This window comes from Macaca mulatta, chromosome 13 (genome assembly GCF_049350105.2).
Source record: "Macaca mulatta isolate MMU2019108-1 chromosome 13, T2T-MMU8v2.0, whole genome shotgun sequence".
NCBI lineage: Eukaryota > Metazoa > Chordata > Mammalia > Primates > Cercopithecidae > Macaca > Macaca mulatta.
The window spans coordinates 10,418,637-10,539,347 of record NC_133418.1 but is presented as its reverse complement, the minus strand read 5'-3'; the positions used below and the strand labels follow the sequence as shown (position 1 = coordinate 10,539,347).

General features: G+C 39.4%; 2 protein-coding genes across 11 annotated transcripts; both read right to left on the bottom strand.

The window, feature by feature from the left end:
* Window positions 1-12,530: 12,530 nt before the first annotated feature.
* IL18R1 (interleukin 18 receptor 1) lies at window positions 12,531-55,793 on the bottom strand. Of its 4 annotated transcripts, none has more exons than XM_077958938.1 (12): window positions 55,610-55,772; window positions 55,127-55,244; window positions 48,085-48,170; window positions 42,679-42,922; window positions 38,636-38,801; window positions 34,710-34,863; window positions 28,711-28,773; window positions 26,718-26,838; window positions 24,688-24,827; window positions 21,562-21,723; window positions 16,929-17,087; window positions 12,531-15,040 (listed from the first exon to the last, which is right to left on the bottom strand). In XM_077958938.1, exons 3-12 carry the CDS (start codon window positions 48,140-48,142, stop codon window positions 14,685-14,687), a joined length of 1,623 nt encoding a protein of 540 aa, XP_077815064.1. In that variant the 5' UTR covers window positions 48,143-48,170; window positions 55,127-55,244; window positions 55,610-55,772; the 3' UTR covers window positions 12,531-14,684. The 4 variants fall into 4 exon arrangements, with proteins under 4 accessions (XP_077815064.1, XP_077815065.1, XP_014968515.3 ...); XM_077958939.1 differs by having other exon boundaries at window positions 21,562-21,720; XM_015113029.3 differs by having other exon boundaries at window positions 55,127-55,793.
* A 6,079-nt stretch (window positions 55,794-61,872) lies between these two features.
* IL1RL1 (interleukin 1 receptor like 1) lies at window positions 61,873-96,460 on the bottom strand. Of its 7 annotated transcripts, none has more exons than XM_077958933.1 (11): window positions 96,107-96,203; window positions 75,630-75,841; window positions 74,911-75,121; window positions 73,681-73,855; window positions 73,125-73,287; window positions 71,650-71,721; window positions 70,781-70,922; window positions 70,543-70,688; window positions 65,860-66,006; window positions 64,694-64,861; window positions 61,873-62,411 (listed from the first exon to the last, which is right to left on the bottom strand). In XM_077958933.1, exons 2-11 carry the CDS (start codon window positions 75,688-75,690, stop codon window positions 62,026-62,028), a joined length of 1,671 nt encoding a protein of 556 aa, XP_077815059.1. In that variant the 5' UTR covers window positions 75,691-75,841; window positions 96,107-96,203; the 3' UTR covers window positions 61,873-62,025. The 7 variants fall into 7 exon arrangements, with proteins under 7 accessions (XP_077815059.1, XP_001107813.4, XP_077815060.1 ...); XM_001107813.5 differs by lacking the exon at window positions 96,107-96,203 and adding an exon at window positions 76,630-76,990; XM_077958934.1 differs by lacking the exon at window positions 96,107-96,203 and adding an exon at window positions 76,630-76,990 and having other exon boundaries at window positions 70,781-70,880.
* Between the last annotated feature and the right edge of the window lie 24,251 nt (window positions 96,461-120,711).

Here is a 120,711-nt window from a genome sequence, read left to right as displayed (position 1 = left end):
AGATAACATCCTCCGTCAAGAGTCCAGTATTCTAATAAAGGTAAGGCTGGCACGGCTGAGCACATCAAAGCTCCAGGCTGCTTCTACATATATGTAGAGAGAGTAACATGAAATACAAATGAAAACTAAATTTACTTTGGCGTGAAAGCAAAATAAGTGTTTACCTGAGGTGAGGGTAGGAGGATACGAGAAGAATTAGTAACTGTAGACAGAAAAGAACCCCCAAAATGTATCTGCTACTGGTCATGAGTCTACCTAGGATTCCGAGAGGATGAGGGTTTGTGCCACGCCTATTCCAAGAGTGGTAACAAGGAGCAGAGAAACAGACACTCCAGACACGTGATGCTTCCGGCTCACAATGTCATGTGGCAACAGGCCAAGTAATAAGAACAAGGGCAGGAGACCTGGGAGGTTTTGGAGAAATGAGGTTGAACGAATCAAAAAGGCTAATAATAAGGTGTTGTTTTTGGTAAGTGTTCAATAACCATTGAAAGGAACTATATTCAAGTGAATGGGGGTTTGGAAGCTGTCCTTGTGAAGTTTCAGAGATCTTGATGCAGACCTCGAAACTGCATCTGAAGTTATTGTATTAGGCCATGCTTGCATTGCTATAAAGAAATACCCAAGACTGGGCAATTTCTAAGAAAAGTGGTTTAATTGGCTCATGGTTCCACAGGCCGTACAGAAAGCAGAGTGGCATCTGTTCCTGGGGAAGCCTTAGGAAGCTTTCAATCTTGGCAGAAGGCAAAAAGAGAGCAGTCACATCACATGGTGAAAGCAAGTGCAAGACAGGGGTGGATGCAACCCACTTTTAAACTACCAGATCTCACTCACTGTCGTGTGGACAACACCAAGGGGATGGTGCTAAACCATCATAAGAAACCTGACCCCCGTGATCAGATCACCTCCCACCATGCCCCACCTCCAACGTCGGAAATTACAATCTAATGTGAGATTTGTGCAGGAACTAATATACAAACTATTTAAGTTATTTAGTTGTCTCCTAAAGTGAATTTGATCACTTTAATAGTTTGAACAGGGCTTACAGGAAATGGAAAGTCTCGCTGTAGACATTGTGGAGCTAGTCTCCAAGCTGCCATCAATTCTTCCACCACCTCCTCACAAAGCCATTTACTTCCATGTGCATTTTGTTTCTCACATCAACAGATAAAATGTAGTTTCTCTGTCCTTCAATGTAGGCTGACTTTGTGATTTGCTGTTGATGAAAAGAACACAGTGGAAGTGACACTGTTGCCAGTTGCAGACCGGTTCTTAAAAGATCTTCAGCTTCCAATTCCTCTTTTGGGAGCCAGACACCAGGTAACAAGCCCAAATATCCTGAGATCACCTTACTGTAAAGAAGTCTAAGCTAGGCAGGTTGTGAGAACAGGAGAGAAAGAGATGCTTGGCCAGGCCCCAGATGTTCTAACCAACCCAGCTTCAAGCATGTGAGTGAACAGCTGCAGCAGATGTGACATAGAGAAGAACAGCTCAGCTGAGCCCAACCCAGATTGCAGCATTGTGAAAAATAATACATTGTTAAGTTTAAGTCACTATGTTATGTTTAAGTCACTAAATTTTGGGGTAGTTTGTTAGACAGCAATAGATGATGGAAAAATATGTTATCCTGTTACCGCTGGCCAAATGAATTCTATTTCACTTGAGATAAATTCCTGGATGAAATGCAAATGAGTCCATTTGGTGAATTTATGTTTCAAATCATGTTGTGCATACCTATTATTTTCTCAGAAATATGGTTCAAGGAGAAATAAAACACTTTTTTGACTTCCAACGATTCATATTTTTGAGAGAGAAATAATTATAGTGCGTAGTCGTGAATCTAATCCAAGAAACATATACTGTCCGTCTTCTACCTGCAAGATCTTTTGCTGGTTGACCTAAAAACGTGCTGAGTCATAATTAATATAAGTAAAGACTTCATTTGGGCAGCGTTTGAGGATCACATTGTGGGACCATAGATTCAAGTTGTTCTGAATATATACTCTGATTAGCAGCAGTTGTATGTAGATTTTTAAAAGAAAATAGGAGGCAGTTTCTAAGTTGTTTAGCAAGAATTACATTAAAATAACGTAAGCTATTGATTGGCTATCCATGGTATCTGTCTCATAATGTTCGAGAACCTGAAGATAACGAGTGAGGTAGCTAGTCAGAAACAAAATGACTTTAAACAATTGCCCTAGGCATGAGTGCAGTTGGGGGTGGGAGGTGGGGAGCATGGCTGAAGTCACATACTCATATCTCTCTGGGCCTAATAAAGTTTGCATACCTCAGAGAGCTCACACTACTCTGAGCTATTTTTCTTCTCTCTTTTCTCCCCTCTTTGATCAAAAATCTTCCCATGGAAGCATTGTTGATCAAACTCTGCTTAGGTTAGAATAATAGGCATCCTTCATCCCTTGGCTTCCCAAGGAAGGCTCATTCCTAGATAGATCCCAGTCAAGTCACTGATTTGTATAACTTCCATTGCTTGTTGAATTATCTCCAGTTTTTGAAGCTGTATGCTTTTGTTTTTCTTGGAAGAAATAAAGATATGAGAGATACGTGGTGAAAACTATTTCACTGGGGATTCAATTCAAATTTTAGGAAAATAATAAAAACTCAAAAACAATTTAATGGTCAGGGTTGCGATCTAATAACACGTATGCTACAATCTTCCTTGGAAACATAATTTTTCTCTCTCCAGCTTGCCATTTCTACCAAAGATAGAAGTAGTGTTTATCCCAGAACTGCATTATGTTAACCCTTCAAGGCTTAACAGTTGAGTTGAGGGAGCAGAACCTCTAAAGATTGTGCCACTGCACTCTAGCCTGGGTGACAGAGCAAGACTCTGTTTCAAAAATAAAAAAAAAAAGATGAGTTGAGGGAGCAGAACCTCTAAAGGTCACTTCTTATATGGTAATGCTAGACAAAGATATGCACAGCAGACCACAGGACAGGAGCTCTTAGCCAACCTGAGGACTGAAGGATGGCTTCTCGAGAGAATTCACTGAATTTTCATTTTTTTTTTTTTAAACCTTAGGTATAGATGGTGAAGGCGATGAGCTCTAATATTTTCGTACTTTTCCCTAGACTTTCAATCCTCTGTCCCCACCGCCTGCTGCTCAACTCTCCCCTTGGGACATAGTTTCTCTAACAGCTCACTTACATGGTGGTTGTTTTCCCTCCCCGACTCCAGGTACCATTGGTTTCCAACCATTGCACCGCCCTCCTCCCTAAGAACCCCCAGCTTCAAATATCATGTCCTCGGGCTATCCTTCCCAGTATCCCTCCTTGCTGCAGTCATCCACAAAGCCCTGGGTCACTCTGCTTTATTCCCTGAAGAGTTTAGTTCTGGGTTAACTCTTACTCTTGCCAGAACTCTTCCTGTTTTGATTCTTGGTATTAGTATTGATATAGATGATCCGTTTAACGTCCCTTCTCTCAGTTCTTTGACTTCCTCTCCTCCAAAGCTCTTGTATTCCATCCTTACGTCACTATTTATTCCTGTAATCATAACCTAGACTTGTCATTGCTAATAATTGCTATGCCTCCATATTCCCAATTGAAAGCATCCTACTCCCTTGGCAATTACCTCCTATCATCCAACTTACTTTCCAAAATACTCAAATTCCAACATTCATTTCGTCACAAAAGAACCTTACATCGATCCTAACAAATTTTCAATGATCCCCTTCACGCTTGCATTTTCCAAATTAAATTCTGTTGTTATTCATTATCAGTCCGTGAATAGTAAAAAAAACAATTATTTGTATTCATTTAGTTAAATTTCTTTATGTCGTTCATTAATATGTTTTTAAATTCTCATTTATGTGACAATTAATGCATTCTCACATTAATGCATTTTCAATGCATTCAACATATTAGGAAATCTCCTTCCTAAAGACCATCTACCTGGAACTTGCTCTTCTGCTTAAATATGGCAAATGCACAATTTCCAGCATTGGATTTCCATTTATCATCAGTCTGGAGATCTGGAGATGCCTTCCACCATTTTCCTTAGCTGGATTCTGTTTCTTTAAAGCACAAAGTACTATATGTTCTCTTTATGGAGGACCACTTCTTCCAGGAGATCTCAGACAAAGTGACATGGCAGGAAATATCTTGAGGCCTTACATGTCTGAAAATATCTATTTTATCCTCATAGTTGAATAATTGTTTGACTCAGTAGAGAAATTTAGGAGATAATGCCATTGTCTCCCAAATGTTAAGGCATTTCTGTCTCCATTTTGCTGAGTAATTAATTGGTGGGCCCTTTCAATCTGGAACTTCATATCATTCTATTTTCAGATACTTTCTTATTTCCAAAAATATTATTTTTGTTTTTTATTCTCATTTTAAAGAGTCTCTGTTTATTGTCATTTTATAGATATTCTATTACTTTAATTTAGACTAATTTGCAAATTCTTCTATTTTTTTTCTATTTTTATTTATTTAGCTCCTTGTTTTACATTCTGGGTAACACTTCATCATTTTCCAACCCTGATATTGTCTTTTCCATTTCAGTTAATTCATTTTTAATTTCCAAGTTATTTTTATTATGCTCTGAAGTAATATATTTTCTTGTCTCTCTGAAAATATTAAAGTTTGTTCTTTAAATATGGTTTTCCTTTGGCTTATCTCCATTTCCTCCAAGTTCCGTTTTGTTATTTGTTAATCTTGGCCTTTCATAGTAAAGAATTTTCTTAAATATGTAAGGATTTTAACTGTCTACTAATATTTAATAATGCACACATACACACAACTGCAGACCAATCTTGCTTAGAAGCATATACACAAAGTCCTAAATAAAATACTATCACACAAAATACATATTTTTAAAATTCATTAGTATGAAGTGGTGTTTATCCCAGAACTGCAAAGTTGGTTTGATATTATGAAAACATTAACATTCTCTATGGAAAAAAACTATATGATCACCTCCAAAGTTGCAGAAAATTTGAACAAAAATAAACATTCATTTATGTTTTTTTTTAAAAAAACACTAAACATGTTGTTTAGTTTCCATGTGTTTGTAAAGTTTTTGAAAATTCTCTTATATTGATTTCTAGTTTTATACCATTGTACTCAGAAAATATATTTGAAATGATTTTAATTTTCTTAAATTTTGTAAGACTTGTTTTGTGACTTACTGTATGATCTATCCTAGAGAATGTCCCATGTGCAGTTGAGAAGAATCTATATTCTGCAGCTGTTGAGTGGAATGTTCTGGAAATGTCTGTTACATCTATTTAGTCAGACAAAGAAAAAAAGTAGAGAAAACTAGAATAAATAAAATCAGAGACAAAAAAGGAAATGCCACAACCGATACCACAGAAATATAAAGGATCCTAAAAGGCTATTGTGAACAATTATACGCCAACAAATTGGATAAACTAGAAAAAATGGACACATTTCTGGACACATATAACCTACCATGAAGAAACAGAAAACCTGAAGAGATCAGTAACAAATAATAATATTAAATCAGTAAAAAGTCTTCCATCAAAGAGAAGCCCAGGAACTGATAGCTTCATTACTGAATTCTATGAAACATTTAAAGAATAACTAACACCAATTCCACTAAAACTGTTCTTTAAAAATTGAAGAGAAGGGAATACATTCAAACTCATTCTACAAGGCAAGCATTACCTTTATACCAAAATCAGACAAGGACACAATGAAAAAGGAAAACTATAGCCAATATTCCTGATATAATAAATGCAAAAATCCTCAACAAAATACTAGCAATCTGAGTTCAATGGCACATTAAAAAGATTTTTCACCATCATCAAGTGGGATTTAATCCAGGAATGTGAGGATGTTTCAACATATGCAAATCAATAAACATGATGTATCACACTGACAGAATGAAGGACAGAAACTGTATGATCATTCCAATAGATGCTGAAAAAGCATTTGACAAAATTTAACATTCCTTCATAGTAAAGCTCTCAACAAATTGGGAACAAAAGGTGTAGGTATGTCAATGCAATAAAAGCCATATATAAAATCCACATCAATGCAATAAAAACCATATATAAAAACCCACAACTAATATCATACTAGATGGGAAAAAATTAAAAACTTTTCCTCTAAGATCTGGAACGAGATAAGGATGACCCCTTTCACCACTTCTATGCAATATAGTACTGGAAGTCCTAGCCAGTGTAAACAAGCAAGAGAAGTAAGTAAAAGGCATCAAAACTCGAAAGGAAGAAATGAAATTATCCCTGTTTATAGACTGCATGATAATGTGTATAGAAAACCCCAAAGAATCCACTAAAACATGGTGAGAACTAATAAATTCAGTAGAGTTGCAGGACATGAAATCAACATACAAAAATCAGTAACATTTTTATACCCAAATAGCAAACTGTCTGATAAAGGAATCAAGAAAACAATCCCATTTACAACAGCTACAAAAGAAATAAAATTCTTAGCAATAATTTAGCCAAGCAGGTGAAAAATCTCCACACTTAAAACTATAAAACATTGATTTAAAAAATTGAAGACCACTAAAAATATTGGAAAGGTGTTCGATGTTCATGGATTAGAATTAATACTGGTAAAGTGGAGAAAATATCTGAATAGCTATGTCTCAAAAGAAGATATACAAATGGCCAACAGGTATATAAAAAATATGTTCAATATCACTAATTATTAGGAAAATGTAGGTCAAAACTACAAAGAGATATAAACTCACCTCAATTAAAATGGCAATTATCAAAGAGATAAAAAAATAAATGCTGGTACAAAAGTGGAGAAAGGGAAACTCTTATTTACTATTGGTAGGAATGTAAATTAGTACACCATTATGGAAAGCAGTATTAAGATTCCTCAAATAATTGAAAAATAGAACTACCGTATAATTCAGCAATCCCACTGCTGAGTATATATCCCCCCAGTGAAATGAAATCAGTGTGTTAAACAGATATCTGCACTCTCATGTTTATTGCAACAGTATTTGCAATGGCCAAGATATGGAATCAATCTAAGTGTCTATCAGTGAATGAATGCATAAAGAAAACAAAGTATGTATACACAATAAAATATTATTTATCCAATTAACAAAAAGAAATCCTGTCATTTGCCACATGTATAAACCTGGAGGACATTATGTTAAGTGAAATAAGCCAGGCACAGAAAGATGAATACCACATTATCTCAGTCATACATGGAATCTAAAGAAGTTGATCACATAGAAGTAGAGAGTTAGGATAGTGGTTACCACAGGCTGGGAAGCAGAGGGATAGGGAGAAATTGTTTAATAGATACAAAAGTACAGTTAGGAGGGGTAAATTTTGGGGTTCCATTGCACGTAGGATGACTATGGTTAATATGATGGTATTATATATTTTAAAATAGCTAGAACAGAGGGTTTTAAATGTCCTGATCACAAAGACATGATAAATGTATGACGTGATGGATATGCTAAATACCCTGATTTCAGTTTTAATAATGTATACATGTATCAAAATATCACAGTGTACCCCATAATATGTACAATTATTATGTGTCAATTTAAAACACATTGACCAATGGAACGGAATAGATGGTCCAGAACTAGGTCTAATAGGATATGGAAATTGAATAGACATTAAATGGGTATCTTACATTAGTGGATAAAAAAATGACCATTTTAAGAGGTGATGTTGTGATAAGTACACAGACATATGAAAACAATGCAATGGATCAATTTCTCAGACTAAACACCATAATAAATTCCAAATGGATTGAAGATTTAACGTGAAAACTGAGTCCATATCAGTATTGAAAGAATGGATTAATTCTTTTAAAATCTGGGAATGAATAAATACCGAAAGCAAAAAAAAAAAACAAAAAACAAAAAACACACAAACTGGAAAACAATTGCAATTTACATCATAAAGTCTTAATATGTCTAACATGTAAAAACCTTCCCACAATGGCAATGAAAGAGATCAAAATCTCTATAGAGAAATGGGCCAAAGCTAAGGGACAAGCACTCCTAGACATTGATGGTAAGAATACAAAATGTTACAACCCCTAAAAGATGAATTGGGCAATATGGAGCAAAAGTACATATGTATTACCCTTTGACCCAGCAATCCTATGTCTAATATCCCAAAAATATTCTAGGGAAAAAGCACGAAATATGCATGCATAAGACTTCTTTGTAACATAAATTGTAAGAGCAGAAGACTGGAAATATTTGGGACTGGTTGAATAAAGCATGGTACAGCCACACAATGGTATACCATGTATCTGTATAAAAAAGTATCTCTCAGAAATAGTTCCATGTACAACTATAGAGTGATCTGTAGAATATATTATCAAGTGGCAAAATCAAGGGGAGACATTGTATATAATATCTGCCATTTATCTGTGAGAGGTGACAAGAAAAAAATGCATGAATATTTACTTATATAAAAATGTAGAAGGATAAACCAATACCATTTTGAAAAACATTTTCGCCCTATTATAAAACAAAATAAAATTTTGAAAATCAATTCCTAAAAATCAAAACAAAACAAATAAATATGTTTAACTAACAAAAACACAATAAGAGGAATAATTTCAAATAACTTTAGAATACAATGATGACTCATTATTATAGTGAAATATTCTCAAGGGATAAAATGGTACAAAAATGTTTTCAGCTGTTTTTAGAAACAAAATATTAATGGATGTGTTGGTATAATAATTCTTTGAAATATATGCATATTGGATGTATGTACACTGTGGGATAAAGCAAATTAACAATTATGTTGATGCCATTGGGAATTGGAATTTTCTGCATGGCAGTGTTTCCAATGTAAAATTGATGAGGCTAAGTAAAACCTGTGGTCCTAAATTTAAATTGGACTTTTCAGTATTAACTTAGAATTCATTTAATGGATGTATATGTATTTCCTTGTTATATCTACTTAGAAAGCCTAGAAACATTGAGTTAAGAGTGTGCAACTGTTAGACCCAAATTGTGGTCTCTAAAAACAATTTCTCACTGAAAGGAACCATGGCTCCTTAGAGAAATGGCTTTGTCTGGGACTAAGAACAGAACAAGTGTGGAACACCATCCCATATCAGAAAATCACAACAACAAAATTAGGAAATGATCATACTACAGTAGAGTCAAAAGAACTTAGGAATCAATTTGAAGATGGCCAAAGACAGACAATTTTAGTGTTAGAAAATGATTGTTAATTTTGTTAAATGTTGGCAATTGTGATTTTGAAGATAAGCATCTATTTACTGGAGATGCACGCACAAGTATTCAAGAGTAATGTAATCACGATGCAAGAAACCTATAACAAAAACATCCAGTATAAAAAAAAGATAGGGATAAATTAAATATGGGAAAATGTTAACAGTCTTTGAGTGTGGATTGTAGATATATGAATATTTGTTGCATATTTCCTTCTACTTCGTATGTTTCAAATGTTTCATAATAAACATTTTAAAATGTAACGTTAAAGCAGCCAAGTGCTCTCTTTTTGCCTCTTCACTTAATATAAGCTTGAATTCTCTCTTGGCCATACTTTTTCTAAGTTTCACAATTTGAGTGTAATAATATGATAACACTGAAAATCAAGAGAAACAACTTGAAAAGTCAGTAACTGGTTTGCAACTCACTGCAGAAAACAAATGCAACTTTAACATCACACCTTGCTTTTGATTTTAAAAAAAATCAACTTGGTTATCACCATTACTCATCAGGCTTAGCTCAAGTGACTTTGGTAATTTCAAAAATACATGACTAAAGAATGAAAATGTAAGGGTATTGGCTATTTTCTACCTTGGTTTGTGAGTTTCTAAAGATGAATTTTTAAAAGTGGTTTGATTCAAAAATATCATTATAGAAAGTGTGTGATCTACTTACATGCTTACTTCCAAGAGGACAGCCCTCAAATAAATGCTTAATTTCATGTATATTTGTTAAAAAGTGCCAGTTATGGGTCATATCTTAGTAAAACCTTCATTCATCTTTTAACTTCATTCTGTACACAGTGCACATGATCATTGAATAGAAATAAACAAAGTAACAGAATCTTGAAAGTTTTAAAGTTAATTCTTGTGCTACACATATTTCTAAAGAGCCATTTGTCCATTCATTCATTTTCACAGGCTGTTTGAGATAATTATTCTAAAGTCAATTTCGTTATAGAGGGTATTGTTTCTAAGGCATGTTTTGGAGTTTATATTTGTCTATATTAAGTCTGGTTGCAAGTGGTATAAAACCCAGTATAAGTGGCCTTAGTCTATTTCTTTCCAAGGTCACCCTATGACCAAGATGGCTTCTACTCAGGCCCATGTGCAAGTAACCACAGCCAAATGGTCTTCTAGAGAAAACTCTAAGTCTAAGGCACTGACTTACTGACCTCTGTACTTTGCTATTGTCTCATCTCTCATCTTAATAGTGTTCACTTGGAGAATATCTAAAGCAAAAGGCTTGGATCAGAAGGTGGAACCCGCAGTGCCATTTCTGCTGACGTTTGAACGGCAGTGCCCAGCCTCACCTCCTGCTAAGACTACTACTCAAAGCTGTTGCTCCTGGCGTTTGCAGTTAGGTGCACAGAAGCAACTGGCCTTCTCAACCAACAATTCCACATTAGAGAGCTTTTAGTCAACTTAGACTTCAGCCTGTCCGGTTCTGGAGCCGGCAGCTGCAGCAAGAGCTTCCTGGTTGTACAGATTTCTTTCTGGTTGTGGCAAGATCAACAGCTCTATTTGGCAGCCCAGGTTTTTTGTATGACTTTGGAAGACATCCCTGGAAGAGGAGCCTAGAGTCCGTTTCTTCATCTCTCTAAATAATTCTGTAATGATTTCTGTTTAAACTGGCTAGAGAAAATTATATTCATTGTATCTAAACCATGACCTCCTGAGAAGTATTCTGTTTTGTTAAGTTAAATGTTAAGTAAGGCCTCAACATACAACATGGATAAAAGCAGTGTGGCTGTAGTTGTGGTATGTGGAGGGTGTGGGAGCAGTGAGGTGAAGGGGAAGATCCAGGAGCCCAGCTCCCATGTTCCCCAATTTTCCATTCCACCATCTAGGATGGTCCCTGGGTCACAACCCCAAGACTCCCAAGCCACTATTTGAAAGTCAGTTAACACGTTCACTATTAATGATCAAGCACACACATCAAATTGTAGCAATCATGTAAATGAGGCTATGGCATTCTCCGGGTGTGTCTGTGCACCCGCGAGTTATATGCTAGAAGGAGATAAAAATTTTCAAAAGCCTCACACAGAAATCTAGGTGTTGGTCTTAAGCTCCCAGCCTGGACTGTGATCACTATCAGCATGGCATGCAGGTGGGGCTGGAAGGCCCTGAGGCCTGCCCATGAGTTTCCTGTTAGGTCTGTGGCTCGGTCACTCTTTGAAGATTGTATTGCTTAAGGTCGCACTGCTCAGAGCAGCGTCTGCTCAGACAGATGGCTTCTGCTAACCCTGGGTCCTCTCCCTCACAGCTGAACTTCAGACCAAGGTGACAGGTTAATTCCTCTGAGCATTTCCAGCTATGATTCACCTTGGTTTGAGGAACTGATTTTGCTAATGTCCTCTCTTTGGACAACTGCCTCCTTTCTGCGCCTCGCTGAGAGCCCCAGCAAACCCAACTGGCCTGTCATTTGCCTCAACACAGGCCGGGCTCCTAGCAGATGCCGGGGGTTCCAACTCTCTGTATCTCAGCAGAGGATGCAGTGGGCGGATGTCCTCCATCGTGTGTACTCTTTCACTCTGCACTGAACTTGAATGCCTATTTTTTAATGGCTTATAAGGAATCCTGAACATTCCTCTCACTCTCTTTTCCTCCTCGGAGCCAGTCCTAGGCAGCCTGCTTCTTCTCTGCAGGCCCCTGCCCTAGGCCCGCTTAGTTTAAATTTTTGGCCCCAGAAAAGTGCCTGCAGCCTCCAAGATGCTCATCTCCAAGAGGAGGCCGTACACCGTCCTGTGCCAACCTGGTCAGGCCGCTCGTGTGCGACTGTGGCCAAGTCCCTGGAGTTACCATGCCTCAAGTTTCTGGGTTTGGAGTATGTGGGGCCTAAGGCTTCTCTCTGCTTTGAGAGGATACAGCTCTAATGAGTAAATCCTTCTAGGACATGACAGACATGTAGGAGGTGCTTCTTCACATGCCCTAGAGAGGTAGTTGTGCTGTTTCTCTGAAACAGATTTCACAGTTTAAGGGCATCTGAACCATGGAAAAGAAAGCTGTTTTATTCCTGAAAAGTTATTTGTTGGTCCTGGTTGGGGATGTTTAAACCAGAATTTTAAAATATGCCCATTAATTCTCTGACATGTGAAGATGCTGTGTTTAGTATTGAGTGGCTTGTGAGAAACAGAAGGGAATTATTTCGCTCCCGGATGGAAGGTGTGAAACAAGAATGTAGGTGCAAGGCAATTTGACATTTGAAAAGAGAGAGGTGCACGAGTACCTTTTGAATGGCCCATATTCTATTTAAACAGGTAGGAGTCCACATTGAGAACGAGGAATTGGAATCTTAAAGTAAGTGAAAAAGACGTCATGACATTTCAAAAATAAAGGCATTAGACTAATGGTTCATTAATGTATTTCAACGTATTTTATGCATTTTAAAGCACACATCTAATGTATACATTTAACACATTTAACTTGAAATGCATTTAATACAAAATCTATTTCAAGTATTTTAAAGCGAGTATAATAAAAGAGAAAAGCAAAATCATTCTATGTATCAGAGACTATGCAATAGCAATGAAATCTATTTTGATTATATATGTTCACTAATATGTTTTCACACATAAAATATGAGCTATTAATTAAATTATTTTACCCTTTCTAGCCATCCAGTTGGTGCACAAAATTGTAAGCACTACAAACATGAAATCACATTCTTACACAATCTCACTCTCCTTTGGTTTTCAGTAGTATCTGCTACATCTGTTTGAAACAGTCTCTGCTTTAAAGTTTTGTAGAACATTCATGTTGCTCCCATGTGTTCTCATCAGCCTTCCAAACTCCCGGTTTCAGTGACTTGGTGATTTTCTTGAATAGCTATTACTTTTGAGATCATCAAGAAGGCTCCCAGTGCTGGGGTCTGTTTAGGGAGTAAGACATGCATCTTCCAACATCAAAAGAGGCAGATGTTCAATGGAGAGAGATCTTTTGCTCTGGATAAGCTTCTCCAATATGCTTCTCTATGTGTGCAAACCTCCTCAAATCAAAACTGCCTTCCTCCCTAGGTCTGCTTCCCTTCCCTGCTCTGTAGCTTCCATTAGTCCACCGCTAAATAATTGATCTAAGTAATCATTACCAATGATAATAAAAATAGTCATGGCAACACTGAGAGAGTGCTGAGTTTGTGCCAGGAACCACTGCAAGTTTTTTACTTATATTTATTCACTTAGTTACCCCTGGGAGGTAGGTACAATTATTATAAATTCTAATTTCACAGATGAGGAAACTGAGGCACTGAGAGGTTGGATGAGGTTCCAGAGGCCACAGAAGTAAGTAGCAAACTCAGAACTGGAGCTCAGGATGGGCTGCACAACCCATCTCTTAACTGCCACACCATGCTGCCTTCATGCTAAGGGCATTTTTAATATGTAATTTTTAAAAACCAAGAAAGTAACTATCAGTTTTTTTGCTATTCAATGGCTAATGCAACCTGGCAAACATTTTTATACAAACATTCCCACAAAATCAACCAATGTTTTCTGTTCTTGTGATAGTTTGCTAAGAATGATGGTTTCCAGCTGCATCCATGTCCCTACAAAGGACACAAACTCATCCTTTTTATGGCTGCATAGTATTCCATGAAGATAAGAATTATTAAAGATGCTTTGTCAGAATCAATGTAAGCCAGGAGACATTGGAAGAACATTTTTAAAGTACTGAATGAAAAATATGTGCCAACCTGAAATTCTATGTCCAGTTAAAATGTTTTTCAAAATAAAGGTTAATAAAGGCTTGTTTCCACACACACACACACACACACAAAAATCAACCAATGTTTCAGACCATCAAAAATGAAAGGCCCAGATAATTAACTAAATTAGAATTTGTGTGTCTTGTGAAAGATAAAAATCTATTCTGGGGTCCTTTTAAGAAGTTCCCATAAATAGATCCACATGAGCTTTCGAGAACCGTTGGCTGCAACTGTGGCCGTGATAAATTAAATACATCCTGAGGCTGAGGCCCTGCAGGCTCTGAAGGCAGCCCTGCCAGCCCCTCCTCCCACATCCCATGCACAACCCGATCCACGATGTTAGGGAGTGAAAGCAGCATTTCAGTTACTCCTCACCCACTGGTGCCTAGAAAATGCCTCTTCATGAACTTAAAATCCCCTCATTCAAATTAAGTACTGGCATTAAAACTCTTCAAGATGCGCCCTTTTTGTAGGGCACAGGTTATTTTGCATCACGCCCGGCTTCACACTTGCTGAATATGGGATTGAGTAAGAGCAGCTGCATCCAGTTATGAAAGAGGGAGAAAAAGAAGAACTCCATTTCTTTTGAATTCCAGGTCTTCTGAGAGCACGTGACCACAGCCCACAGCGCAATCTTTAGTCTTATTCCCACCAACCTAATGACTAGTTCATCTTCAAATTGTGAACAGGATTTTTACAGAGTTAAATATTTTGAGTCACAGCCTTTGTTATGAACAGGTTCATACGCTCAGTCCCCAGAGTATCTTGAGTTCTATTTGCCATTCAGTGTTTCTGAAGATTAAGACTCTGAAAGAACAGGCAAGACTTCCGATTCGTCTCTACCTGGCTTGGCTGTTTTTGCAGGCATTAAGTAAAGAAGATTCTTCCAGAACCTTGAGTTATAAGAAAGAGACTTATCGGCCTTCCATTTCAGAACTCTGTGAGATTTCAAAAGCTTTAGTGATTGGGGCAAGAATGTGAAGTCAGTAACAGGTGTAAATTCAATTAAGATTATTTTAATTTTTCTTTCCACCAATGCTTCATGAAGTCCACTTTCAAGTTCATACCTGACCTCATTAGACATATAACTTTTACTTAGGACAATGATTAGTCTTCGGCTTTTCTCTATCAGTGAGTGGATTTCATCAACAACAGCTGAAAAATGCAAGATAACCCATATTAATTTAAGATAACTGAAAGGGGAAACATGAGATAAAAGTCATTTTGCACAGTCCTATTTTATATGAACTCCTAACCTCACTAATAAGTTTGTCTTTAAGACAAACCATTTGTTCTCAATTTTATATGCTTATTAAAAACTCTCTAGGTAACAATAATAATGAATATCTACTTAGCACTTATTCTGTACCATACCTTATTTTAAATGATTTTTTATATTAACTAATTTAATCATCATAATAGCCTACAGAGAAGATATTGTTATCACCGCCATTTAACAGACAAGGAAGCCAGAGCACAGAGTGGTTGAGTAACCTGCCCACAGCTAATAAGTGGCAGACTCAGAATCTGAACCCAAGTGGAATATATTTCATATTATACTATCCTGCTTCTCCTCAAGCATAAAAGAGCATGCTAAAATCAGAATTTAAAGATTAAAAGACAAAAAGGCACAACAAAACAAAACCATCCATTATTTTAGACCAGGGGTCGGCAAACTTTTTCTGCAAAGGGCCAGGTAGTAAACATGTTAGGCTTTGCAGGTCACACTGTCTTTGTCACAACTACTCAATTCTGTTGTCACTCAAACGCAGACTCAGGTAACAGGTAAACCAATGTGTGTGGCTGTGTTTCAATAAGCATTGCAGGTGTGATGGAACCTGTGGCTGGTAAATTGTCAACCCTTGTTCTAGATCTCTCACTGTTCTCAAATAGAGGTTTAACCAAACCTAATTACAACTGAATATTTGATCATTATTTTTATTTATGAATTAAGAATAAACCTATTTTCAAAAAAGACCTCTGGAAAATAACAAAAATATAGTAAAATAGATACATGGCCCAGAATAAATGCTTTCTAAGTAACAATATGCCGTCTTAGATGCAAAGAACTGTTACCCAAAAATACCACAATGTATGCATCTGATAATCTGGCATATTTTTTGACAAGTTGTTTATTACTAAACAGTAGTGTAAGTTGGCAATATTTTCCTTTATAAATTGGAATATGGTCGGGGGGGGAATGTAACTATTTCTTTCTCACTGCTACATCTTTGATGTCCAGTTCAGCACTTGGCACAGGAATAGTATCCAATAAATATTAGATTAATAAATTAATGATGGTAATAATAAAACATTTGTTGTTTTTTAAGCATCAGTATCCAGAATAATTTGACACCAGATTTTAAATGTTTGTTCTGGAAGACTTCAGAGAAAACCTAAAAATGTTACTCATTTAAAAAAAAAATTAACCGTAATTTGCTTCAATATATGCACTATGGCCATTTGTATTCCTATGTTAATAAAGAAAACATTGAATTTCATAGCTATGATCTGACGGGAATCACTGCTTTCCTTTTATTTTTTTTCCTTTACAGTTTTCACATTTTCTACTTAAATTTCGTCTCCAATGTCAACACAATATAAATCGTGCATTTTCTAGTAATAATTAACCTGTGTTTATTTCTAGTAAGAGTTACTAGTGAGGATTAACTAGTCCACACATCACATGTGAAATTTGGAACTGCTGCTGTGGTACAGATAGTCTTACCGTGGGTCATTTCTAAATAAATGCTTCATGATAACGCCAGCTCTGGACCCGGTTCTGAAAAGGAAATGCCCTCTCCCTTTCCCCAACGTTTCAGAGAACCATGAAGCACAAAGAACACAACCCAAGAGAAGAGACTATTGGAAGCTCGGTAGTTTGTTTTCTCACTATCAATTGTTGACTCACCTGGTTATTTCTGGCTTAAAGGACCTTATTCATTTGTTTTTAAGGAAATGGGATAGCCATCTGGGAGCTAGCTCAATCCTTTTTAAAAAAGAAACTATCTCGAATATTTTTCTGTCTGGCATTCCGTCTTACCTCCTCCAGGCACTACATCCCTTTCAAATATGCATAACTTATACCCAAAATGTTTCTCCAACACCCTGGGCAAAACCTCCACAGCAAAGGTGTGCTCCTCTCCATTTTCAGGTCGGCATTCTTTTAAGTAAGACACAAAAGCGTCGTATGTTTTTCCATCTAGGAGGTAAGATTGACTCTTTTAATTCATGTGTAAATAAAATGTTGTTTAAGTACAAATTTAAGTGACTGTCATAAGTAATTAGTATAGATTCATTGAAAAAGAAAAATTACATATAAAGTTGTTTATATTTAAACCTCCCATGCTAACCAAGAAACCCATTAGCTAATGTGTTTTTAAGCATCTACTTTAAGATCCCACTGCTTAACACCATAGAAGAATAGAGAGACATATGAGCCATAGATGTGGGCATTAAAGGAACTTAAGTCTTTAAGTTCCTTAGAAGGCCAAGAGTCCAAAGGTGCCCTCATTCCAGGAGTGGAAAAAAAATCTCACCCTGGTTTACTCATATCACTTAATTCTACCACCTTCACAATTTCTACGCTCAAAGAGACCCCCAAGAAGGTGAAGAGAGAAGCAGAGCAGTTTACACCAGAATGTGGGGAAAAACAATAGAGGAAAATAAAATAATATGCTATTGGAAAACATGCTATTATATTTTTAAATATTATAAAATATAGATGTCAAAAGGAAAACTTCTGATCTATTGATGATTTTCACTGATGATAACATCTGCTCCTATTTAATTTCTGACAATGGAGTAGTACTCAGATGGCTAACAGAACAAATTCAGGAGGAAATGTCTCCTAAATAACAAAGACCATGCTCCTAACTGGGTAATTAAAACATGATACCACTCTCTCTTCTAGCTTCATCCAATCTATTTTAAAAGCAAAGCAGATGCATGCAACAACTTGGAAAAAGTTACAAACAACAGATTAGCAGAAGAAAAATAGCATAACAACAACAACAACAACAACAACAAAAAAAAACTAACAAAACTCACAGACAAAATAACCTGGTCAGAGAATAAAGAGTGATCCTGATGGACATGCTTTCTGAAAGGAGGAAATTTTGAGTCGGGTCCTAAAAAATGCAATGGATTCTAATTGAGATCTGTAGAGAAAAAAGGAAAACAGTGGGGGAATGGTCTACCTTTATCCCATGACAATTGTTTTGATGGCAGACAGGTAAGATTTATGCATGGTATATTATTGGGATTAATGAATTTGCTACTGAGTTAAATGCTACATATGATTGCATCCCTTATTAAAATCTAATAGGATAAAACCATTCTAGATCTATGTCTCTTATGGTGCCATCATTTATGCTCAACAGCCCAGCCTGACATCCTCCATAGCACTCATGGTCACCAATCAACACTTTCCGCTTCTGGCAAATCTTCTTCAGTTCTACCTACAGCATTCTGTTCAGCAGTTTGGGTTAGAACCTATTGTTCATTTAAAGCAATTGCTTTGCAGAGTTGCATGCATTGAAAGAGGAAAAATGTTGGTAAAAATTTCAGGCTTACATAAATATCAAAGGTATGAAATGTTGGTAAAAATAAAAACCAGTTATTAATCAGTAAGTAGGTCCCCCACATACTTTTCTTAAACTGCTATCAAATATAACTACCTACTAGTTAAGTAAGAGGTAGTGCTTCCACTAGGATTGTTACCGTGTCAGTGACAAAACAGACACCAATGTGTAAGACAATTAAATGAGCACACTTTTTTAAAAGGCATAATTTTCTTATGATGTAATGGATTGCAATAAACTGGGAAGACAATTTCATCAAATATGGGTTTATATTATATGCAATATAGCTTTGCTCTTACCTATGAAAAATTAGCTTTTCAAATGTTAATTGCTTTCAAATTCCTTATTTTAAGCAATTCTTTTAATATAAATCTGCTAATTTTATTAAAATTTATTTTAAATCCAGGTAGTAAAAAGGATTTGAGAATTGACAAAGTAAAGTGTACAAAAAAAGGAATTTGAAAGCTAATGGTAATTTTTTTATTCTCTATGTTCAAACATAAATGAAAATTATAAAGGAAATTATAATTCAAATGGATATTTGGGACTTCAAGGAGTAAGTTAAACAAATGTTCCTCAAACTATGCTTGGTGAATGACCATGTTTTAATTTAAATTTGCCTTCTTTTGTCGTTGTTGATTGATTAGTTTCATTTCCAATCCTTCACAAACCAATACTGAACACTTTCTTAGATACTGCAGCAGTATTAAATTGTGAAAAAAGTTTTTATTTTCATAATTATATCTCCATTTCTGTCTTTTTCATGGACTGCATTTGTTCGTGGACTATAATTTAATGGAAGTTATTTAGAGCATGTCTCTAAATGTCTCTGTGCACTGCCATATTGACAGTTAAGAAGTGTGAATTAAACAAATTACCTGAAAATCATGTCAAACACAACTGGAGAAGAAGAAAAGAAATCTTAGCTCCAGAAAGTCAGAAAGAGAGGAGCTCGTCAATGTCTATTTGAAGACAAACACTGGTGTATGCAAACAGAGACCATTCAGAAAATATCAAATACAGATTTCCCCATTTGTTGTGGCACCATCTCTCCCCATAGCAAAATCATACGTGCACAGGCAGGCTCAAAGCTAAATTCACTAACCTTGCTAACTTTATATTGTTCAACTTAAAGTTCTAAATGTAAAAACTAAACCTATAAAAATCTCAGAGGAACTATATAATTTCTGTATAACTTGAGGTTAGGAAGGCTGTTTTACTTATGACCCCAAATCCAGAAAGCATAAAAGATATATTTGAGTATGTTTTCCAAAAAGTCTTTTACATAGCACACCACTATAAGCAAAGTCAAAAGACAAATTACAGCCTGGAAATACTTGCATTTCATATTATAGATAATAGGCTAAACTCCCTAAAATATAAATAGCTCCTAGAAATAAATATGCAAAATAAAGCCATCACCTCACGGAACAATAGTCAAAAGATATGAATGGGTATGTTGAAAAAGGAAATACAACTGAGCCTTATGCAAATGAAAAGTTGCTGATACTCTTGCATAGTAAGGGAAATGCAAATTAAAATGTCACTTAGATACAACTTTTCACCTATCAGATTGGCACAACTCCAAATGGTTGTGGGTAAGGTTATGGGAAAAAAGTTGCTGTCATCCTCTGAAGGCAGTAGGGAGGGTGAATTGACAGTATCTAGCAAAATAATGGCCGTGTCTCCTTCTTGTATTCTAGAAACTATTTTGGAAAATTTTTCTTTCAGACATACTGCATACATATGAAATGATTAATGTATAAAGCTGTCCATTGCAGCATTTTTGTAATAACAAAAGATTGGAAACAAGCCAAATGTCCATCAAAAGGAGACTAAATAAACAGTTGTAGCTCTACACAAATAAAATACTGTGAGGCCCTAAAAAATGAGGGACTTCTGTATAAAGTAACATGCAGGTGTGTCTAAGGTATAAGAGAGCAAAGTTGAAAAGGGTGTGCATATCAAGCCAAGATTTGTTCTCTTTAAAAGGAGGAGTGTAATAAGAATCTATATTTATATTTGATCAGATGCGCCATCAATGAGGGTTGGGAATCATAGATCCAGGACTAGGCTGGAAGGGGGGCTTCTGAAGTATAATTTAATAGACATTTTGGGTTTTGAACTGTGTGAAGGTTTTTTTCCTGCAAACACGCATACGCAAAAACAAAATCAAGTGCAATGAATTAGACTGACTTCCTTTAAATTAGTAATTATCTGGAAACTTGAGGACTTCCAGTCACCTTTACATATAAAGAAACTGAGGGATGGAGCCAGCAGGTCGACATAGTCGCAGATAAAAACTGGCAGATCTAGGAGATCAGAACCCAGATCATTTGGCTTCTAGCTTGGGGTTCTTTTTATTTTTATTTTTTTTGAGACAGAGTCTTGCTTTGTCGACCACGCTGGAATGCAGTGGCACCACCTTGGCTCACTCCAAACTCCACCTCCCAGGTTCACACCATTCTCCTGCCTCAGCCTCCCGAGTAGCTGGGACTACAGGTGCCTGCCACCACGTCTGGCTAATGTTTTTGTATTTTTAGTAGAGATGGGGTTTCACTGAGATAGCCAGGATGGTCTCAATCTCCTGACCTTGTGATCAGCCCGCCTCGGCCTCTCAAAGTGCTGGGATTACAGGCTTAAGCCACTGCACCTGGCCAGCTCGGGGTTCTTACACATCCATTATGTAAGCCTCCTTTGCCAGGCTGAAATAATAAGCGATAGGACAATTCGATCCAACTTAAAGCAACTTTATTGAGTGTATGTACTATAAAGATACCTAGGTGATGCATGCACAAGGACACACAGATATACAGTTCCTGGGCCCGAGCATCTCCCAGGGCATTTAGGAGGCTATGACATACATACACAAGACAATCAGAACAATTTTGGGCAACACATAAGTAAGCACAAGAAAAGAAGACACAAACAACATTCATAATGGATGGTACAGGCAGAACAATATTTCCCATAGAAAACCTCTCCCACAGATTAATTCTACAGTATCATCACAATAAGATGAAGATTAACGTCTATTTATTTGATTTCTTAATGAAGACATAAGGTAAGAAATCCCAGCATTATATGTGTTACCTGTTAATGTTTCATCTCTTCTCATTAAATGTCTATAAAATAGAACCAGGTCAACTCTATAAATGACGCACACAGTCACTAGGCACACTACTGCCACCAAGATCAAAACAGCTATGATCATTCCTCTTGTGAAGACGTGGCCTGGGATATCAGCCATGTCTGCTAGAAAAGAAAGAGAAAAAGGAAAAGGAAATAATCAAAAAATCTTACCAGTGTTGTGCATCATCACATGCTTGTCCATTTTTACTGTTAACACTAATGCAGTAGTTACCAACCCAAGTGCTGACACATTCACTGAGTGACTCCACATTCCTGCCTTTAGTCTGGCGTAGTGATATTTCTACTCAAATTTTTAAAGAATAAAAATGTGTACAAGGATATGTAGAGACCTGAAGTGAAAACATTACACAGTAATGTATCCTATCCATACCTGTGGAAATCAGATTTCTGGGGTGAAGAGATACTAGGCTGAAGTACATAGGGACTCACAGAAACCTTAGCAAGCGGGTGGAGGTGCATAGTTTTGAGAGAAGAGAGAGAGGGCTGGATTGACATTTGTCTGGGTTAGAAGCCGGGCTCCATCAATTATTTTGTTTTGTAGGAAAAATCAAGAATGCCCCTAAACCTTGGTACCTTAGTCTGAAAAAAGGAGAATCTAACAGTTTCTTCTTCACTTACAAGGCTTCTCCTTTGGGGAAGATTAAATGAAATATTACACACAAAGCAGTTAATACAGCACACAGCTCTTGGAATTTTAGCAAATTCTTTATCTAAAAGTGCCATTTGGAAAAAAATATATTTTCTAGATTGATTCCGTTTATGCTTATTATGGACAATCTAAGATAACAGAGGAATAAAAGAATAAAGTAATTTTTAACAACCAACCACAATGTGGTGAAGGCTGTGTTGACATGGTAGAATATTTCCTTCTGGGTTTTCTTTTTTGTCTCTTAAAGTTTTTACTTAACTGAGATCATATGGTAATCACTCGTTATTTCCAAATATTATATTATGAGCATTTCAGTAGGTCATTAAAATTATAATTCATAATAACCTAATGTTTAGATCGATTGCAATTTTTAGTAAGTAGACATAAAGTTGCAGTACATTTTGTATGTAGAATATAAATGTATACATGTATATTTATATAAATGTATATGCATGTACATGTGTGCATATACATTTACATGTATGTGTATATATACATGCATATATGTATATACATATACACAAATGCATATACATTTATCCATAGTTCTAATTCTTTTCTTAAAATACATTGTAATGGTGGGGGCATCTCTAGGTCAACAAGTATAAACAGACTTAAAACTTTTGCCATCTTGATGCAATTTTTAGAAATTATCTTTCCGTATCTTTCCACTATCTTTAGGATTCAGGTAAGCAGCTAATGTTGCTTAATAGTGAACTCTGAATGATCTGGGGCTCCTGTACCTTTGAAAGAACTGCATAGTTATAACAGTTCCACACATTTTCACAGACACGCACACACTGGCACACAATTCCTCTTGGGATAATGGGGGGTTGTGAGCCCCACTTCCTAAGCCTACATTTGTGAGAGCAGCAGCAGGAGAAGTGGCTGGGCAGAAGCGTCTAGGGCAGGGATAGGACAGTCCTGCCCTGTTCTAAGAAGGGAGAGGCGACTGGTGGTGAGCAGGCCTCAGGAAAGCCTGGCCAGGCAACGGTCCAACAAAAACAAGATTTGAGCCCCGCTCCCACGCAAGTGCGTGGACCACAGCGCAGGCAATCACACAGGGGCGGAAAACCACAGGCGACAAGCCCTACAGAAGGTAAGAACACAGATTTCAGATTTAATCAGGTCTGAGTTTCAATACCTTCACCTGCCGTGTGACCCTGGGCACGTTTCTTCACCTCTATAAAGCTTGTCGTTAAGACTGGATGAGATCATGGGAGGAGCTTCACCCAGATCCTGTCATGTAATTAACATGTATGGAATGTGAGCTGTTGTTATGAGTGCACATGGTAGAGGCAGCTCTAAAACATGTGTGCTGGGGGAGCTGCCCCTGGGCACCAGGATAGCCCAGCTGGAGGGGGTTTCCGGCCTTTGTGCTCTTCCTGTCCCACTCCTTCCGTTTCTCACAAAGCCAAGGCCCAGTCTGTGGGTGTGGCTCTCTCTGCATGTTTGTGTGTGTCTGTGGGTATCTCTCCCTTACTCTCTCTCTTTCTGTTTTGCTCTCATTTCTCTGTCTCTCTGAGTCTCTGTCTCTCTTTCTCTCTCTCTTTCTGTCTTCATCTCTCTAGAGTTGTCTGTCTCTGTCCCTCCATCTCATGTATCTCTCTTTCTCTTCTCTTGGTGTCCGTCTCTCCCTCTCTCTGTCTGTCTCTGGGTGTGTTAGTCTCTGTCTCTCTCCCTTTCTCTCTCTCTTGCAGATCTTGACCTTTCCCTACATATCCAGGGAGTTGATGGTGGAGCCTGGGAATGAACAGTGAATGAGTAGTGACAACTGGAAATCACAGCTTTCTGGCTTCAGTCACAGCCATTTCTGAGCAGCTACTGGGCTGAAGGCCCTGGGCTGTGCTACTTTGGTGGAGGAGAGGGATGGCGACCCTGGGGCCCTCCATCAGGTGAGCACTGAATAACTCTAAGAGCCGGCGGATCAGGGCTGTCAATGGCCTGCTTGCCAAGTCCACGGGGCAACGAATGAATGAGCACACACAAGGCCCCTGAGCCTGGTGCCCTACTGAGGCAGGCTGGAGCAGCAGTCACACCAAGTATGCACCGGCCTCACCCCACACGGATCTGCAAACTCCCCTCTGGCTGCTCTGGGTGCATGCTGGGTGCAGGGGTTGTCCTGATGGCCTCCCCATGAGCCTCGCTCTCAGCATCTGTATCTCCAAGCCTCAGGCCCCCCGATTTCCACTGGGGTGGAATATGACTGTGAGAGCAAGTGAAAGAGTTCTGTTTTCATTCTCTGCTTGGCACCATGAGACAGAGGGGCCCGGCACAGCTGAACACCAGCTCCGCCACTGAATGCCTGTGACATGAGCCGGGTTCTGGTGTGGAAAATGAGAAAGTGGCCATCTTTCAGATGTCTCTCAGTAGCAGTGGGCTAAGTTTCAAAACTTCCAAAAAGAAATCTTTCTCACCTTTTCTCACCAAGATGAAGCTTTTGGTGTCTGTGCCTCCCGTGCTGGCCACAGTGCAATTATATAAAACGTTTAGATTGTTTTCACCAATATTTTCAATTCTCAATACTTTTGAAGCATGCCATTTGCCCTCTGAAGTCCTGTAAGAGGGGAAAATAGCTTAGCAGTAGGCTTCGTTCATTACCCATAAGAGGAGAATGTATGTGTTTAAAATGCTTGAAGGCAGCTGTGATGTTGCCTGCATTATTTCTTCCCTTTCTGGTCAGTACTTTTAAAGCATGGACTACAGTAAACTTCCCCTCCTCTGTGGGGCATCAGAATGGACAGAAACAGCCCTCCTAAGGCTATTTGGGAATGGTGCTGTCAACTACCTAGAGTTTAAATGGCTGCAAGATCATGATGCTAAGTTGAAAATATGAGAAAATATTCTGTCTCTCAATTATTTTTCTCTGCTTCTCTCTTCCTAACAGCTTCAGTTCTTTGCACAGAGTGGTTCCCACTAATTATGACAAGGCTGTAAGTTGTTTAGCATAGATACAGATTTGTATTACATTTGTCCGTGGAATCTAATAAACTGATTTAATTTGTTCAGCATTAAAAAACATAACACTGTTCTCAGGCACCCCCAGGCACATGAGAAGTGCCAGTTAAGCTGTTCCATGAGTGTCAGAAAATGACTTGAGACAGCCACTGGCAGCACGCTCTCTTTCTCTTCCTTAAAGGATTCAAGTTGTCCTGTGGTCGATGCCAGGTAAACACTCATGACATCCACTTCCCTCACCAATGACAGGCTGTGATAGCCACACCAGTCAACACAGCCAGACATGGGCCCCACGTACCCACATTCCTAGCAACAGGTATCTCTAGGACCTGAGACACAGAGCCCCACTGTACCCTCCAACTGCCTCAAGTACATTTTGGAAGGTAATTCTGTTCCTAAGTCACCCATCCAGAAATAACAACCATCTAAAACCAATGACATCCAGAAGTAAAACACAGGAGGCCACTGAGAGGACAAAACAGATGACATCAAAGGTGTGTGCAGCCAACTACAAAGGAAGACCTCCCTGCTTTTGTAGCTTAAGCTGCATTTCTAAGAAATTCATTGTGGTTTTCTATCCCTCTAAAAATTAGGAAGAGAGCATCCAAAGGGAGAAATACAAAACTCAAATGGAGGTCAGTGGCTGAGGATGAGATATGATGGCAGGAGATCCACAAAGTTCAACTGAATTCAACATGTAGCGGGCATGAATCACATGCCTGCTCCTGGGCAAGAATTCAGGCTTTATGGTATAAAGAGCTTGTAGACAAGTGTCAGCAAGAATGTAGAGCTGCCAACATGGTAACAAAGAATATACCAAAAAAATTTGTAAAAAGCAGAAGAAAAAACTCAACAAGTGCTGCTAAGGTGCTAGACAACTCAGGCTCAGCACTCACTAGACCCTGAGTAGTGTATCAGTATAATAGTGAATAATTATAGTATGACTCAAAGTCATTCAGAAAAGCTTAACTGACTATATGTTCAGTCTTTTTCTTTTTATAAGTCTGACCATTCCTTAATGGAAGAATATAGGCTTATTTAAGCATCAATACGCATGCCATTTGGAACCTTTTTGGCACATTAGAAAAATAAACAACTTAACAAATTTTTCAAAATAAAAAAAGCTTGGCCTTGGCAACTGCCCTTTTCTAAGAAGCTAGGTAAAATCCCCATCCGCATCAGATCCTGACCGACCAAGTGCTGCTTTATAAGGTAATGCTAAATACCCTCAATGTCCTTCTCATGGACCTTGTTTTCCAGCTTAGATCTTGGCAATACATTTCTGCATAATCCATCCACCTAGGGTATGGCCATTATAATTATAAAATATGCCCATTATAATTATAATTATTTTTATAATTATATTTATAATTTATAATTTATAATTATAATTTAAACTAGCCCAAAATACACATCAGCCACCCAGTGTTTTTAATATACAGTTATATATAATATATATGATTGTTATATGGTATATATACATACATACATAATTCTTATTTCTTTCTCTTCATGTATATTGGGATCCGATCCATTTTCTTCCCCGAACATCCAATAAACTACATCCTCTTCATTCAGCAAAGCAGAGCAGTTGAGCCTTACATCTTTTCCTGGTAAAAGTTGGCAACTAAAGTTCTGATTTTTGAAACTCAGTTTCTCAAAAGTTTCAAAACAATATAATGAACGTATGTTAACCTAAAGCAAAACATGGTGCTCCATCCCAGAAACAGAATAAATATGCCTTGTTTTAAATTTAAAAAATATAAAGCTGAAGAAATAGGTAGCAATTACAAGTCATCACCAAAACATGATTTGGCTTCTTTTTAAACATTTATTTTTTAATCAACTATTAAAACTTAGGGTGATCAGTGTACTTTCTTTTCAGTACACAATTTAGTAGGTAGCATCAGGACGATACTCTCACTGAGACTTCTAGATAAACCAAATGGATAAACCACAAAAAATTAAATTAAGCAAACATTAAAGACATCAAAGTGCAGAGAAAATAAAGAGAGATATTTGAACTAAAAGTGTACTTAGGAAGGATCCTTTTTGCTTTGGTTTGGAATAAACAGAAAGTGTCTCATAGAGACAAGAAAATTCAGTGAAGCTCTCAGCAGCTGCACAGGCTTGCAGAATTACTGCTAAGTGCTCGGACAGCATAAGAGGATGTAAAGGCTGCATGATATCACTTGCAGTCTCATGGTAATCAGGACAGCAAGTCTCATTAGAGAAAAGGCCTGCAACAAACACATGACTGCAGCACCCCCTCCCTAACCAGCTATCAGAGATGAAGACAGATAAGATCTAACATACCTACATCTCAGTTACCCCAGCTCAATTCTGAGTCAACTGAGATACTCATCTCTCAGGCTACCTACTTGTAAGAAAAAAATTACACAAATTGTGTTCACTTTAATTGATACACAAAGATCAACAACAATAAAAAGTTAAGAGACATACAAAGACACAGAAAATGTGCACGATAATCAATAGAAAAGACAGATAATAGAAGCAGACCTACCGATGCTGAATTTAGCAGATAAAAACTCTAAATAACTGTTTGAAAGAAAACAGAGGAAAAGATAAGCAAGTAGATGGAAATGTGGTCATTTTCAACAAAGTGTAATTTATTTTAAAAAGAATAAATTGAATATTTTTATATCATGCATATATGATATACCAACTGTAACAGTAATTTTAAATATACAAATGGACTAAACACCATATTGACCAGATTTCAAAAAAGATCCAAATACGTGCAGTTTATGAGAGACACTTATGTATACAGCAAAAAAAAAAAAAAATGTTAGTAGTAAAAGGATGTAAAAAAAAGACAAATATGCCAATTCCAAGCAAAAGAAAACTTGTGTGACTATTTCATATGGCAGAGCTACACATTGAGAGAGGAAGTGTTATGATAGATAAAGAGAGATATTTCATAATGGTAAATGTGTTAATTCAACAGGCATAAATCTGTGTATGCATATAAGATAGCTCCAAACTATATAAAACAAAAATTGACAGAACTAAAGGAGATAGAGACATATTGACCATAATAGTTGGAGATATTCACGTCTCTTGCAGCAACACATAGAACAAGCAGATAAAAGACTAGTAAGGATATAAATGTTTTGAACAGCACCATTAACGAACTCAACCAAATTGACACTTAAAGAATAGTAAAACCAAAACCTATAGAATATACCTTTGTTTCAAATGCATTTGGAACATTCAGCAAGATATACCATACTGTGGGCCTTAAGTAAGTCACTACAAATTCCAAAAGGTTGAAATGACACTGTGTCAGATTAAAAGTGGCAAGATTCAAAAAATGGCACCCTTTTTTTAGTTTTGTAATGTTAGTCAGCAAATATGAAATGTGTATCTGGTGTCATTCAATAATGTATTGTATTTACCCTTGGAAGACTCTATTATGTCCCCTACTTATAAATGCAGAATATACATATATTGAAATATACCTAATTCCACTGCAACATGGTTAAGCTTTGGTCCAAGAAGAACTGGCACTATATTACTGTGATCTAGAAGTGACAAAAGAAAAGACAAATGTATTAGTGTTGCCTTGAGCTTCTCTAAGAGAAGCATCTATGATAATATGCTCATTTCATGTAACAAAGGTTCCAATAGTTACTGGTTTACATTCACTTGACTCCTATTTGCATTAACTAAAGGTCACAGATCATATTGTTTATTGTTTCATTCTCCATCAACTCCATGCTGACGGAGATGTTGAAAGCACCTTGCATCTGGTTTTCTCTCACTCAAATCTGCAGCTTCTGCTCACTTTGACTAAAAGGCAGAGGAAGATGCCCATCCACGGCTGCCTGACTCCCAGACAATCAAACATGCAAGAGTTGGACCATGCAGTATCACCGGGAAGAGCCTTTCTGCCCTGTCTCCATTCCCTCCATCTGTCTTCCTCAGCTGGCCAGTGATGGATTTACAGGGTGCAGAGACAAGACAGGTTGAGAAAAGCAAATTCCTCATTCTAGGTGCCCACCGTTCCCTGGCAAGATGCTAAGAGCAGTGTCCCTTCAATATTGTGCCTGGGAGCCTCACCTGGGCCCTGGCCCTGCTGGTAAGTTCACGCCTATAGGCCAAGGTCTGCTTCTGCTCCTGAGTGGCTTCTGACCCTGACTGGAAGTACCACACATAAATTCTGCTCCCTCAGTCCCCATCTGGTGATGCTTGGGAAGTAAGTCATCACCCAGCAGGCTCTTGCCTAAGGCAGCTGGCAACTGCAAACCCTAAGAGCAGCTGTGGTCACAGATTTAAACTGGTGCATAGTTAAGTTATCGTTAGCCCTGATATCCGCATTGGTAACCTTCCTCATGACCAGGACTGTTCTCTGCTAGTAGCCCCGCTGCTTTGGGGCATTCCCAAGCAAGGTCCAGAACATCCCTCTGGGACTTGCAGGTGCTCAGCAAGCAGAATGCCTGGTTGAGTGGGGTACAGTGAGACTCAGGAGCCCTCCTGCAGCTCCCACACCTCCCTGAGCCCTCTCACAAAGTGCAGTGCCAGAGTGAGCAGTGGAGAATGCAGTGGGCAGATACGTGAGCAAGAATAGGAGAATGAAACCAGCACAGTGGACCCCGGGGTTGAGAGTCAGGACTGGGTTCTCCTGGGATTCGGAGTCTCTGGGCAAGCCTGGAATGCTGGTAGACAGGCAGGAGGAGCTGAGATGTATCCAGGGAAAGAACCAACTCTCGGGTCTGACAATAAGAAGCAACATGGGCTTGAATTCAAAGACAAAGGGGCAGGAGGCAACTTCTTTTTTTTTTTTTTGAGACGGAGTCTCGCTCTGCCGCCCAGGCTGGAGTGCAGTGGCCGGATCTCAGCTCACTGCAAGCTCCGCCTCCCGGGTTCTCGCCATTCTCCTGCCTCAGCCTCCCGAGTAGCTGGGACTACAGGCGCCGCCACCTCGCCCGGCTAGTTTTTTGTATTTTTTTTTTTAGTAGAAACGGGGTTTCACCGTGTCAGCCAGGATGGTCTCGATCTCCTGACCTCGTGATCCGCCCGTCTCGGCCTCCCAAAGTGCTGGGATTACAGGCTTGAGCCACCGCGCCCGGCCGCAGGAGGCAACTTCTGTGTGAGGGGGAAAACTGCTACTGACTACCTTTCTCTGGATCCATTTTTTCCCCCAGAAACTTACATGGGAGACTTGAGAAGGGGCAGCGTGAAGGACATCTTTAGCAAAGGATGCTGTCTACTAACACTCAAATTATATCATTGGAAACCTAGATCAGCCCTGAGTTTGCACAACTGGTGTAAAGTGAAGGGTGCAGTCCCATGTAGGTCACAGAAGGAAACAACATCGTAGTTCATGCCCTTGACATGACCAGTCTACCTAGGAGGCTATCAGAGTCAACATGGCATAGAGGTCATCAGCAGTAGGAGGAGACACCACCTGATCAGCCAGCGCATGAGACCAGGAAAGTGGCAGATGCCCGGTGGGAATTCAGGTGGCTGTGATTCACGAGCACGAGCTGAAGGCAGTGGTACTCCTGGGCTCCAAAAACAGTGCCCAAAGTATGGCGTTTTGGCAGGCTGAGTACTTTAAACTAAAGGACATTTGAAGACCTCAAAGCAGCCTCAAAACCAAGATCTCTCTGACCTTCTCCTGCCCTCCTGCTTCATGCCCCCATTCTCCCCAAAGCGAGTCCTAGAAACCAGACTCCCTCTTCCCAAAGGCAGATCATAAAAACTAGAATCCTTTTCCCCAAAGTAAGCCGTAGAACCTAGGAGCATGACTTTAACCTTCTCCTGCCTTTCTGTCTAGGAGCTGGCTATAAATTCTTTGGCCTTCTTTGGTCTGACAGTAAGTATTAAGACCCTCTGCTCTCTACCCAGGAAAAAGAAATACCACAGAGAGGTCAAGAAGAATCTGGACAGGTCTTGCTGAGTTTCCCCACTCAGTCTATTAGCATTAGGTCATACCCTCTCGTCCAATCACATTTCTACATGACTGTCCATGTTTCTAGAACCTAAGCATTTAAAAAGAAAAAAATGGTTTTCCTGAGTCTTGGGGTATTCATTTCTTTCCTTTTTTTTTTCTTTTGCGACCGAGTCTCGCTCTGTCACCCAGGCTGGAGTGCATCAGGCACAATGTCGGCTCACTGCAACCTCCACCTCCTGGGTTCAAGCAATTATCCCTGCCTCAGCCTCCCAAGTAGCTGGGATTACAGGTGCCCGCCACCAAACCCAGCTAATTTTTGTATTTTTAGTAGAGATGGGGTTTCGCCATGTTGGCCAGGCCTGTCTTGAACTCCTGGCCTCAGGTGATCCGCCCCCCTCGGCCTCCAAAAGTTCTAGGATTACAGGCGTGAGCCACCACGCCCGGTCCTGGGGTCTTCCTTTCTGAAGACTCCCATGTCACATAAAACTTTGATTAAATAAATCTGTTTTGCTTGCCCCTTGTTAATCTGTTTTTTGTTATGGGAGCATTGTCATGGGACTTAAGATGGGGAGGAGAGGTGTCACACCTTTCCATCACTACGGCAGTCACTGCGTAGCAGCTGAGAGATCTCCATCTGCGAAGGCAAGGGGACTGTAATAAAGACACAACATGGAGAAGGTGGGAGCTCAGAGCCCCCCTGTCCTCAACACAGGTCAGAACACCTCCTGGCTGTCCTCTCCAACTCCAAGCTCTAATTTCTGTAGACTCGTGGCAAACTTCGCCAAATCCAAATAAAAATAGCCAGGATGGTGAAGTGTCTAGACTTCTTGCTGCATGTGGCATCAAAGGAGTTGTTGCCGTCTCAATGATGCACACAACAGGCATGTAATGAGCACCTTTATGTGCCAAGTGTCAATCGTAGGTATTCAAGATGCAAAGATGAGGAACAGAACTCAGTGCAAACCTTTCCAGAAACTTTTCAAGCTATTGACAGAGACACATATGTAATACAATTCTGACAGCAATCAGAAAAGCAAACAAGAGACCATGGTGGCATGGAGGAGGAGGGACATTTGAGTGGAGTCCTGAGAGACTCAGTTGACATTCTCCAAGAAGACAAGGAAAATAAGATGGACAATTATGGGAGAAGAACAGCTTGTGCTGCAGGTGAGGTTTGGGAACCCAGCAATGGGAGATGGTCATTACAGCGGAACTCTTGCTGTCCCTGGAGCCATCCTAGAGCTGAACACACACTCACTCAGTCATCTTCAGCCAACCCTATGAGGGATGAACCATTACTGTCCCATTTCACAGTGAGGAGTCTGAGGCAGAGAGGAACTAAGAAATGAACTCACCCAAGGCCACAGCCTCACAGAGCTGTTGTGAGGATTATATGACATGATTCAACTCCAGTACTTGGCACAATCCCTGGCCCATAGCAAGTACCCTTTTAATAATGGATATTCCTACAGCTTCATCAAAGAAGGAAGGAAAGAGCTGCTGATGGGCGGAAAGCAAAGATGGTGGGAGAGAGGGTGCAGGTTCTGAAAGTATCAAAGGAAAAGAGATTTATACGATATTAAAAATACAGGAAAGAAAATTTGGAGAGTTTAGGGTAGATGATTATACATAGAATTTAAGTTTTTGAGTTTAAAAATTCAGTTATGGGTTTCCCCGGTTCTGGACTGTGGCAGGCAGAATAATAGACCCCAAAGTTTCCCACATCCTACTCCCGAGTTCCTGTGAATATGATATGTTACATGGCAAAAGGAACCTCTAGATGTGATTAAATTAAGGATCTTGAGATAGGGGGATCACCCTGGATTATCTAGGTGGGCACAATGTCGTCTCAAGGTCCTCGTCAGAGGGAGACAGAAAGGTCAGAGTCAAAAAGGAGATGGGGTGAGGGAAGCGAATGTGTTTGGCTCTGAAATGAAGTGGCACAAGCCAAGAAATGCAGGTGGCTTCTAGAAGTTGGAGAAAGCAAAGGCAAAGAAATGCATTTTCCAGCTGGGCGTGGTGGCTCACCCCTATAATCTCAGCACTTTGGGAGGCTGAGGCAGGCAGATCATGAGGTCAGGAGATTGAGACCATCCTGGCTAACACGGTGAAACCTCGCCTCTACTAAAAAAACACAAAAATTAGCTGGGCATGGTGGCAGGTGCCTGTAGTCCCAGCTACTCAGGAGGCTGAGGCAGGAGAATGGCGTGAACCCAGGAGGCGGAGCTTGCAGTGAGCAGAAATTGCACCACTGCACTCCAGCCTGGGCGACAGAGCTAGACTCCGCCTCAAAAAAAAAAAAAAAAAAAAAAGAAGAAGAAAAAGAAACACGTTTTCCCCTACAGCCTCTGGAAGTAAAGTGATTCATTCTGCCAAAATCTTGATTTTACTGAAGACCCTAAACTTGGGGTAATTTGTTACTGTGGCAATACATGGGTGTGTATAGCTATATGCTTGTAGTGAAAAGGAAAGACGTTGCTAAAGCGAAGGCTGCAGCAAATGTGAGCCCACAGATTTTGTTGAGCCACCCACACAAGTGTTACAGTTTCCAGTTTCTCAGGATGATGGGGGGAAAAAAGTCTAGACTGGATAAGTCACCTGTCTTCAAATCAGGAAAGGAGCTGTCATTTTAAGAAGGCGCCAGATTTAATCTGTGAAATTCTTGAAGGCAAATCAAAAGCAGTGGTTGGAAGCTACGAGAAGGGATATTTGGACTCAATGGAAAAAAGAGACTTCAACAATCAGATATTAAAATCTGGACTATACTGCTGTGTGATTTGGTCATTTCCTTGGTAGTTCCCAAGAAGGGACTGGATGATCAATTAACAGCTGTGCCTTATGACAGATATCTTCACTGGGTGAGGTTTAATTAAATACTTTTAATGTCCCATGATACTGTTCTTCCATCACACACAGCCTGGGTCCAGCATCCCTCCCCTCCCACCAACACATCAATGTTCCTTAACTTTCCCAGTCAAGATCCCTTTCCCCAGAGGTCACTGCTTCATGAGGCTCCCCCTCCAAGACGCAGGTCAAAGGGAGCCTCCTGCATCTGTCCTTCCTCCAACTTCCCCCTGCACTCTTGCAGCCTCACAGATAATGCTGTTTCATACGGTGGCATTAGGTTATTACTTCTCCTGATTATAATCAAATCCCTTGAGAATAGCACAGTGCTCACTTCATCTCATATTTCCTTGCTTCCCAGCCTCCCTGTGCTAAGTACAGTTTATTGAGTATAGATATCGTCAATAAATACTTGTGGAGTGAAAATGTAAATTCAACAACAAAAGATTCCACAATTTACTCAAATTCCATATATAAGAGACAGCTGACTCATGTGAGGTTTATTCATATAGATTTTCATTTCCTGCCAAAAAGAAAGGTTTATTTAGCCAAGTAGAGGAGCATCAAAAGGAAGATTTTGACCCTTATATTTGAACTAGTGGTGTGGTCACAACCCCAACTACGTGGACTCTCAATTCCTACACAGTTTTGAAGAATGGAAAAATTCCATTTTACTAAAATACATCTGTTTCTTCCCAATTCTAAGATTTCCCTTACCTTCCACTATTGTTATATTGAAGGTTTTGGTGATGTTAAATAGTTTTCCATTATGATGAAGGAAATGCACGCAGGAGTAATACCCCTGGTCTTCCAACTCGGCATTCTTCTTTATCGTTGGGTTTTTATTGTTCTCCAGTAGCTTTTTACAGTTCTGTTTTTAAGAAAGCAAGTTAAAATACTTTAAGTAAAAACCGAATTGAATTACAATGATCCAAATTTTTGAGTTAAATAACTTTAGAGCAAAAGGAAAACAGAATGGAAAGTAGCAGTTCCTGGATACATGTCCCAATGACTTGGTACTGCTTTTACTGAAACAATTAAATGCAGTCCCATTGCTATTGGTATGATTATCATTATTAATACATGCTGGGAAGCAGCGCATGGGGCAGTATGAGCACTGTAGCTGCTTTCATCAATATTCTTTCATCTCTCTTTCACACACCTGCAGAGAGAGAGAAACAGGGAGAGAGAGACAGAGAGAGAGAGAACACTACAACACAAATCCTTGCTTGAGTCACAACTCTTTCATACATGTTCAGTCCAATTTTGTGTATTCTGGACTATGCATCCCAGCGATGGGTAGTGGGGTGGGTGGAGAATTACTCAGAGAACTGAGTAGCTAGCAGACCACCCACACCTTTGACACCCTCCACCAGAAGCCAGCGAGCTGATTAGAAATGCATCAACAATATTCAAATCCATAGGTATACTCAAACATCTCTCTCTCACACACACATTTCCATACATGTCATAGGAATTAATACTAACTGTAATAAAGCCACTTTCTTCAATCCAGCACATCTGACACCTAGCGGTAGGTCCCAGAGCCATTCAGGGACCACATGGGAAGGCTGGGGGCTGAATGGCCATCCTTGATGATTGGACACTGTTTCTGCAAACACCAAGCAAGAAGAACCTACTGCCCGCAGACTTCTCCCTCAGAGCTGGCAGCCACTGGGGTTAGACCCATTTTGCACAGAATGTGCCCGTGAAACACCCACATGTGTACCTCACATCAGTAAATTATTTATGTATAAGTCAAAATTTTATAAAGCCAAACTAATTTTTTCAAGCTATAGAAAAGATCAGAGACTCTTCATTTTTCCTTTCCAATCAATTGTCTACTAAATTGTCTACTCAATTGTCTACTGATTTAGACTCCTTGCTCTCGGGTGAAGTCATGATCAGTCAACAAGCTTAGAATACTTAGCCCTGCAGTCAATTGTTTAGCTAAACATCCTTGGTGCATCAATGCTCTTAATTTAAATATCTGCATTTTGGAATTTCTTTTTTTTTTTTTTTTGAGACGGAGTCTCACTCTGTCCCCAAGGCTGGAGTGCAGTGGCTTGATCTCGGTTCACTGCAACCTCTGCCTTCTGGGTTAAAATGATTCTCCTTCCTCAGCCTCCTGAGTAGCTGGGACTACAGGCACCCACCACCACGCCCGGCTATTTTTTTCTATTTTTAGTAGAGACAGGGTTTCACCATATTAGCCAGGATGGTCTCGATCTCCTGACCTCATGATCTGCCTGCCTGGGCCTTCCAAAGTGCTAGGATTACAGGCGTGAGCCACCGCGCCCGGTCAGAATATCTTAAAACTCAGCACACCATGCCTCACTACTTTACATGTACTGTAACACATTTGCACATTGATGGGAAATAGAGTGAAGTCAACTCAGGACTGACTCAAATGTTTAGAAAACATTTCAGATAAGAGCTGTCTTTGGAAATCACAAGTAAACAGTGTTCAAGCATAAGGCACAAACAAAAGTTTCAAGGATGTCATCATCACTCGCTTTAGCTTTCCCAAGTTCTGTTCAGACCACTCTCTCTTACAGGTCTTTAAAGTTTCCATGACAGAGTCACATTATTCAGATTTGTTATTCCATATAAACTGCATCAGCTGTCCCCAACCGTTTTGACACAGAGACTGATTTCATGAATGACAATTTTTCCATGGACCACGGTGGGTAGGGGTTGAGTGGGGAATGGTTCGTTTGGGGATGATTCAAGTGCATTATATTTATTGTGCACTTTATTTCTATTATTATTACACTGTAATATATAATGAAATAATTATACAACTCACCATAATGTAGAATCAGTGGAGCCCTGAGCTTGTTTTCCTGCAACTAGGTGGTCCTATCTGGGGGTGATGGGAGACAGTGACAGATCATCAGGCATTAGATTCTCATAAGGAGCAGGCAACCTAGATTCATCGCATGCACAGTTCACAATAGGGTTCTTGCTCCTGTGAGAGTCTAATGCTGCTGCTGATCTCACAGGAGGTGGTAATGTGAGTGATGGGGAGTGGCCCGGGGACTGGGGACCCCTGAACTACACAATTTGTGTTGTGTGTGTGTGTGTGTGGATGGGAGTGTGTATGTTTTTTATGCACACACATACTCTATACTCACACACACTATGTATGTGTATACTTAATTCCTATAGCGTGGTCTAAAAGAGTTTTTTTTTTTTTTTTAATTATACTTTAAGTTCTGGGTTACATGTGCAGAATGTGCAGGTTTGTTACATAGGTATACACGTGCCATGGTGGTTTGCTGAACCCATCAATCTGTCATCTACCTTAGGTATTTCTCCTAATGCTATCCATCCCCTACCTGCCACCCCGCAACAGGACCTGGTGTGTGATGTTCGCCTCCCACTTATGAGTGAGAACATGCAGTGTTTGGTTTTCTATTCCTGTGTTAGTTTTCTGAGAATTATGGTTTCCTGCTTCATCCATGCCCCTACAAAGGACATGAACTCATCCTTTTTTATGGCAGCATAGTATTCCATGGTGTATAAGAGCTTTTAAAATTCAACAAGTAAAAGGTATGCCAACTGAAGAAGACAGAGAAAATAAACAGGCAACCCACAAAATTGCCTGATTGCAGTAAGATGCAATAAATAGATACAAAAGTTTAATTTATTACTAAGAAAAGTGAAAAAACCACTAGGAGTTTTAGAAATTATTCACATCCAATTTGAACCATTCTAGGAGCATTATTTCCCAGTGTTGTGGAGGTGACAGAAAATTGGGATTCTTTTTTCAAGTGTGGGGTAAAATTGGCAGAGCTCCCTGGAGACGAGTTTGATAGTGTGAAGAAAAAGACATAAACATGCTCACAGCCTTTGATTCAGTAATTCTACATTTAGGGATTTGGTTGAAGGACAAATTATATAAACACCCAAGGATCTGTGGAAGTGGTATTCATTTCAACCTTTAAATAATAGTGAAAAATAGGCAATTCACAAATGTCCAATAACAATGGGATTAGTTAGATGAAATCAGGCACATAAAAACGGAAAGCCCATGTTTAGATCATTTAAAGATGTGAAGGGATAGTCACAACATAATTCTTAGAGGAAAAAGCACAATAAAATAAAATATACCACTTTTAAAAAGCAAATGCTTCACAGAAAAAAAAAAAGGCACGAAGTCTCTAATTGATGGATTTATGAGTGCTTTTTGCTTTCTTCATTTTTCAGTTTTAAAGTTAAAATATTATCAAAGCATTACCATTTTCAATATTATAAAATGAACTAATGTATTCAGAAAAACATATACAATTGAGTTTTACACGTTAAGTACATGTGACGGGACAAAAGGGAAATTCTTGAACTAGCATTCCTAAAAATTAACTTATTGAAAGAGAAGGAAAATGAAGGAAGAGTGTGAGAGAGGCAGCTGTGATCATTTATTGAACACCAAATCCAGGTAAACTACTGTGGAACATATTTTAATACTATGTATCAGCTGTTGACAACAAGCCAGTGAGGACACTCGGCTCAAACAGGGCAAGTGAGTCATGTGGGATCAGGCAGCTTGCTATGAGACCAAATGGTAGCCCTCAATCCCTCTTTTGGGAATTTTATCTTTTCCATTAAGTCTTAAAGTTAAAATAACATAAAAGCATTACCTTATACAATGATGTGCTGTTGACCAGTGTTTGATAGTAACTGTTTTCACAGGTTATCTGCAAAAATTTTTTAACTTCCACAGTTTTACTAGTTACTTGTCTTTCAGTGAAACATCTGTGTTTATTTCTTCTGATGACATTTAATTTCCATTTCTGAGTATAATTTCTATGGAACAAAAGTGTAAAGGTATTTTATAATGCTACAGAAACTTTGCAAATATCACCCATCTTCCCTTTAGTAACCAATGTTATGATATTTTTCCTTTATTTTTATTAAAGAGATTGATTCATTGATGTGCAAATCCTGCTCTGCCTCCTCTTGATTCAGAGGAGCAAGAACTTTATCAACTGTCATGGGAGCAGGGGGTAAAAAATGAAAATCTGAGCAGTCTACACACACAGAGACACACACATGCACACACACATGCACATATCCTACTGCAGACAATATATTATGGATGTCAGAAAAGCAGATCTTTACAACGTCAGTGATCTTCGCTGATGGATAAGTTCAGAGAGTCTTGGCCCAGGATGGGAGGGTGGCTTTGGTTTCAAAAGGTCTATAAATTCCTGATGTTGTTTTCTAAATGTGTGTGTATATGCATTAGGTTTTATGTTTCTCAAGGCAATTTGTTCCCATCCCATTCTCTTACTGTTGAATAAAGCAAAGTCTGGAGTTGTTGCCCTCAGTGTAATTGAATTAGCTCTTTAAATGCCTTACTGACCAAAGGTGAGTATGAATAGATTTTATAGTAGTTGTTACTCCTCATCAGAAATTAATGATCAGGAGTATCACTAGACCAGGTGCAGTGGCTCACACCTGCAATCCCAGCACTTTGGGAGGCCAAGGCAGGTGGATCACCTGAGTCAGGAGTTTGAGACCAGCCTGGCCAACGTGGTGCAACCCCGTCTCTACTAAAAATACAAAAATTAGCTGGGTGTGGTGGCGGGTGCCTGTAATCCCAGCTACTTGGGAGGCTGAGGCAGGAGGTGGAGGTTGCAGTGAGTGGAGATCACGCCATTGCACTCCAGCCGGAGTAACAAGAGTGAAATTCCATCTCAAAAAAAAAAAAAAAAAAAATTGGTGATTTAGAATTGGAAAAAAATACAGTATTTTTTAAATGAAGTTTTTAAAGAGAAAATGTTTCAAATTTGATGTTTCTTCCACTGCACCTGTGATGTATAGATTCATTTGCTAAATACAGCAGACACGTGTTGTTAAGTTATCTTCTATGCCTGACACATTTGTGCCCACCTTAGGCTCTTCCAGTTCCCCTTTAGGTCTACAATAGGATAGAAGGAAGAAAAGACTAGCACTTACTGAGTTCCAGGTATCAGACTATGTATGTGCAAGGGAGATGACTGTTTTCCTTAGGCTCAGATGAGAATGCTAAATCTCAGACAGGTTAAACAACTCACTCAGGTCACACACTTGCTACAACACGGGGCCAGGATGCAAATGCATATCTATTTGACCCCAAAGGCCAGAAGTGCTTTGCACAATTCTACGCTTTCACAATCCAATGAATCTGGCCCCTTCATTTTGGGCATGAATTTATAAAAGATTGGCCATGACTAGAGAATGTGGTAGGCTGTTGTCATGGTTACAGGCAGTGCGTCCGTGGCCATGGGACATGATAGAGCTACCTGGCCCTTGAAATGGATTCAGAATCCCATTGGCAGCACCTTTTCTCAAGTGTGTTTTTGTAACGTCTCCCCAGCTTCGGCCTCAATGAACTGGAGAGATAGAGATTTCTAGATCTCTCTGACTTGTTGCTTAAAAGGAATATCCCCATTTGTTCAGAATACATTGTTCTCTACCTCTGTAATCCTCAATTCCTAACACTCAACAAATGTGAGAGGACTGATGACACTCCATGTGCAGGACGCTGCGCTGCGAACACAATCACCAACACACTGCACCTGCCATCCAGGAGCTCCAAGGCTGGTGTTAACACGGAGGCCCACTGACCCAAAGCTGTGACCACACTTTCCTGCTACAGGCCCAGCCCATCCTGGTTATGAAAACCACTCATTTTTGTCCACACACACCAGGGGATAAGCACCAGTCCCTACTTCTGAGGCTGCTCACCAAGCTGAACTCACTGTCTGTCAGTCTAGGATTGGTTTATTAGATTTCCATGTGTACATTTCTCTCTACCTTCATTTCTTCATCTCTATCACTGAAAAACGCTCCCTTTTGTATCCCCTTCCTTCTTAGTTGATTTCTTTCTTAAAATTTGGTGGGATAAAGTGATTTTCAGTGCAGGATTAAATGATCAGTCCTCAGTGGCATTTGATTATTAGCAATGGACTCCTAAAAACTAAAGAATTACTGTTCTAATGGTAAAATTTCAGGTGCAAAGTCTGTTCACTGATAGATCCCACATCAAACTACAAAGGCTTACACACCTAAGTTACAACACATATGTGTGTGCACACACACACAATCTGCAGTAAATACTGCTTACTAATTATGCTATATTTGAAGATGTCTATATCTTTCATGCTCCTGGGTGTCTAAAACAACTTGCTTCCATGTAGAATCCCATTTATTTTCAAGGCCATTGTCAAAGCTGCTTCTCTCCTCATCACTTTACTCTCATAGTGATCAGTCTCCAATATCCACTCTGGGACACTTCTTTTTTCTTAGCATCTCCTGTCTGCTACCCTGCTCTCCACACGTCTCTGATGTCCTGCCTTGATCTTTTGCTTCCATTGTTGCTTCCTAAGCCAGGCTGTATTCTCTACTCCCCATATCAGAAAGATGGCCAATGCCATTTGCTTCTGTTATCTCCAACTGATGATCATGGATGCCTGGCTGTTCCTCTCAACGTGTTCTCTCAGCCCTGTCAAGAATACTTTATTCCTTTAAATCGTGCCTTCATTCAATCAGGAGTCAGAAGTTTGTGGGGGGCAGTGTTTGTTCATCTGTTTCCTTTACCCCATTTGTGAGTATTCATTCTTCCTTAGCTTGTTATGAAAAATCTCAGTTGTGACCCATTTCTGTAATTATCCCTCTTTAAAGGTCACCTAAAGATGTATTGGTTTTTATCAAAAGAGTTACTTAATTTTTTTCTGATGCCTGGGAGTTCCTATGTATAAAAACAAACAAAAGTGACCTAATTTGGTGCAAAACCACAGGAGCACTACCAAAGTTTCACAGTGATAGCTCACTCTGCTCTCAACAGCACGGTTGATAATGATCAGGACTCACTCTAGAAGTGCCTCCAAAAGAAATCTGCTACATATGAAATCTGCACACCATCACCTTCAGCTGGCCCTGAGCTATTTCCTACAGGTCAGTCTCAAGTCTCTATAAAAATACCTACACATGTAGGTAGGTAAGTAAGTACATCTAAAAAGAAACATGTTCAGTAAGTGTGGGTGATGCTTCCAGTTGGCTATGCTCATTTAATGGAAGTTATCCAACATAATTATGAGTATCCTGGCACAATCTAGGGCCACCGCAGGAGTAAAATGCAAAGCCCTTCTGTGTTGCCCTTTCTCACTGCCCCCAGCTGTGGGTTGCAATTGGCTGCTGGAAACACACATCCTCCACTAGCACTGCCACTTGGTTCCCCATGAGCCCCTGCAGACTGGACTAGTGTGTGTCTGCATCAACCTCATCCCTGCTCCCCACCAAGGATGCCACCCAGGAAGCTGACACTGCCCCCTTCACAACACATTAATATTATCGTGAAGTCCGAACCGCTGATTTCATTTGATTGGGGGCATGTAGACAACAGGAGCGGCTGAATTTTAAAACTGACTTTCATGCAATCATTACTTACCATTGGTAAGAATCCCCTAAAAGGAAACCCTATTAAGGTAATCTCCTTTCTTTAAGGTCACTAAGAAAATAAGCAGAGAGAAATAAATGTATTTTGTTCTGTAATGAACAACGTATTTCATGTTGTAGGAAGAGTAGAAAAGAAAAAGATGTGCTGATTATCTGACCTTTAAGATTAGTGCATATTTGAGTTGCTGAACAAAGGACAAGAGGGCTATAAAATACATTTTAAAAAGAAAGGGTTACTCACTCCATTTGGAAAGAGTAAGATCCTGTGTCATTCAACTCAACTGGCCAAAACTCCAAAACACAACCATGCAAAGCAATTCTCGATGAACTCCTTGGATTCAGCTCCACACGTTCCTGTGATCCACTGCTTTTGTACCAGCTTTTGGTGATTGTTTCAATCTCATGTGCAGGTGAACACGAACAATATTTCAGATAGAAAGGTTCCCCTTCAACCACAGTAATGTGGGGACGTGAAGTACAAGATTCTTCAAAAGATTAGTAAAGTAAAAGAAATAAAAACAAAAACCAAAATGACAAAGGTAACTTTTTTGTCTTCTCATGCATTAGGTGAAAAAGCAAGATTAGTAAGAAAGTCCTGAGAAATCTCAGTGTCACTTTCCTGTGGGTTCCTTTATTTTTGCATCAATCTTTTCAACACTAGAAAGGATGAGGCACTTTCAGAATATAGATGAAAACACAACTTCTGACAGTTTCTCCCCAACAGGAAGGTATCAGAACTTAGCCAACCGTAGCTAGAAGACTGATAATTGTGTCATCTCTTAGAAGAAAATATTACACATTACTACTTCTTCAAAGGAAAGCCACAGAAGTCACAGTGCTGCCATACCTACCCCAAAACATACCCAGCTGAGGAGTCTCAGTGGAAAAGAAACAAAAACTTAGCAACCTTGGCATTCTTCCTCTGCACCATCAGAAATCTCACTCACTGTGCATTCACCCTGCCTATCTAACATTCCCTGGCAAGTGTGGAGATGGTTAAAGATGTGCCTATGTAACTTACAGTGTGTGTACATTTATTATTGCTGTAGGTCACCATGTGGATAATCAAGAATTCATTAATATAATATCAATCCAAATTTGCATATCTGTCACATTCCCTCCTTCTCAATTGACCCAGATTCTCTGGCTTTGGAAATATATCTGACCCTCATCTACACAGGATAGGTGTTCCTTTCCCTCTTTCTGCACTTCTCGTACTTCAAGGTCAGCATTAATCGGTCTTTCTCATAATCTATCCTCCCGTGACTCTTGGATGCACTTTTACCACATTTTGAGGATGAGAATATTTAAATTGAATGAAACATTTCCCTTAGGACATGGACAGAATGCCCTCTCTATATGCCCTGACTATAGGGTTTGTTTCTCAAAGCAGCAGTCTGGTTTTAACTCAAAATTGTTAACTACAACATAAAGAGGAAGTGATGTGATAGAAGTGTTCTGATATGGTTTGGCTGTGTCCCCACCCAAACCTCATCTTGAATTTAATCATGGGGGCAGTCTCCTGCATGCCGTGCTCATGATAGTGAGGGAGTTCTCATGAGATCTGATGGCTTTACAAGGGGCTTTTCCCCCTTTTGTAAGTCTTCTGAGGCCTCCCCAGACCTGCAAAACTGAGTCCATTAAAGCTCTCTCCTTTATAAATCACCCGGTCTCAGGTATGCCTTTATTAGCAGTGTGAGAATGGACTCATACAGTAAATTGGTACCAGGAGTGGGGTGCTGCTGTAAAGATACCCAAAATGTGGAAGTGACTTTGGAACTGCATACAGACAGAGGTTGGAACAGTTTCAAGGGTTCAGAAGAAGATGAAAATATGGAAAAGTTTGGAACTTCCTAGAGACTTGTTAAATGGCTTTGACCAAAATGTTGATAATGTTATGGACAATAAAATCCAGGCTGAGGTGGTCTCAGATGGAGATGAGGAACTTTTTGGGAGCTGGAGCAAAGGTGACTCTTGTTATGTTTCAGCAAAGAGATTAGTTGCATTTTGCCCTTGTCCTGGAGATATGTGGAACCTTGAACTTGAGAGATGATGACCTGGGAGAAGAAATTTCTAAAGAGCATAGCATTCACAACGTGACAGAGCATAAGAGTTTGGAAAATTCACAGCCTGAGGATGTAGTAGGAGAGAAAAACCCATGTTCTGGGGAGCAATTAAAGCCGGTTGCAGAAATTTGCATAAGAAGTTAGGACCCAAATGTTAATTGCCAAGACAATGGGGAAAATGCCTCTAGGGCATGTCAGAGATCTTCACAGCAGCCCCTCCCATCACAGGCCCAGAGGCCTAATAGGAAAAAATGGTTTCCTGGGATGGGCCCAGGGCCCTCTTCTGTGTGCAGACTATGTACTTGGTGCCCTGCATCCTAGCCTTCCAGCCATTGCTAAAACAGGCCAAGATACCAGGTCAGGCTGTGGCTCCAGTGGATGCAAACCCCAAACCTTGGCAGCTTCCACATGGTGTTGAGCCTGCAGGTGCACAGAAGTCAAGAATTGAGGTTTGAGAACCTACACCTAGATATCAGAGGACCTATGGAAGCGCTGGATGTCCAGGCAAAAGTTTGCTGCAGGGGTGGAACCTTGATGGAGAACCTTTGCCATGGTAGTGTGGAAGGGAAATGTGGTGTTGGGGCTCCCATACAGAGTCCCCATTGGGGTGCTCTACAGCTAGTAGAGTTAAGAGAAGAGGGCCACCATCCTCCAGGTCCCAGGATGATAGATTCACTGACAGCTTGCACCATGCACTTGAAAAAGCCCAGAAACTCAACACCAGCCCATGAAAGAAGCCAGGAGGGGAGATGTACCCTGCAAAGTCACAGGAGCAAAGCTGCCAAAAGCCATGGGATCCTACCTCTTGCAGCAGAATGACCTGGATGTGAGACATGGAGTTGAAGGAGATTATTTTGGAACTTTAAGATTTAATGACTGCCCTATTAAATTTAGAACTTGCATGGGGCTAGTAGCCCCTTTGTTTTAGTCAATTTCTCCCATTTGGAAGGGGTGTATTTACTCAATGCCTGTACTCCCATTGTATCTAGGAAGCAACTAAATTGCTCTTGATTTTACTGACTCATAGGAGGAAGGGACTTGCCTTGACTCAGATGAGACTTTGGACTTGGATTTTTGAGTTAATGCTGGAATGAGTGAAGACTTTGGGGGACTGCTGGAAGGGCATTATTTTGTTTTGAAATGTGAGGACATAAGATTTGGGAGAGGCCAGGGGTAGAATGATGTGATTTGGCTGTATTCCCATCCAGATCATCCTGAGTTGTAGTTCCCATAAGCTCCATGTGTCATAGGAGGGACCTGGTGGAAGGTAATTTAATCATGGGGGTGATTACCCTCATGTTGTTCTCCTGGGAGTGAGTTCTCATAAGATCTGATGTTATTATAAGGGGCTTTTCCCCTTTTTGCTCAGCCTTCTCCTTGATGCCACTAAGTGAAGAAGGACATGCTTTCTTTCCCTTCCACTATGATTGTAAGTTTCCTGAGGCCTCCCCAGCCATACAGAACGGTGAATCAATAAAACCTCTTTCCTTTATAAATTACCCAGTCTCAGGTATGCCTTTATCAGCAGCATGAGAATGGACTAATACACATTCTTTGAAAACATGGATGTAAAATCTACCTCAAAACACAAGAGTTAAGGAGCCCCAACTTCATGTTTTCCGGTTGTAATACAATCTCTATTTTATACTAATACTTCAACATAGAAGGTGTGATACATGTGTACATATGGGTGTCAGCTTCAATTTACATGCAAAACCCTGGTGAGTCATTAACAGTTCATTTATTTTCCTGTTTTAGAGTTAATATAATAAAGTGCATAGACCATACAATATGTGCTCCTTTATGCCTGGGTTATTTTGACATGATTATGTTACAAATGCATTCATGCTATAACAGTGATGTGTTCTTTTCTCATTGTAATATAGTATCTAATTGTGTTACCATTTGGCAATTTATCCATTTTATAAAGGGATACATGTTGGGGATTTGGTTTATTAAACAAATGTCTGTTGGATATTGGGTTATTTCCAGGTTTCCAGGTTTTCGCTTGTCTTAAAAAGCTTCTATAAACACATCATATGACTGTGTTTGGATGGACATGTGCTCTCTGGAAGTATTATCATTTGAAGAAACTTAATGTGAACTACACACTCTCCAGAGGTGGGAAGTTGACAGTTGAAAGTCCACACCATCCCCCTCCTCAGGCAGCTAGAAGCTTTGGATATCTAATCATGGTTTACCATTAGAGGCTTTGTTGATTACCATAATACTTGTTGGAAATGGTCCTTGATGGGATAAATAAGTGGAGTTCAAGGTGTGTAGAGTTCCAAGTGCCAAAACAGGCACTCCTATTGTTCCATAAACACAGTATAAGAACCCAGCAGGGCCAACAACCAATGCCATTTGGAATAAAGTCTGTGTTTGAAACTGTCTTGGTTTTGGACAATTGTAGGATTTTGTCACTTAAACTCAACTAGGTTCAGTGAATCCTCTATGTAGAACATTGTCATGTCTCCCTAGAGTAAAACATTCATGAGAAGTGCTCTCCAGGGCAGGCAGCTGGGAGCTTGGCAACTTTGCACAACTGGCTGCATGACCGTTTCTGTGCCTGAAACATGCTCTCGTTATAATGAGGAGCAAGGCTATTAGTGTGTGTCCACAGGACATGGGCCTCATGACACATTTTCCTGCACCTTGTTTTTCCTCTGACTTGTTTCTGACACATCATTACATAAAAAAAAAAAAAAAACACAAAGATCTACCTCATTCTTTTACCATCTGGGTAGGGTTGTATTGCAGGGATCTCAATAATAAATGGATCCACATAAGTAAATATACCCTGAGATTGGACCTGTGTTATTTGAAAGTACCAAAAGCTTAATTCTGCTCTCTCTTCAGCAGAAATTATCAAAGCAGAGAATATGGGCCCATGTGTTTCCCTCTCCTAGGTAATAGATCAAGGCAAATTAATATTTGTGCTCCCACTTTCTTCCCCAAAGTCTAAGGAATGCCTTGCTAATCAATCATGGATTGAGTCTCAGAACCCTTCTCAATTAAAACAAAACAAAACAAAAAAACTCTAGGCAATCACTGCTAATAAATTGGAGTCTCAGAACCCTTCTCAATTAAAAAAAAAAAAAACTCTAGGCAATCACTGCTAATAAATTAAAATTGGTATTTGACATCTACTATGAAGCCTACTCGAGCTCCCTGGTCTAGCCAGTCTCTTTTTGTATATTTCGTCTCACTCTAATTTTTGAAACCTGTCTAATGTATTTGTCATTTATTTTTCTCATTATTACCTAAATAATGAGATGAATCTTTGCCTCCCTCTCACGAAGGAGACAGTGTGTTTCAAACTTCCTAAAACCCAATAATAAAGATGGCTGCCACCTCCTCAGTTTCAAACAACATGAAATAAATTTCCACCTCAGACAAACGTAATTTATTTCAAGATGTAAGTTGTTCACTCTGCTCTCACTACATAAACTCAGACTGCAGAATATTTTCTTTTCTGAATAAATTCAGCATCTTCAGTAGCCACCATATAAAAAAAAAACCTTTTACATTCTTCCTCGATTACTAATGAAATACGTTTGTGAATATGTATAATCACTTACCTGCAGTGCTTACAAATATAAGCACCCAAAGAGTCAAGGGTAATTCTCTACAATTCATGGTTTGGATTCTGCTTCAAACGGCTTCTCTGGAAAACAGAATAAAACAGATCCAGTCAAAGCTTTCAAACAAAAGCATATCTATCTTATGAAGGTTTAAAAATCTTCTGGCACACAGATTTTCTAAAAACCAACCTAGAAGATTTTTATATTCCTTAATCTAGTAACCAATTCTCAGAACTTTCAGCCATATAAAATTAATAAAATTAGGCTAGGCATGGGGGCCCACGCCTGTAATCCCAGCACTTTGGGAGGCCGAGGCAGGCGGATCACGAGGTCAGGAGATCGAGACCATCCTGGCTAACATGGTGAAACCCCGTCTCCAGTGAAAAATACAAAAAATTAGCCGGGCGTGGTGGCGGGTGCCTGTAGTCTCAACTACTCAGGAGGCTGAGGCAGGAGAATGGCGTGAACCTGGGAGGCGGAGCCTGCAGTGAGCCGAGATGGCACCACTGCACTCCAACCTGAGAGACAGAGCAAGACTCCATCTCGAAAATAATAATAATAAAATTTCAAGGCAATGAAGTTTTGCTTCTGGAAAAAGGCCTGGTCTACTAAATCCTGCTTCCAAGGTCAAAGTTGAAAACAATAGTACTGCTACAAATATTACCATTCTGTGAATAAACAATCTGTGACATGCTGAGCTATGTATGACAGTTCTGCCCATGTAAGAGAGTGTGTGTGTGTCAGGCCTCTGAGCCCAAGCCAAGCCATCGCATCCCGTGTGACTTGCAGGTATATGCCCAGATGGCCTGAAGTAACTGAAGAATCACAAAAGAAGTGAAAATGCCCTGCCCTGCCTAACCGATGACATTGCACCACAAAAGAAGTGAAAATGGCCGGTCCTTGCCTTAAGTGATGACATTACTTTGTGAAAGTCCTTTTCCGGGCTCATCCTGGCTCAAAAAGCTCCCCCACTGAGCACCTTGTGACTCCCACTCCTGCCCGCCAGAGAACAACCCCCCTTTGACTGGAATTTTCCTTTATCTACCCGAATCCTATAAAACGGCCCCACCCTTATCTCCCTTCGTTGACTCTCTTTTCGGACTCAGCCCGCCTGCACCCAGGTGATTAAAAAGCTTTATTGCTCACACAAAGCCTGTTTGGTGGTCTCTTCACACGGACACACATGACAGTGTGTGTTTTCACATCAGAATGCTCCTGAATTGTAATGAGATCTTCATTTAGGGGTTGAACTTTTAAAAATCCATCTTCCTCCTTCAGAACGTAGGTTTCATAGTTCTAGGCACTAAGTCTGTTTTGCTCTTTTGCTCTTCGCTGTATCACTAAAACCCAGCACGAAGCCTAGCACATGGCCAGCACTCACTAACATGTGTCACTGAGGCATAGGTGTGTGTATGTGTTTGCGTGTGTCTGTGGCTGCCCATATGAGTTTACTTTAGGGAAATGGAGAGATGAAGTGACAGTCTCCTAACTCCAGACCCCTCCTTTACATTGACTGTGACCCAGTGGAACTAAGATCTGCGTTGAACTTTGATCCTACTACAACCTAGCATTCACACTTCTGATTACAACTTTAAGTGCCCAGTGGAGGAAGAATCCCCCCACAGTGGAGACCATTGAGAGTCTAAAGACTGCATAAATAACACCATGTCCCTTGTTTACCATCCTGAGTGCAGGAAGGACAGGCTGATGGCAGAGTCTGGTTTCAGAAACACACCAACCTGGGTTGCCACCCCAGTTTGAATCCTGACAAGCTGTGCAAAACTTGAGCAAGTCTTAGAGCCTGTTTTCTCATTACCAAATGGAAATGGTAAGAAGGCCTGCCTCTGGAATTATTGAGTGATTAAACCTTCTAAGGCTTAGTAGCAGCTTCTCAGCCCAGAATAATTCCCCTCTCACCAACAACTACTCATCCTCCATCCTAAAAATAGGGTTGTCAATGCCTGAATCCAAGATAAAGCTTAATGGCTAAGCTGCCAAACCATTCACATCCATCCTTATGGAAAAATCACCAAATATTTGGTGGAATTTCCAAGAGATAATAATCAATAACGTAAAGGCCAAAGAAACAAGTATGAATGGAAAGTACCAACTATGCATAATCAAATTAGACCAGTTCTATGGTTAGAAACCTCCCCCGATACCTCCACACACATTTCGTCATTAACTCTGCCTATTCTTTCATCTTAGAAAGAATAAAAAATGTTATTTCCTTTATGTCACTACTCTGATTAAGGCTGACATAACCTTATAAAAAGCATCACTTTTGTAAAAAATATTCAATATCTACCAAGAGACAAAGTTATTAGGAGATGATTCAGCAAACTGACAAGTTAACTCTGAGTTTCAATATGAAACATATTAAGATCTTAGTATACAAAAATTAGTTGGTATTTGCACAGCATTCTGCAAATCTGGATGTGTGTACGTAAAATTTTTAACGTACTTTAGTTTTATGTGTGAATTTAAGAGATTAAGGTTATATTAAATAATGAATTCATTTCCAGAAAAAGAGCTATTCTGATAAATGTAACAGATACTCTAGCAAGTGTTAATAAAATAGGTGAAGAATATAAATATTAAGTCTTACATGTAAGAATTTTAAGATTTTTTAATTGTAATGTTTAATACCAATATTTTTGCTTTTCTATCACTCTTAAGTCTCTTTCTTTTTAAAAAGTTTTTCTGATTTCTAAAGCAATTTACACTCAATGTAGGACATTTACAAAAGGAAGACTGAAAGAAGAAAATAATCTCAACAAGTATAATTTTTAGCATGTTTTCCTGTACTTTTTATAAATGTTGTCACATAATTAAGATGTTTGGCCAGGCATGGTGGCTCATGCCTGTAATCCCAGCCCTTTGGGAGGCCAAGACAGGAGGATCATGAGGCCAGGAGATCGAGACCATCCTGGCTAACATGGTGAAACCTCGTCTCTACTAAAAATACAAAAAATTAGCCAGGTGTGTTGGTGAGCACCTGTAGTCCCAGCTGCTCGGGAGGCTGAGGCAGGAGAATGGCGTGAACCTGGGAGGCGGAGCTTGTAGTGAGCCGAGATCGTGCCACTGCACTCCAGCCTGGGTGACAGAGGGAGACTCTGTCTCAAAAAAAAAAAAAAAAAAAAAAAAAGATGTTTAAATGATTGCATATCCTGCATTTCCACTTAATATTACATAATGAGCATTTTTCCTGTGTCACAAAACTCTTTGTTAAAACCATTCTAACTGCTACCTAATATTACTTCATGTGGCTATATTATCATTTACCAGATGTATTATGCGATAATCACATGACCATCTTCATGGGTAAGGCAGGACGGCTCAGTTTTTTTGCAGCATGGGCTCAGGTGCCAGCCTGGGTAGATTTGAATCTCCATTCTACCCTCTACCAGCTAACCGACTGTGGGCAACTGACTTACCTGTTCTGTGCCTCAATTTTCTTATCCATAGAAGGGGATAATCATACCATCTCCCAGAGCTAATGTGAAGGTTAAATGAGTTACTATTCCAAGTGTCTGGTGAATGGTAATACCACTTAAATGTTAGTTATTATTATTTGTCTACATTTCTTGTTATTTCCTAGATGTTACTCCATGGCAGTACAGTGATTGAGTTGAAGACTACATTTAAACCTGACAGATGCATGCTGCCAAACTGCATTCCAGAAATGTTGCAATAATTCATATTCTCTCACTCAATAGCACAAGACAGTACCTATGGACCACACCCAGGAGAGCACTGAGCAGCTTTACTTTTAAAATGTAATTAGACAGCCAAAATGGAAAAATGATAGCTCATTGTTTTCTGAATTTGCATTTCTTTGGGTATAAATGAGGCAAATATTAATCACATATTATCAGCCATTTTATTTTCATGTTTATGAACCATCTCTTTACGTCTTTTGTCCAGTTCTCAGATGTTTGTCTAACTTGTTGTTTACTTTCTGTCTTTTGTTATGCTAATATATGACAAATTTTAGATTGATGTAGTCACACCGATCACTCTTTTGCTTTGTGATGTTTTCATTACTTTTGAGTGTAGGATATCCTTTCCTGTCAGGGGTCACATAGATGCTTATGTAGTGTCTTCATTTTTATGACTCGGTATTGTGTTGTTTTGTTTTTATGTTTAGCTTTTTTCATCCACCAACAATTAACTTTCTTGTTTGACATGAAGATAGGGAGTAACTAAACCTACTTGCCTCAAATAGCTACTAATTACTTCTCTACTGTTAATTAAATAATTCCGTATTTCCCCTACGGTTTGCCAACACTATGTTGTCATGTATAAGTCCTCCCTGAGCACTCTACTGAAAGTCTAACACAGCATGCTTGCCCAAGTGCAAACACACACATGCACACACACACACACACACACACGCTCACACACACCAATGTGCCTCTACCCTCCCACCTTTCGTTTTTCTATTCATAGCACTTATCACTGTCGTATTTTCACTTTATGTCTGCTTGTTTGTTATTTGCTGAATTATTGAATGTTTTAAATCCATAAACTATATATAATTTTGAATCTAGGTGATCATCTGATCCACTGGCACATCTGCATCATCTACTTTTAAAATGCTTTTTAAAGCATGATATCTTGGAAAGTATGTTTTAGCAACTAATGTGAAGTCTAGGCCACCAGCTCTCACTCAAGTTTGGAAAAAAATCATGATGGCTGGGCTCCACCCAGCGTTCTGGAGGACAGACTGGGCATCCTGATTCCTCAGAACTCCGCAGGTGACTCTAATGTACAGTCAGATGGAGAGCTGCCGACCTAGGGCATTTATTTGTATTCTTAGGAAAGTAAATTTAATACACCTTAAATGCATATATTTGATGTGTCTAAGACATATTAAATATTTGTACACGTACATATGTACGTACATGTGTGTACACACACATAACGAATCGTCACAAACTTACCTAAATCACCCAAAGGCGTGAAGTTTTCTCTAAACGAAGAAAAAAAAACAGTTTCCTTCCAAAAATGGGGTGACCTAGGCTTAAGGTCAGATCCAAGCTGACCACTCTGTCTCCCAAGGCAGCACAGTAAAAAGCCCTTCCAGAGGGTCCAAACAGTCACCTGAACCCCTGGCTCTGCCCAGTTGCCCTTGTTTATGGGCCCCACCCTGAGAAACTGACCTTTCTCTAAATGTAATTCACAGAAACACATAATGCACAGGGAAAGAGCCACTTCAAACTCTTTCTAATGAGGAACCTGAGATTTGAGGAAGTGAATTGGTGAGCCTCAGATTACAGCTTTTCACAAGGACACACATGAATCAATGTAGATGCTGTAATATAAATCACTCATTAGCAACACATACAATCGAGCACCTCCTGACACAAAGTGCCTGGATGAAAATCTTAACACCAGTTTTCTAAAAATGTAATTTTTCTTCTACAGTGTTCCATGCATAGTCGTTTTACTCAGCCTGCAAGATGATAAAACAACCAAACGCAAAGAGGAGAAAACGACCTTGGGGCATAACATACACACGCTTAAACTCTAACAAACAAAAGAATTTGTGTGGAATTTGGCTTCTCATCTGTAAGGCCAAGAAAATCAAGGCCACCTCATAGTCCTTGTCACACAAGTGTCTGTTGTTAGCCTTATCCTTCCCCCAACCTAGTGTCGGCAAATCGTGGGCAAATCTGCCTATGCCTGTGCCACCTGGGCTACCTTCCCCACTTCTCCCAGCTGCCAGGTCCCTAGAGTCCTTGCAACTTGGCTCAATATTTGCCTTCTCAAGGAAGCTCTCCAACTGCAACAGCCCCAAATGGTGCATGTCTTTGTCCAAGCCCGTCTCCATCATTCCGCAGGTGTCTCCATCACTCCTGGACTAGCTCCCACTCTCTGGTGAGGTCCATGAGGGCAGAGACCCTGCGTTTTCTTTTCTTTTTTCTTTTTTTTTTTTTTTTTTTTTTTTGAGATAGGGTCTCGCTCTGTCGCCCAGGCTGGAGTGCAGGGGCACAATCTCTGCTCACTGCAACCTCTGCCTCCCAGGTTCAAGCTATTTTCCTGCCTCAGCCTCCCGAGTAGCTGGGATTACAGATGCCCGCCACCGCGCCTGGCTAATTTTCTGTATTTTTAGTAGAGACGGGCTTTCACCTTGTTAGCCAGGATGGTCTCGATCTCCTGACCTCATGATCCGCCCACCTCAGCCTCCCAAAGTGCTGGGATTATAGACCCTGACTTTTCAATCCACATTCCTAGACTTTAGCCTTAGTTCTTAGCCTTTGGATGTGTATTTGTGCAGGGAGAGGGAACACACTGTCCCCAAACCCAATTCCCCAAATTTACCCCTCCTAGCCCATCCAAGGCCCTGAGGTTGAGAGGTGTGCTCCCAATAGCAGCACTGTGTATGACACAAAATCGGTACTTGCAAAGGGTCTTGAGAATGAAGCAAGGGAAGTCAGTGAAATAAACACAATAATCTTGGATCTCTATATCTGGCTGCAATTGACACCTCATTAATTTGTCTGATAACTGCAATGCAACCTGCTGGGCTTTTTAACTTCCCAAGGCTGGGCAGAAAAAAGACAAAGGCTCTGGAATCAGAAAAACAGTAGGTGTGAGTCTGGGATCTACTACTTAGTAGCTGGGTACTCTTGGATAAATGATGGAATTCCTCCTCCCTTTTATTAATAAAAGCATAATGATAGTTCCTATTTCATGTGGGCCTTAGGAGGATTAAGCGAAAATAAGATATCTAAAAATTTTCTACAGTGTCAGGCATGCAGTAAGCACTTAAAAAATGACAACTATTGTTATCATTTATTTCAGTTGTTCTCACCTCTCCAGAAAACAATTGGGAACGTCTTAATGTCTAAAACTGTACTTTCAGAGAAAGACGGCATGCTGTCTCATCAATTATTCACACATATTCACACACACACAATCTCTCTCTCTCTCTTAATTGACCTTGTTTTGAGAATCCCTCCCCGGATGGTGGTCTTCCCTTCCCCTGGGGGAGTGGGGAGGGGGTGTAGGTGGCAACAGGGCCCACCCTTACCTTCAGAGGGGCGTCCCCGAGGCTGGGGCGGGGACGGCAGCTCCTCCTTCACACCAGGTCGTGACTGCGGAGGCCAAGTTCGGAAAGTAGGTGAGAAGCAGCGATCCCCGCCTCCTGACTACCGTGGAAAGTGAAAGAGAGGTGTGATTAAAAAGATAAGGCACCCAGAGAGGGTTACAAAAACAAAAACCAAAAAAGAAGAAGAAGGAAAGAAGTAGGAACAGAAAGAAGAATGTCAGGGGTTTGGCAGCTCCTGGTTGCTAAACCCGGCCAGTGGAGGCTGCAGGTGGGCGATGCCCGCGGTCGGGCAAAGCTCCGGGTCCCGGCGTGTCGCGGTCTGGGGCGCTCTCAGTCTGGGGCGCTCCCGGGCGTAGAGTCCTCCCTGACTTGGGGGTCCCGGTCTGGGGGCCCTCCGGTCGGGGTGCTCCTCGCAGCGATGCTCCAGGACCGCCTCCTCCACCCAGGCGCCCCGCGTGGAGTTACCGGAGCTACTGGATCGCGGGGTCCAAAGGGCGCAGCTGGAAAACCCAGCGCCTCGCCCTTTCCCCTCGGACTGCGTGGGCCCCAGACATCTGGCTCTTCCTCCCCAGCCGCGCGGCGCGGGTCCCGGGAAAATCAGGGCGGCAGCCGGGTGACCTGCAGGGCCGGAAGGTGGCGCGCCCGGGCCGCTCGCACGCACCCTGCAGGCCGGCGTTCACAGGAGAGGATCCGAGGAGGGAGGCCAAAGGGGAATGTGTGTTTCTAGATTTTTACTTTGTGGCAGAGCTGTTATTAAACAAAAGGAAAAGGAAAACCCATAGCCGACAGGCAAAAGGTTTAATGAGACAATGATTTTAATTCTTTTTACCCAATCAAGATAATTCACCAAAGAATAAACAAAAATATGTAGTTATCTCAATAAATGCAAATAAAAGCATCTGACAAAATTCAACACCCTTTTTGAATTAATAACGATTAGAAAACTGAGAGTAGAAATGACCTTTCTTAATCTGATAAAGAACATCTATAAGAAACCTACAGGTAACTTCACATAATAGTGAAACATTTTGCGTTTTCCTAAGATTAGTGATGAGATAATGATTTTGGCTCCCACCTGGGACAACTGCTTTGCAACAAGTGGAGAAATAAAGATAAAATTAGAAGGCATAAAGACTGAGAAGAAAGAATTAAAACTACTGGTTTTAACAGAGAGCATAATTATATGTAGACCAACCTTTGAAATTTACAAAAGAAACTACTGGAAATACTGAGTTTATCAAGATCATGGAATATAAAAAAAATCATAGTAATTCTATATATTAGAGATGGAAACTTGAAAAGTGAAGTTTGTTAAAAATGCCATTTACCATAACATTTAAAAATCAAAATACCAAAGTATAAATTCATTGGATAACGTATGAGATATCTTCTGTGAAAACTACAAAATATTGCTAACAGAGATGAAACATCTAAGTAATAGAGGGATATGCCACATTTATGGATTGGAAGACTTAAGACATCTATTCTCCACACCGTATATTTTTAGACTCTCTATATTACAGAGTCCATATACTTAATGCAATCCAATCCAAATCCCTGGAAAATTTTTCAAAGAAATTAAGAAGCTCTTTCTAAAATTTATATGAAAATGCAAATAATCTAGGATTGTCTGGACAGAGACAGAGTTTCACTCTTGTTGCCCAGGCTGGAGTAAGTGCAATGACACAATCTTGGCTCACTGCAACCTCCACCTCCCGGGTTCAAGTGATTCTCCTGCCTCAGCCTCCCAAGGAGCTGGGATTACAGGCATGCACCACCACGTCCGCTTACTTTCGTATTTTTAGTAGAGACGGGGTTTCTCCATGTTGGTCAGGCTGGTCTTGAACTCCCTACCTCAGGTGATCTGCCCGTCTCGGCCTCCTAAAGTGTTGAAATTACAGGCGTGAGTCACGCGCCCGGCCTGTCCAGATAATCTTGACAAAAACAAATTGAGAGACTTATACTGACTTGAGGGTTTATAATTAGGCAATAGTAATTATGACAATGTGATATTCGCAGAAACATACAATGCAAAATAGAAAGTAGACTAATAGACCCACACATACCTAGTCAATTGATTTTTTAACAATGCGCCGTGTCAATTCAATGGGAAAAAACAGTCTTTCACAAATGTTGCTGGAACAGCTGGGTACCTCTACAGAAGCAGCAGCAGCAGAAAAAAGAACCTCATCCTTACCTTGTTCTATATACAAGTATTAATTCACCATAGACCATGGACCTAAACATAAAAGCTAAAACCGTAAATATTTCATAAAAATACAGAGAAGACCCTTGGACAGGCAAAAAAAAAAATTCTTAGCTAGGACACAAAAAAACAATAGCCATTTGGGACAAATTGATTAATTGGATATCACCAAAATTAAAAATGTCTACTAAGCAATGACATCACTTAAAAATGAATACATAATCCTGGATATATTCTCACTTTACATCTATCTGGCAAAGAACAATACATAAATAATTCCTACACATCAACAATATAAAAAGAAATACAATTTAAATAAGGCAAAAGATTTTGCCTTCATTAAAAAAGATATACGAATAGCCAATGAAAACATGGAAAGGGCTCATCATCATTAGTCCGGGAACTTCAAGTTAAGACCATGGTGATATTCATCTAACACCTGTGAAAATTATTAAAATATAAAGAAACTTGACAACACCAGTTATTGATGAGACAATGAAGCAACAGAGCTCTCATACACAACTGGTGGGAATGTAAAGTAGTACAATTAGTTTGCAAAACAATGTATAAGTTTCCCTGAAACTTAAATATGCACCTACCAAATGACCACCCTTAAGGGTCAACCAAAAAGAAATAGAAACATAAGTCCACAAGTATATTCATAGGAGCCATATTCATAATAGCAATAAACAGGAAACAATTCACATATTCATCAACAGGAAATACAAAGGAACAAACTACCGAATCATGCAAAACATGGATGACTCTTAAAAGTATTGTTGAGTAGAAGTAGCCAGACCCAAAGAAATATGACTTTACTGATACGAATATAAAGATACGACAAAACGAATCCGTGGAGTTAGAAATCAAAACAGTGCTTGCCTGGTAGCACGGTGGAACTTTCTGGGGTGATGGAAATATATCTGGGGTGATAATTACACAGGTATGTTCAACAGTCAGAAATCATCAAACTGAACACTTAGGATCAACGTTTTATTGTATGCTATGCAAACTTGATTCAATTCAAAATAACTGATTTTTTTTCTTACAATCACAGTCATTTTCACCATGATTGTGTGGCAGATTGTAAGATTTTTTTTCTTACAATCACAGTCATTTTCACCATGATTGTGTGGCAGACATTGAACAAGTTTTGGCTACATTTGTTTTATTCACACTAGCTTGTATGGCAGAAGTATGTATTACCGTCACGGTACAGAGGAGGAAATAAGAGAGGTCAGTGGTGGTGCTGGTGTGAGAATCCAGGTCTTCTGGCATTTTCCTGACCTCATTATGAGTGCACACCCTGAATCATGAGCCACCGCCGCTGAGAAAACCCTTGGGGTTCACCTTCTCCATCCTCCTATTTTTCAGTTGCAGAAACTGAGCCCCAGGGAGCTCAGGTGACTTGGGAAGTGGTGTGTAAGTTCAGGAAAAGGACAGTGGAGAAAAGAACTCAGCAACTTCAGAGTTTTCCCCAGGCCAGCCCTATCTGAGGTCTCTGGAGTGCTTCTCTCTTCCCTGCGCATTTTCACAATTCCTCTACACCCCATCAGGGTTAGCAAGGAGTGTGCCTTCCTGGGCTATATACATGGCTCCCATCACACCTTCCTTCTCATCCCTCCTAGAGAGGCACTCAGCACACATTCAGAAAATGTAAACGTTGAATACTTGCAATGGAGCTTATAATATAGATGGTTAAATCATATTTTAAAATAAGAAATATGGGGGCAAACTAAAAACAAAGGTATTAGGGAGCCAAGAAAGAGATCGTTACAAAATCCGTGTAATGATGTCCTATATGCCTGCTGTAGAAAAATCTCAAATTTAACTCTGTGTTTTCAAGTAGCTAATGTGAAGAGGAAAACAAATCAATTCCAAAATTTCCTGGGTCCATAAATCAAAAGCACACTTGTCATTCTAGGTGGATGCGAGAGTAAAGACACATCCATTCCCGAGAGAGAGACTGGGGAGAATCTATTCTTTAGTGGTCCTCATTGAGAGAAGTCGGAGAATAGAATTAATATGAAAAGAAATACAGTAAAGTTTTGTGATAATAACTATTGCCATTTATTGAATTCTTACTCTGGCCTACATATTTTTTAAACATTTGATTAGCACAGAAATCCAAAGGGTTTTATATTATCATAGTTATTTTACCTACGGAAACTAAGCTTTGGAGAAGTTCAGTACTTTGCTGAAGATCACACAGCTGCTAGGCCTACAGAGGATGGCTTGTTGATTCCAAATACTATGATAGTTAGCCATACAATGCCCTTTTCATTGACCAATATTTTAGTAATTCAACAAAACCAAATGGTAATCTACAGAAGTAAGGTAGCCAGATTTAGCAAATAAAACTACAAGATCCCCAGCCAAAACTGAGTTTGAGGTCTTCAGATGAAAGTTCATTGTCTGAATTCAACCTCAACAGGTGTCCTGATATTTGTTTGTTTTTTTTTTTTTTTTTGGACGGAGTCTCGCTCTGTCGCCCAGGCTGGAGGGCAATGGCGCAATCTCTGCTTACTGCAAGCTCCACCTCCCGGGTTCACGCCATTCTCCTGCCTCAGCCTCCCGAGTAACTGGGACTACAGGCGCCCGCCACCACACCCGGCTAATTTTTTTTTTGTATTTTTAGCAGAGACGGGGTTTCACCGAGTTAGCCAGGATGGTCTCGATCTCCTGACCTCGTGATTCGCCCGCCTCGGCCTCCCAAAGTGCTGGGATTACAGGCGTGTCCTGATATTTTAATACAGATTTCCTGTATTTTATCTGGCAACTCAATCTGGGGATACAGATTAAAGGTATAGGTACCTAGACAAATGAGTAACCATAAGGAATCTTCTAGAGATATGATTTCTCTTAGTACGGATTCTGAAAGGTATTGAATGACAATGAGTTCAAGATGATGTTCTCTGTCAACAGTCCAGAGTTCAGTTTTCTTTTGCCAGTGAAATACAGAATCATATACATTATTAAGCAGTTCAACTGAGATAAGCGCTCCATCCACTTACAAAATTTGAAGTACCAATAGGATTCCTATCTGAGGGGACACTCGCAGTAGCTCTGGATCCAGTCCTGCAACCCCCAATGGTGTGTGCTTTCCTTCAGTGCTCTGAGTAAAGTGGCCCTGACTGTAAATTAACTCTATTTTGCCAAAACGGTTTTCTCAAAATGCCCTATTACCTTCATAGAAATGTTACAACAAAATGGTCTCAAATTGGAAAAACATTTTAAAAATAGGATTGTTGCAGAATTTACCAGGGTAGATATTTAAGTTGCATCTGTGTAGTACAACTGGGAGATGGAACACTATGAATATTTTTAAATGTTTTAAAACGTTTCAGTGACATGCCACGTTTTTATTATGATGTTTGCAAAACTCCACATGGTATCATCTCAGCTATAAAAATGATATGTGTAAAACAAATTTTTGTTTGTTTGTTTGTTTTTGAGAGGGCTGTCACTCTGTTGCCCAGGCTGTAGTGCAGTGGCATGATCTCGGCTCACTGCAACCTCCGCTTCCTGGGTTCAATTGATTCTCCTACTTCAGCCTCCCAAGTAGCTGGGATTGCAGGCACGTGCCACCATACCAGGCTGATTTTTGTATTTTTTAGTAGAGACAGGGTTTCACCATATTGGCCAGGCTAGTCTCAACTCCTGACCTCCGGTGATTCACCTGCCTTGGCCTCCCAAACTGCTGGGATTACAGGCATGAGCCACCGCAACCAGCCATAAAGTTTTTTTTTTTTAAAAGAAAATTTAAATCTTAAAATGATGGATTTATGAGTGATTCTTATTACTTTCTTCTTTTATATTTTCTTTTCTTCCATAATATCCTTCTAGCCCTTTTATAGGGAGAAAATATTTCTAAATTGAATAAAAGTATATGAAAGAAATTTTAGAATTGAAAAAAAGCTTGATCATAATGGCAATGGGGATAAGGTATTCCAACAAAATTAACAATATTGAGATGATGAGACTGAGTATCCACTCAAATAAAATATAATAGGTGGGTGCGGTGGCTCATGCCTGTAATCCCAGCACTTTGGGAGGCCGAGGCGGGTGGATCACTTGAGGTCAGGAGTTTCAGACCAGCCTGACCAACATTGTGAAGCTCCATCTCTACTAAAAATAAAAAAAAAAATTTTAAAAAGAAATACCCCAATAATTAGCCAGGAGTAAAAAAGGCAGCATGCACCTTTGAGATATATATATATATATATATAAAAATTCTGGCATGTTGGGAACAAGATTTATGACTGACATTCAGCCTGAGGGAATCAGAATGTTCTTCAAGATGATGTGAAAATCCACTGTCGAATGATTAGTTTGCTCTTCAGATTATTGACAAAGAATCAGGAGCAACAAAGCAAGACAGAGAGAGAGGAAAAGAGAGTAGTGAAAACATCCCACACCACAGTGAAGAGAGTCAAGCAAAAAGGGAAAGGGAAGGGAATGGTGGCTGGAGAATGGGGGAGGATTGAGGAGAAAAAATTCTGGGCATTTTGCATCCACCCAGAATCAGGGAAATGGAAGCAAAGTTACCAGATAAAACCTGAGGCCGGAGCCCTTTGACATTCCTACTCCTCACACTTCAGTGCAGGGGCATGGGCCAGCTAGGAGAAGTTAGGAGAGCTTCAAACTCAGATGCCTTTGCACATCACAGCAGGCACTATTGCTTCTGGGCTGCCAAGGAAGTCAAACTGGAGGCCTTTCTGGGCATTTTGCTTGGCACAGGCATTTGGTACCTCACGTGCTTCCAGAATTTGGAATTCAGGGACCGTTTATTGGCAACGTGGTCCTCCCTCCACTTGATGGTGCCCTGCACTTCCATGAGATGCCTGAGAGAGTCCTGAAGCGCTTCAGCCTGCAGCATGTCCAGCTCGCTCAGAGCCTCCATCTCAATAAGAATCACCTTGGAGTCGTTCTGGATGAGGGCACTATGCAGGGCAACTTCCTGCTCGTAGGCAAACTCCTCGCTGTGCGTGATCTGAGGGGTCAGGATGAAAATGTGCCGCCTGCTCTTTCGTATGTTGGTTTCCACTGCAGTGACTACATCTAGTCATACAAGAAATAGATAAGATTTCCTATCAGTCTAATGCTTGAAACATAAACATCCTGAACATGTAAAAGTCTTATTGTTATAATCTGGTGTGAGATTCTCTGACATCATTCAAGTCACTTATTCATAGAAGTGGAAATATACGTGGATAGAGAACCCATTTTTTTCTTTGTGCTCCTTTCATTTGAGAGAATATCAGCCCCAATGTCCTCTTTTTATTTCCCAGGTAGCTTAGTCTTAACTAAAACAGAGTCCTTCTAGGTAAATGGGAATGTAAAGATATTTAGTCTACTGTTGCATTAGAGACTTAGAATTCTGATTCATTAGATATATATTATCTTCTTAGAATATTTGCTTATATGTTTTAAAATGGCTTAAAAATTTAACTCACATATTTAAAAGCACAAACTCAGGAAGCTCTGCCCCTCAAAATTGACCCAAGTCTCTAGGAAAGTAAGTCCTGACTTCACTTCACCCCCCATTAATCTCTGTTGTAGAAATGGATTTGATCCAGACTAGAAAAATCTTAAGGGACAATAGATCCCCTTTCCCTTTTGGTGTTTATAGAGCATAGACTCCATGGTGATTCCAATTCACTCTGGGTAGACTTAGAAAGAACATGAAATACCCAGTCCTCACTGCAACAGAAGAAAGCACAACCATGAATAAAACAACCCATGATATTCTGATAGACTGGTGTCTGAGGAATTGCAGATGCATGAGGCAGGCCAGCTGAGAAGAGGTGCTCCCAGAGGCAGGAGCACAGCTGCTGCGGAAGCCCCACCTGGAGGGTCAGGTACATGACCACCCTCTGACCTCCTGCCAGTGTCTCCCATTGGCTAAACCCAGCCTGGAGCAGAGGACAAGGGTGCAATGGCTTCTATGATGATCAGCCACCCAGGGCCACTGGATGGAGTGGTGATGCAGAGAGGATTTTGGTGGGGCAAATGCAAGATAAGTCTCATGAGAATAAAGATAGCACCTTAGTCAGTCATGAACTTTCCTAAGCAAAGAGTGAAGTTTGGTGTTGTTTTATTGGGTTTCATTTTATTTTGGTTGAGGAAAGGTCAGAGGACATGCACTGATGGAGGGAAGTAGAAAACCATTCCAGATTAGTATGTTGTCACACATTGAAGGCAGCACAAGCTTGAGTGTGAGAGAGCTAGCATCTGGGTTTAGCTGGGGAGAAGTGTAACTAGAACTTAGGTGGATGGACTGAGAAAGAAGAGGTGAAGAGCTTGTGGCCAGATGTGGCACACTGTTGAGCTCACAAACAACAGGAGTCCCTGCAGGTCCTTGAGTACGAAAGGAGTGTTTGAGAGCATTACTCATTACTTCTATCTGCCTGGGTGGCCAGTGGGAAAATGGGAGAAGAAGAGAGCCTCAAGAGAAGAAGTGCATTATATTCTCCTGAACTGTACCTTTCACCAGTCTCTTGAGCCATTATTGAGGCTATGAGCATTCCCAGATATTCCAGGGTAAACCAAATTCACCTGTTGTTCATACCTTTACATCTATAGGCATGTGAATTCCTCTTCTTAGTAAGATGAGTTTAAAATGTAAAACTGAATGTTTACTTTATTAGGCTTAGGCCCTTGATATCTGAGCCCCATTTATATTCCAAACCCTTCCTGATCTGTGAGAAATTAGAGAAGAGTTCACAAGGAGGGTCCATAGGTACTGGACATAAATGTATGAAGGGAAGTGAAAAATAGCTACTGAAATCACAGGAGTTGTGATAAAACTGTCAAAAATATATAAAATTGGGTAAGAACATTAAGGAACAGAAGCTACAATTCTATGTGCTCTGGTGAGAATATAAATTTGCAAATGTTTCACCAACATAAAGAAAGTCATGAAGACTCTCTGAGTCCTTTTAAGGTATTTCAGCTAGTGCCTATGGCTACCAGAACAAAATTCTTCAATGTTTAAGTCCTCTTTCAAATCTTATGGACAGAATTAAGAAGTGGCAGAGTTATCCTGGTGGGGGACCAAGGAAATAAAGTAGGGATGATGGTTTACTAAGTCCTTGAAGCACAGGACTTCTAACTCTGAATTCATACCACCGACATTACTGTGAAGATCTCATCACCGGGACAATGATGGGAGAGGGAAGAGTGAAGGATAAGTGTCTGCTCCTGGATAAATATTTAAAGTTTTGGTCTTAAGGTCTGAGGTAGTAAATGCAATTCCTTATCCAATGCAGGGATAAGGCCACCTAGTTCACAGCCTCTAATAAGCATGAATTTCCGTCCCTAATGTATGTCCATAGCTTTACCTTCTCCAGGTAGCGTATCTCTCCCATAAATGCATAAGGTATAGCCACATTTATTTTCAAGAACATCGGGCAGAATCTGGTGGACAAAGTACTCTACACGACTGGCCCCATCTGTACTGGATGTGTAGTTCCGTGGGTAGATAACATAAGCATCATAGAGCTTTCCATCTGAAAATGAAAACAAGAAGTACAACTTCTTACTTGATTCTAAAAATTCTTACTGGACTCTTAGAAGACGTTGCTCTCCAAGTTTTATGGCTGTTGGTGAATGCGTGTCATCCTCCAAAATGTTCCAGACTCAAGAGATGTTGACGACCAAACCACTGCCACAAAACATGATCAGGAAATAACAGTCTTCATCCCAGAGTATTTCTCCTTTTTACTGTCACAGACTAAATAACAAAAAAGTGGAGCCTGTCCAGTGCAGTTAAAACCATTTCATCAATGTTGATTAATAATCTATGAACAAGGGGGCCTTCTGTGCTGGATAGACCTTGGTTTCATCTTTGGTTTCCCCATACTCCCCTGGGGAAGTGAAAAAATGTAAAGTTAATAGTAGCAAGGGCATAGAATTTTTTAAGGGGTCTGAATTTTCCACAAATCAAACCGTTAGCTCCTACTTGAGTCAACTGATTGAAAAATGCAACGTGTATCTGCCTCCAAACGAAAGCATGAGGTTTGCATCTAGCAGGCAGAACTGACTCCTTTCATGAGCATGTTTGTGTGCCTAGGTTAGACTTTACAGATCAGGGTTTCAGGTAGAACACACATGCGTTCTGACGGACCTTTCTAACCTGCTCACATCTGGAAAATAGGAACAATTTTGCTACTGTGTTTAACTTCATAATATCTTACCAATACATTATGAAACTTACACCTTTCTGGGCTTGGGGCAGATTCTGTCATTGGTAACTGAGTAGGAATAGCAATCCTATCGGGGAAGAAATGTGAGCTGTTGAGATGAATCTCAGGACCATGAGGAGTTACAGAGCAGGATGGAAAATGGCCTCTAAGAAAATCCAAAAACACAACTCACTGATAACAGGTTAGCAAGCAAAATGGAATCTGGGTTTAGCAGCCTAGCTATTGAAAAATTAATAGACAAGTAACCAACAGTTATTATGTGACTTTTTCTTTGGGTGAAAAACTTGGTATTTGCCACTTACCATTCCTGGTCTTGTAAGGTTTAGCTATGTCCCTCCAGAGCAGAGTAGCCTCAATCCAGAACGTTTTTAGGATGATAACCAGGACATTGATTAGCATTAACAATACACTACATACTGCAATTATGCAGTAGGTGCTTTGATGATCAACTATTCAAAAGAAAGAAAAATGATTATTATTACTACTGAAACAAGATATAATAAACAGATACATGGATGCTGGCTTCCCTTGGGAGTATAAGAATTTCATGTAAGATATACCCACTGAGAATTTTCATGACTGCTTTAAGTACCAGGACATTCACATTTATTGAGCCTCTACCACATATCAGGCTAAGCATTACAGGGAATTCTCAACGGCAAAAGAGGCACAGAGACACTCGTCAACTTAACTAAGATGGGAGGCAAAAGCATGATTTTTGCTGGCAGAGGATTTTAGAAGGAGAACTTGCTCCATGCAGTACTTGGAAAGGGAGCCTTCCTGGAGGAGGAGGAGGCCTCTGAAAGATGAGTAGGATTCAGGGAGATGCAAAAAAGGGAAGGCCCACCTGGGCAGAGAGAATACCATAAGCCTAAGTGCAGAGAGGAAGTGTGTTTTCTGAGGAACTGGAATAACCTAGTTTGGGGAATTGGTGGAAGATATGATTAGGAAGGTTGGTCAGGGCCAGGTTCTGTCCAGACTTGAAACCCCAACTAAGGCAGACTGCCTTATTCTGAAGGTCACAGGAGCATTGGAGCCTTGAGTGGTTTTCCCATGAGATTAATCTGATGGTAGTAGAAAGTTTGTTTCTGTGGAAAGAAACTATGGGCACTCAGAAAAGAATGGAGTGTGGTACTTGGGATGCAAGATGCAGAGGGTTGTAACTCACGCAATAATGAGAAAGGAATAGACAAGGTGCTGTCAGGGCATTAAGGAGAAGGCATCGACAGGTCTGAGAGATTTGTGACCTCTAAGGGCTTGGTGGTGTGGGAGATAGAAGAAGAAGCAAGAGTCACCTAAGTGGCTAAAGCATCTTTGATAAAGAACTCAAAAGTCAAATTACTAAGTTCTAGGTCCTACTCATAGCCCATACTTCTCTCATGGTGAACATTACTCAGCCAACACTGAACTTTATCCTAGTACTCCTTGCTTCACAAAATGCAGATGCAACACGCATATGCACTGACGAATGTGAGAAGAATCTCAAATGAGATTTGCTGATATGGTTCATTTCCATCTTAAGTCTCCATGCATGGGCTCCCAGTTCTGAGGTAGAAAAAGCACTGGACCATATTCACAAATTCCTCCACAACCTCTAATAGTTTATCAGCTCTCTCAGTGACCAGCAGTATGAAATCAAGAATTATCAAGGTGATATGACTCAAAGTTGGGGGAAAAATGTGAAAATTGACAAAGAGCTTACTGTCAGCAGGTTAAATAATGAAAACTCTGTTAAGTAAATTGTTTCAACAGGATTCCTTTCCAGGTCACTCTGTCTAAAAACCCCAGCTGGATGCACAGAGGAATGTGTACTTCCTGTGGGGAATGCTGGGGAGTAACCATGCCAGTGACTGGACACTTCCAAGCAAAAGAAAGATGTTGATCCAAGACCTCAAAGGGAGTCTTTGTAAGTGTGAATCATTTTATAAAAGTATAAGTAATTCAGGTATGTGATGACTAAACATTACTTTCTGTATACACATATAAATAGCAAAATGCTGGCTGTGTTTGAATCCTTGCTCCATAACTGTGGTATCTGGCAAGTTATTCAACTTTCTTTGCCTTTTACTTTGAAGTATTGAGAAAATAAACGAGAAAGTTAAATGTAAAATAAGTAGATGAGTCCTGGTACATAGGAAATAATGAATACATGTGTACTATTATTATTATGAGCATCAAATATGTATTTAGTAATAGTTAATAAAATGGGGGCACAGGCCTTTTAAGTTTTTGCTCTCTTAAATATCAGAAATAAAAAAGAATTCATCATGACAACTCAACAGCAGTAGTAATAATTTGTGTTTAATTTATACAGGTGCTGAAACAGACTGTAACCATGTTGACTTAAAGAAAAACAGGCAAAATACAAATAAGCTAGAAGGAGCAAAATCACTGAACACGTGTAACATGAAAACAATTCCAGCACATCGGTAAGCAGGGACATTGATCAATGATAATGTAGCAAAGCAGGAGGACACAAGGGCAGCGTGGGTGGGCAGGCTGGATGGATGGCTGCAGGGTCCACTGGGCCCACCACCACCCCAAGCATGGCCGTCACATAGCACCTTGACGGGGTCCACAGCCTTCCTGAGGTGCCACATTTATCACTGGCAGACACCAGAGACCCACAGAACACTATGGCACTTACAGCCATCTGCATGAGTTATGATTCTGTTTATTTTATGAAAAACCTACAAATCGGGGGTTAAAGTCAAAATTAAAACAAGAAAAACCCCACATACCACTTCAGGCAGAGACCTGCCACGATTACACCATATTGGGGGTCTGCTGTCCCCACACCCCAATCCTTTCTCCTCCTGTTGTGCCTCTCTGTGTGTATCTGGATGAATCTGGACCACACTGCACATATGGGTGGGAACTCAGGATTTAACACTTTCTTTGGCTATTTGACAAGTACGTTAAACAATTTCTACATGGTTGTACAGCCCCTGAGGAGTGATGAGTGTAAAAAAATATATTTTTCTCTCTCCTTCCTTTTATACGGGATACAATGCTTCGTATAGCGAACAGGATGCCTTTGCCTGGATATGCGAAGAACAAGTGAGGAAACTGACAAGGGCTCAGGAGTGAAATGCTTGGAAAGCTATTTTCCAAGACAACATTGCATTGTCTTGGACACAACGGAGACACACCAAGGGAGAGAGGAGAAGGATCAGTCCACCTCTGTGGGGGAAGAACTTCATCTCTGATGTTTCGCATTATCTGGGCATGGTGATGATAAGAAGCACAATGACTTGTAGACAGCTTTATTACTGTTTTGAAAACTCTGTAGGCAACATATCCCCTTCTTGTGTGCACCCAGGAGGGATCACTCTCTCCACCCTGCTTTGGCTATTTGTGAAGCCACCAATTATTTATATATAAGAAAGAATGTTACATTTTAAAAGATTATATAGCATCTGAAATTAACCCAATAAAGACTCATCAGTTTCATGTTGTCCTTTTATTGTGTCAAATCATGATGATATCATTAAAATCCTGCTAGATTCAGAAAAAAGCTATAGGGAAGCAATAAACAATTTCACTTTCCAAATGATGGAGAAAGTTATTGAATTTACCAAGCATAAATATAAAAATAGTATTTTGTTGTATAATTAAGCCTTATAGCTAGAGAAGTAGAAATGTACACAAAAAACATTTGGTATCAATAACTTGGTTGTGCATTCGTTTATTCGGTCAAAAAATATTTAACTGAGCACTGGCTAGCTGCCAGGTATTGCGCTAAGGACCCAAAGATGGTTGAGATGATGTCCCTCCCCTCATGGAGCTTGCAGTCATGTTGAGCAGACTGTCAAACAGATTTTGGCAAGGCAATGTGACCAGTGCTACGATACAAACAGGATGCTACAAGAGTACTTAGAAAGCATGTATACCGCAAACCGAGGGCCAAGAAAAGTTCCCCGGAATAGGTGGTACCTGAATTGCATGGTGAATAACAGAGGCAATAAAGAAATGGGTTGAGCTACCAGACTTCCCATGTGTTCCATATACCTTAAATACTTTATAAAGTTTAACAATCATAATGTGTGTGATATGGTTTGGGTCTGTGTTCCTGCCCAAATCTCATGCTGAATGGTAATCCCCAGTTTTCAAGGTGGAGCCTGATGGGAGGTGATTGCACCATGGGGGTAAGCTCATCATGAATGGTTTAGCACCATCCTCTTGATGCTGTCTTTGCAATAGTGAGTGATTTCTCATGAGATCTGGCTGTTTAAGTGTGTCACCTCTCTCTCTCTCTCGCTCCTGCTTTCACCGTTTGAAGTGCCTGCCTTTGTTTTGCCTTCTGCCATGAGTAAAGCTCCTGAGGTGTCCCCAGAAGCAGATGCCGCCATGCTTCCCGCACAGCCTGCAGAACCGTGAGCCAATTAAACCTCTTTTCATATAAATCACCCAGTCTCAGGCATTTCTTTATACCAGTGCAAGAATGGCCTAACAAGTGTCTTACTATAAAGTAGCACCTAGGATTTTCTCACTGAAATGGCAGTAGTTACATACTTCCCCTTTTTGTTCACTTTACCACCCTCACTAACAAAATGAGTGTTCATTATGACCAGAAAAAGGTATAGAAGGAACCACGTTTACAACAGGTAACACAAGTTATAAAAGAGCACAAAAGAACACGTTCAGTTTACTGTTGTTGGTGCATTTTCTTTCACATACAGTGAGACAGAGGGAGTTCATAAAGTTAGAAAACAAGGATGATCAAAGAAGCAGCTGAGTGTTGTAGAGAAACCAACCATAGGAGGCAGTGGGGAAGGAGGAGGAACTTAAGCAGCAGAGAAGCTCCCAGCAAACAGGAACAGTCTACAAAGACCAGATAGCAAACAGCATCCCAAAGAAGAGAAGTACATTTTATGGCACAAGCCATTCCCATTGTCTTGATGGATCTCTCGGAACCACACTCCATTCCGCTTACCCTTGCTACAGAAAGTTCAGGTGACCAAAGTCTCAGAAACACTCCTTACTTGGATTTTTCCTACTTAGTCTTATGGTGTGCCTTCTCAAGCCATGCAAATTCAGGGCCAGACAGTCGTACCGCAGCAATAAATCCTCTTCCTTTACATCAGCTATTCTTAAAACCGTGTTTACACAAGCCAGCCCATCGCTGAAACTAAGAAAGCAACCTGTTACTTGTAATGCCTACTTCGCACGTGCAAACGATGTGCAAGGGGAAGAGGATGGTTCTCTTCGATATAAAAATACCTTTGATTTTGCCCTTCCTCTTGTTGAATTCTTGGTTCACTGAAGTCTGTAATTTTGTTTCCATTAAGCTGCCACTGGACGGCAGCCAAGAACTGAGCGCCTTTTCCAAAACAAGCAGAGCAAGTTAGGTTTGTGTTTTCTCCTAGAGGGGAGTAAGGACATTCACCAATAAAATTAACTTCTGCAACTAGCATTTTATCCCATTTAATGTAAAAAAAAACTTACTGAACACTTAGTATGCACCCCGCCAGGACCTCCCTCCCTCATCTCTAGCACCTTCCTCTTTCTATGTCCTCTCTTACCTCCTCCCTGCTCCCATTACTTTCATTCACCCAGCTGGGTTTCCCATTCACCCACCTGCATGGGAAACTAACAAGGCCAATGATTCTGGCTTCACCAACCCCACTTTATAAAGGATTTCTAGTAAAAGGATTGCCCTTTACTAGAAATTAGAAGAGTTTCTTTCCAACTGCTCCCTCCACGTCTTTCTACAGTACTCTCTTCATCTCTCCATAAGCTACCTTTGAATATAAATGTGTTTTACCAGACCTGGCTACCATTGGCCGGAATGGACACTCTGCAGGTTTCCATCCCAAGCTCTGGGATAGAGATGAAGATGAAATTAGATGCATACATGAAAGCACCATGAATTACAACATGCAATAAACAAATGTAAATACTGCAATTGCTGTGTCCTGGTTCCCAATATTAGCAAATACTTGGGGCAGGTGCTTCCAGGGATGTCACCTCACTTACCCCTCAAGGTTCCCTATGCTAATTGCCTGACCCCTGCTAAGGGAATTCAGAACAGGGGTCATATGGAAGGATTTTCCAGGCAATATTTACAGCATTCTGATAAATTTTCTTACCAATTTCCACTTCCTTTGTTTCATTGTGTGCAGGGGCTCTGATTACAGGAAACAGAGAGAAGCCTTGCTCATCTTAAGGACAAAAAGAAATATAAATATTAGGGGAGCATTGAATGCTACTCAATATAAGTTTGTATCTTCATGTTTCTATTCTATTTCATAGCAATGTTTTTCAAATTCTTCTAACAATAACCCATAATCACACACACACACACACACACACACACACACACACACACACAAAACAGAAAAGCATTTAAATAAAGCTTTCTTTTATTACCTATGATGCTTTGTAATATCTGTATTCTCTTTGACATCACTAAAACAAATGCAGGTCCAACCCATAAAACTAATTACATGACCTAGTAATTGTTAGAAAACTACGCTTCTACAGAATAAGACTACAGGGAAGATTTCAAAAGACCTCTGAAAACAATAAATGGATGAGTCCACAGATTTGCTCGCAGTTCTCCACTAGGGTGGCCCATCCTCAGGGAACTGTTCCCCGTATGGAATTCTGACTCCTGGGACCACCAGGGCTGAAAGACTGGCAGTGCTTGTGGAGCGCTGCTGCAATCCTCCATCCCTTCATGCTCATTTATTTAAGGACAGTGTGATTAAGGACCACTGTAAGGGTTGATATTAAACAGAAAGAGACACTAATAGGAATGTGGTCTGGTGATGCTTATTTTGCAGTGGTGCGGTGAAGTATTGGAAAACTCCAAAAAATTGTCTCCAATATTGCTTTGCCCTAAAAAAACTGTCATACGTTAAGGGGCTATTTCATCAACGTGTGTAGATCAACTTGTGCTAAGGAGACCCCAGTTATTTACAGATTGATAAGCTATGATCGTGAAGTCTTTCCCTTAAATAGGCTTTTATAAAATTTAAGACAACTTGGAAAACACATTTTTAGAATGAAATGAACTACTCAAGGCCACTGATGATATTGAAAGTATTTTGCAAACATGGATTAAAATCCACGCAATAACATTTATGTACACCATAGTATCGCATCATAAAGCCTCTCATTAAACTTTGAATCCAGTTAGTATTACTAAAGAGTAAATTCTTCTCTTTTTAATTTGCAGAAACTCTGAAATCAAACTAGGAAAAAAAAAAAGTTGGTTTTGCTCTCCAAAATTTGAATGGCAAATTTTGTATTGCCATTCAAAAAAAGTAAGTTAAGTTAGAATTCAGACTGCTTTATCTTTGAAAAATTAAGTCACAAAAAAAGAATCAAGAATAGATGTGGCTTTGAATTAGTAATGTAATTCCCCCTGAAATTTCTTAAATCTTGATAGTGCGTTCAGAAAATCTCTTTGCGTCATAGTTCAGAATGTGTAAGATAAGATGGAGCAGGAGGAAGTAGAGGGAGGAGGGTGAAGCGCAAGAAACCCAACCAGAAGGGCACAACTGTTCCCACTTTGACTTCTTTCCAGTAGTATTCTACCTCATTAATGTTGGTAGCTCACCCTTGACCGTGAAGGACCTGGTCGCTGTCACACTATAATTGGCTCCATTTTCATTGTGTATAAATTTACAGGTATAATCACCTGCATCATCAGTCATCACATTATCAATGACCAAAAATGACTTGTGCGCCTTGTACCTTGATCCTTGAAGAGCCTGACAATTCTGAAATGAGAAATTTCATTTCCTTTTCAGTAATTCTTCACTTTTGTTTATTTATTTATTGACAGAATCTTTGTGGCCCAGGCTGGAGTGAGTGGTGCAATCTGGGCTCACTGTAACCTGTGCCCTCTGGGTTCAAGTGATTTTCGTACCTCAGCCTCCCAAGCAGCTGGGATTACAGGTGTGTGCCACCATGCCCAGGTAATTTTTATATTTTTAGTAGAGATGGAGTTTCTTCATGTTGGCCAGCCTGGTCTCGAACTCCTGGCCTCAAGTGATCTGCCTGCCTTGGCCTCCCCAAGTGCTGGGATTGGAGGCGTGAACCACTGTGCCTGGCCACTTGTGTCTATTTTAATTGTGTAATTTTCATCTATTTCCTTCCAAATTTCCTCTTACCTTAAACCACTCAAGAGGTGCTGTCCAATTGTAGAGGTCAATTGTAGGACAGTAAATTTTGGAATTTTTTTCTGATCCAGATACGGTTGAATACATCAAATAATCTGGAATGTTGCAATCTGGTTGTTTTTTATATATGGTGACATTCGCATATCCAGTCCTATTGAATGTGGGACTATTAAAATAAATCCAAAAATTAAGAGTCACTTAGCATTGTGAAATAACTTAACCTAAATTTAGCCTTTACTTAATATTGCTTTTCTTCTTAAAAACCATCAATATACATAATGGGTATTTTCTTATTTAAAAATAAACATGAAAATCTAGAGTTTAAATACTTTTTTGTTACATTTGAGCTAAAAACATAGCCCCCATAGTAGCCCTAACAATGACTTCTTTGCCATTTATTCATATACTACATCTGCTGTAACGCTGTAATCCCAGTGTAATAAAGATAACCACTATTTATTGAGAGTTTATTATGTACCAGTAACAATGTTGAGCACTTTTCCCCATTACCTTAGTTTATTTTCACAGTAATGCTTTGAGATGAATTCTATTATTACATTATATGCATTTCACAGAGAAGGAAACTAAAGGGCAGAGAAGTAACTTGCTGACATCGCACAGTTAACTAGTGGCAGAGCATGAATTTGACAGTTGTCTGGCCTCAGACCTAGGCCCTTAACTAATACATCCTGCCTTTTGATGTCGTTCATTTGACATTTTGTGTGTGCCAAATACAATCACAAAATCGAAACATTTAACAATTTGTGAACAAGAGTAATTTTTAGGCACACAATCTCATCAGCCTTCTGTGGCTTAACTTGGAGGTTCAAAGCATTGGTCATTGCCCCTTTTCACCTACTAGAGGCCCCCTGAGATGGAAAACATCCAGATTACTATTTTCTGCTCTAGTTTGTTCTTAATTCCAGCCAAATGTAAGCAATTGCTCTCAGTTATCTTGGTCACTAGGAAAGCTAGGTTTTTCTCTAAGTCAGCTACAAATTAATCCCTGCAACTGTAAATCCAAATAGCTCAAAATGAGCTAGACCTCAATCTGATAGTATTCCTAGAAGTTTATCCAAATCACTTTTATTCAAATCACTTTATAAATTTAACTGTTCCAGAAAAGACTAGGGAAGGAATGAAAGCAAGGGCACCTCAGGCAATCAACCATTCAAGAAAAGGGAGCAGGGTGAAAGAAGATGGGAGCTCTCCGCATAATACCTTCTGACAATGCAGGTATAAATACCAGAATCAGCAACTTCAGCTGGTAGAAACTTAAGAAGTTGGCCTGAGGCAAACACACGATTTCTTTCCTGGGTGGGAATACTTTTGTTTGTTTGTGAGTAATACCAATCCACGATGTAACTAGGTTTTCCTTGTCTAGGACATCTCACAATTAAAGCCTCATTTTCCAGGCCCCACGATTGTTTACCTGCAAATAAAAGATATAAAGACGATCCTGAAATGATCAAATGAGAAGATCGTAATTCCTAGCCTCTCAATATTTGCTTCCAGGATTAAATTTAGAAGCCAGTCATATACTGTGATACTTTGGGAAAGAATAAGTAACTGATTAAGATCTCTAATGAAATGCTAATGAGTTAATTTGGAGCTAAACCCCTCACAGTTCTCCGGTGGAAAAGCAGTCATACCTATCTAAACAAACTTTGTGTCAGTCAATAAACATCTGCAACACTTCCCATGTGCAGGCACCATGTTAAATTCTGCTGCATTTGAATATGTGAAGCCAAACTGATGATATATTCATTACAAAGAATTTCTTCTGATAGATTTGTAATGAATAATGATCATACAAAAACAATATATTTTTCAGTTTACAATTCAACTGGAACAATTGGAAGCACGCTGCTTAAAACAAGGTGAATATTCTTGAAATTAATTTATAAAAATTTAAATTATAGTTAAAAGGCAATACTTACTAAACTTCGCTGCTGTGGAATACACGAGAATTGTGAGAATTGCTAAGATCCAAAGCCCCATTCTCTGTTTATCAATCAAGAGCAAGTGTTGGTAACTGGCTGTTGAGATTACTCCAGATGAGTCACTGGCATACGACAGTGAAGGTCACCACACGTGAGGCAGTTGATGATGCTCTCCAAGGCTGAGTTGGGAAGAGTAGCCTATATCTTAACTGAAAAATAAATTAGACAAAACCATAAACAGAATTTTTATCAGCCATGATTTTTACTTTCTCAGCACTACCCAGGAGAATGAATCGATCAACACATATTTCATTAAGTGCAAAGAGATATAACAGCAGGTTTCAGATATGCAGTATTGCACTTATTCCTATAGAAGTTTCAGGTCATATAGCTCTCACAATAATCATGCTATTTCACAATTATCATGCTATTTCACAGTTATATTTTACCAGTCTCATGAGAATGTCCCGAAATAAACTTAAGAAGGAAAGAATATGAGTTTCTATTTTTGAAACAAAACAAAACAAAACAAAAAAACATAAAATTCAGTAGATTTAGAAAATACATTGTATCTTGTGAAACCACAGACATCCACACAGGCTGGTGGCAGCATGCTCACAAAAATAACTCACAAACAGATACGTGTGCAAGTAGTCATCACAAAGCAACTTAGGAGTAGCAAAGTCAGAACTAGACTAAAGCATTAGCCAAGCAATTGTCCTATGCTCAACCCCAAACCCTCAAACTTTTGTTCCTGACTCAGCTTGTTCCCAGGAGTCACCAAAGGCTTTCTAAGAATAGTTGAAGGTCTGTGAATAATAATAAATACATTTATTTTTTCTTTCAGAAAAATAATCATTTACTTTCTTACTTCTTTTCTTAAAATATAAGGGGAGGAATAGAAGCAACATAGAAATTTACAAACATAAAGATAAACACAATCATGAATGATGAAGACTTTTTTATTACAAATTTTAGATAACTAATTGATGCTTACCCAAACTGAAAGACAGAGGGGATGAACTTGGAGTCAGTGACGGAGCTAAGAATAGTTTCCAGTCTATGTAGCTCCCTCCTCCTAGACTACTCACTCTCTTCTATTTTAAAGCAGAGACACTCCACCCATCCTGAAATTTGATTTGTGGTCAAATCTATGACTTGTTCAAAAATGCTGATGCATCATGTCCTAAGAATTCTTGATGTTGACAAATAAATATTTAAACATAAAAACAACATTGAGTAATCCCTTGACAGGAAATAATTGAATGATTTCCTCCTATTTTAGCATCAGTTTCTCAGGCTGAATAATAAATAATGCTTATTGCCTGTGCCCCGATATTAGGACACTTTCAGTTCTAAACCGTCTTGACACTGGGGGCCTGGAGGCTGCCTTTACAGATATTCCTTGACACCTCATTTCCGGAGACACCACTCACGAAAGCTCCGTCAGCCTTGGCAGCATTGGTGCCAGGAGTTTCGAAAGCAAAGGTTGGGGAGAGGCAATGCAAAGTAAGCAGCACTTTCTGGAACTTAGAAATTCTCTGTCTAGGGTCCAGAATGTGACTCCATCCCATCCCAAAACAGATTTCAGCTCCTTGGATTTAAGTCCCAGTAGGGCTCTCTGCCTGGATGAAGAAAAACAAAACAAAGGAAGTTTTTCTAGAGTGCAGAGAAAGAGAAGGAAGCTGTGACTAAGAAGCTTCCCTCAAGTGGAATGACAAAGGAAACCATAACCCTCAACTCTTGGGCTCCAGGTAAAACAAACTTCAAAAGCAAAATTTGATTTTAGCTATGCATAGTTGCGATGACCCTAACATGAGTAAACTCAACCTACGTTTATGAGTCATCACATCTCAGAAGGATTCAGGAACTAATTCCAGACCAATATAATAATATAATGATAATAACTAACCTTTCTTTAGAATGTCCTCTATGCCAGACACAGTCTAAGTGATTTCCATGTATTAATTCCTTCATTCTCACACTCACCCAATGAGGCAGGCGCTATTATGATGATGCCCATTTTACAGACAAGGACACTGAGGCACAGAAAGATTAAGCAACTTGCCCACGTCACTTCACATTAAGAGTTGAAGTCAGAATCCGAACCCAAGAAGGCTGGCTCTGAAGACCAGACTAATCACAGAATCCAACTGCTGCTGCTTGTGGAAGGTTAAGAAAGGAGGAGCTACAAAAGGGAGAGTTCTCAGTACATTTTTTGAGCCAGTGTCTTTGCTCCCCACGGGGGCTGGGACCACTCTTGAATCTCTTATCTGTCAGGGGTTTAGTCAGCCTTTTGGCATGTGGAGTGGCTCTGAGAGGAAGAGATATAGAGTCCTTTGACCGCTGGGAGAGGAGATTAACCATGAGATGTTCACCGTAAATTAGAGGAATTAGGTCTGCACATTGTTATTCTTGACCTACTTGTGGAAGTCCATTTCATCAGGATCTTATTGCAATTGGGGCATGAGATCACAGCCAGGAGCCAGCGAGTCTGCAACGGTGCCTGCGATTGCCCAAGTGCTGCGTAGGGTTTGTTCAACAAAATAACACAAACTAGGAATTGTTTTACATTTGATATCCCAAAACATCTTTTTAAAACATGTATTAAGTTTGAGCATTCATTCTTAAACTAGGCCACGTGAGCACTGGTTTCTCAGTTTAGAAAATAAAGCTTCCATCAATTTTAACATCATGATGAAATTCTGCAGGAGTATTTATTAAAGTTGAACTATTCCTGTAAAACAATTCAGTTGTTCATTTGACAATTCAGACTTTTCGTTCAAAGTGCAATACTGAGTGGTACTTATCATCAACATCACTCAAATTTTATAGATAAAAATAAAAACCCAAGGATAAGACTGGTTAAGTAATTTGACTAAGTTCACCCAGTTGCGGCTGGGGTTGAAACAAGACTTGCTGAACTTCAAAGCCAAGGTTTTCTTTACCCCTAATGTCAACTAAAAAAGAGAACATTCTCTATGCCAGAGATTAGAGTGGTAAAGCTTTTCTTTTTATAATTGGGACTGGGTTATTAAAATAAGCTAGTCTATACTTTCTTCTTTGAAAAGAACTAAATCATTTTGGCTTCTCACTATTCAGGCACCACCCAACATAACAGAGAGTAGTTTATACCAACTTCAGACAAACTGGAAAAAGGCAAGCTCTTCTAATAAACGAATAAAGCAAGGCATTTTAAGCACTCATACATTTCTGCCAACTTAATCAGAAACAGTATCTGCTTGTTTCTCTGGCAAATATCCACTTTTTAAAGACTTCTCATAACTACTATCCCTTTTCAGATTAATTTCATAGAATCTAACCTCATTGAACTAGATTTTTCTTAATTTTGTTACAGTTTTGAAATCTTATATGTGTCTGTTTATAATCTACTTCACTGACATATCCACTAAAAAAAAAAAAAAAAAACAAAAGAACAAACAAAACTTTATATTTTGAGGGCAACAACTAGCTGCTGGCTTATGGAATGTGACACTCAAATACTTCCAAACTTAGAAGGCATCTTTCAAGACTTCTTCATTTGACTTAGCAGATATCACACTGAAATGTAACATGCAAATGTCCTAACACATTCCAGAGCTGGCCATGTGTGGCCTGCTCTTACTGTAAACCGGTGTCAAAAGACAGAGAACTTGGTTACATTAATCTTGTATGAATTTCAGTGAGTCAGGCTCTCATTGAGTGACTCTCACTATAAGCCAGAAATGGATTTTTCCCCTTCATTTCATTAGAGCACACCTGGGTACCATTTTTATTCTGTTTTTCTTTTAATTATTTTTTTCTTGATGAAAATGTTTGCAGGACCCGCAGCGGATGGGGCAGAACCAGCATGGCCCTAAACGGCCTGGCCTGGGCCTCTGGAGAATGTGCTGGACCCCCAAGCTTTATTAGCTGCGGTGCCTTGAGTAAAGTGCTTGCCTCTGGGATCCTTCTTGCCCACACTCTAAACTCGAGGCCCACTCAAGCCTCCACTCCTTCCCTCCAAACTCCTTCCTGCTTCACCCAATCCTCCCCTCCAAAAACCAGAAGACCCGTCTGAATGGCTATTATTAAAAACTCAAAAAACAGCAGATGTTGGGATGGATGTGGAGAAAAGGGAATGCTTATACATTGTTGCTGAGAATGTCAGTTAGTTCAATCTCTATGGAAAACTGTATGAAGGTTTCTCAATGAACCAAAAATAAAACTACCATTCACCCCAGAAATCTCACTACTTTTCTAAGGAAAAGAAATCATTATATAAAAAAGACCCCTCTCCACCACTACTAGTATGTTCACTGCAGCGCTGTTCACAAAAGGAAAGTCATGGAACCAACTTAAGTGTCCATCAATGGTTGACTAAAGAAAATGTGGTACCTATGCACCAAGGATTACTGTGCAGCCATAAAAAGAATGAGATTATGTCCTTTGCCACATGGATGGAGTTGGAGACCATTATTTTCAGTGAACCAGTTAAGAAACAGAAAACCAAACACCACATGTTCTTACTCATATATGGGAGCTAAACCATGGGTACACATGGACATAAGGTGGAAATAAGAGACACTGAGGACTCCAAAAGTAGGGAGGGTAGGGAGTGATGAATGAAAAATTACTTCCTGGGTACAATATTCACTAATTGGGTAAGACCAATCCCCAATAGTATGCAATATACCTTTGTAACAAACAAGTACCTATACCCTAGAATCTAAAATTTAAAAAAACAAACAAACAACAACAAAAAGAAAAAATCAGAAGAAACCAGCATATATTCAAGGAACAAGTGGAATTTACAAAAGCTTCATGTCTCCAGAACAGAACTTCTGATCTCCTCCAGCCTCCTTGCCTCCCTTGCCCCAAAGAAAAGTCACTGTCTCCCATTGCCTTCTAATCGCAATGATGATAACTCCATGCTGAATGTTGGCTCAGACCAAGACTCCATTTATTATTGACTCTTCTCTTCCTCACATATTGGAAATGCAATCCATCAGGACAACTTATGGTTTCATCTTCAAAGCACATCCTACCTGCAATTACATCTCTCCATTCTCATGGCCACCATCCTTGTCCAATCCACCATGGTCTCTCACTTGGATTTTAATAATTGCTTCTAAATTGCTGTCCCTGCTTCCAGTTGTACCCTCTTAAGTCTATTCCTAAAACAGATACTCTGGAGATTCTGTTAGAACCTAGGTCAAATCAAGGAGGCCTCCAAAGTCTTCCACCTCACCCAGAGGAAAAGCCAACATCTTTACAGAAGTAGGGAGGTCCCACACGATGGAACACCACCAATCACCTCTCTGACCCCTCCCCTCCAACCCCATATCCTCGTTGCTGTTCCTTGAAGGCACTAGGCACACGTTGTTCCTTCCGCCTGGACAGCTTCTTCCCATTACCCACCTCCTCCAAGAGCTAACTTACCTCCTCCAAGTGGGCACTCAGACTGTACATTCTCAATGAGACTTAGCCTGACTACTCAATTTTCTGTTCTTTTTTTTGCTTCTGATTTTTAAAAATTGTGCTGAAATTAACATAACATACAATTAACTATTTTAAAGTGCACAATTTAGTGACATTTGGTACATTCACAGTGTGGTACAACCACTAACTTTATCTAGTTTCAAAACATTTTCACCATCCCCAAGTATAACCCCACACCTATTAACATGAAGTCCCCATTCTTCCTCTTCTACCACAAACCCATAGCCACCACCAATCTACTTTCTGACTCTATGGATTTATCTATTCTGAATATTTCCTATAAATGGAATCACGCAATAAGTGCCCTTTGTGACTGCCTAATTTCACTTAGCATAATCTTTCCAAGTTTTGTTCATATTGTAGCATGGGTCTGTACTTTATTGCTTCTAATGATTGAATTATATTCCACTGCGTGTACCTACCACACTTTGTTTATCCATTCATCCGTTGATGGGCATCTGGGTTGCTTCTAGCTATTGACTATTTTGAATAATGCTGCCATTAGTGTCCAAGTATTTGTTTGAGTTCCTGACCAATCAATTTTGAATTACAATGTCTCCTCTCCCATTCCCCATCTCCTTAACCTGCTCCAATCTTTTTCTAAGGCATTCATCACTGTCTAACATTCTAATTATGCATCATGTTTATTATTTTCTGTTTTATTCATTGGAATATGACCTCCAGAAGGCAAGATTATTTTTGTGAGTTTTGTCTATTGATATAGCTCACGTGCCTGGAAGAGCACAAAGTAGGTACTCAGAAATGTTTATTTATTATTATTATTTCTGAGGCAAGGTCTCACTCTGTCACCCAGGCTGGAATGCAGTGGTGCAATCATGGCTTACTGCAGCCTCCATCTCCCAGGCTCAGGTGATCCTCCCACCTCAGCCTCCAGAGTAGCTGGGACTACATGCACGCATCACCATGCCCAGCTAATTTTTGTATTTTTCATAGAGACAGGGTTTCACCATATTGCCCAGGTTGGTCTCAAACATCTGGGCTCAAGAGATCCGCCCACTTTGACCTCCCAGTGTTGGGATTACAGGCCTGAGTCACCATGCCCAATCTCAGAAATATTTATTGAATGAACCAGTGCAGATGACCAGGGGATGTAATTTGGGATCCAAAAAATAAAGCTTTTATATATGGATCTGAACAAGAGCAGCCTAAATTTTACTATGCTTTTACATCTCTACCCTGAATATCTGTCTTATTCCTTTTATCTTATCGGAAGATGAGACCTGAGTCACTCTTGGGAGGTCCCATGGGAACCGACCACTGTGTAATTTCAAATTAATTCCACAGACCTTACTGCTGTGGTCTGCATTTGTCACCCTTTATTTAGTTCATGTGCATCTTCTTTTGTCCTGAGGTCAGGGTAACCTTATTCTCCCAGCAGCAGAATCAGCTTCTAAAACTTCTATGGAAATCTAAAATCTGCATGGAAAATTAAAGTACTGGAAATACCCAAGACATGGTTAAAGAATAAGAACAAAGTCAGAGAACTTACACAACCTGACCTTAAGACTTAATATAAAAGCTACCATAGTGAAAACAGTGTGGTATGGGCATAAGGGCAGACATATTGATCAAAGAAGAGAGATTCCAGAAGTAGACTCAAAAATATACAGTAAATTAATGTTTGATTAAAATGCCAACATAAGTTTATGGTGAAAAACACTGCCTTCAACACATAATGATGGAAAAATTGACTGTCTATATGAAAAAGCTCTACCTTACATTATACACAAAAATAAAATAAAAATGGATTGTATTACATAATAGAAAATCTTAAACCTGAAGTAGGAACATATTTTTTAAATGGATACAAAAATCACTAATCATGAAAGAAAAATAAATCATAGCTTGGACTTTATTAAAATTAGAAACTTTTCTTCTTCAAAGACATCATTAGAACTTGAACAGACTAAGCCACAGACTCAGACAAAATATTCATAATTTGCACATCAGATAAAAGACTTGTACCTATACTTCATAAATAACTCTTACAAATTCATATGAAAAAGATAAAATAACCCAATTTTTAAAATAAGGAAAAGACTTGAACTGATATTTCACAAAAGAAAATATATCAATGTTCAATAAGCACAGGACCAAGTGCTCAAAGTTACTAGTTATTAGATAAATGTAAACAATTAAAATCACAATGAGATTCTATTTCATAGCTAATAAAAATGTCTGACAATATAAAATTTTGGCAAGGATGTGGTGCACCTAGAACTCTCATGCATCACTGATAGGAGTGTAAAATGATACAATGGACATAGTTTGGCAGTTTCTGATTATATGCTTGCATTACGCTCCAGAAATTCTCCTCCTGGGGATTTACCTAAGAGAAGTAAAAACTTATGCACACAAAAAGACTTGTACACAAATGTTCATACCAGTTTGATTCATATAGCCAAATACTGGAAATAATACCAATGACCATCAGCACATATATGGCTAAACTATTCTACATTCATACAATGGAACACTACTCAGCAAAACAAAACAAAACAAAACAAACAAACAAACAAACAAACAAAAAAACACTGATTCACAAAATATAAATGAATCTTAGAAGCATACTGAATGAAAGAAACCAGTTTTAAAAGAATGCATGCTATATGGTCCCATTTATATAATGTTCCCAAACTGCAAGGCCAGTGAGTGGGTACTTAGAATGGAAGACGAAGGGTGGCAATTACTTACAAAAGAGTATGAGAGAGATGTGTGGAATGTGTCAATTGAGATGATGGTTTCAGAGGTGCCATGTGTGGATATTTGTACCCTCCTCACCTCATGTTGAAACAGATCCCCAATATTGAATGTGGGGCTTAAGGGGGAGTGTTTGGGTCATGAGGGTGGATCCCTCATGAATAGATTAATTCCCTTCCTCAATCCCCTCCCTTGGTAGTAAGTGAGTACTCTCTCTATTAATTTCCATGGGAGCTGGCTGTTAAAAAGAACTTGGCACTCCCCCACCCCTTGCTGCTTCTCTCCCATGTGATCTCTGCACATGCCAGCTCCCCTTAACCTTCCACCAGGATTGGAAGCAACCTGAGGTCCTCACCAGATGCAGATGCCCAGTCTTGAACTTTGCAGCCATTAAAATCATGAGCCAAATAAACTTTTCCTTAATAAATTACCCAGCCTCAGGTATTACTTTATAGCAATACAAAACAAAGACAATAGAGTATACATGTATCAAAACTTACTGAACTTTACACTTAAAAATGTGTGTATTTTAGTGTGTATAAATTATATACACTCTACATATATATATATATATATATAAAACCTAACAAAAAGTTAAAGAACATCTACTGTATGGCTCAATAACTTCCCCCCTTACCCAAGAGAATTAACAAACATATCCACAAAACACTTGTAAAAGAATATTCGTAAATGCCATATTCATAATACCAAAAATTAAAAATAATCCAAATGTCTAACAACAGGAGAATGGATCCTTATTTTTTTAATGTAAACTACTCAGCAATGAAAAGGAAGGAAATAGTGATATAATCACAGGATGACTCTCAAAAACAGCATGTTCTGTAACTCTGAGTTTGTTTCGAAACAAAAAATAATAAAGTCTTGCTCCCGAAAAAGTATGTTAAGCAGAAGAAACTAAACACAGAAGACTACATATTGTATATCATACCTACAGGAAGCCCAACAATAGGGAAATTATAATCTATCATGCTGGAAACCAGAGAGTATGTGGAAATTTGATTGGAAAGGGGTGAGAGCAACTCTCTGCGAAGAAGAAATACTGTTCTGTGCTGTTGGGATAATTATATGGATGATGATACATGGTGGATATGATTGCTGAATCTCATTCAACTGAATATGTAAGACTGATGCTTTTAATTGAATATTAGTTGTTTCTCAAAGTAAAAGAGTAGAAAATCATATTCTCCCATTATGTAATAGGAAGAGCCCTGTATTGAAGTCGGGAGACCCAGATTCATTTCTGGGGTCTGTCACAACATGATAAATCTCCACTGGAGGCCTTGCCAATATTTTATCATCAAGCTCCTCATAATAAGCCAGCTGTAGAGGAAATGGTTCCTTTTCAAAAATTATTCATAGGACAAGTTGTCCTGTGAATAATTCTGGTTTTGATCATTTTTCCCTCAAAACCTTTAGCTAAGTTTCCCCTCTCAATTTATTTCCACTTTTTCCATGTAAGATTAAGGGCAATGGGACAGGCAACACAAAAGCATGAAGGACAGCCAGAAGGAGAGCACCGTGGAATGTGAGCAGCTGAAGGCCTGAAGAGCAAAGACTGAGGTTTCCCAAAGAAGAAGGAATTCTGCCTCAAGACTGCAACACAGAAATCCCGCCTGAAATTCCAACTGGCTACCCTATGGAATTCAGAGTCAAGACTACAACACCAACTCTTATCTGAATTTCCGGTCTGCCAGCCTGCCTTGTATCCTTTAGATTGCCAAGGCCCACGATCTCATGAGTCAATTCCTTAAAATAGACAGAGTATAGATAGATTAGGTAGATACATAAATAGATAATCTCCTACTAGTTCTGTTTCTCTGGAGAACTCTAAGACAGCACGTACCAATGACAAGACTAATCAGACTAGTTGTTTGACTTTGGACTGTTTTAAATGTAATTATAGTGAACCACAAAATAATTTTTTACCTTGACCACTTAAGAATGATTTAATTTTCCTCTTAATCTCCATCATCTCAAATTTACTATGTATTGCTGATATTTCTGTGAAACAATTTCACTTGTGTTTTCTACAATTTCCTTTGCTTGGAAGATTTATGATTCCTTGGTGATTTTGATAGGTTTGAGAGAGAGACTGGGTCATCTACCACCACTGTGCTTCCTCCAGTAAATTCATGTTTGCAGCCTTAAATGTAGATGCATCAAGTAATTATTCAGACCATAAAATATCAGGAGGGTCAGGGGCAGTGGCTATTGACTCATCAGTGGTAAGGATGTCAGTGTTCTAACATCTAACATGGCTGCACATACTGACACTGCATCAACTGGGCTTAGAAAAGCAAATACTGAACCCAGACAACCAGTTGTTCTGCATCAACTGAGCTTAGAAAAGCAGAATACTGAACCTAGACAACCAGTGAGGGTTGTTCTGTTCATGCCAATCACTGCTCCTGTTGCTAGGGATACAGCAATGCACCACACAGAACAAAGGGAAACAAAAAAACACCTGCCCTTGTGGAATTTATGTCCTACAGGAGAAGGACAGCAAGTAACATAAAGAAATAAAAATAGTTATAAAAGATTTTAAAGTGTGATCCACTTAAGGAGAAAAATACAGCAGAAGGAGAGCAATTTTAGGCCAGATGACCTGGAAAGGCCAACTAGGAAGGAGACATTTAATAAACAGCCCAGGTTGAAGGGGCAGGCAGCATTAAAGCCCTGTCATGGAGACAAGCCCAGTGTGTCCAAGGGTCAGCTGGGAAGCCATGTGGCCCAAAGGGCATAAAGAACTCCACAGCAGTGAGAGCTGATTGGAGAGGGGTAGAGACTAGATTGCGAGTGAGTCACCCTGAGCACCTTGGCTTTTATTCAGTGTGATGACGACCACTGGAGTGTTTCAAGCTGAGGAGTGACATGACCTCTAACTCAACGTAGGTATTAAACACTGTGAGTGTGAAAATACTCTTAAGAATGACAAGGGATGAGGTATCCGGGTGAGACAGAGACGGTGGCTACGACCAGGGCAGGGAAGTACAGGTGGTGAGCCGTGGTTGGGATGCAGATAGATTTTGAGGATAGAACTAGTAGGACTTCTTAAAATATCAGGGGAAACCAGCCCCTGATAATTCAACATAGCTTTTCTATTTTCCCTAAGTGTTGACTGGTCTGAGAAATAAAGGGAAAGAGGAGTACAAAGAGAGAAATTTTAAAGCTGCGTGTCCAGGGTAGACATTACATGTCGGCAGGTTCGGTGATGCCCCCTGAGCTGTAAAACCAGCAAGTTTTTATTAGCAATTTTCAACGCGGAAGGAGTGTACAAATAGGGTGTGGGTCACAGAGATCACATGCTTCACGGGCAATAAAATATCACAAGGCAAGTGGGCAGGGCAAGGTCACAAGGCCAGGGTGAAACTAGAATTACTAATGAGGTTCCCGGTCTCACTGTGCATGCATTGTCATTGATAAACATCTTAGCAGGGTTCAAGAGCAGAGAATTGGTCTGACTAGAATTCACCAGGCTGGAATTTCCTAATCCTAGCAAGCCTGCGGGGACTGCAGGAGGCCAGGGCATGTTTCATCCCTTATCTGCAACTGCATAAGGCAGACACCCCCAGAGCGGCCATTTTAGAGGATGCCCTGGGAATGCATTCATTTCCCGGGACTGTTAATTATTAATATTCCTTACTGGGGAAAGAATTCAGCAATATTTCTCTTACCCGTTTTTGGTAATAAGAGAAATATGGCTCTGTTCTGCCCAGCCCACAGGCAGCCAGATTTTAAGGTTATCTCCCTTGTTCCCTGAAAATCACTGTTAACCTATTCTTAAGGTGCCCAGATTTCATATTGTTCAAACACACATGCTTTACAAACAATTTGTGCAGTGAACGCAATCATCACAGGGTCCTGAGGCGACATACATCCTCAGCTTATGAAGATGATGGGATTAAGAGATTAAAGACAGGCATAGGAAATTATAAGAGAAATGATTGAGGAAGCGATAAATGTCCATGAAATCTTCACAATTTATGTTCTTCTTCTGTCACAGTTTCAACAGGTCCCTCCATTTAGGGTCCCTGACTTCCTGCAACATTGATGGACAGGATATGAGAGCAGTCAAGAGAGGTTTGGGGCCCTGAGTAACTGGTCAAATAGGGTTGCTAGTTAATGAATGAGGAAATGGTAGGTGGTGTAGGTTTTAGAGTAGGATTACACTAGTTTTGGCCATATTCAGCTTGACACCGCATTAGACACAAAACTGGAGATGTGAACTCATCGGTAGGATGAATATTTGCTTCTGAAATTTAGGAGACATATCGGGCTAGAGATATAAATTTGGGATATGTCAGTGTATAAATGAAATTAAACCCATGAGACCAGGTGAGATCTTCAAAAGAGTGGAAGTAGCTAGGCCATGAGGGCACAATAGAGCAACTTCTGATTTTCACTGTAAAACATCCCAGAGAATAAGTGTTCATCCTTCCCTGAAGGACGAATTTGGATCTCTACATCCAACACTGCAGACGTGGTGAGCATCTGGCATGAAGTGACCCTGAGTTCTGACCCAGGTCAGCTGCACTGCCCCCATCAGCTTAAAGATGACACTGGGGTACACACAAACCAAAGCTGTGTGAGAAGGCATTGTATAGGCACCAAACATGTTTTTGCTTTTTTCCCCACCATGGGGTAAAAGAAAATAATTCAGGACAAAACCTAACCCACAGATATTAAGACATTTTTGTTTTGAAGGTCTCCTTATAGTTTATTACAAGGTAACAGAAAGAGAATAAAGAAAAGCTTTTTTAAAAAAATGCAAAAGAAAGGGCTGGGCATGATGGTTTACACCAGTAATCTCAGCACTTTGGGAGGCTGAGATGGGAGGACTGCTGGAGCCCAGGAGTTCAAGATTAGCCTGGGCAACATAGTAAGTCCCCATCTCTACAAAAAATTTAAAAATTAGTCTGGCATGGTGGCACATGCCTGTGGTCCCAGCTGCTTGGGAGGCTGAGGCAAGAGGATCACTTGAGCCTGGGAGGTCAAGGACGCAATGAGCCATGATCATGTCACTGCACTCTAGCCTGGATGACAGAGTGAGATCTTGTCTCAAAAAAAAAATAAAAGAAAGATAAAAAAGATACTGATGATGTACCCCAAAATTCTATAAGGGCAGAAATCCAGCCTTATGGCCTGCTGGATCACTATAAGCACCCAGCATACTAACTGACACTGAGTCGGTGGTTAATAAATACTTGGTAATTGTTTGAAAAACACAACTCATAAATCCACACCTACATGTACATTTTATCCCCTGATCAAATGTATTTAAGTGTGAAGGCTAATATTTACTTTTCATTTTGTTGCATCCCCCTTTCTTTTCTGTTTCTCTTCTGTGACTGCACTGCATAACAGTTGTTCTCATTGACAATATTTGTATCTAAAAAAATTGTTCCATCAAAGCATATTTGTTAAGAGAAACAGTTGAATCTTAGCTAGCAGAGGCAGTTGGTTACTCATCACTAGCAAAGGGGAGGGAGATATATTTGTGATTATACAGCATTTGTGTTTTCAAAATGTGTCCTATGGACAGTCACTTCAGGATATTTTGATTGACATCTCAGTTAAAAAAAAAAAAAAAGTGTAAGAAATGTACCGCCAAACACATTGAAATAAGTTCTATTCCCAAAGGACCTTTGAAACCTTTTAATAAGCAGATATTTCTAACCACCAGGAAGATATAGCCTGCTGAGTTTTCTGAGCTGATTTACTTAATTTTTAACTCTTTTATCTTAGAATCTCTTGTTTGTTTTGCTTTGTTTGTTTGTTTTGCAATAACATTATAGAATTTGAATCCACTTTGGAAACATTGCATTGTTTCTTTAAATTTCAATTTTGTTAATAATTAGTTTAAATTATGATGTCTTTATGCTGTTGTCAATATCACCAATTACCACCATGTTGCTTAGGAATCCTCAGTCCTGCATCTTCCCCTTACCTTGAGCTATAAGCAGCCTCTGTCAAAGTGGCACAATTCCTCCAACATCTTTCTTCAGGACCCACAAGCTACTGCTTCACATCTCCTCTTCTCTCCACCACCTCAAGTTTCAGTCCTTGAAGCACTTTTCTTTCCTGTCCACACTCACTCCCCACATTATGTCATCCAGTTAACTGGTTTGAAACACCATCTCTATACTGATTACACTCTTGCAGTTATACCTGCCATCCACACTTTTCCTCTGAACTTCAGGTTCACATGTCCACCTGCTGACTCGACGTCTTCACTTGTCTATATTCCAGACATTACAAAATTAACCTAACCAAGAATGACTCCCTTTTCTTCCTCCCAAAATCTGCTCTTCCAACCATCCTTTTCATCTTGGTTGATGGCAATGTCATCTTTTTTCAGCTGCACAGATCAAAATCCTTGGAGGCATCCTTATACCTCTCTTTCTCTGGCACATCACTCTCAAGTCACCAGTAAGTCCCAGTGAATCTACTTTCCAAATACAGCCAGAACTCAGCCATGTGAGCACTTCTCATGGCCATCTCTCCTGATCCAAGCCACCACCATTGCACTGGTCCTTCCCTTGTCCCCTGTAATTGATTTTCAAAACAGAAGCCAGAGTGATCCTTTCAAATTACTCTTCTCCTCAAACCTCTGCTTTACCCAACAAAAGCCAAATTGCTTGCAATGAACAAGAAGACCCTCTAGGGGTCTGCCCCCCCCTCACCTCTCTAATTTACATCCTGCTACAACCCAATCTTAACTCCACAACACGTGCACTTTTGTCCTTCCTGTTGCTTGGCCTCCCGAGCCTGCTCCCACCTCAGGGTGTTGCACCAACTGTTTACCCTCTCTTGCATTTTCTTCCTCCAGGTGTCTGTGTGATTCACTCCCTCACTTTCTTAATGAGGTCTGTTCTCCCCAACCCTTTGACTAACTAATGCTGTGCTCCCAATCTTCCTAACTCTGCTTGATTTTTTTTCCTCCATGGCATTTATAACTTGCAACACACTGAACAGCTGACTTAAACATCATGTATATTTCCCGTTTTGTTCATTTATGTTTCCCCTAGGAGATCCTCAATAAATACATATTGAATTAAAAATAAATGAATGGTCTATGGTTGAGTTTATATGAGGATCAAGTTTCTCTCTAAATGTATGTTTACTGAAATCAAATCCTTTTTTTAATTTTTATAATAGATATGAGAAAATTTTTATAAGTTAAAAATCTATGAAGTAATTTACATACTGAGTTTGTTCTCATTTTATGTGGAAAAAAAATCACAAAATTGTATTTACTCATCAACTACCACTTTGTAAAGCTATACATGGGAGAAAGTCTAATAGGGAACATAGAACATTAATCAGCTTTGTTGTATTAAAGAAGTGAGTTGATGAATTACATTTTTTATTATTCTTAAACTACCTGTAAGAGTGTAATATTGTTTGGGTAATTACAGTGCATTTTAAAATGTATTTTGCTGAAACATTTTAATTTTAAAGAAATTGCTCTGATTTTAAAATATTGACCTTATAAGGAGCTAAGTGTACATGAAAACATCATTCAATGGAAAATAATAAAAGAAGACATGGAAATAATACAAGTACTGAGAGAGTTGTACAATTTCAGAATGCTTTGAATCAATCAAATTTCTAAGTTGATCCATCATTATACTGGAAGTTTGACACTCAATCAGAATCAACTTTGCCAATTACAAAGAACTCTTCTTTGGAATTTTGGTTTCTAAGGGTCACACTTTTTGCAATATAATAGTTTGTCTCTTAAATAGTCTGTATCTACTACTAATAAATAGTAGCTGGGTATCCATATTATGTAACAGAAGGGAAATGAAATTGTACATTTTTTTTAGGTAATTCTGGGAAATTTTTACATAATTTTAGATAAATCTCCTGGTAATTCTGAAATACCATTGTGGTTGAAAATGGGCTATATTGAAAGGTTTGATTGCTTTAAAAAAAAAATTAAACTCCCACTTCTCTTCCAAGTTGCTGCAAGATGAAATGCTCCTTTCTTTATCTACCTTGTTCTCCCCTTCTCTGAAGAAGGAAATTCTATCATAGGGCCCAGGAACCTGAGCAACTGTGTTACTTATTTTAGATCCTTGGTCATTCTAGATTTTCTCAGGTTCAGCGAGAGAATATTTATGCCCACCAGATTACATAAAAAGCATGAGATGAGGTTTGGGAAATAGGATAAAGACTTATAAACTGGAATTCGGGATGTGGTTGATGGAAAGTCTTAAGGTAAATGAGCATATCTCAACTCAGGGACAGACAAGTCTTAGCAGCTCTCCTCTTATCAAACAAATCTTATTTCCATTTTCTTTCCATTTTTCTGTGCTCAAGACATGTTTAGCTAACTGTAGAGACATGCCAAAGACAATCAAATCCTTTTTTATGTGAATATCAGATTTAAGAATGCTTTCCTCATAAGGGTGAAACTAGAAATCAGAGGTGAGTGAATTAGCCCTGGATCTGACCCAGCGACCAGAGGCACAAACCATCACTGGCAGATTGAGATAAGGGGAGGATGAAAGTGGCAGCAAACAGCCTGAAGACAAAGAAAATGGAAAAACCAAAAGGAGCCACGTTTACATTAGACCTCTAATTTCCTAAAAATACTCCCCTAATGAAAGCAGGAGCCAAACCCACTTTAAGTAATTCATTTGGTTGCTATGATTGAGGAATGTGTTAGTTTCAAAAATCCTAATGTAGATTATTTTTGAAAAGGTTGTTCACTTTGCATGGGGGCTAGTTTTCTAGATAATTCCTCTAAAGGGTGATTTTTCCAGTGTCTTCAGGGTTTGTGTGTACGTTTGTGATCTGGCACAGACTACTCAGGGAGCATAAAGCAGCTCAGATTTCCAGAAACCACTACTCAAGAAAAAAAGGCAAAATGAAAAGAAAGTAATTTTGAACATTACAACCCCAAATCAAACAAGGTTTTGCTCAAGAAGAAAAAAATGATGAGGGAATTCCTCACTAAAGTCTCGGTCTTTACCCATAAGTTCACTGTTCCTAAAGAGTCATGAAATCCAAGAAAACTTGTCCTCAACATGGGCATCAAGAGACTCTGATTTTCTTTATAGTTTGAGGTCTCTGCTCAGATGGTGAATCAAAGACATTCAGCTATAGTGTGGGGTTCTTTCAGCCAAGCTTGCAGCAAAAGGTACATGATATTTTCTGATCGTAACACCCCAGAGTGAAGAGGAATTACAGAAATGCTGACTGGTCCTGTGGGTGGACAGGGAGAGTGGAGATTGGGGAGGATGACCAGCAACCCCAGGGGCATCGACATCATCCCATTCCTTTTCCCCATGGCATACACCCCCATTCAGGGAGCCTCAGTTGGGTGGCAGTGGGGCTGAGAGGGCAGAGGCCCCATTACTCAATGACTCTGACCTCAGACACTCCATCACACTTTGACTGCAAGGCTCCCGAGAGGAAGGCATAGGATGTGTGGAATCCTCATTAGGGGAAAAATGTCAGACTGGCAGTACCAAGGGAAAGCAAAGAGAGAAAGCAGGTAAACTGTAAGTCTGCCTTTCTTCATGGCCCAGGACACATAGCTCTTCTGAGCAAATAACTCATAGTCTTCTTGCACCCAACTATCACCAAACACCTGCAAGTTAGCTCACTACAACTTTGGCATTATCAGTACTGTACATAGCACCCTGGAGCCCAGGAACTATCCTATACATATCCAGCAAGCCTTTGTTTCTTTGCAGTCAGCTCCTCTCTGGCTGTGCTGCCCGTTGCAACCTTGTAATGTATTTTCATACTTTCTCTAATAAATCTGCCTTTCTTTATCTACGACTGTCTTAGTAAATTATTTTACCCCTGTACCACCAGCCCAGATAGTTGTCGCTCACCTATGACAGGGAAGTATTCATTCCAATCATAGAATGAGCTCAAAATTGGCCCCTCATATCCACACTTAAGTCATGTTTAACTAAGTTGTCACAGACAAAAGTGGTCTTAGATAGGATCTGCAATTGTTGAAATTAAAGACTACCCACCCACCTGATAAGTTATCAAGTCTTCTCTAAATCTCAGTTACATCTTGGTGGACACCATCTTTATTCTGTGTTTTTCCATTAGGACAGCATCCCCTTCTACCCAGGGCTCAGTCACACCCAACTCCAGAGCCAATGCCACAGACTCAGCCCAGCCACACACATGCCCAGGTTTAGTCTTGCTGTAGGGAGCCTGGGGTCCTCATCAGCGCTGGTTGGAAGTACAGGATTAGAGTCAGCAAGGACTTGGTTTCATCCCTACTTCACAGCACTATCATAAGAATGGCAGGATATGGTGTGTGGAAAGTGGTTGGCTCAGGGTCTAGCACATAGTCTCAGTAAATGTTGATTGCTGCTGCCGCTATGTTATTTCAAGTGTACTAAGGACAAATACAACCCAGACAAGTTGGAGCCGTCCTACCCTTGGCCCACAATATTTTAAAGATGTTTCTGTCATCACCCTATTTCTCCATTCTCCTCTGTGTCTGAGCCAAGGCCTCAGCCTCTATTCAGAATCCAGACACCCTGCCTAGCTAGCCCTTTCCCTTTTCTCTTGGAACTGGACTCTTGGTTCCTGTTAGATTTTTGTTCTAGGACCAGAGGGATCTTTTCCACCAACCTGTGGTAGGAACCTACTGCACATGCACGCACATGCGCGCACACACACACACTCATGCGGACGCACATGCATACTCCCACAATGGTGGCATCGCCAGTGTTAGAAGACTCTTGCACTGTATCCCCCCAACCAGACTTCATTTGCCCCTTAGACATGGATGTCAGCCTGGCTCAAAGTCATCACCGGAATCCCTGGGGGGCTCTCCTTTGCAGCTGTCTGCCTCTGCACTCTCAGAAAACCAGGAAGTATGGAGGGATGGGCAGAGAAATATAAACCCTTGTGATTATAGGACAAATATTTTAAAGGACATAGATGAAGAGAGTTCTCCTAGAGGAAAAACAGGTATCTGAAAACCGAAGACATTCCAGATACACTTGAGCTATGCGGCCTCATCTCCAAACACAGAGGCACCCAAGTAGAAAAGTAACTTGGAATCAATCTCCTCATCTAAACAATGCATTCAAGAACAGAGAGAACCCCAGGTCCTGCTGGGGATCCTGTAACATTCACATCAGCAGTGCCAGCAGCCTATCTACAGGGCACAGAGATCAAAGTTCCCCAAGCGGGGAAGGAAAAAATTAAGGACAATGATGAGGTCTGACAACATTAAGTGCTGAGTGTTGTCTGAGTAATGCACTAAACCCTTATACCCGGTTAACCTTCAGATACTCTGATCATGATGTTAGTACTAATATGCTAGTTACCTCTTTGTAAGCAAGGAATCCAAGATTTAAAGACGTAGATGAGTTGCCTAATGTTATGTAACAAGTAAGTGTAAGAGCAGAGATTAAATGAAGATCTGCATTAGTCCAGAGCCTTCTGTCTCCAACACTATGCATGGAATAGCCAAAATGAGATAATCATGTCCATAATGGTATTCAGAAACGATGGCACATGAAGAGTTTGGCCTCAGAATCTGGCAGGAGAATGGTTATAGCCAGACAGAAATATGCCTCCCACTTTCTTATGCCTGGAAGAAATTATAAGGAAAAACTGACATTCAGTGGATAAGGCTTTGGGGGCCAGTTCTGCCATGTCGACCTCTGCAACCCTCTGTTGAGTAGCCTTCAGAGAAAAGAAGAACGGAGCCACCAAGCAGAGGATCAAAGCAGGCAGCCGCAACAAACTTGATCTTACATCAGTCATTCACTCCCCACCCCTCCGGAAACAATGGCCCTCATTCAGGAGGGCCTTCTCCTATCTGCATATCCACCCCCTTCATGTCCCTTCTCTATTTCCTTCTTGCAGATGGCTACGATCCTGCTTCCTCACCCCTTTGGTCAGCGACTTCTTGCTTCATTAGTTTCGTTTTTTTCCTTCATCTCCATCTGAGTAGATTACACTGCTGGATTTTGTGGATTTCAGAAAGAATAACTCCGGAATAAGAGCACTCTATGTGTATACTGCAAAGCCCCCATCCTTTCTTACCCTCAACCACGTCTTTTCCAACACATGAGACCAAAGTCCCGTATTACACAAATAAGATTTCAAGGGATTTCATCAATCTGTACCATGATTTTCCCATTGGTAATACTACTTTTCTCACAAGCAAAATTGATAACAGTGATTATTATTAACCTCAATTTTGTTCCCTTTGAGATAAAAGTACTTTTGAAAAACACCCCAAAGGCACTTACCCTCATTGGGTTGTACTTGAGTTCTTTCTTCCTCAACTGTCTGCGCACAGTCTCATAACTCGGGAAGCCAATTTCTCTAACAACTTTAGAGCTTTACTAAGTGCAACAGCCACCCTCTATTTAAAAACCTCCCATTTTCTTTATCAGTTAAGAGACAGGAACCAGGTTACTGATAAGCTGAACCCGAAGATCACACTGTTAACAAATGTTAACTGCAGTTTTCACCACATTCTCCTCTACTTGAAAGATCTTTGATGAAGTTCTATTTCCAATTTTTACCTTATCTCTATAGATGGTTACATTTTGTCTTAACTATATTTTGCCTTCCTCGCGAGTGACTTTCTCAGCAAAACCTCCCCAACTCCATGTAGGTGGCAGGTCACTCATTTCCCTTAAAGCGAGCTGTGTAGTTGTAACTTCCCTATGGTCACATTTCTAAGAACAACAATGTCCATTTCTGCTGCAAGTTGTTTATTTGGTGTTTTTTTGTTTGTTTCTGTTTTTTTTGGCGGGGGGCGCAGAGCCTCTCTACGTCACCCAGGCTGGAGTGCAGTGGTGCAATATCAGCTCACTCTGCAGCAAGTTTTATAACTGATGCGTCACTGGCGATGTTTTTGAAAACTTTGACACATGTTGTGTGCTTAAGTGTACACCAGACTCTGTGTGCAGTAATTTGGTACATGCTATCCCATGCAATCCTCAGAAGCTAACAGGAGCCTCAGAGAGGCGAATTACATTACCCAAGGTAGCAGCCAGTACAAGGGATATCCGGGATCCAAAGTGTCTATACCTGGGCTTTTTCCATGTGCCCCAGACGGCCTATCTCAGGTGGTTGTAATAGAGATTTATGGACATGAGATGCAATTATTAGAATTCCGGATAAACTAACCTTCATTATCTATGCAATTTTAAAAAATATTGGTGGCTTTCAAATAATCAGGATGTGCCATCTGCCAGAGTCCTCCCTAATATAGTAGAGCATGAGATTTAGGGAGAGAACAGCCTAGTTTTCCTCTTCGCAGCTGCTTGTCTTTGGGCAAATTCTCTAACCTCTCTGTCTTGTGTGAAGGGTATTGTTGTCAATACTAAATCAATAACCAATGGAGGGTGTCATCCATATTAATGAACACTGGTGATTTTCTGCTCTATCATATACCCATCCTATCACACCCAGCACAATTGTGTTTAAAATAAAAACAAACCTTCCGGCCAGGCGTGGTAGCTGACACTGTAATCCCAACAGCCTGGCCAACATGGTGAAACCCTGTCTCTACTAAAATACAAAACATAGCTGGGTGTGATGACGCACGCCTGTAATCCCAGTTACTCAGGAGGCTAAGGCACTAGAATTGCTTGAACCCAGGAGGCAAAGATTGCAGTGAGCCAAGATTGCACCACTGCACTCCAGCCTGGATGACAGAGTGAGACTGTCTCAAAAGAAGAAAAAAAAAAAACCTTCAAAATGTATTTGAAAAGATGGAATGATTCATAATATGTACCATATCTAAAGATCATGTTTATGTCAAGAGACTAACAAAACCTGGGTAGCACCTGACCTTCAATCTTCAGCATCTGAAGCTCATTTTGGTTTGGGTGCAGAGCTAAGACGTCTTCTCTATGTGAATACAACCTCACCCCCAACCCCCACCTCAACACACAGACAAACGAACAGCTGGGTATACTCTCCAATTTTTGTGGATTTGTGTCAAGACCCTCGTCCCACCAAGTGAGCTGGATCACCTCTTCTCCTTACTTAGGGTCGCCATACATAAAAGATGAAAATCTACATCAAGGAGATAATGGTAGACTTATTTGCATACTATGCAGTCTTTAGGTGGATTATGACTTCATAAGGTCATCAATCATTTATTCTCCACTGCTAGATAACTGGAGAAAATATACCTAAATAATACACAAAACAATACTCATTGATGTCCCCAACATTGTGTCAGGCACTGTGAGAGGTGCAAGAGAAGATGAGACTCATTGCTGACCACAAGGAACTAAAATAAAGACCATGGGAAAAGAGGGGTGGGGACAGGGATGTAGGATTTTACAAATCTGCAAATTTAAGATTTCTTTTTTTTTTTCTTTTGAGATGGCGTTTCACTCTTGTTGCCCAGGCTGGAGTGCCATGGCACGATCTCAGCTTACCGCAACCTCTGCCTCCCGGGTTCAAGTGATTCTTCTGCGTCAGCCTCCCTAGTACCTGGTATTACAGGCACCTGCCACCATACCTGGCTAATTTTGTATTTTTAGTAGAGATGGAGTTTCTCCATATTGATCAGGTTGGTCTCAAACTCCCGACTTCAGATGATCCCCCCACCTCAGCCTCCCAAAGTGCCGGGATTACAGGCATGAGCCACTGCCCTCGGCCTCAAGATTTAAATTATACAGAAATTTACAGCAGTTAGAATATTTTTAAAATTATGGTGTGTTATCAAGAGACTATAAAGTAGTCTTTACTCAGGAGTATAACTTTTTGGCCTGGCACAGTGGCTCCTGTCACTTTGGGAGGCCAAGGCAGGAGGATTTCTTGAGGCCAGGAGTTTGAGACCAGCCTGGGCAACACAGTGAGATTTTGTCTCTACACAAAAATTTTTAAACAGAGTGGAACTCAAAAAAATTTTTCTAGCATGGTTGAGCTGCAGTTCTATCCTAGTTCTAGATCTCTTAATATCCTTCACATCACATGAGAATCATGGCAGCAGTATTTAGAAACTTGCACCACATCCGCTGTGGAACTTACCCTTCAGTTTCTATCATTGGCATTTACATACTTGATTGTCATCAAAATGAATAATGCCATTTTCAGTGCTTCCATAAATAGCTATCAAATTCAGGGAGACCAACATCCATCAAGGTCCTCCTGAGTTAGTGATAAAGAAGGCCACATCTGAATGCAGATATGAGGGACTGAGCAGCCGTGGGCAGCTTGAGGAAGTTTCTCTTGAATGATCCCTCTATGCCAGGACTCTGCAAAATGTGGAATTCGGACTCCTGCTGCTGTACCCACCTGGCAGGGAGAGACTAGGCAAGCCCGTAAGGGGCCAAGTCCTGCCCCGCTGTGAGGATCGCTCCCCAGGGGTGGAGATCTTTAATGGTGCACCCCAAGCATGGTTTGCTCGCAGGCCATGACACCTCTTGGAGGTAACTCTCCTTAATGAAAGTGCCCCAGAACCAACAAAGGCAGCTCTCTAAGGAGAGGCAGAACAACATCTGTGACAATTCACCAATCAGTGACCTGAAAGGAAAGATCAAAGTTGGCCAAACTTATTTGTCTGAAATGAGAATAACATACAGTGCTCCTGGAGAAGCAGAAAAGTGGAGTTTGGGCACACACATGTGTGATCAAGTGCTTGTTTGTGTGTGCACATGCAGGGTTGTGTCCACATGGAGAGGACATCTGAGCTCTGCACCTAAACCAAATGAGTTTTCATAATGTTGAAAATTGTCCTAAATTGGCAAAAACAAGAGGTTAGCTGGTCTTCCTTGCACTTTGAAGAAACAGGTTCAGATCCAATACCAATTCCACAGCTTATGATAACCCAGAGTCCCCTCATGGCATTTGCTGATTTCTGGGGCTCATTTTCTCCGAGATCCTGTGTCTCTAGCTGCAGGAATATCATCTTTGTTCCGCTCAGCATCAGCCCAAAACCCTCTCCAGTTTGCAAAAGAAATCCATTTACACCAAACATTTCTAAAATATGGTGTACCTAAAGATTCACACATCACACGGAAGACCTTATGGCCTCCTACCATCCACCAGGTCCTCTTCCTCCTCTCCTCTCCTCTCCCCTGCTCATCACCCCTCTTCCCTTCTTTCCAGTGCTTGTCGCTGAATGGGCTCAGCCCAAATTCACCAAGGTACTAGGCAGCTAGAAAGCTTTATCTCTTTTAGAAAGAAGGCAGATTGGCTGGGTGCGGTGGCTTATGCCTGTAATCCCAGCACTTTGGGAAGCTAAGGTGCATGGATCACCTGAGGTCAGGAGTTCAAGACCAGCCTGACCAACATGGTAAAATTCCGTATTTACTAAAAATACAAAAATGAGCCAGGAGTGGTGGCAAATGCCTGTAATCCCAGCTACTCAGGAGGCTGAGGCAGGAGAATCGCTTGAACCTGGGAGATGAAGGTTGCAATGAGCCAAAATCCTGCCATTGCACTCCAGCCTGGACGACAAGAGCGAAACTCTGTCTCAAAAAAAGTTTAAAAAAAAAAGAAAGAAAAGAAAAGAAAAAGAAAGAAGGAAGATATAGATGGCAAATCCATTTTTCTCTGTCACATTTACCTTTGCTTCACCTTCATGTCTGCATGAGTACCCTTTCCCTCACTTTTAAAACATTCCCTCTTCTTAGTTGGTTGCTTTAACCCATTAAATATGTTGTCTAGTAAAACCTACTCCTTTACTCTCTTGAGGAGTACAGACTTTTTCAAAAAGTAGAAAAGTCATAAATACAAATATTTGAATGGCTTATACAGGAATTCCAGCATCTATGAAAGAAACAAAACTGAAGTAGAATTCGTTTTAACCCAGAAAATTCTAATCAAACCTAATACACAGCCAGAAACTTTACCCTCTCTTAAGATTAGCCCTGTGTGTCTTTACCACACCCCTCTCTCAGAATGCTTGTTTTCATGAGATTTAACAGGAAGCAAAAACTCAACCTTATTTTATGGTTACACCATAATATGTGCATTCATGATTTGATAATGGGTAAAAAATCTTCCTGTGTTCAGAAATTAAATTGGCTGTTTTTTATTTTCCTGAGGCAGTTAGCCTTAATGATTGGCTCCTATTTGTCTGAATATGAACTGTAGGGATCAAAGACTTTGCTGTATTCATTCTCTTTCTTGTCCACTCTTTGAGAAATTAAAAATTACAACAAGGCACAAAAGCTAGTGTGTTTCACTCTTCCCCCTTACTCCTATTCCAAAGTTCAGAAAAAGTCTATGTTTAGTTGAGAGTTAACAGAGGTGTTTGATTTTGGGTTTGTGGAATAGAAGTTATGTTAAAACTATATGTTCACCTGGAAGAAAAAATTAATTTTGGTAAAAAATTAGATTTTTATATTCTCTCTCTGTCTCTCTCTCTCTCTCTCACACACACACACACACACACTTGCCCCTTCCTTCCTCATCCGTCTTTTGCTCACTAAGCAAAAAAAAAAAAAAAAAGATTTACTCAACGGTTTCTATAAAACACATTTAGTCACATTTTAACAGGGTTCACGTGTCCCCCACCAGCCTTGAATAGTTTAAGCAAAAGAATGAGCAACTGGGTAGCTAGAAATTGTGAGTTGTCAACAAAAAGTACCTTTAATAGCTGTGGCAGGCAGCCTCCAAGATGGCCCCATGATCTCTACATCCTGGTGTTTACATCCTTGTGTAGTCTTTTCTCTCACTGTACCAGGTCAGGTCTTTGTCATCAATATAATATGGAACAAGTGATCACGTGCCATTTCCAAGATTAGGTTATAAAAGGCATCCTGTGGTCATCTGGGACGCTCTCTCTTGAATCACCCCCTCTGAGAGAAGCCATCTCGAGGGCAGCCCCAGAGAGTGCTCCACATGGACAGGTCCTGAAGCCTCCTGCCAACAGCCACTTGAGTGAGCCTAGCAGCAAGTCCTTCAGTTGCAGTCGAGTCTTCAGAGATGACAAAGTGTAGTCAACAGCTTGACCACAATTTCATGAGCAACCCCAAGGCAGAACCACCAAGCTAGGTCACTGTCAGATTTCTGACCCTCAGGAACCATGTGAGATAATAAAGGTTTACTGTTTAAGCTGCTAAATTTTAGAGTAATTTGTTATGGCACAATAGATCCCCAATAGCTGATAGAAAATGAACTTATACTATATTCTTTGTGGATCTAACAACAAATACGTAGAAGTCAGGGGTACTTGCTAGTAAGAAATGACTTGATCTCCATGGGTTTTTGTTGTTGTTGTTGTTGTTGTTTTTGTACTGTATTTCCCTTACAAAGTAGTCAAAAATTCAACTGCTACTCCTACTCAGAAGGCCTTTTAGTGTCTGTGATGTCAGGAAGCCATTTTTCTTATAACTCTGGAGTTTCTGTTATCAGAGGAAACGTCCGGTCTTACAGATTGTTCCACAGATATTAAAAGCACCTTTTCCCTAGTCTGATCACATAAAGTCTCTCCCTTCTACATGCTCATTCTATTTATTCAACAGATTTTATTCATGGATCAGAAGGAAACACATTTGTTTTGTCAAGAAAGCAACATTTCACCATAATGCCCTCACAATCGGGGGTCCTCCCCAAGTTACTACTGGTCAGCAGTGGTGTCTGAGAGACCTCAGGGAGACAGATCTCTGTGAACCCTGAGGGGACACTCAGCGTCCTTCAGGCAATAGCAGTTGCGATAGCAAAGGCAAGCATTTGTGAGAACAGTGGGTGAAGGACCCCTTGGGCAGCTGCCCATGCTTTGTGCAGACAGTCTTCTCTTCGATCAGAAATGTTCTGATGATGCAATGCCTTCCTGCCGTAGTAGCTCTTGTGCCCTGAAATCTCAAACAAGCACTTTGCCTTATGACATGGTAAGAGCATAAAAGGAAAATCTGATCTGTAGGTTACGTTCTCAGTATTTTCCCTGTGTTGTGGCTTTCATGCTTTAGTGTCTCAAATACCCTCTCTGCTTCTCCCATTGTAAGAATGTGAGAGGAAAGGCTGATCTATAGATCGTGTTCTCACTCTTTCCTCCTGTTGAAATGTTGAAATAAATGTCAATATTTTCCTTCATGGCTGTATTTCTTCTAAAACCTAGAACTCTAGAAACTTCTATCTGGGGCTGGCAAAAAATTAAAGATGTCCTTTGTTTTGCTGAAATTACCCAGTCCTGTCAATATGCATCACAGAATACCCTCTGAGGTCAAGTCCAGATATTTTGAAACATTACAAGAAAATTTAGATTTAGGAGGGAAAGGAGATTAGGAAAGGGGGAAAAAAGGTGATTTCACAGGGACCACAGGCATGCATTTTCAGGAAGGATTTTAGTCATCCACTTAAAATTGTTTTGCTTCAAAGTTATGTACAGTTCTCTAGAAATTTATGACACATTTTTTAAAACAACAGCTTATTTGCCAATGTACTTGTGTAATATGTAACACATAACATCTAACAGGCACTGCCCTTTGGTCTGAAGCACTCAGCACCAGAGTTATGGGGCACAAAAGTCACTTAAAAATTATTGATTTATATCAGTAATGCACAGTTAATGAGTTTTAAAATGTATAGAATACTACAAATGAAAAAATTCTCATACCCTAATACTCAGAGATAATTATAGTCTAACATACCCACATATTTTCTGCTGGCCTTATTTCTTAGAGAGTATGTGGATACAATTGTGCAAGATATATATATATATAACTATGTACAAATATTATATATACACAACAGAAAATGCAAAACTTCCCAAGAGACACAAAAGAAAACAAGTGAATGAAGAGTCATGTCATGCTTCTAGAGAAGACTCAGTAATAAGATTCATAATGAACTTTTTTGGAAGTTGACAAAATAATTCTAAAATTAAAGTGAAGAATAAGGGCAAATGGCAAAGCTAACTTCTCAGTAAGTGCCTGTGTGTGCCACACACGGGTTCCACCCACAAAATCATCATAATAAACTTATAATATAGGGACTACTATTACCCTTACTTTACAGATAAGAAAACTGAACCATGTCGAAGTGAATAAATTTGCTGGGTCACATTGCCAAGCAGCTAAGAAGCTGAGATTTGAACCCAGGCACAATGAAAGTGAAGCCTGCACTATTATCCAAAATCTGCATTGCTTCTCAATTTTCCAGAAATACATAAGATCAGTCAGGAAAATATGAAAAATAGTAAAAGGTTAGGAGAACGGATGATTTCTCCTTAAGCCTACTGTTGTTCTACAGATATTCCTCTGTGGATATTCCTACAGATACTCTCTTTTGAGCCTACTGTTGTCCAATAAAGTTTCAGTAACTAAAATAATATAGAACAGCCACAGAAGGAGACAGACGACTTACAAGAACAGAATAAAAAATCTAGAAACCAATGGAGCATTAATAGGAATTTATCACAAGATTATCAACATGATGAAAAAATCAGTATATCAAACCTGAGAGAAAGAATAGGTTTTAAATAAATGGTGTTATGACCATTTTATATTTAATTTAAGCATTACAAATGGTTTAATATTATCATTATAAAATATAAACATGTAAAAATAATCAGTAAGAAAATTTAATCAGTAAGAAAATTAAATTCCAAGTGGATTAGAGATCTAAAAGGAAAAAGAAAAAAGTTAAATCTGTAAGCAGATAGAATTAAGTATTTATTTGGTAATGAGGTATAAATAATATTGGCCTTCTAAACTCAATGATAGAGATAGGAATCATAATGTGAAAGACCAAATAAATCTGATCACATCTGAAAATACCATAAATAGAGGGCAAGCAAAAAACCGATGAAAATGTTACAAACACACACATATGCATACACATGCGTGCACATGCGCACACACACTCTACAGAAATATTTTATAAATTAATAGCAGAAAAGACAACAATCTAAACTTTAAAATATGCAAAAGATATAAACTAAATTCAAAAAGAAAGTACAGAGATTTTCAATTAACTAATTAAAATATTATACATCAAAATAAATAAAAATACTAATTAAAACCAATAAATGTGCCATTTTTACTCATGAAGCTTGGAGGTTTAAAAATTTATAATAATGATACCTAGATATTTGGAGAGATAATAAGCATACAAACTGGTGCAACCTTTTTAGATGATAATTTGGAAATCTGCATCAAAATACCCCTGTACTCAGCAATTTCTCTTCTGTTAATACAGTTGAGATAATCATGGATGTTCAAAAACATTTAGCCACTCATTCACCATGTTGTAATAATAGTAGGAAAAAACTAAATATACAAAATAAAAAATTAATTAATCTATGGTACTTTTAAATAGTAAAATACTTTGCAGTCATCAAAAATGATGTAGAGTAATAATATTTAAATAAATAGAAAATGTTTGTGATATACTTTGTTTAGAGGACAAGTTTTGTGATTTCTACTTCCAGCCAAGATAGAGTAACAGGAACAAGATCTACCCTCCTGACTTAAACAACTAAACACTGAACAAAACGTATGAATCTATGGCTCTCAAGATATGAACATCAGGCAATGGACGATAGTGAACCTTGAGAGATGAGAAGCAAAAAAAGAGCCCGGCAATTGCCCTGATTACTGCCTGGAGAGTTTCTGATCCGTGGCAAAGAGAAGAGGAAGACAGATGAAGTCCAGTGGTCTCTCTGAGATGAGGAATCAGAGCTGGGACTCTGGGAAGGCTAAGATAACTTGAGTTCACAGAGCACTGAGGAGGAGATCACTACAGAGATATCTGTAGAGTCCTCTTCAATTACTCAACTCAGTACTGATGAGCTCATGCTTCTGAGGAAGTGATCTGTGGTCAAAGAAAGAACCACCCAAAAAGATTAGAGGGAACAATCACCACAACTCTTACAGAGTCAGAAATAGTACCTGTGCCCACTATTCAAAATGGAAAATGACATAACTCATGAGTTTTGTCTCAATAGTAGTATAAATTAACCACAGACTAAATGTCACTCTGGGTACACATAAAAAAACTTAAAAGTAAGACCCAAAAAGGTCAGACTTGTTTCAGGGCAACATAACAGTAATTCAGAGCATAGCTCAAATATTTATAGAAATACAAAAATATTCAGCCATCAGTATGTTAAAATTAACACTGTCTGGCATACAATCAAAAATTTTCAAGCATAAAAAGGAGCAGAAAAATACTACCCTTAATAAAGAGAAGAATCAATCAATCAAAACTAGCAAACAATTAACATAGATAGTAGAATTAGCAGGAAAGGACATAAAAACAGCTATTATATCTAAATTCTATATGTGAAAAAAATCTAGATGAAATATTGTATTAAGCAGAGATATGGCAGATTTAAAAAAGACCTAAATAAAACATCTACAGATAAAAGCTACATTTCAGATGAAAAATATATTGTATGGGATAGAAACTACGCAAAATAAAATACAGACAGAAAAAAGATCCGGAAAAAAATACAGCATCTGTGAATTGTGGGGAAATTTCGAGTCATCTAATGTAAGTGTAATTGAAGTTCCAGGAGGAAAGGAGTGAACAGAAGGACAGAAAAAAAGTTATGTGAAGAAATAATGACCAAAATATTACAAGTTTGATGAAAAGCATAAATCTCTGAAGTCCCAGAAACTCAACACTAAAAATAGTGATAAAGAAAAACTCTTGAAAGTGAGAAAAGAAAAAAACATGTTACTATAGAAGAACTAGGGAGAGGGTGACATCAGATTTCTCATCAGAAACAATGCAAGCAAGAGGACAGCAGAATGAAATCTTTAAATAACTGAAAGAAAAAGTCACCTTAGAACTTTTTACTCAATAAAAATATTGCTCAAAAGTAAAGACGAAATAGTTTTTTAGACGTACAACAGCTGAACTAATTTGTCAGTAACAGACAAGTACTACAAGACATGTTAAAGGAACGTCCTCCAAGTAGAAAGAACTGATACCAGACACAGATCTGATCCACAGGAAGGGATGCAGAGCACTGGAAATGGTAGCTATGGGGTAAATACAAAGATTTTTATTTTTTATTGATTAAATTATTTAAAAGATAATTGTCTGTTTGAAGCGAAAGTAATGACAATGTAATGTGGCTTTTATAATATGTGTAGAAGCAACATGTATGACAGCAACAGCACAAAGGCCAGAGAAGATAAATGGAAGTTGACTGTCGTAAAGCTCTTAAATTATCAGTGAATTGGTACAATATCACCTGAAGGTGAACTGTGCTATTTAAAGATGTATACTAACTCCGAATCACCCTAGAGAAACCACTACAACAGCACAACAAAGAGCTATAGAGAATGATCTTACAAAGTAGAAAATTAATTTGGAATTATAAAAAAATACAATTAATCCAAAATAAGACACAAAAAGGATAAATGAGGAACAAAGAACAGATGGGACAAATAGAAAACAGCAAGAGAAGAACTTTAAGCCCAAATATATCAACAATCATATTAACGTAAATGATCTCTGAACACCCCAACTAAAAGGTAGAGATTCTCAGTTTGGATTAAAAAAGGAAAACCCAACAACGTTCTGCCAACAAGAATCTAACTTTAAATACAAAGATACAAAAAGACTCAAAGCAAAAGAAAGAAACAAGATTTTCCATATTAATGCCAATCAAAACATAGCTGGAGTGGTTATCATAAGATTAGACAAAAAATGCATATTATATATTGCTCTAAAATTATATATAACCAGGAATAAAGAGAGTTATTCCATATATTATAGATAACCAGGAATAAAGGGTGTTATTCCATAATGATAAAGGGGTCAATTTATCTGAAGAATATAACAATACTAGCTGTTTATGCTTCTAATAATTGAGCTTCAAAATACATGAGGAAAAAACTGCTAAAAATGAAAGGAGAAATGGAGAAATCCTGAGTTACAGTCAGAGATATCAATATTCTTCTTTCAGTAATTGATGGAAGAACCAGAAAAATCTGTAAAGATATAGACAATTTGAAAACCACTGTTAAGCAATTAGACCTAATTGACATTTGCAGAACTCTCCACCCCACAGCACTGGAATAAGTATACAAGGATCATTTACCATGAGAGAGCATATTCCAGTCCCAAAACCAAGTCTCAATAAGTTAAATGGATCAAGGCATACAAAGTGTGTTATCTGACAGCAATGGAATTAGAACACAAAGTCAATAAAAGAAACATCTAGAAACTGTGTAAATGTGCGAAAACCAAATAATACACTTTTTAAATAACCCACGGCTCAAACAAAAAATCAAAAGGGGAATTAGAAAGTATTGTGAACTAAATGGAAACAAAACCACTACATATCAAAATTTGGGATATGCCACTAAAGAGGGAAATTTACAACACTAAAGGCGTACATTAGAAAATAATAAAAGTCGTAAATCAGTATCATCAGTTACCACCTTAAAAAACTAGAAACAGAAGAGCAAAGAAAGCACAGAAAACAGAAGAAAATGAAATAATACAAATCAATGCATTAAATAGAACAGATAAACAATAAAGAAAAATCAATGATGCCAAAAGCTGCTTTGTTGAGACGATTAATAATCTTGATAACTCTCTAGCCACACTGACTGAGGAAAAAAGAAAAAAGACACAAATTACTAATATCAAGAAAAAGAGAGTTGACACCACTAAGTTTCTATAGATGTTAAGAAGATAATAAGGGAATATGATAAACAATCAACAAGAATGACATATTGATAATATGCAATAGTATGGATGCACTGATAAATGCAATTGTATGGATGAATTTCAAAATAATTATGCAGCGTGAAAGAAGCCAGAGAGAAACAAGCACATGCTGTATTATTCCATTTATATCAATTTCTAGAAAATGCAAACTAACTTATAGTAACAGAAATCAGGTCAGTGGATGCTTGTGGATTAGGTGGGAGAAGTTGAAGGATGAACTTTGAAAGGGGTGTAGAAGCTTTACACGGGATGGGTATGTTCGTTATCTTGACTGTGGTAAGGGTTTCACTGGTGTGTATACATATGACAAAACTTAGATTGTACAATTTAATTGTATGTAATTTTTCATATGTCAATTATACCTCAATAAAGCCGTAAAAAAAGGAAATTTTAAATGTAATATACGTTACGACTCAATGTATAATAAATAATCAACACACACCTGCAAATACATGTGTAAACACATGCACACATACACATATGCAACATCCCATACATGTGTGCACGCAGACATAGGATAACATGTCTAGGGAACAAGGACTCCAAAATCTTGTCAATGGTTATTTGCATGCGTAGAATTGCAGATGATTTTTTTCCTTGTTTTTATTTCTCTGGATTTGCTATTTCCTGCAATGAAATATATTATTTTTGAACATGTATCACAACAAATATGTTTCTGACTTTAATTTCTCAACATTTGTCTTATTGCATTTGTATTTCTATATTAGGTCTACATGACAGTGATGATTAAACACTCCAGTCCCTAGTCTGGGAAAACAGACCTCTAATACTGCAAAGGCAGAACTTTGAACATATAAAAATCCAGAAGTTTGTTCTGTTCAAAAGTCAAGGATAGCATAAGACTTAAAAGGTGATGCAAGACTAAATGCCCTAAACCAAAAGATAAGCTTCAGATATTTCTGCGTTCATCAGAGTGCTCCCTCATTCCTATGTACACACACACACACACACACACACGCACACACTTCTAAGATATTCTCAATGAGGGGTCATGGGCAAGGTTCTGAAGGACTCTGAGATTTTTAAGCGCACAGAAAGACTTGTTCCAGATAAACAAAAGGGGTTATTCAATCTTTCTTCTAATTCCAGGAAAAAAAAAAAAAATGACATCTTAGCCTAATTCAGACAATGAATACCCTTCAAAATATTGAAGGTGCAATAAAAGGAAATTATGAGATATTGTATGTCTCAGTAAAGGCATGTGAGGCCAGTTGTCTCTCACTGTAGGAAATTTTTCCTCTGTAATGCAACCTTCTCTAATTATCTGTAACCATTTTCTAAATGGTCTTCAGTTTCCTGGTATAATTTAAACCTAATTACCTATTATCAACCATCCGTATTCCAGGTTGTTCAAGCCCATTTGTGCCAAGCCCAGGGATGAACCTGGATGCCAATTATCCATTTAGTGCTAAGGTGGTGACTCCTATGACAACATGTAAATAGCACATTTCTTTCTCATACACTTTTACTTATTTACTTGAGAAACACTTAATATGCATGTTCTGTATTCCAAGTCATACGTTAAGTAAGTTCTATGTTCATAGAAACAGACACTTAACCTAGTAAACATGATAAAATGCCCCAAAAAAGAAAATATATAGCTCTCATTATACAATATTTTAAAAATTTATATGTCAACAAAACCCTAGGAATAGTAATATTCCCCCAAAATCTGAAAATTTCTGGAACAAAAGATGTAACTATTCTTTATCTATTCTATAGTCTAAGTAAATGACTATAGCCTTAAACAGATTAAAAGGCATATGGAAACAAACAAACAAACAAAAAAACCTCATTATATGCCAGTCTTTAATATTCTGAATATGTCAGGAGACTTTACCAGTTAATACAAAAATGTTTTTGTTTGTGTGTTTTTATTTTTTTGTTTTTTTGAGACGGAGTTTCCCTCTTGTTGCCCAGGCTGGAGTGCAGTGGGGCAGTCTTGGCTCACTGCAACCTCTGCCTCCCAGGTTCAAGCTATTTTCCTGCATCAGCCTCTGGAGTAACTGGGATTACAGGCACATGCCACCACGCCCAGATAATTTTTGTATTTTTAGTAGAGATGGGGTTTCATCATGTTGGTCAGGCTGGTCTCGAACTCCTGACCTCAGATGATTCACCTGTTTCGGCCTCCCAAAGTGCTGGGATTAGAGGAGTGAGCCACTGCACCCAGCTAAAGAGGTTTTTAAAAATCTACAAGTTACAAAAAATGCAAATGGCCAATAAACACAATGTTCAGTACCCTCATAATAAAAATGTATTTAAGGAAATGACTATATATTTCTTATGTGCCAAATTGGTAAGGATGAGAAAAGACTTTTAACGTTTAGCTTCTGAGTAAAGGAGTTACTCCCTGTTTCAGGACCTGCAGTTGGTTGCACGGTTGAATCTGGGAGAAACTTGTTGTCTTCCCCAACGCCCCTCAGCCTAGTGACATCAGCCAGAGGGCCTGAGCCTCTCAGCACGGCTCTGTTTTACACTTGAGGTTCGAGGGCCAACTGTGAAAATAAAACAGGAGATCTTGAACACTTTCCAAAACCCTGCCAAAAAGACAACATGGCATCTTTAGAAACTTGATGAAAATGTCATCAGATAAACTTCTTGGTAAATGGATTGTATCAGCTAGTGTTTGCCCAAAATTCTAAGTAAAAGTCAGCAATTGAGAGACTTGGGCTGTAGAAAGCCTGAATAAAAGATAATTCAAAGAATATCTACAACCAATTCTTTAACTTTACCAAAGGTGACACTGAGGTGATGTGAAGGGGTATGTCCAAAACCACACAACTAGCTGGTGACAAATTCTGGGAATACACAATGACCTGCTCAGCCAGAGGTCTTTACTCAAAGTGGTTGACTTGTCTTTCTGATCTTTCCTTTTCCCCTAGAACTACTGTCCCACCCAAGAGATTTCTAACTGTGTAATCTTGAGGAAAATCCCCTAAACTCTGCATAAGTCATAGATGTCTTATCTGTTTAAAAAAAGAAAAAGAAAAAAAAAAGCAGGGGTGGGGGTGGTAATATTAGGTAATAATATCAAACTGTTAGGTGGTATACATAACATAATAAGTAAGAAGAGTTAGTATGAGGTCCAGCAATAGTAGATCCTTAATAACTGTTGGTTTTCTTTCCAACCCTAAAGACTTATCCCTTTACTAATTGTAGACTAACCATTTTGGAGCATAGATTATGTAATACTAGTAAAGTTAGTAATTAAATACGTGCAATCCCTCCATGGGAGGAATAAGAAAAATTGAGAGAGCTGAAGAATGGGTAGCTAATGGTGGAAATTTATATAGAGAAGTTATTTTAAGGAAGGAAATCACTTCTTGTTATCCTCTCTAATCATAGCACACAGATAGCTCGCTTTGCCTAAATACAGGATAACTTCTGCTTCTGCAAACTAAGCTTTTATCCTACTGCTAAAACTATAGCAGAATAAAATTTTAAACTAAATATTTCTATAGAGAGAAGTATTATATTACCTATAAGAGAAATGTCAAGGTTCTTGGCTAACCTCTCCATTAAAAGCATCTAGTATCAATAGCACAGTTTTGGCAGAAACAGATTCTCTTCCACGTGAACTGCAAGGTGGCATAAATGGTGAGCCAGACGAGGACCACACAGGGCAGAGCAGCAAGATAGGAGGCATTGGGGATTCTGAGTGACTTCATGAAGCAGATCCATCTACCATCCCTAGAACACCTGGATACCCATGTGTTGTTATATGAGAGAGAGATAAACCTATGTTTTGTTTGAGCTACTCTATTTTTGTTCTCAACTCTGACTAATGCGTGAAGCATCATGTATACACAGTTACTAAGGTATGTCGATCAAGAGTAACAATATTAAGTACAGTTAGCTAAGGGAATGTTTGCAACCTCCTCCACAGTTACACGTGCAAGAGTAAAGTAAAGGAGATGATTCTAACAGGAAATTACAACTTTTGTTTGTTTGTTTGTTCTGTTTTGTTTTGAGATGGAGTCTTGCTCTGTCCCCCAGGCTGGAGTGCAGTGGCGCCATCTCGGCTCACTGCAAGCTCCGCCTCCCGGGTTCACGCCATTCTCCTGCCTCAGCCTCCCGAGTAGCTTGGACTACAGGTGCCCGCCACCACGCCCGGCTAATTTTTTGCGAGGCGGGCAGATCACGAGATCAGCAGATCGAGACCATCCTGGCTAACATGGTGAAACTATTTTTGATTCTATCATTTTCTCTTCAGTCTACTCCTTTTCCCAGTAGCTTTTGGGCACTTGTTATTTAACAGAATCTCTGTGAGGGGTCGTTACAGATCATCTCACTTCTTAACCATAAAACCTTGAATGACTTTTCTGCTTGTAATACCCCCAGACCACTCTGCAAAGGATGCTACTTTCCTAATTTGTCTGTCTGAGTACAAGCATCTTGATCCTAAGATCCAGATGGAATACAGTAGATATGTGACTCTCTGTATGACAGTACTAAGTATCTGTATGTGGCAACTGGGGGCTTCTCTGACTCAGGACACGACGTAGACTTCAAACAGCTTTGTTGAAGTCTGAACACGTGTGCTGTAATGAGAATTGCATGCTATTTGTTTTGTAGATTGTATACAAGTAATTTGTCAGTAGAATGACCTTTAATTTGTGACCAAATATCAAGACAAATGTGAGGTTTACCCATAAGCAACTGGGTCACTTTTTAATACCCATTAAGAATTTTGAAGTATTTAGAATGCAAGACTCATATTGAATTCAGTAGTATTTAGACCTGGGTAGAAAGATATGTACACATCTATGTAATAAGAATCAAGACCATGGTATAATTTAAGGAATCTATATATTTGCAATTATGTATTTGTAATGCCTAAAATATTGACCCATTAGAATAATAGTCCTACAACTCTTTTTTAAATAGGTATAATTGGAAATTGTTTAGATTTGCGATTTTAAGTGAAATCCTTACTAAGTTTATATCCAATATTTAAGCTTGTATGTAACATCAAAATTTCTAAGAGAACTTAAATTTATAAGAATTAATTCATTACTTGGGAAGGTTTTAGTCAAAGTTCTTAAGAAAAATCAAGTACAGTAAATCTATAAATGCAGTTTAAAATATCTGAAAATATTTAGTTAGCTAAATTTGTAAGTGGAATAACCTAGTGTTGAAGTTTGTTAAAATGTGCTAGACATATAAATGGTGTAATATGATTTTAAGGTGGTCTTCAATTTATAATAAACTAGATTTTTTACATTTCTAACTTTGAAAAATTGAATAGTAATTTTAAAATCAAAATAAATTCACGAAGAGTCTTTTCTGCCCATAAAACTGGCCCCAAAATCACTTTTTAAAAAAGGCTGGGTGCGGTGGCTCACACCTGTAATCCCAGCACTTCAGGAAGCTAACGTGGGCGGATAACGAGTTCAGGAGTTCAAGACCAGCCTGACCAACATGGTGAAACCCTGTCTCTACTAAAAATACAAAAATTAGCCTGGCGTGGCAGCACGTGCCTGTAATCCCAGCTACTCAGGAGGCTGAAGCAGGAGAATCACTTGAACCAGGGAGGCAGAGGTTGCAGTGAGTTGAGATAACACCATTGCACTCCAGCCTGGGTGACAGAGCGACACACCGTCTCCCAAATTCATCAGACAGAGCTATAAAGGACATGTACAAGGTTTGGTTATCTGCCCCAACTGCCCATCACTAAGAATACACAGATAAACCCAATTTACTGATACTTACCTGGGGCTGTTCTGTTGTGCTCTGTTGCGTCCTGACAGCTCAGCAATGCCCCTGTGTTTTATTAAGGTAATGGCTACTGTTTTCACTGTTGATCTGGGGAAAGTTTGCATGCCACTGTATTTCTAAGTACATGCTGTTTACTTTCAGGCTGCAGGACTCTGCTTTGATAATGCATTTTCCAAGGATCATTACATAGAGGGGTTGAAAAGTTCTTTCCACAGTAAGTACCTCTTTCTGATGGTATCGCAACTGCAAATGTGCAGCACACATTACACTTCCCATGTAACCACTTCCCCTGAGAATGAATTAAGTTGTTCAAAGTCATTGTGCTGAGAAATGTTGTATCTGCCATCTGGGGATTACACTACTTCACTTCAACTCTGTTTCCTGAAGGAGACCCCTCCACTGTCCAGGCTCCTTTCCTTTCTCTTTGCCTCTTCCCTCTTTCTCTGTGCATCATTTTCCTCTCTCTCCTCCTGACTTGTCTTTATTCTCCTTCCTCCCCATCCTCCACTGCCAAATGCACTGCTTTGCTTCACTTTTTCAAGTTCAAGTCTCACTCTCTTTTCCTCCATGATGAAAACTGCTGTTATTGCTCCCAGTCATGATCTTTTTCCCTAATGAAAACAAAAATGCTCTTTCTCATTATGAAACCAGATGTCTGCTACAGAGTTAGCTAAATATTTACAAACATTGAAATAGGATCTCCTGTGGAGAGCAAAATACCTGACAGGCTAGACTAGATAGACCATGCTGTCAGGGTGGATCTGGAGAAGGCTTTATGCAGTGAGCTATGAAGTCAGAGGCAGCTATGAAAAGGTTCAGGGCTGAAAGATTCAGGGCTGAAAACCCAACTAAAACTTGGATTTTGGTCCTAGCTCTACTACTTACTGGAGCAAACCAGGCTTTCAGAACTTGAATATGCAAAATAAAGATAACGATGGTACTTCCAGGATTGCTGAAAGGATTTAGCAAGATACTGTAGGGAAAGCACTTTATAAAATTATACTCATACAGTCATAAGGCATGGCTCTTTAAACATCTGGAAGCTCTTTAAGGGCGGATCACAAGGTCAGGAAATCGAAACCATCCTGGCTAACACAGTGAAACCCCATCCCTACTAAAAATACAAAAAATTAGCTGGACGTGGTGGCGGGTGCCTGTAGTCCCAGCTACTCGGAAGGCTGAGGTAGCAGAGTGGTGTGAACCCGGGAGGCAGAGCTTGCAGTGAGCCAAGATCGTGCCACTGCACTCCAGCCTGGGAGACAGAGTGAGACTCTGTCTCAAAAAAAAAAAAAAAAGAAGAGTTCTAAATCAGCAAACGATGTTGTTGTTTTTACTAATGCACATAGCAGAGAGGCTTTTACCAATATAAACTACGTTCAAGAGGACATTTAGTGATTCATTAATTGTAGAACAAATGCTGTTCTTTACCTGCCTCTTTTTATCCCTCCACCATGTGATGTGATTTGAGAGGACCTGGGAAGACACACCACCACCGCCACCACTACCACCACCACTACCACTAAAATGCATTCCTTTGAGCTAAAGGTTCGTCCCTGCTGAAACTTAACTAGACATGAGAGGCTGAAAGGAATCTTTTCCTGTTAGTCATTCACAGTACACTATGAATCATAATGCAATACACATTTCTTTCCCTGCATGACCTCTAGGTAAGAGAGGTGTTAGCTGAATGAGCTCCTGAACAGTATTTCTCTATGTGTGACTCCCAGACCAAATTCAGACCAAATTAATCAGAGTTGCCTGGGGCTTTCAGTAAAAAATTGATTCCTAGCAAACTTCTACTTCACAACTCTGCTTCAAGCCTGTCCCATACTTTTATTTCCAGCGTGAAGACAGTTCTGTCAGGGACAAAAGGAAATCATGACGCTAGGAGGTTGCACACACTTTCAAACCACAATATTGTTCTAAAGAAAGCGAGGCTAAACCAACTACCTCTTTTCAAAAATCCTCAGCCTTCTACCCAGCTGACTAATTGGGAAGCAGGTTCTTCTTCCCCTCAAGTGTGGTAGTTAAACAGGGTTTGGAGTCCCTGGATTCCGTAGTCCCAACAGCTTCCTATGTCTCACATGTGTCAGCTTGCACAGTGACTTGGAATCCTGAACCCTCTGGGCAGTTCTCCGTGAGCAGAGCTAAACCAAAAGGGAACACCAGTTCTTCCTTGGCCCTGGGCCAAGGTTTCTGTGGGCCTTCAACAGGCCCTCAGGAGCTGTTCTGCATGCAGAACAAGGGATAGAATAGGTTTCAGGACAGATTTTAGAATCGACTTTGCTGCTAATGGCTCCCACCTGGAGCACTGTAGAAAGTTTCTGGTTTTATTAATGGTGTAGTGGCTCCCTAACTCAACACATTAGAATCTTCTCCTTTGCCCCTCACATTCTACCAGGAGCCAAATATTGTTCCCAATAACACGAGCATCTCCCTCCCATGTCCTCTTCTCTTGTTTCCCACCGCCAGCATGAAGAACTATCTAACTATCACTGTCTAACTCTCCTGATCTAACCAGTGGCAGGAACTATCTAACTATACCCTGGACCATTTCAGTGGTCTCCTCTCCCTTCCTGTATACCCTGCTCAGTTGACACAATTTCCCAAACACATTCATTCTCTGGAATGCCAAAGACAAAGATGAGCTGAGGATTCCCAATCTGAATAAGGCTATTCCCCAAGTTGAATAAGCATAAAGTATACTGATGCTTGAAAAAATATTTAAAATAAGGCAAAAAAATACTAGAACATGTTTCTAGTAAGCAAGTATAAGGATCATTGTTTTCTCTTTAAAAAAAATGGGGTTTTAACTAACAATTCAGGCACAGCTATTTTACAACCCTGTAAAGTTAAAGATTATCTTGTAGAAAACTGACAAATGGGAGGTATTTTTGCTTCTATCTCGTACAAAACACAACAGAAATTGTTTTGTTACACCATAGGACATTAAGCAGTTTTGTATCCAAGTTATTAGTATTATCTTAACATCTTATGTAAATACCACTTTCTCAGATCCTTATGGACTCAGTCCTGACATCCTGTTGCTTCCTTCATTAATTAAACTTCGACAGACACTATTTACTTCATGAGAATCATGATGTTAACAATTTGAGGATTATACTTTCACGATAGGTACCTATTTTCAGAAACATTTTCTGGTGTGACTCCCAGACCAAATTAACTAGCCAGAGAATTGAACTGAAGAGTCTGCTCACAAGTGACCAAACATGGGGTGGAACATGAGAATCAATAGTACCTGCCCTTCAGGTGCCTGGTACATGCTAAGGTCTTACTTCCCTGGTCCATTTAAGATCGTGTCTTCCTCTACATTAATGGGATCACCCCAGGTGTTGCCTGTTGGACACTTGCATACAAATCTCACAAATTTTGACTATGCACTCATGCATAATTCTGGGAAATTTCTGAAATATGCCAAACTTTCCACAAACTCATCTCTAAAAACCCAATGCTCACCTTTTCATGAACTTTTCCACTCTATGAAATTTTCCAAATCTAAATATTTTAATATACAGAGTTTATGGTATTGAGTTACAATTTACATACAGTGAAATTCACGGATCTGAAGTGAAATTCACAGATCTATGATTTTTTGACAAAGACATAAACCTGTATAACCAATGCCTCTGTTAAAATATACAGCATTTCCATTATTCCCAAAAGCTCACCTGTGACTACCTATATTAGTTATGTTTTGCTGAATGGCAAAGTATCTTCCAAAACTTAGATATTTGAAACAATGAGCATTTGCTTCATTATCTCACATGGCTCCTGAGGGTCAGGAATCTGAGAGTAGCCAAGGTGGGTGGTTCTGGATCTGGTTGTCTTATAAGCTGTTAGTCAAGCTGGTGGCGAGAGCCACAGTCTCAAAGGACTTGGTTGGAACTGGAGGATACACTCCCAAGCTCATTTGCTTGATGCCCATGTTGGGCTTCAGTATAGATGCTCATGGCATGGCTTCCCCCAAAGTGGGTGATGAGAGAGAGATGGGGGAAGACAGAAGACCTATATGCACTTGAATATGTATTATATGGTTGTTGGGTAAAGTGTTCTGTAAATGTCAATTAGTTTGAGTCAATTATCCATGTCTATTAAGTTTTCTATATTAGGCAGAGTTTTTTGGGTATTATTACTGAAAGAAAATTTAAATGATATCTAATTACAATTGCAATTTGCCTATTTCTCAATTCATGTCTTGCAATTTTTACTTATTGTGTTTTGAAGCTGTTATTAAGTACATGTACTCCACAGAATTGTTCCTGTTTTAACAAATCGTCCTGATTTAACATTATAAAATGTCTTTCTCTTTCTCTGACAGGACAGTACTCCTTGTCCTAAAATCCACACTGTCTGTACTAATATAGCCTCCCCAGCTTTCTAACAAATAGAGTTTATGTGGTACACATTGTATATTTTTACCATCTTTCTATTTTAATTATGTCTTTTTATTGAATGTATGTCTCATAAACATTATACAGTTGGAACTTGTTTTTATTATACAGTCTGGAACTTTCTGCCTTTAATTGGGCTATTTAGTCCATTTACTTGTAATGTAAATATTGATATTGGTGGCTTTTGTCTGCCATCTTGCTGTTGTTTCCCATTTTTCTTCTGTTTTTGTTTTTTTATTCATCAGTTCCTAGCTTCTTTTGGATTAATTATTTTTACATTCTGTTTTTCTCCTCTATTGAGCTTATTATCTCAACTCCATTGCTTTATTTGTATTATTCTGACTGGTTGCTAGGGTTTACAGTATGCATTCGTAAATCAACATATGTTCCTTCACATAGTATTATACCATGTAAGTATTATGCCACATAAATAAACTGAATGAACATTAAAACAATATATTTTATCCTCCTCATTGTGCTATTATCACACATTTTACCTCTACACATGTTAAAATTTCACAGTGCATGGCTGGTTGTTTTTTACTTTAAATAGTCACTTATGTTTTAAATCAACTATAAACAGAAAATATTTGTTTTATATTTTCTTACTTACTTGACATTTCCTGTACTCTTTATTTCTTCATGGAGGCTTGAATTTTTACTTGGTATCATTTCACTTTACCCTGAAGAAATTCCTTTAACTTCTCTTATCTGAAGCTTAGCTAGTAATAAATTTTCTCATAATTGATTTGCACAAATGTTTTTATTTTACCATAATTTTTAAAATATTTTTTCTCTGGATATAAAATTATATGTTTACTGATGTTTTCGCTTCTTTGTTTTTTAGTATATTAAAGATGTTGTTCCATTGTTTTCTGGCTGGTATCGTTTCTGGCAACAATGCGGTAATCAATCTTATCATTCTTCTGTTGCATGTAATGTACTTTCCTCCTTTCGGGCCTAAATTTTCTGTGTATCACTGGTTTTCAACAATTTGATTATGCTGCAACTTTTTTTGTTTTTAATCTGCGTATGATTGTTGAGCTTCTTGAAACTGTGGAGGATTTTTTAATCAATTTTTTTTTTTTTTTTTTGAGATGGAGTCTCGCTCTGTTGCCCAGGCTGGAGTGCAGTGGCGTAATCTCAGCTCACTGCAAGCTCCGTCTCCTGGGTTCAAGTGATTCTCCTTCCTCAGCCTCCCAAGTAGCTGTGACTACAGGCATGCACTGCCACGCTCAGCTAACTTTTGTATTTTTAGTAGAGATGGGGTTTCACCATGTTGGCCAAGCTGGTCTGGAACTCCTGACCTCTGGTGATTCACCCGCCTTGGCCTCCCAAGCTGCTGGAATTACAAGCTTGAGCCATCATGTCTAGCCTAAATTTTGAAACTTTTCCTTGATCATTTCTCCAAAAGAAATTGTTTGTGCCTTAATCTTTCGTTATTCCTTCTGAGACTCTCATTGCAGGTGTGTTAAACACCTTAATATTGTCCTACAAGTCCTTGAGTCTCTTTTATTTTGTTTTCCAGCCCTTCCCCCCCCTCTGTACACTACAGTCTCTTATTTTCAATTACCCTATCTTCAAGTCCACTGATTTTTTTTTAATTCTATGTGGTTTATTCTGCTGTTAAGCACATTCAGCAACTTTTTCATTGCAGATATTGTAATTTTTTGGTTATAAAATTTTCATCTGTTTCTTTTAGTTTGGTCTTTCCATTTCTCTGTTTAGATGCCTTATGTGATCCCCTACTGTGATCGCATTTTCCTTAAATCTTTGAACATGATTAAAATAACTGTTTTAAAAATCTTTGTCTGCTACTTTCATCACTGCTATTTGTGTCTATTCCTATTTACTGATTTTTCTCTTGGTTTTGGGTTATATTTTCCTGCTTTTTTGAGTGTTTAGTACATTTTAATTGTATGCTGGACATTTTAGATGTTATGTTACTGCGTGTTTGAAGTTTGTTGTTTTCCTTGAATTTTGAATCTTATTCTAGTAAGGAGTAATTTACTTGTGGATCAATTTGACCCTTTGAAAGCTTTTTATATAGCTTTACTAAGATGAGTCTGGAGCAAGCTTTACTCATGGTACAT

Excerpts from the sequence above, each read along its gene's own strand:
- IL1RL1 (XM_077958933.1), bottom strand. The coding sequence starts at position 75,690 with ATGGGGCTTTGGATCTTAGCAATTCTCACAATTCTCGTGTATTCCACA. Across the intron at positions 70,923-71,649 it reads AACAAAGGAAGTGGAAATTG|GAGAAAACACAAACCTAACT; the intron begins GTAAGAAAATTT and ends ACTCCCCTCTAG. Across the intron at positions 70,689-70,780 it reads GAGGAAGGGCAAAATCAAAG|TTTCAGCGATGGGCTGGCTT; the intron begins GTATTTTTATAT and ends TTGCTTTCTTAG.
- IL18R1 (XM_015113029.3), bottom strand. The coding sequence starts at position 48,142 with ATGAATTGTAGAGAATTACCCTTGACTCTTTGGGTGCTTATATTTGTA. Across the intron at positions 26,839-28,710 it reads CCATGTTGCAGTGGAATTAG|GAAAAGATGTAAGGCTCAAC; the intron begins GTATATTTCAAT and ends AACTTTTACCAG. Across the intron at positions 17,088-21,561 it reads AAGAGATGAAACATTAACAG|ATGGAAAAACATACGACGCT; the intron begins GTAACACATATA and ends CTTACCTCCTAG.